The sequence below is a fragment of the Lepidochelys kempii genome, chromosome 5 (genome assembly GCF_965140285.1).
Source record: "Lepidochelys kempii isolate rLepKem1 chromosome 5, rLepKem1.hap1, whole genome shotgun sequence".
Taxonomy (NCBI): domain Eukaryota; kingdom Metazoa; phylum Chordata; order Testudines; family Cheloniidae; genus Lepidochelys; species Lepidochelys kempii.
In genome coordinates, this window is record NC_136384.1 from 2,432,823 (window position 1) to 2,551,258 (window position 118,436).

General features: G+C 54.4%; 3 protein-coding genes across 6 annotated transcripts; all 3 read left to right on the plus strand.

Moving 5' to 3' along the window:
* The first annotated feature begins 478 nt into the window (after window positions 1-478).
* PIGO (phosphatidylinositol glycan anchor biosynthesis class O) lies at window positions 479-24,025 on the plus strand. Of its 4 annotated transcripts, none has more exons than XM_073343320.1 (11): window positions 479-532; window positions 1,250-1,743; window positions 6,645-6,788; window positions 8,606-8,729; window positions 10,099-10,258; window positions 11,024-11,197; window positions 15,646-17,215; window positions 17,833-18,036; window positions 18,343-18,545; window positions 21,657-21,727; window positions 22,265-24,025. In XM_073343320.1, exons 2-11 carry the CDS (start codon window positions 1,251-1,253, stop codon window positions 22,383-22,385), a joined length of 3,264 nt encoding a protein of 1,087 aa, XP_073199421.1. In that variant the 5' UTR covers window positions 479-532; window position 1,250; the 3' UTR covers window positions 22,386-24,025. The 4 variants fall into 4 exon arrangements, with proteins under 4 accessions (XP_073199421.1, XP_073199422.1, XP_073199423.1 ...); XM_073343321.1 differs by having other exon boundaries at window positions 18,339-18,545; window positions 22,265-22,362; XM_073343322.1 differs by having other exon boundaries at window positions 17,913-18,036; window positions 22,265-22,362.
* Window positions 24,026-29,058: 5,033 nt separating this feature from the next.
* On the plus strand, window positions 29,059-44,862 carry FANCG (FA complementation group G). The gene is made up of 14 exons (XM_073343324.2): window positions 29,059-29,595; window positions 29,702-29,792; window positions 31,258-31,389; window positions 32,063-32,256; window positions 33,588-33,741; window positions 35,763-35,893; window positions 36,908-37,054; window positions 37,931-38,091; window positions 38,403-38,469; window positions 38,822-39,162; window positions 39,505-39,545; window positions 40,288-40,452; window positions 40,847-40,979; window positions 42,952-44,862. The coding sequence occupies exons 1-14, from the start codon at window positions 29,443-29,445 to the stop codon at window positions 43,061-43,063; spliced, it is 2,022 nt and encodes a 673-aa protein (XP_073199425.1). The 5' UTR covers window positions 29,059-29,442; the 3' UTR covers window positions 43,064-44,862.
* An 11,503-nt stretch (window positions 44,863-56,365) lies between these two features.
* VCP (valosin containing protein) lies at window positions 56,366-89,231 on the plus strand. The gene is made up of 17 exons (XM_073343325.2): window positions 56,366-56,519; window positions 66,728-66,839; window positions 67,254-67,426; window positions 69,693-69,835; window positions 73,706-73,836; window positions 76,572-76,703; window positions 77,843-77,945; window positions 79,711-79,844; window positions 80,094-80,229; window positions 82,186-82,298; window positions 83,666-83,830; window positions 83,947-84,069; window positions 85,230-85,442; window positions 86,378-86,686; window positions 87,777-87,932; window positions 88,347-88,501; window positions 88,932-89,231. Exons 1-17 carry the CDS (start codon window positions 56,503-56,505, stop codon window positions 89,035-89,037), a joined length of 2,421 nt encoding a protein of 806 aa, XP_073199426.1. The 5' UTR covers window positions 56,366-56,502; the 3' UTR covers window positions 89,038-89,231.
* Window positions 89,232-118,436: the final 29,205 nt, after the last annotated feature.

A 118,436-nucleotide genomic window follows, 5' to 3' on the forward strand; every position in this document is an offset into this window, starting at 1 on the left:
CCAGGTGGCTCTGGTGGGGGGGAGGAGGCTGGCTGAGGTGGGGGGGCAGGTGGTGGTGGGGGGGGCAGTTGGGGGGGGCAGGTGGCTCCGGGAGTGGGAGGAGGCTGGTTGGGGTGGTGGGGGGGGCAGGTGGCTCTGGTGGGGGGGAGGAGGCTGGTTGGGGTCGGGGGGGCAGGTGGTGGTGGTGGGGGGGGGGCCAGTTGGAGGGGGCAGGTGGCTCTGGTGGGGAGGGGAGGAGGCTGGTTGGGGTCGGGGGGGGCAGGTGGCTCGGGGCGGGTGGTTGTGGGGGCTGGCTGGGGTCGGGGGGGCCGGTTGGGGGGGCAGGGGGCTCCGGTGGGGGTGGGAGGGAGGCGGAGTGGGGGGGCGGGGGGGCCGGCAGGGGGCAGCCGTGGGATCCCGTGGGCGGGGCTCAGGCCCGGCGGCTCCTCCCGCCGCTGGGGGGCGCTGCCTGGCCCCGGTCTCCGCCCCCCCCGGCCCCCCCCCGCCGCGTGCCGCCGGCTCGGCGCTTCCGGGTCCGCTGCGCCGCCCGCAGGTACCGGGACCGGCCCGCGGGGCCGGGGGGGAGTGGGGGGGGCGCGGGGCCGGGGGGGGCACGAGTCGGGTGACCAGACAGCAAAGGGGGGGGGGGGGGTAACAGGAGCCCATATAAGGGAAAGACCCAAAATCGGGACACCTGGTCTCCCTACACACGAGGGACGGGGTGGGGGGAGCCGTGCCGGGGGTGGGAGTCGGGGTGGGGGTGTAACGGGGGGCGGGGGGCAGGGATGGGGGGCACCGGGGGCACCAGGCTGGCTCTGACCTTCTCCCCCCCCCCCCCGTTGGAGGATGCAGATGGTGGGGGGAACAGGGGTGGGGGGAGCTGTGCCGGGGTGGGGAGTCGGGGTGGGGGTGTAACGGGGGGCGGGGGGCAGGGATGGGGGGCACCGGGGGCACCAGGCTGGCTCTGACCTTCTCCCCCCCCCCGTTGGAGGATGCAGATGGTGGGGGGAACAGGGGTGGGGGGAGCTGTGCCGGGGTGGGGAGTCGGGGTGGGGGTGTAACGGGGGGCGGGGGGCAGGGATGGGGGGCACCAGGGGCACCAGGCTGGCTCTGACCTTCTCCCCCCCCCCCCGTTGGAGGATGCAGATGGTGGGGGGAACAGGGGTGGGGGGAGCTGTGCCGGGGTGGGAAGTCGGGGTGGGGGTGTAACAGGGGTGGGGGGCACCGGGAGCACCGTGCTGGCTCTGACCTTCTCCCCCCCCCGTTGCAGGATGCAGAGGTGGCCGGTGCTGCTCTTCCTGGCCTGGGCCTGTTTCCTCTTCTTCTCCGGCATCGGTCTCTTCACCAGCGGCTTCCTGCTCATGAGGATCGAGCTCACCAACCGCAGCTCCTGCTCGGACTTGCTGGCCGCCCCAGCCTGGGCCGGGCAGCAGGTCGCGCCCGGCACCTGCTGGATGCCCCAGCGCGTCCCCAAGGCCGTGCTGCTCATCATAGACGCCCTGACCTTCGAGTTCGCCCACTTCGACCCAGCTAAGGCGAGGCCCCGGCCCTACGAGAACAAGCTGGGCTTCCTGCACCAGCTGGCCGGCTCCCAGCCCCGCCATGCCCGGCTCTACCGCTTCCGAGCCGACCCGCCCACCACCACCATGCAGCGCATCAAGGGCATCACCACCGGCTCCCTGCCCACCTTCATCGACGTGGGCAGCAACTTCGCCTCCTACGCCATCGAGGAGGACAATCTGCTCGGCCAGCTGGTGCAGAACGGTGCGTGGGCCAGGCTCACCCTGGGGTTTGCTGGCCACGTGTGGCGGCAGGGGAGTGGGCCAGCCGGAGGAGGTAGCTGTGTGGGTCTGACCCGCTGGTGGTAGTCTGTAAACCCGAGTCCCTGCCCACTGCACAGAGCGTGGGAGGCTCTTACAGCTCCAGCCAGGGGCCCTTGGCACTGTAGCTTGAGCTGGAGCTCTTCGTGCTCTTAGCTCTCGATGCGCCCGGTCCGAGCGCTGCATGTTGGCCAACATGGTCGCGTAAGCCTGGCGTCTGCCCTGTACTGGGAGCAGAGAGAGGTTGGAAGCTGATCTCAGAGGGATGCAGGTTTGGAGCCAGGGCAGTCAGCCTAGATTCCGAGACAGGTGGAGGTTTGCACCTGGACAAGGTGGTTGGGAGAGCATCCCAGCAGCCGGAGTGTCGTGGTATGCTCCAAAACGGATGGGAAAGAGTTAAAATGGCTGCCCCCACACGACCCCCACAGGGTTGCTCCCATCTTGACCCTCGGGTGGATCTGAGAGGGCGAGGAGGGTCTGAGGTGTTTTCATTCACATCTCCCTGTCGGTATGTGTACCTGGGTGGAGTACAACGGGAGGGAGGAGTCAGTGTCTGGACTGGGGTGGTGGTGTGGTGCAGATGGCTGACCTGCCCATCCCTGTGCCAGGATCATATTAGGTCGCTATAGTGTTTTGCCTGGGCCTTCCCACATGTTGTGTAGAGAGAGAACTGTTGTTTCTACTGTATCTTGATTGTACTTGGTGCTGTAGGTGAAAAGACAGGCCCTTGCCCTGAGGGGCTGGCAGTCTGGATGTGACCTAACCCAGCATGGGATGGTGATACAGGTGTGGGAGAGAAGCGGAGGGGAGGGCCCAGAGAGTCAGGTCTGTGTTCTGTGCACCTTGTGGTAGTATCTCAGTGCCTGGGCCTGCGATGAGCTCACGTTATTGTCACGGAGCCACAGGATTGTTGCTATGGCCCCAGCTTTGGAACGATCTCTAGGAGGAACCATTCAGTGGGCCAGATCTCCTGGAGCTCTCACTCTTCCTGGCAAGCCACGCGGCTTCACTGCCTCCTGAGACTGGACCTCTGGGCCTGCAGCCCCCTGCTCCACTCTGTGAGCTCTGTTCAGTGAGTCCCACTGCTGCAGACTCTGGGAGAGACTTGTCCACTCCTCAGGGATTAAGGCACCTCGCCCAGCACTGACAGAGACCCTCACACAATGCATCCAGGACTCAGGTTTATCAGTCACCTGAACACAGCCTAGGAAGTCCTGAGGGTAGCCCAGAGGAATGTCAGTTAAAGCATTGTCCATTCTGGTCAACCCAGAGCCTAGCCAACCTGCAGAAAGCCCTTGGCTCAAGCTGTGTCTGACCCTCTTGCTGGCCTTCTTGGTCAAACTCCAGATGAGAGCCTCAACTCGGTCCAGCAGCCAGCCATTATCCCCAACCTCGCACCTTCCCAGTTCTTTGTTCTCCAGTTGGGGAAATGCTGCTCAGCCTTCCTAAGGAGAGACGGGGAAGTCCCTATCCCCCTGGGGCGTTGGGTGCTAGATGCCAACGTCCTGGCGACTGGATTTGCCGTTTTCTTCTCAGATCCTCTACAGATAGGAGACTAAGGCCCAGACCACTAGGCAACACCCACACCTGTGTCTCAGCCTCCCATGAGAACAAACAGTCCCCTTCCACCCACTGCGTCACAGTGCCGCGCATAGGGGAAACTGAGGTGTGCACAGGATTCATTGAAACGTTACAAAATATTCCTTCTCCGTCACACCTCTGAGCGGCTTTTCGGCTCTGTCTGTATGGGAGTGAGTGTTCTAGGTGAGAGGACAAGAGAAAAAGGGGGAGAGGTGGTAGGTAAAAGAGACGTACACGATGTATTTCCTTCCAGTGTCCTCTGCATATTCCCACTCATGGGATGCTCCGTCCTATGCAGCCTGAATGGTAAAATTCTACGAGCAATAGCCCTTTGGAGTGTCCAAGCACCTCCCTTCCCACTCTCCCCCGGGAACTCCAGACCTTCTCCGGCAAGGGTTTAAAGGTGGCACTCCACTGCCTCAGTTCCTTCAGCTGCGGCCAGCTGGACAGTTACGATGTTTCTGTGTGATCCCTTCGGATCCCTAGTAGACAGACAGTTTGTGTCAGTTGTTAACGTAAGTACGCAGAGTTACGTAGTTTATTTCGAGCTAGTTAGTTAAAGGATAACATGCCAGACCAGAAGGCTGAGAAGCCTGGATTCAAAAGACGTGTCTCGTGCCCGGCAGTATTCCCAGCATCAGATGCACATGCCTGATGGTTGGGGGAAGGGCATTCTCCCTCGAAATGTCTGACATGCTCAACATTGGGCACGAGGGCAAAGAAAGAGAGAAAACCGGTTCCAGGGAGTTTTATTGCGGGAAGCTCTGACGGTGGTGGCCGATTCTCCGAAACCAGCTCCACCTGTACCTTCAGCCAGTTCAGCAGGGAAGATGCGAGATTCAGCTACTATGTCAGGTGTCGGGCTCGGGATCCAAAAAAGGAGAAAAGTCTGGATCTGTGACAGACGCAGTCCCGTTTCAGAGAGACTCAGTTGCGGTTCTGAGGAAATATTTGCAGCCTTCTTCAGTGTCAGCCTCACTATAAAGAGCCAGTCCGAGAGAGAGAAGGCCTTACAGGGACAGAATCTCGTGGTGGAGCCAGGCTCTGGTTCAGGCTGTCAGTGCAGAGTTAGGAACCATACCTCTGTGGATCTGACCATATCAGATCCAGGGAAGAGAACTCTGGTGGGGGGCTGCTAACTAGCACGGCACCGCAGAGTGTTACTGTTCAAGCCGCAGTTCATCGGGCAGCTCCGTCTGTGGCTCTGTTGGCAGTTGAGCCAGGTATTGCATCTCAGGACACACCAGGTGTGTTGTTCGAACCAGCCAGGCTGACTGCTTCTCCGAGAGTCAGCAAAGAACAGGATCCAGACCACCTGTCCCTTCTCTTGACTGCAAGGGGAATGAGCCTTTAGCTGGGCTAGAAGAAAGCCTGTCATTCAAAGTACAAAGAATGTACTGTTAAATGCTCGAAAAAGTGTTACCGTCTTCAGTGGAAAAGGTTTTTTTATTGAGGATTTCCATGTACAATGTGGATCCTTCACAACCCCAATTCATTATATATTAAGAGCATCATTTGTTTCTTAAGAAGACACCTCCTTTCATTATCTTCAGTTAAGGTTCATCTCTCATCCATGTCCGCATATCATGTACCTGTAGAGGGAAAATCCATTTTTACTAATGATACCATTAAGAAGTTTTTAAAGGCCTTAATAATTTGTACCCTCCAGTACGAACTCCTTTGCCCTTCTGGGATCTGAATGTAATACAAGCACAAATGCAAGCCCTCCTTTTGAGCTCCGGGAAGCTGCTGGTTTTTATCTATCTGTAAAGCCAGTGGTTTCGATAGCAATCACTTCTGCCAGACACGGAAGTGGATTGCATGTGTTGATGGCTGAATTACCAGTCACTGGGTTTCATAAGGATAAAGTCCTTCGCACGCATCTTAAGTTTTCTCCAGGAATCATCTCCAGTTTTCACATGAGTGAATTGATCATGTTGCCAGTTCTGTCCCCCAAACCCCATACTCGTGATGGGGAAGCTAATGCCAGACGTTAGATGCAAGGAGAGTGTTAGCTTTTTATTCAGACAGGACTAAACCATTTCAGCAGTCTTCAAGGCTGTTTATAGCTTATGGACCAAAAAACAAGGGAAAAGCTGTCTCTCTCTAGCTGGCTCAGGTATTTATGCAGCTTGTACACTGAAGGGATTATCCATTCCTCATGGCATCAGAACTCATTCAACTAGATCAAAGGGAGCGTGCCTGGCTGCCTATAGACGTCCCTCTGAGTGAGATTTGCAGAGCAGCACCCTAGCGTTCTGCTCACACTGTCACTAAACCTTCTTTAGATTTGGAATCTAGGTCAGATGCCATGTTTGGCAGGCAGGCCTGCACTCCTTGTTGGACTAGGACTCTGGGCCTCACCCTCCTGGGGCAGGGTGCTGCTTATTGATCTAGCCCGTGGGTGGGAATGGGACGCGGGAAGGAAGAAACGAAGGTTACTCCCCTGTAACCAAGGTTCTTGGAGATGGACTCTGCATGTTCACACAGCTCTCCCTCCTCGCTGTTCCCCACTCCCTTGGGCTTGTGTGGGATGGAACGGAGGTAGGAGTTAAACCCTCGCCCTAGACGGTCCGGCATTCATTGAGGGGGTAGGGGCAAGAGAGGTGCGTGGACACTAGCTACTGCAGGTGGAATTTTACTGTTCAGGCTGCACTGGTCGGCACATCCCATGAGCGTGACTTGGCCGAGTCCACCTGGAAGAACCTCGGTGGCAGGAGAGTAACCGTCCTTGTTCAGTCATGTGAAACGGGGAGGCTGTTCCTGGTGCAGCCGCTGCAGAGAAGACGGCTCTTACACCCGTAGCGGGGAACCTGTGTGAGGATGCAGCGATGCCGCTGCCGTGGGAGGGGGGCTGGGGAGGTCCGTGAGATGATCATGGTCTTGAAGGCATGGTGCTGCAGCTAGAGAATCGCAGCTGTAGCATCTAACGCAAGAGCCTGGCCGTCAGGACTTGACAAGTGTTTGATGCACTTCCATCTCTTTGGCCCACTGGCTCTGTGACCGGTAAGGGAGGCAGTAAGTGCTACTGGGCTTGGTGGATTTCCGATGGGAACGGGGCTGAGATCTCCCTAACTCACTTCATACGGGCCTCTGAACAGCCAGCAGGTGATGCTAACTTTTGATCACTGAGCCCAGGGGGTGGGGGAGTGGCGCTGGCACTTTGTATCCCACTGCAGATCTAGCCAGACTCCTCAAGCAGCGTGGGTAAGGCTGGGACCCCCGTCCTTGATCCCTGTGCTAACTCCCATCCTGCTTTCCCAGGGAGGAGAGTGGTCTTCATGGGGGATGACACCTGGGACGGGCTCTTCCCCCAGAAGTTCTTCCGCTCGTATTTCTTCCCTTCGTTTAACGTGAAGGATCTTCACACGGTGGATGATGGGATCCTGCAGCATCTCTATAAGACTGGTGAGCTACCATTGCCTGGGGGCTGGGACCGCGTCCTCTCTGCAGCGCATTGTGCTGGGAGTCCAGCCGAGGTTGGGTGTTAGAACTGAAGGGTCGCTGTTGCCCAGCAGAGAACTATTCTGTGTCCCAGCTGGGTCAGGAACGCCGTGTCTGCACCTGATCGCAGCCACAGCCCACATAGCTTGCAATGCTGTCCCTGGATTCAGCAGCCCAGCTAGGCTGCTTTTCAGTCCCCAGGCTCTCTAAATGCCCCTCCTCCAATCCGAGGGAGTTAAGCATGCTGGGCCTTGCAATCCATAGCCTAGAACAGCCCGGTCTGCCCTGGGAATGCCACATGGGAGTGGGGACACAGAGCAGGCTGTGAACATTGTACCTGGCATTTAACCTTGAAGGGACCTTATGAAGCTGGTGCCTTCCTGGCTGTCATTGAAACGCCCGGACAGGCACGTGATGTTCAGGAATGGCCTGGGCATGCTGGGAGGCGGTGCTTGCTCGAGAAGGTTTGTGTTACCCCTGGTTTTTGTGTGTGTTTAGCTGGACTTTGTCCAAGGCCCAGTACTGGGGGGAAGGTGCCTTTTACAGTCTGTTCATAGACCTAAAGAAATGATTGTGGAGATGGTTTGTCATTGAGAACACAAGAAATCTGCCTTGCAGGTAGGGGGAAGCCACCTTGTGGGAGAGTTTTTGTCTCTTAAATTAAAATGCATCTCTTCCTATCTACAGATCAGAGATGCAACAGTCTGCAGTGAAGTATGTGTCCGTAGAGTGTACAGGAGGAGACAGCCTAGGGGCTGCTCTTACTGCAGTAACATCCCCAGTGTCTAGGCCTTTTGTGAACACACAGGAGAATGTAATCCCTGCCCTGTAGAGCTAGCAATATAAAAGAAGCAGCAGGCAGAATGACACACATTCAAGATAAAACATCAAAGCACCTATGGCTGAGGGCTGTAAGTTTGGGGAGCTGAGTTGTTCTTGGAACTGCCTTCATCGTGGTGTGCCTTGGTTTCACAGCTGTACAATGGGGTGATAGTACAAACCTCGGTGGGGTTGTGAGGCTCTTCTGCACCACACAAGGATTTGAGGGTGGGGCTCTGCCAAGCGAGCAGTCCAGGTTTGGGTCTTCATACCACATCCTTCCTTCCTTCAGCTTAGAAAAGAGATGACTGTGTGTGGGGGAGGGCATGGGGCGAGGGGTGGAATATGACAGTCGTCTGTAAAATGACTGGTGTGGAGAAAGTGAATCGGGATGTGTTATTTACCCCTTCACATAACACAAGAACCAGGAGTCACCCAATGAAATTAACAGGTTTAGCAGGTTTAAAACAAATATAAGGAATTCCTTCTTCTCACATCGCACAGTCAACTTGTGGAACTCCTTGCCAGGGGATGTTGTGAAGGGCAAAAATACAGCTGGGTTAAAAAAAGAACGAGAGAAGTTCCTGGAGGACAGGTCCATCACTGGCTATGAGCCAAGATGGTCAGGGATGCGACTCCATGTCTTGGGTGTCCCTAAACTTCTGACTGCCAGTTGCTGGGAGTGGATGACACGAATGGATCACTCAAAATTGCCCTGTTCTGTTCATTCCCTCTGCAGCACCTGGCACCAGCCACTGTCAGCAGACAGGATCCAGGGCTAGATGGACCATTGGTCTGACACAGCAGGGCCGTTATGTTCTCATACCTGTGGGTGTTCCCCGTGTTGTGGAAAGGGGAGAGTCAGGCTGATGGAAGGATGGCCCCAGGCTGGAGTTGCTGGCTGTCTGGCTAGCAGAAGGGGACAGCTCATGGTCTAATGTGCCCTCTCCCCTGTTCTGCAGTGGATGGTGGCGAGTGGGACCTGCTGATCGCTCATTTCCTGGGTGTGGATCATTGTGGGCACAAGCATGGACCTGACCATCCAGAAATGGCCAAGAAGCTCACCCAGATGAACGAGATGCTCAGGTGACTAGTGCTCTGGGGTGGGGGCTTGCGAGCTCACTCACCTGTGGCTTTGAGAACACAGCAGTGAAATGGCAGCATTAAAACGAGACTGCCCCGCTGTGGGGCCCTGAGGCTGTGTCCCTCCTACCCGGAGAGAGGGTCACAGTCAGCCACATGCTCTGACGCTGGCAGGGACTGAACCGGGTCGTGGAGAGCAGGGGCTGCCCCCAGACTTTGCCCAGAGAGGCTCTGATGGAGCATTAGGTCCTAACTGAACTTGCAGAAAATATCGCCCTTTGGGGCCCAGCTGAGCCTGTTTCTGCCTCCCTAGAGTGGAGACAGTGACCCCTGATGGTTGTGAGGCTCGAGGACAGTCTGAGGAGCACTTCCGGAGCCTTGGATAGAGTGCGCTAAGATTGTGCAAATGCTTGTGAGTCACGGAACAGCTGGAAGGGCTGGGGGTGAGTCACTAGAGCTCTGCCTGTGTGGGGTGTTCTAGCTGGAGCTGGCATGGCTGCTAGGCAGGGCTCTGAGCCGCGGGGCTGAGCCCACAGCCCCTAGGCAGGGCTCTGAGCCGCGGGGCTGAGCCCACAGCCCCTAGGCAGGGCTCTGAGCCGCAGGGCTGAGCCCACAGCCCCTAGGCAGGGCTCTGAGCCGCGGGGCTGAGCCCACAGCCCCTAGGCAGGGCTCTGAGCCGCGGGGCTGAGCCCACAGCCCCTAGGCAGGGCTCTGAGCCGCGGGGCTGAGCCCACAGCCCCTAGGCAGGGCTCTGAGCCGCGGGGCTGAGCCCACAGCCCCTAGGCAGGGCTCTGAGCCGCGGGGCTGAGCCCACAGCCCCTAGGCAGGGCTCTGAGCCGCGGGGCTGAGCCCACAGCCCCTAGGCAGGGCTCTGAGCCGCGGGGCTGAGCCCACAGCCCCTAGGCAGGGCTCTGAGCCGCGGGGCTGAGCCCACAGCCCCTAGGCAGGCTAAATACTTCCCCAGAGTGTCCAGCCTCCTTCCAGGCATGTTGCAATGAGCCAGAGGTTTGTGACGGAGCCTGGGCTCCACAGAGGATCAGCTTTAAGCCTGTTTCTGTGCGGAATGTCCTCCCAGGACTGAATTGTCACTGCCGTTCACATAGGATCTAGGCAGGAGTCTGCTCTCTCTGGGCTCTGCATAATATTTGCATTTCTAAGGAGCCACATCAGCATAGCATCTGGGCTGCCACCCTCTGTTGTGGGGAAGCAGCCAGTTCCCAGCACAGGAGCAGGCTTGTCATGGTTTTGCAGAGCTGCCTGGTCCTGCTTTGTTGTGCTCAGAACCCTGCCAGTGGTTCACCACCCCGGGGCTGCACCCAAGCATGGGTCAGTGCGGTGGGAGGTGACTGATGAGCCTTGTCTCTGTGGACAGGTCGCTGGTGGATCACCTGGGGAACGACACCCTGCTGCTGGTGGCCGGGGACCACGGAATGACGGAGACTGGGGACCACGGAGGAGACAGTGAGAAGGAGGTGAACGCGGCGCTCTTCGTGTACAGTAAAACGCCTCTCTTTGGAGCCCACCTTCCTGAGGTAATGGAGAACGAGGCCAGCGGGGCCCTGGCTGGGGGCCTGAGTCCTGCTGGGCACATACTTGGGATGGGGCCTGCAGGGGGAGTGAGCCCAGGGGTCCCAGGAGCAGGGAGACGTCCGGCCAGCAGCAAGGAAATATGACACGAATCCTTCCCAGACCCAAAAGCCTGTCTGTCCTGCCCAGCCCAGGGCTTGAGCGGATTCCGGGGGCTTCTCCTCATCTGTCTGGGCCCCCAGACAGGGGCTCTCCCCTCCAGGCGAAGATGAGATGGGTGGGCTGATGGGGCCTTCCAAGATTGTCTCCCCTACACGGATCCCCTCCCGGGTTCTTCGTCCCCTCTCTGCCTGCACCACCCGGCTGAGGGCAGAGAAGCCAAGCACGTCCAAATTAGCCCCCAGCTGTGCTAGGCCTGGGCCCTGCAGGAACAGCTAGGTCCTTCTCCACAGCAGGAATCCTCCCACCTTGGCAGGGTGCTGGGGAATGGTTGGGATGTGGCCACTGGGGTTTCTAGCTTCTTCACCCCCCTTGCCCTCTGGCTCCCAAGCAGGACCACCTTCACTGCCCCCCAACCCAGCGCTGGGGGTATGCATGGCAGGCCTGGTGGGATGTGGATGCAGATGGAGCCCCAAAGATGTGGGGTGGCAGGTGCAAAGTGCATCTGTGCCCTATGGCCCCCAGGTTGGCCTAACCCTGCCCAGAAGATCAGTGCGTGCTCATCTCTAGTCTATTGACCAAATGGGCTCCCTTTCCTTGTTCTCCTCCAGGAGCCGGAAACCATCCCACAGGTGAACCTGGTGCCCACGTTGGCCCTGCTGCTGGGCGTGCCCATTCCCTACAGTAACATCGGGGAGGTGATGGCTGAGCTGTTCTCGGGGGATGGCGGCGCTGCTTCAGCAGCACTCAGTCAGCTCTCAGCGTATCGTGTCAATGCCAGACAGGTAGGGGCAATCGGCACTGACCATACCTGGCTTCTCCCCATTCCACAGAGAGGCCCAGGATCACAGAGGCAGTGCCAGGACTGGTCCCTAGGAGGTCTGGCTCCCAGTCCTCTTGTGACCCCTTAGCCACATCTCTCGCTCTCCTCGAGAAGGTGGCCTTTTATAATCCTCCGCAGCCAGCTGGAGGGAATCTGCCAGCGCTGATCTTCCTTATTTGGGGTTAGAAATTGTTTGCTAATACAGGAGTGTTGCTAGGCCTGACCCAGCCACTCCCTCCCCCATTCCCCTGGTCTCACGGCATGCCCCCCTCCTGTTCACAGTCACATACAATCACCTACTCCCCTCGGGGAAGCATTGCTGTCGTTTCGGCCTGTCCTATTGCCGTGTGACGGAGCAGCACAGTGTCAGCAGCCAGACTCTGGGACCTGCTGGCAGCATCATGTGGAATGACACAAATTATAGAAAACTTCAGCGAGCCTCGGTCCTAAAAGAGCAGACTGAGGAGATCGCTGGTGTTAATTATTAATAGGGCTGTCGATTAATCACAGGTTTAATTGCACTGTGAAACAATAGAATGCCAATTGAAATATATTACATATTTTGGATGTTTTTCTACATTTTCAAATATATTGATTTCAAAGACAACACAGAATACAAAGTGTACACTGCTCGCTTTATATTATTATTTTGATTACAAATATTTGCACTGTAAAAAGACAAAAGAAACAGTATTTTTCAGTTCACCTCATACAAGTACTGTAGTGCAATCTCTTTATCATGAAAGTTGAACTTACAAATGTAGAATTATGTACAAAAACCCCCTGCCTTCAAAAACAAAACAATGTAAGACTTTAGAGTCTACAAGTCCAATCAGTCCTACTTCTTGTTCAGCCAATCGCTAAGAGAAACAAGTTTTGTTTACATTTACGGGCGATAATGCTGCCCTCTTCTTACTTACAATGTCACCTGAAAGTGAGAACAGGTGTTTGCTTGGCACTTCTGTAGCCGGCTTTGCAAGGTATTTGCATGCCAGATCTGCTAAACGTTCGTGTGCCCCTTCATGCTTTGGCCGCCATTCCAGAGGACATGCTTCCCTGCTGATGATGCTTGTTAAAAAAAAAAAAAAAAGTGTTAATTAAATTTGTGACTGAACTTCTTGGGAGAGAATTGTATGCCCCCTGCTCTGTTTTACCCACATTCTGCCATATATTTCGTGTCTTGGCAGTTTTGGATGATGACCCAGCACATGTTCGATTTCAGACCACTTTCCCTGCAGGTTTGACAAAATGCAAAGAAGGTACCAATGTGAAATTTCTAAAGATAGCTACAGCACTTGACCCAAGGCTGAAGAATCTGAAGTGCCTTCCAAAATCTGAGAGGGATGAGATGTGTAATATACTTTCAGAAGTCTTAAAAGAGCAACACTCTGATGCAGAAACTACAGAACCCGAAAATCAACCTTCTGCTGCTGGCACCTGACTCAGATGATGAAAATAAACCTGCGTCGGTCCGCACTGCTTTGGATTGTTATGGAGCAGAAACCGTCATAGGCATAGATTCACATCCTCTGGAAGGGTGGTTGAAGCATGAAGGGACATATGAATCTGGTGTGGATTGCACTCTCAGCAAATTTGCGGATGATACTAAACTGGGAGGAGTGGTAGATACGCTGGAGGGGAGGGATAGGATACAGAAGGACCTAGACCAATTGGAAGATTGGGCCAAAAGGAATCTGATGAGGTTCAATAAGGATAAGTGCAGGGTCCTGCACTTAGGACGGAAGAACCCAATGCACAGCTACAGACTAGGGACCGAATGGCTAGGCAGCAGTTCTGCAGAAAAGGACCTAGGGGTGACAGTGGACGAGAAGCTGGATATGAGTCAGCAGTGTGCCCTTGTTGCCAAGAAGGCCAATGGCATTTTGGGATGTATAAGTAGGGGCATAGCGAGCAGATCGAGGGACGTGATCGTTCCCCTCTATTCGACATTGGTGAGGCCTCATCTGGAGTACTGTGTCCAGTTTTGGGCCCCACACTTCAAGAAGGATGTGGATAAATTGGAGAGAGTCCAGCGAAGGGCAACGAAAATGATTAGGGGACTGGAACACATGAGTTATGAGGAGAGGCTGAGGGAGCTGGGATTGTTTAGCCTGCAGAAGAGAAGAATGAGGGGGGATTTGATAGCTGCTTTCAACTACCTGAAAGGGGGTTCCAAAGAGGATGGCTCTAGACTGTTCTCAGTGGTAGCAGATGACAGAACGAGGAGTAATGGTCTCAAGTTGCAGTGGGGGAGGTTTAGATTGGATATTAGGAAAAACTTTTTCACTAAGAGGGTGGTGAAACACTGGAATGCGTTACCTAGGGAGGTGGTAGAATCTCCTTCCTTAGAGGTTTTTAAGGTCAGGCTTGACAAAGCCCTGGCTGGGATGATTTAACTGGGAATTGGTCCTGCTTTGAGCAGGGGGTTGGACTAGATGACCTTCTGGGGTCCCTTCCAACCCTGATATTCTATGATTCTATGATTCTATGATAATCTTTACTGCATCTGGCACGTAAATATCGTGCGATGCTGGCTACAGCAGTGCCATGCGAGCGCCTGTTCTCACTTTCAGGTGACATTCTAAACACGAAGCAGGCAGTATTATCTCCCATGACTGTAAACAAACTTGTTTGAGTGATTGGCGGAACAAGAAGTAGGACTGATGGGACTTGTAGGCTCTAAAGTTTTACATTGTTTTGTTTTTGAATGCAGGGGTTTTTTGTACATAATTCTACATTTGTAAGTTCAACTTTCATGATAAAGAGACTGCACTACAGTGCTTGTAGGAGGTGAATTGAAAAATACTATCTCTTTTGTTTTTTACAGTGCAAATATTTGTAATATAAAACAAATCTAAATTGAGCACTGTACACTTCGTATTCTGTGTTGTGATTGAAATCAATATATTTGAAAATGTAGAAAACATCCAAAATATTTAAATGGTATTCTAGTATTAACAGCCCGATTAATCGCGATTAATTTTTTTAATTGTTTGACAGCCCTAATTGTTGTTAAAGCTTGGAATAACGGGGGACTTCCAGAAGACTGGAAGAGTGCTCCTGTTGTACCTATATCCAAAAAAGGCAAGAGAGATGACTCAGGGAACAGAGAGCCAGTTAGCCTGACGCCAATCTTATGCCAATAATGGAACAACCGATATCGGATTCAACTGACAGATTTACAGCAGGGATTTTTCAACCTTTTTTCATTTGCAGACCACTAAAAAATTACAAATGGAGGTGCGGACCCCTTTGGAAATCGTAGACATAGTCCCTGAACCCCTGGTTGAGAATCACTGATTTAAAGGATCAGAATATAGTAAACATTAATCAGCACGGTTTTTATGGAAAATCAGTCTTGTGAAACAAACCTGACGTCATTGTTTGATGAGATTACAAGTTTGGTTGATAAGGGTAACTGCACAGGTGTCATAGGCTGAGACTTTTAGAAGGCTTTTGACTTCAACCCCATATGATCTGATTTTTAAAAAAACGCTAGCGTGGAACAATATCAATAAAGCCCACGTTAAATGGAGTAAGAACCAGCTAACTGACAGATCTCAAAAATTAGTTGTCAGTGGGGAATTATCCTTGAATGTTGGGTGTTTCTAGTGCGGTTTCGCAGGGATCAGTTCTAGTGCTTTTCAACGTCTTCGTCAATGATCAGGAAGTAAATATAAAATTCCTGCTGATAAAACTTGTGGGTGACACACAGATTGGCAGAGAGGAAAGTAATGCGGCCAGACCAAGTACACGGAGCGATCTGGAGAACTGGGTGTACAGGGTCCATTCAAACAAAATGCATTTTCCTACAGCTGAATGCAAAGTTATACACTGAAATGAAGAGTGAGAGGTGAGTTCATTACAGTGCGTCAGTACCTGCATGGGGGACAATCCTAGGTACTAAAGGGCTCTGAAATCTAGCAGGGCAAGGCAGAGCGAAAACCAGTGGCTGAAAGGCGAAGCCAGACAAATTCAGATTCAAAATGAGGCACAGATGTTGAGCAGGAAGGCTGATTAATAGTTGGACCACACTGTCAAGTGGAGGGGTGGACTCTCCATCCCTTGGTGTCTTTGAACCAGACTGCAGGCCTGCCTGGAAGATGCTTTAGTCAAACACAAGTCACTGGGTGCACTCCTGGGGTAATGGTGAAATTCTCTGGCCTGTGTTACACGGAGACGGTCCAGTGGTCCCATCTCTCCACAGACTCTCTGAATCTCTGACTGTGGCTTAGGCAGCCCCTGTGTGTGCTGGCCACAGCCGGCGCTGGCCTGGGCAGAAGAGGGCAGGGCTGCTGCGGGTGGATTTCCCTTGGCAGGTGTTTGGGGACGCTCTGGACCAGCCCGTGTCTGAGGGACTGGGGGGGCAGCAGTGAGCGTCTCCATTGTGACCCTGGCCTTTCTCTGCAGGTGGACCGTTTCCTGCACTCCTACTCGCTGGCTGCCCAGGACCTGCCGGCCGAGCGGCTCCGGAACCTGCGGGAGCTTTTCTCTGCCGCACTGGAGGAGCATGACCGGCTGCTGGCCCAAGTGCAGGAGGGGCTGCCTGCATCCCCCGAGCTGGAGGCCAGGCTGGGGCGACTGGTTGGCCGCTTCCAGCGTTACCTGCGGGGGGCCCGGGCCGTGTGCACGGAGTCCTGGGCCCGCTTCCACCCGCTGCGCATGGTGGCTGGCTGCGCGCTCATCGCCGCCTCCTGTCTGCTCTGCTGTGTCGCCTTGGAGCTGGCGGCGGCCCTGGACTTCTCCTACCGAAGCCACCTCCTGTACCCGCTTCTCTGGGGCCTGGCAGTGGCGGCTCTGCTGGGGCTGGGCCACCTGCTCACCAAGGAGGGGCTGGACCTCATTCTGGTGTTGTCGTGGTCGGCTGCCGCCTCCCAGCTGACCTTCTTCTGGCACTGGTGGGGCCGCCGGCCCCGTCGAGCCCATTTGGCTGGTGTCCAGCCACCCGTGGCCAGCGCGGGCCTGTGGCAGAGATTGCGAGCGTGGCAGGGGCTGGTCCTCCCCATGGGCATCCTCTTCATCCGCTGCTGCGCCATGTTCTCGGACAGCTTCGTGGTGGCCGAGGCCCGGGTGGCCCCGTTCCTGCTCGCATCCCTGGCCATCCTGCTGGTGGGGAAGCTGCACTGGCATGGCCGGCTGACCGCTCCGGAAGCCCCCAAGCAACCTCCGGGCTTTGCCTTTTACCAGAAGGAGAGCTGGCAGCTTCTGTGCCTCCTGGCTGTGCTCCTGGCCTGCCTGCGCCTCTCAGGCCTTTTCCACCAGTGCCGCGAGGAGATCCCGCACTGCCAGCCCTCGCCCTTCCTGGCCCCGCTCTCCAGCCTGCAGAGCACTCAGGCCAAGAACCTCTTCTACCTCCTGTGCGTGGCCTCGCTGGCCGGGCTGGTCTACGCTGTGCGGCGCTGGCTGCAGCACTATGGGAACCTGAACAGCTCCAGCCCCCTGGTGCTCTTCGTGCGCTGGGCCTTCCCGCTGGTGGCCGTCTGGATCGCTTGCTACTGGGCCGTCACCTCGGGGGCGGAGGACACGCTGGGCAAGCTGCAGGAGCTGGTGCAGGTGGCACTGGTGGGCTTCCCACGGGCCGTCTACGGCCTGGCATCCCTGGGGCTCCTGCTGGTGCTGTGGACGCCAGTGACGGTGTTCGTGAGGGACAGCCGGGAGCCAGTGGGGCCCATTGTGACCCCTTATCAGGGGGCCCCCAGCTCCCAGGCTGACCTCCAGCACGTCATCCCTCAGATCTACAGGAGGATGCAGCAGTCTCTGAAGAGCCAGCTAGACAGGGGTCGCCGGAGGGCCACGGTGGCAGCCTACGGGCTGGGGAGCGTGTACTCAGCTGCCCTGGTCATAGTTCTTACCCTGGTGGGCTTCCTCCTGCTGCTCCTGCACAGTGAGAGGATGAGCCTCTCCTTCCTGCTCCTCTTCCTGGAGGCCTTTGTGCTGCTGCGGATCCATGTCTGTGTCGTGAGCCTCGCCGGGGACGCCGGTGAGCGGGGGGTGGCTGGGGCGGGTTCTCTCTTGTTTGGGGGGTCCCAGACTCTCCCACGTGCTGGTCCCAGGCCCCACTGCCCATCCTGGAGCCTGGGATGCACCGAGCCCTGTCTCGTGGCTGCGAGAGCCGCCGCAGGCCCAGGCAGCATGGGGGCTGGGCTCCGGGGGACCCCGCTCTGAGGTGCTGGTGACTGGGAGCCTGTGTTGTCAGCAGCTCTGGCTGAGTGGGAGGGAGAGAAGGCCTGAGGCTGGGGGTACAGCCCCTTGTGGTGTGATGGGGTCCCTTCTGTTGGGGGGGGGTTCTGCTCACTCTTCACACCTGGGCTAACTGCCCGGTGGGAGGGAGTTGAAGGGCTGCCTGGGGGGTGAAGGCCACACTGTTCCCCACACCCTTCTGGCGAGAAGATCCCCAGCCTGGTGCTTTGCCCAGGAGGGCACCTACAATCCTTAACCCGGGTGAAGAGGGCCAAGGTTCCCAGTGCTGGAGCCTGATTCATCCCTCCCCTTCTTGGGTGAGGGCAGGGAAAGGGCTAACGCCGGCCTTGTCTGAGCTGTGGGTCAGGCTGTCTCCAGAGGCCTGCCCCGTGATGCGGGTCTCTCTGTCCCTCTCAGAGCCCTTCATTGTCCCCTGGTATGCGGTCACCGCCTGGGTCTTTGCTGCTACCCAGTTCTTCTATTCCACGGGCCACCAGCCCATCTTCCCAGCCATCCACTGGAACGCAGCCTTCGTGGGTTTCCAGCAGGGCCACACCACCCACCTGCTGCCCGCTGTCCTGGTGGGGGCCAACACGTTCGCCTCCCACATCCTCTTTGCAGGTAAGTGAATTTCCTCTTGGGCCCGGCTGCTTTCACAGGCCTCCCGGCTCACTGCTGAGGGAGCCAGCCCCGTGGGAGCAGCCAGGTCCATGTGGTTCTCCAGCAGGTGGTCTGCAGACCCGCTAGTGAGCCACAGCCGAAATGCTCTCATGTGACTGATGAGCAGATTGAAGCTGGCATCCGAGGGGTTAACGGGCCCTGCTGGGCCCTGTGCAGGAGAGCAGTCCCCACCCCCGTAGCTGTGTGTGTCGCCCCCACGGGCTCCGGGACGCCTGGTAACTTCCTGTGCTTTTGTCCTTGAGGTAGTTGGCTGCCCTCTGCTCCTGCTCTGGCCCTTCGTCTGCGAGGCGCCCAACTCCCAGAGGAGGAAGCTGAAGAAGGAACTGCGGGAGGAGCTTCAGGAGGAGGAGGAGCCCATGATGGAGATGAGGCTGCGGGAGTCTCCGGAGAGGTTCTCGGCTGCTCTGCTGCAGCTGGGGCTCAAGTACCTCTTTGTGCTTGGCGTGCAGGTAGGGCACGTGACAGTGTGGACACCGAAGGGTTGTTAACGAGCCCCGCACTGTGGGGTGGGAACGGGACTCTTCCCTGAGCTCGGGGAGCACAGGGCCCCCAATAAGGAGACCTCAGCCGGGGCAGTGAGCGACAGCGGGTGGAGGCGGAATGGCAGCTGCGCTCGCCTGTGTTCGCTGCGGTGCCGCTGGTTCCTGGCCGTGCACGGGTCTCTGCGCTGGGGGCGTGTGAGCGGCTGCACAAACCCACCTGCCCGTCTCAGCCACGCCCCTTGGCTCCTGCTGATCAAAGCATGATTCTGTCCTGAAGTCTGGGGTTGCTGCAGCACCCGGCCCGTACCGTGGAGTCCCTGGGAGGCGGACGCGCGTCACTCGGCAGCCAGCGTGCTGAGCTCTCCTGGAAATCTGGCTGCGGATGCGCTCGGCTTCCAAGTAAAAAACGGGGTTTTTCACCCTGCTAGCATCACAGTCACGGGCTCTTTCCCGCTTCCGCGTGGCCCGTAGCAAAAAGTTCTGCGGGGCAGGGTTCGCCCTTGATACCACCTGTGCAGCCCTGCCACCTGCAGCGTGTTTGCCCAAGTGCCGCTGATGGGAACTGAGTCGGTGCTGATGACACTGACGCACAGGAAGGAAGGGACTCGAGCTCCTGCTCCCAGAGCTGGGCTAGCTCTGCAGGGCTCACCGGAGGGAAAAGCGGTAAAGACATTTCTGTCCCTACAGACGGCAGCTCGGACTCGGATGCACATGGGGTGGATTTGCTGAGTGAGGGGGGGGCCGTACTGACAGGCACTTTGAGGGACTGTTATGTTAATAGACGTTGGGACGCTGAGTCCAGGTTGCCCTCAGTCCTCTCCTGTCTGGTACTTGGGACTCATGCCGATCTCAGCGAGTGAGAGCGCTGCAATAGGTGGGTCCAGTGGGATGAGTTCAGGGTGGATTGTCAGCCAGACCCCCTGGCTGAGCTTGGGCCCATCCAGTCTCACCCTTTCGGAGTAATGAGTCGTAGATGGGGCAAGTTCCCCGAGTCAGCCTGAGTATTTCCTTGTGGCTGCTGGGTTCCTTGGAGCTAATGAGCACAAAATGGGTTTCCCTCTATTCCCCTCGGACCAACTCCCATGGTGCATTGGCCTTCTGCTAGGGTTAAGTGTTGGCTGCATCTTCACTGGAACGTGACACTGGTCTGTGCTACATCTCTGTCCCTTCGGGCTGTGAGTCTGGGGGTGCCCCCTAACAGCTCTGCCAGGTGGGGGGCGGGATTCGGGTGCAGGGTGGTGGTAGCTGCTGCTACTTCTAGCCGTAGACCCATCTCTGTGGGGTCAGCTCTTCGAGCCCGTCTCTGTTCCGATGTCTTGAAGCCATGTCTCGGTAACTCCGCAGCTAGGGAAATCCTTTTCTGTGATACCCCCAAGGATGTTTTGGGTCTTGCAGTCTTTCTCTTACCCTCCACTCCCAAGTTTAACACCCTGTTTCCTGTATATTCTTCTGATGATCTGCTTTTCGCATGTCCAAACCATCTATGCCTGGACTCTCTCAGCTTTTCTGACGTTGGTCCCACCTTCCCACTTCCCTGACTGAGTTCATTCCGAACGCCGGCCATTCTTGTCGCTCCAAGCAGCCATCTTAATGTTCTCGTTTCCACTGTGGTCAAGATCTGCTCCTGTCTCTGCCTCATTGCCCAGCACTTGGAGCTGTGCAGAAGTGAATTGTACGTAATTATCATCTGGTAACTCTTACTTGTCAGTCTGACCAGCATTCTCCTATCACAGATCACTCCGCTTGCTTCGCTCCTTTAGTCCGCGCCTTTCCTGTTCTGCATATAATTCCCTTGTTGAGTTCACCGTTTTCCTGGATTGTCAAACTAGCGACTTGACCCTCCTCATCTGCTGAAAGCAGGCACCAGGGTGCCATGCTGCATGTTTTGTGTAAGTGCCTTGAGCACCAGCGTGAACAAGGAGGGGCTTAGTGCCGAGCCTGGGTGTGCTCTGACTCTTACTAGACATGGCTCAGTTTCTCTGCCTGGTCTTCTCGCAGTGGTAACAGCACTCGCATACATCCCGGACGAGCCTGATACGTCTTCGGTCTTTCGTTCTCCTCCACCCCCACACGACTTCTCTCGGAACGTGGTCGTAAGCCTTCCCAAGGTCCATGAACACTATGTGCAGGGCTTTCCTCTTTCCTCTGTGCTTTTGCACAAGCGCCCTTAATGCAGAGATAGCATCCGTCGTTAACTAGCCAGGCACAAACCCAAACTCTCTGTCACTGATGGTAGCGTCTTAAAAATGTGTTTTCTAAGCGCCCGCCCTGCAAATTCCCCCTGGATTGGAGGGGTCCAGCTGGGCTCTCTCCATCTCTTGCATCATCCCCAGCTATAAAGATTTTGCAGGCAGGTTCCAGTGGAGTAGCCCAGGGATAATGGAGGACACAGTTTGGCCCTGCATACACCTGGGACCTAGCTAACAGTTCTATTGGTGTGTGAGCTGATGTGGACTCCAGCTCCCTGTTTTGTAGCGTGGCTGGCCCTGCAGAGCTGGCAGGAGTGAACACTTATCCCTGGAGTGAGCAGGTCTGACTGACACCCCCCAGGTGAAGGGGCTGTATGTTGGGAAGGGGCTGCCTGTACCTCGTCCCTTTGCTGATGGTATCTGCCCTGTAAAGGCAAGGTTACATTGATGCTGGTTGAGTGCAGCCTGTGGTGTCCTGGAAAGTTGTAGAGGTCCTTCTGTGAGACTCCTTCCATGCTTGGTTATAGTTCTTCTCTTTGTGTATGGCTTATCATCCTAGCCACCCCCCACAGCCTGGGGGCCTGGTGTCTGCCCCCAGGGGATACTGGTCTGGCTCTCCCATCTCCCGCATTGAAATCCATGCGTTGTAGACACACCGCATGTCCCCAGCGGCTGCAGCCCCTTCAAAGGTGTGTGCACACAGTGTGTGCCCCATAAGCTGGGAGACGAGGGAAGAGAGTCCCTTTTGGGGTGTTAATTAACTTGCTTTCCCATGATGCTTGCTGCACCTGGCCCAGTGACCGGCCTGGCTTAATACCCTTTGCCATGGGCTGGGTGCAGTGTCTAAGGGTGATGTGTGACTCTGCATTCTCCCTGTTCTTCCCCGCAGCTCCTGGCCTGCGTCTGGGCAGCCATGATCCTCAGGCGGCATCTCATGGTCTGGAAGGTGTTTGCCCCAAAGTAAGTCCCAGGAGCTCCCCTCTGTCCTTGGGTCTGCCTCTTGTTCCTGGCAGCTTGACTAATAGCCATAGATTCCAAGGCCAGAAGGGTACACTGTGATCATGTGGCTAGAAGGGGGTGCTGCAGGTCAGGATTTGGGGGCATCGAAGGGCTGTGGAGTTAGCAAAGATCATGCAGCGAGATAAAGGGCGATTAATCACTGGAGCAGATCGGCAGGGCAGTAGGGATCCTCCCTCGCTTGGAGCTTGTAAGTCCAGGCTGAATGTTGTTCTGAAAGACGCACGCTGTTGGGCTGGAGTCAGGACCTGATGGGATACCCTGGCCCGTGCTAGGCAGGAGGCCCAAGATCTGGCTTTGGAATCTGTAACCCCACAGCCCCTCACCGTCAGGAGAGTCAGATTCAAAATAGAAACATAGATTTGCAAGAGCAGTCTATGCCAGTGGCATGGGGCGGGGGGGTGACGCTTGCAGGGGAGGACTGTGGTCCTGGCAGGGACGTTGGCCGCACTGCATGCACTGTGTCTGTCCTGCCTGCAGGTTCCTCTTTGAGGCTCTGGGCTTCATGGTGAGCAGCATCTGCCTCCTGCTGGGGATCTTCCTGGTGATGCGTGTAGACTGCACGGTCAGCGCCTGGTTCGAGCAGCTCCAGCCCAGGTAGCATCTGAGCAGCCGAGATGCAGGGAAGCCAACGCGGAGCATCGTCCCCTGAGGTGATGGCTGCGTCCCTGCCTCGCGAGGCCAGGCGGGACCCGGGAGCTGCCACCATGGACAGTAGCTGGGGATTATCCCCGTCTCCCTGCTGAGCGCTACAGGGCAGGGCCGGCTGGTCTCTGGCCTCACTCACTGTGTCATTGAACTCTGAGCTGAACTTCATTGCCTCCCGCCGGGTGGGTTTGGAGCCCAGGCCAGGCACGCTGGGCAGCAGCGAAGGGTCTGTTGGGGGAGGGGCCGAAAGCACAAAGCCTCAAGTGCCCTCCTGTAGCTGGATGAGGGAGGGGGTCTTACTGCCGTTTCCTTGACATCTCTTCTCACTGGGCAGAACGCACCGCAGGCCACTGCAGGGCTGTGTGCAGCCTTGGTGTTTGCTACCTCACCTGGAGCAGAGACGGGGCCTCATCTATTGAGGAGCTCCTGGGGTGTGTGGGCACCAGGGGAGTGACCTCCCTGTTCTCTGTCTGCCCGTGCATCTGCCTCCTCCCAGGCCCTGGCTCCCAAAGAGGGGAGTCTGGGCAGCGCATGTCCCTGGGCTCGGGCAGCAGCAGCTTCTCAGAAGAGGAACTGTCTGCTGCTGTGTGATGGGGATACCCCCTGCCTCACTGATCCTGGTCTTCCTCAGGGCTACGCATGTGAGTGCCGGACCCTGAAGTGTGTGTGCGTGACTGTGTGAGAAAGTGTATGTGTGTGAGACAGAGAGAGAGACTGGCCAGAGAAGCCTGCACAGCATGGTGCTTTCAGATGGTACCTGGGGCTGGGTTAGCAACAGTCTGTAGAAAGACTGTTTGAAACTGCTGGGGAAGGAGACAGCAAGGAGGGAGGGAGCTGTACCCAGGAATAAAATCCTCTCTGATCCAGGGCTTCAGCCTTTTCTGGTATCCAAACAGAGACCTCAGCTGTAGCAGCCAGGGCATGCCCTTGAATCTGCTGTGGAGCTCTGGCTGCTCCCAACCCCAACCTTGTGATTGAGTGACCCAAGCAGCGTGGCTGGTTCGTGAGCACAGCTGAACGACAGCCAGGTAGTGACAGGGCCTAGTAACAAGGTTCCTTGTTAAAGGAGGAAGGGAGAGCCAAGAACTGCAGGCCTAGCCACTGGCATGTGCTCATCGGTGGCCAGAGACCAGTGCTCCAAAGCTTTTGGGAGCAGATAACACCCCTGCAGGACTGACAGTTTAGCCCCTCAGACACACTGAGGCACCACCTGGGGTGGAGGCTGGGCCACATCTCACAAGCTTGGCAGGGAGGGGCCTGGCCATGTGTCTGGAAGATCTGTAAGAAAACCCCAAGTGCTGCAGGTGATGGTGGTCATGATTCAGAGCATGGTGCTTTTCGCAGTACTGACCTGGGTGCTCCAGCCCCGGGTGATGTCTCAAAGGAGCTGTCCCAACCTCACTGCTCCTATTTATGATCATGAGGTGGTATCCCTTCTCTGCAGGGGTTGGGGGGTTAACCATGGAGCTGGCTAAATTCCAGTGGGGACGGTCCCATTCCGTCTCCCTAAATTCCCCCTGCAGTTAGGGTGTTCTTCACTTCCTGCCCTAAGCCATTGTGGCATTACTTGGTGCTATTAAACCCTGCTGTCCACCCCTGGGTGGGTGAAGTGATCTGTACTGTGTGACTGCAGCTCTCGAGGGCAAAAGGAGCTAAGAAAGGTTTGCAGGGGGTCATTGATTTGGTTGCTTTTCGCTGCCCATCTCTTTCTGGTTTTGAACTAGTTGGGAAGAGCTGTACATGTCTGACTTCAATTCACTGTGCTATGTGGCTAGGGTAGTTCTGGACCCTTCCTAGTCTCCTGCCTCTGGGTCCTTTTAGGGCCTCCAAAGTTATCCTGGCTGGCTGAACTGCTACTGTTAGCCCCAAAGCACCCAGCTGGTCTGAAGGGGGCGTGTCTTGTGGGTGGGTTGGGTTCATCACTGTAATTCTGTGGGCCCTGTGTTTGCCCTCCCTTGGATAGTAGCTGAGCAGGTTGGTTCGCTAAGGTCACCTGTTATATAATGGTTCTCTGCTGTAGCTGCTAGTGCAGACCCTACTGAGTCCTGCTGGCCAGTTGGCAGGGATTGCCCCATGGGCATGTGACGTGCAGGTGCCATTAGAACGCCAGGCAACTCGCATTGCTGAAGCCAGGGAGTGACCCCCACCGTATCACCTGCATTGACATGATGCCCAGCCATGCAGCCTGGTCAGCAGCCGCTAGTCTGAACAGCCTTGCGGTCCAGTACAAATCTCTGTGGTCTTTAAAGCTGTATTCCTGTCCCAAAACATCCCTGTCACGACCCAGGATTCTGGGCTTTGCTTTCCCCTGCTCCCAAACGTCAGCCAACCTGCCTTTCTTCAGGAGCTTTCACGGTACTGCTCAGCACTTCGGTGCGTGTCCCTGGAGAGCTCTGCGCTTAGCAGCTAACAGCCTTCCCCTTCCGCCCAGTCAGCTCCGGATTATCCCCGTTTCGTAGATGAGGAACCTGAGGCACTTGGCTGTGGCGTGGCCATGGTCACACAATGCGTCTGTGGGCGAGCAGGAACGCAGCCCAGGAGTCCTAGCTCCGTGAAAATCACAAAACGCTGCCCCTTCTCACTATTTAACTCCCGCTGTGTCCCCTTCCAGCGCGGGGTGGGTCGGAAACTGATTTTGAATCTTTTATCTTTAAAATGTTTAAATCCCATTGTTCTTGTAGCGACAGGGTCGTCTCGTGAATCTGGGTACAGGCCTGGGAGCTGGGACTCCTGGTTTCTGATCTTCAGTCTGCCACAGATGGTGTGACCTTGGGCAAATCACTCTGCCTCAGTTTCTCCATCAGTGAAGTAGAAATAATCTAATTCCATAGAGACCCTGCACTGCGCTATCAGGGTGCACGTCTTCAGCGGGCTCATGGAATAGTTATATCATGAATGCCAAGGAGCCCCAGGTAGGATTCAGGACCTGTTATCCTGGTCGCTGTACCAAGGGAGACTAGGCTGCTGTCCCGAGGAACTGAGTCCAAGCAGCCAGATGACCCACCGGGGGCTATCGACACGCTTGCTATTTTGTATGTGTCTGTTACTAGTTCTGTAGTAGTTTTTCCAGCTGCCCTTGAACCTCGCCACTTAGCTGCCATTTCGGTTAACGTACCAGAGAGCCCCAGGGTCATGCTGCAGCACCTGTCCGCTGCGGGAAAATGAGTTAGAATCATAGAATATCAGGGTTGGAAGGGACCCCAGAAGGTCATCTAGTCCAACCTCCTGCTCGAAGCAGGACCAGTTCCCAGTTAAATCATCCCAGCCAGGGCTTTGTCAAGCCTGACCTTAAAAACCTCTAAGGAAGGAGATTCTACCACCTCCCTAGGTAACGCATTCCAGTGTTTCACCACCCTCTTAGTGAAAAAGTTTTTCCTAATATCCAATCTAAACCTCCCCCACTGCAACTTGAGACCATTACTCCTCGTTCTGTCATCTGCTACCATTGAGAACAGTCTAGAGCCATCCTCTTTGGAACCCCCCTTCAGGTAGTTGAAAGCAGCTATCAAATCCCCCCTCATTCTTCTCTTCTGCAGGCTAAACAATCCCAGCTCCCTCAGCCTCTCCTCATAAGTCATGTGTTCCAGACCCCTAATCATTTTTGTTGCCCTTCGCTGGACTCTCTCCAATTTATCCACATCCTTCTTGAAGTGTGGGGCCCAAAACTGGACACAGTACTCCAGATGAGGCCTCACCAATGTCGAATAGAGGGGAACGATCACGTCCCTCGATCTGCTCGCTGTGCCCCTACTTATACATCCCAAAATGCCATTGGCCTTCTTGGCAACAAGGGCACACTGCTGACTCATATCCAGCTTCTCGTCCACTGTCACCCCTAGGTCCTTTTCCACAGAACTGCTGCCTAGCCATTCGGTCCCTAGTCTGTAGCTGTGCATTGGGTTCTTCCGTCCTAAGTGCAGGACCCTGCACTTATCCTTATTGAACCTCATCAGATTTCAGATTTCTTTCATCAGATTTCTTTTGGCCCAATCCTCCAATTTGTCTCTGTATCCTATCCCTGCCCTCCAGCGTATCTGCCACTCTTCCCAGTTTAGTATCGTCCGCAAATTTGCTGAGAGTGCAATCCACACCATCCTCCAGATCATTTATGAAGATATTGAACAAAACCGGCCCCAGGACCGACCCTTGGGGTACTCCACTTGATACCGGCTGCCAACTAGACATGGAGCCATTGATCACTACCCGTTGAGCCCGACAATCTAGCCAGCTTTCTACCCACCTTATAGTGCATTCATCCAGCCCATACTTCCTTAACTTGCTGACAAGAATACTGTGGGAGACCGTGTCAAAAGCTTTGCTAAAGTCAAGAAACAATACATCCACTGCTTTCCCTTCATCCACAGAACCAGTAATCTCATCATAAAAGGCGATTAGATTAGTCAGGCATGACCTTCCCTTGGTGAATCCATGTTAATATTTAGTCAAGTGCTTGGAGAGCTTGGAAGCGTGATGTGCTGGTTGTTGCAGTGAATGGAAACTCGTGGTGCTTGTTAATTTAAAACTCTGAACTGCAGCGCTGAGGCTGCTGCTCGCTGGGCCCAGCCAGGGGATGAGGGTCCTAGGGGAGTTAGGGGTGTATTCGGTCTCTGAATTCAAGGGGTGCTACTGAGGAAGAAAATCCTGCCATCTGTTTCCTCTCTCAGCCTGTCAACACAGCACCTAAGCGCTGTTACAATTTCAGCATCCCAGTGAAACCTGGCCGGGGCCTGACACATTCTCCCCACTCCCTTCCAGGCAGGGGTGGGTGGACTCCGTGCAGAGAGGGGAGATTTGCATTGTTCCCGAAGCAGGGCCAGGCTGGAGTCCTCTGATGCCCCCTGAATGGGGATTTCAGTAGGTTATGACATGGGGCCAGGAGGGTCATCCATCATCTGCTCCTCAACCTTGTCCCTCCACCCTGTCTACTGCGGCACTGTGCAGAGACACTACCCATGGGATGCAGGCCTAGTCGATCATGGGCTCTGCAGATCAGGGCCAGTACCTAGAAATGGATCTGTCTGTGCAGGTGTAAAACTCCATTTTGGCCATGCACACCCCACCCAAGTGTTGGACAAGTGCAGTGTGTGCAGAGCTCCTGGCACGGGAGAGCCATAGACACATTTGTGTGTTTAGGTCTAATTTCTAAAGCCTGGGTGGGAAATCTCTATCAAACCTCCCCAAGAGGTGGGAGGTGGTCACAGACAGTGTTCTCAAGGCCTTGGTCCTGTCTGGTTTATTCCATAGCTTCACATGTCAGCTGTCAGCACCAGTCTATGATTAAGCCCGTTTCCTTTTACTCCTATTCATCCTATTTCTGTTTATCCTTCCTTGAAATGTTTTAAACCATTTGCCTCCCTTAGGGATGCCAACACCCTCTCAGTAGGTCCCTGGGCATTGCATTGCCTTTGCCCCCTGGGGAGGTTGTGTGGTCCAGCAGACAGCCCACAGCGCTGGGATTCAGGAGACCTGGTTTGAGTTCCTGGCTCTGCCATTGACTGACCACGTGGCTTTGGGGAAGCTGCTTCACCTTGAAGAAAAGGAGAACTTGTAGTCTCTAAGGTGCCACAAGTACTCCTTTTCTTTTTGCGAATACAGACTAACACGGCTGTTACTCTGAAACCTGCTTCACCTTGCTGTGCCTTAGGGACCCCATCTGGAAAATGGGGGAAACAGAGCCATTTATGTAGAGCACCTTGAGCGCTCAGGAGCAAAGTGCTCTAAAGATGCTGAGCACAACCGGGCATCTCTGTGGATCTGATTGTCACTTTTCTTTCCGCTGGAGCAACTCTGCCTGCAAGGGGGAAGTGGCTGGGGCGTCTCTGCCAGTGAGTAGAGATTTATAACAGAGCCTCGAGGGGGCAAACTGGCAGCAGTCCATCTAAAAGCATCACCTCTAGACAACTCCAGTCATGAGACAGAGTTGGTGAGTGCTCCTAACAGAGGAACGGGAAGTGGGAAGGCTGTGGTCTCTTTTCAGCTCTGGGACTGACTTGCTATGATCTTGGGCAAATTGTTTCACTTCTTGTGTCTCCGTTTGCCTAAACTTGGGATAATACTGAACTACCTGAGCAGGGGTATTGCCAGGCTGAGTTGTCTGTAAACTGCATTGAGATCCTCAGTGAAGGAGCTAGAAGCTACTTAATAAGGGTTCTTGTTTAATTATGTAATGGTGAGGTGGTGGGGACGATTTGCTTTGTGAGTTTGGATGCTGCTTCTCCGAACTAAATCCGAGTTGGGTAAGCCGTGACTGGTTTCTGAGCCCAGCTCGCCCGTTGTCCGCCAGCCTCCTGGCCGGGCGCACGGGCGGTGGAAGACTGGACGCGAGCAGGGGCCCGGAGGAGCTGGTCTGGTTCCGAGCTGCGGCAAGACGGCTGGTTGCAAATAAAGCGTGAGCTGCCCAATGGAGCGGGGCTCTGTCGGTGTGTGGGGCGGGGAGCGGCGCAGCCCCCTGCCAGCGGACGGGGGGCGAGGACGGGGGGCAGCCGGTGCACGGCAGCCGCTTGGCAAACTGGGGTGGGGGGGCAGCGCCGTGTGGCCCCGTTCGTAGCCGGGCACGAGCCCCCTCGGGGCGGCCGGGGCCGCCCTTAGCCCGGGCAGGGGCTCGGCGGGAGCAGGTCATTCGCAGCAAGCGGGGGCTCCAGGTGCGGCCTGGAGCCGGGGGGCCCCGCACGTGTAGCGCTCCAGCCTCCCCCGCCCCCCCCCAACGTGCTGCAAGCGGGGCGGGAACGGGGCTCGGCGCTGCACACACCGCAGCCAGGGGAGAGGCGGAGCCCGGCGCGCGCCCACCCAGCCCGCGTCACGCCCTCGAAGCCCGGGGGCGGGAGGGGGTTGGGCTCCCCTCGGCCACCGTACCTCGCCCCCGCCCGTGACAGCTCGCGCCGGAGCCACGTCAAATCGTCCGCTTCGCCGCTCCCTTAGCAACCGGCGCTTCCGGCCCCCTTCGCCAATCCCCGCTTCCGGCCCCGCGCGCGGGGGCCAATCCGCGGCTCGGGGGCGTGGCCGAGCGGGAGATGGCGCAGAGGCTCCATCCCCGCGGCCGGGCGCGCTCCGGCGAGCGGAGCCGGCCCCGCGGCTCGAAGCGGGCCCGGCGCGAGGCCCCCGCGGGGGCCGGCAGCCTGCGCGCGTGGACGGAGGAGAATGACGGGCTGGCCGGGGGCTGGCGGGTAGGCCCGGGGCGCGGGGGCCGGGGGCGGGCGGCGGGGCTCGGCCGGGGCGGGCGGCGGGGCTCGGCCGGCGGGGCGACCCTGACCGCGGCTTCCCTCCTTGCAGGCCAGCCGCTCCTCGGGCCCCGGGCGCGCGGCGCAGCAGGCGGCGCGGCGCTGCCGACTCGCCTTCGACTCGCTGCTCCGGAAGATCCAAGGTAGGCCCGGCCCCCGCCCCCGCCGCCCCGCCTCCCTCCCGGCCTGCCCCTGGGGGGGGGGGCGCCCCGACCCTGCCCCTGCCCCTGCCCCGCCGCTGAGCCCGGCCCCGGCCCCGCCGCCGCCCCGCGGGGCCCCGCCTCCCTCCCGGCCTGCCCCTGGGGGGGGGGGGCGCCCCGACCCTGCCCCTGCCCCGCCGCTGAGCCCGGCCGGCCCCGGCCCCGCCGCCCCGCCTCCCTCCCGGCCTGCCCCTGGGGGGGGGGCGCCCCGACCCTGCCCCTGCCCCGCCGCTGAGCCCGGCCGGCCCCGGCCCCGCCGCCGCCCCGCCTCCCTCCCGGCCTGCCCCTGGGGGGGGGGGGCGCCCCGACCCTGCCCCGCCGCTGAGCCCGGCCCCCGCCCCCGCCGCCCCGCCTCCCTCCCGGCCTGCCCCTGGGGGGGGGGGGCGCCCCGACCCTGCCCCGCCGCTGAGCCCGGCCCCCGCCGCCCCGCGGGGCCCCGCCTTCCTCCCGGCCTGCCCCTGGGGTGGGGGCGCCCCGACCCTGCCCCTGCCCCGCCGCTGAGCCCGGCCGGCCCCGGCCCCGCCGCCGCCGCCCCGCGGGGCCTCGCCTCCCTCCTGGCCTGCCCCTGGGGGGGGGGGCGCCCCGACCCTGCCCCGCCGCTGAGCCCGGCCCCGGCCCCGCCGCCGCCCCGCGGGGCCCCGCCTCCCTCCCGGCCTGCCCCTGGGGGGGGGGGCGCCCCGACCCTGCCCCGCCGCTGAGCCCGGCCCCGCCGCCGCCCCGCGGGGCCCCGCCTCCCTCCTGGCCTGCCCCTGGGGTGGGGGCGCCCCGACCCTGCCCCTGCCCCGCCGCTGAGCCCGGCCCCGGCCCCGGCCGGGGGGTGACACTGCCCTGGAGTCCGCGGCCCCGGCGCCTGGCCGCCCCGGCCGAGCGGGGGGCTGGTGGCCGCAGCCCCCCCGCCCAGGGAGCGCCCGCGGCCGGGTTTCCTGCGGAGTGCGTGCCCCTGGGAAGGAGCCAGGGGTCCTGGCGGACAGCAGAGCAGGTCGCTCTCGGCAGTAAGTCCCACGGCTGCCCCAGGGCCAGTGCCCCCCCACAGCGCCGCTGGCGAGGCGGTGTGGGAACGGCCACCCACCCCAGGGAGGCCCCGCCACCAGCGATGCTTTGCTAGAGTACCTGCAAGGGCTCTCATTTTTGTCCTGGAGCACCAAACCCCCCGGATACCTAACCAGCTGGGGAGGCATCGTCAGACAGCCTGACCCTTCCAGTAGCTGGGGGTAACCTGCGCCCTCAGACCTGCCTGATGCTGTCCCCGCTGTGCGATTCTAGGGCTGAGGTGGTGTATGGAGAACCAGAGCAGGAAGTGTCAATTGCTGGTGCAGGGCAGCCTGGTGAGATCTTCCATAGGGACTGCTGTTTGGTACACCCCTCATGCATCCAGCTAGCCTCTTGTTGCATTGGTCTCTAACTGCAGGGCTGCCGGCTGCTCTCCCCAGCCTCTCTCTGGAGCTTACTGTCCTCTACAACTCCCTGCTCTTTGCTGTTAGTGAGTCGGACGGCCTCGTCGAGGGAGAAGCAGAAAGACTCAACCATGGGCTCATTAGGGGTAAGGAAAATGTCCCATGTGTCTGAGAGGCAAGGTCGCTGGGTTGGCTGGAGCAAGGCCAGGGAGGGATGATGGATTGCTCTGGGCCGTCATATGAATAGCCTTGGCAGCTGTTTGAGGCTAGGGGTGAGTGAAGGTGGCAGCTGCAGTGTGCTGGAGTCTGGAGACTTGGGGCTTCAAAGGGGAACAGAAAAGCTTAAAAAACCCGAAGAGCCCGAGAGAGTAGCACAGCGAAAAGAGAAGTGTTACTAATTTACTTACAGTGATTTGGGATTGGGGGAACATAAGAGAAATGGGCTGAAATTCAGGGGAGGGACTCCGATAGCATTCAAGCGTGTTCCCTCTTGGCAGTCGTGAGTGTTTAGCAGGAGTCAGCAAAGCTAATGTGGCGGCTTTGACTCTGGGGGCTGGGTACAACAGATAGTTGATAATGTGAGCACCCTTAATTCCTCAGTGCCTGCATGGGAGAGCCCTTGTTCCTCTCTCTCCGTTTGAGGTTCTCTTCCTCCGACCGTAGCAAGTAGAAAGCTCTTCTGTGCCTCTCCTAGAGCCAATGGAGCTTGCACTGCTCCTGGCAGGGCCTCTCTTTTGCTAAGGCTCTGTCAGGCCGCTGGAACGGGATCAGTCCCCGAGCAGACTGACCCATGGTCCTGTGGCTGTTTTCCTCTTCTAGTGCTGGAGGCTTGCGGGGTGTCTGGGCAGGATCTCAGCACAGAGGAGCTCTGGCAGAAAGTGTTGCAGGATGTGACCACAGAAGAGCTGTGCGCACCTCTGCATCGACTAGGTGCTCTGCAGGGGGCGGTGTGGCTGGCAGCAAACTGCCTGGGGAGCGTCACTGGTCTCTTCCGGCTCCTGAGTGACACCAAGGTAACGCCATATGGCCTCTCTCCAGGTACTTGTACTGCACTTCTCCCCAGAGGATCAGTGCTGGGGCAGGGACCTAGCTGCTGACTGCCTGGCTGGTGTACGGAAGATTTGCTATACTGCACTGTGCCATGGGTCCCTCTCTTCTCGTATCCTGAATCACATAGTGGCCAGTACCTGATGCTTTAGAGGAAAGCTTAAATCCCGCCCCCCATGTAGCATCTGAGCACTAATGTGATGCTGCCCATACTGGAGGGGAAGGATTCCATTCTGCCCCTTGCAGGTATCACTTTGTACCCAGCAGCATGAATCTGGTTACCCATGTCACTCCTGTGAGCTGGCCAGGTGTGTATTCCACCCTGTCTGGGACGGTCTCAGACCTGCATGTGGAGATCAGAACCTGTGCACAACTAGTCCAAGTGCTAGGGGTCTGTGTTCGGACCAAGAGGATCTGAGTTTGATTTTCTGCTGTTACGGTGAGTTCTGAGTGGCTGTAGCATACGCTAGAGCAGTGTCTGTGCAGGCCTAAATGTGTGCCCAGAGGTCTGTGAGAGGGTGCCGAGTTGGTACAAATATTTGTCCTAAAACCATCCAGCATGAAGTGCTGTGTCAACGAAAGACCCGAGCCCATCAAGGCACTCCCCATTCAGCATGAATAATTCTCTCACTGGTACTAGAACTTTCTCCTAATGCCCGAAGCGCACTGAATGGCTCTCATGAGCCCACAGCAGAAGGGAGCTATTTAACACCCAACACAGTGAGATTCCTGGCAGGATCGCCAAACAAACTGGAAGGGAAGTTCATAAGCAGACCTGCAGCTTCTGTAGCGAGTGAGTTGCTGACTTATTCAGAGGTAACTGTCTCCTGCTGATTGGAAAGGCAGTGAGGGCTGTTCTTCCAGCAGAAGGGCTGTGTCAATAGGGGTGAGCTGTGGAGTCTGGGTATCACACACACAGGGCTCGTGGAACAAAGGATCTCTGGGATTCTCTCATGTTTTGAATGGATTGCACATGCATGCTGTTGAGCTAGGGGAAAGCACACTGAACTCATCCGGGGCAGGGAGGCAGGATACCAGACTAATGGGACCATTGGTCTCATCTAGTGCAGCAGGAGGTGGGAAGAAGCTTGCTGCTGCCAGAGCAAGTGAGAATAGCTGCAGGAAAGAGACTAGAGGGAGGCTGCTGTGGGGTGTGGTCCGGGCACATGGAGCTCGCAGTCTAACGGCTCAAGAGGCACGATACAGCCCCCCAGACCTGCTCTTTCTCTGGTCCCAGGGATTGGTGCCTCCAATGCTGAGTAATCCGCTGATGATCTCTGTCCCGTGCCTTTTGCAGGGCCCGCTGCCTTCTGCCCACGGAGGTGAGAATGAGCTCCTTGCACTTCTCAAGGCATGGAGTGTGCCTGTTGAGGGGGACACGTCGCCCCTCGTGGTGCAGAGCACCAAGGACTTGAAAGAGATACTATGGACCTCAGCTGCCTTCCTGCAAGGTATGGTTAGAGGGTGCCTTCTCCAGCCCCAGGAATGCTTCTGCTGGTCCTCCCCTTTCAGTGCCAGCCACCCTCCTGGCCCTACTGCCATCCGAGCCTGCCAGCACTGTGCCATCACCAGCTGGAGTTCCCTCAGCCATTCCCTTCCCTGGGGGTGGGTGCAGGAGCTGAGCGACCAGCCTTGCTCCAGAAGGAAATGTGTTTCCTGCCCTTCATGTTCTTATTTGAGTTAGCGTTGAACAATAAATGCCAATATCTTCTCAGATATGCATGTAAATTCCCTACTTCAGTTCCTGGCTCAGCCCTGCCCTGCAACATCACAAGGGCTCCCTGTGTCCCCTCGTGACTCACTCCCCGGCTCAGCCCTGCCCTGCGGTGTCATGGGGCCCTCCCCCCATCTACCCCTGTGACTCACTCCCTGTCTCAGCTCAGCCCTGCCCTGCAGCATCAAGGGCCGCCCCATATGCCTGCCCCCAGTGCCCCATTCTTCAGCCGTGCCGGGGATGAGAAAGGACCCCCTATCAGGCAGAAGGCTAGCAGGGGGCTCACGGTGAGTTCAGAATGGGTTACAATGCACCTGGGAGCCAGCTTTGCAGCTTCTTGGCTAAGTTTCACTGCAGTCTGATTGGAGCCTTGTCCTGCCCTGGTCAGGCCTCTCGCTTGCTCCCTGTCCTGACAGCCCTTGGAGCTCCCTAGGAGGTGAGTATCACACTGCTCAGAGGTGTCAAGTATCAGGGGGTCGCCGTGTTAGTCTGTATCCACAAAAACAAGGAGTCCGGTGGCACCTTAAAGACCTGAAAGCTTATGCCCAAATAAATCTGTTAGTCTTTTAAGGTGCCACCGGACTCCTCATTGGTACTGCTCAGAGAGTGCCCTTCCCACTGCTGACCCTGGGGGCAGCCAACTGATGGCAGTGCCTCTGTGCGTTAAACAGATAGGGAGAATTACATGTCCCAGCATGCCATGCGCCACTCTAAGCAGCCAGCTTATTTAATGCTGTGGCCTGTCCTCTCCACTGCCGCCGCACGCGCCCCCCCCCCCCCCACCACCCCAGGAGGATGCAGATGACTTTCCCTTTGTGTATTCCAAGTCCTAGCAGAGCAGAGGTAACCCTACTGGGCCCAAGGGCAGAGTTCCACCTGGTACCTGAAAGAGTCGGGAGGGAGGTTTGGGACGGCTAGCAAGGGAGGTAGTCGGTGCTGTCACACGTGGCACTGAATAAAACATGCCAGACTCCCAGCAGAGTCCATTCCCTGTGGAGCTCCTGGCCAGAGGCCCAGGAAACCCAGCACTGCTGGGGGGTTAGCATTATAGCTGGAAAATTCCCAGGTGGCTGTGCCCTCAGGAAGAGAGGAAGGGTGTGGGACAAATGTTAATTGGGAGGCAGTTTCAGGCAGGTGGGGTAGTGCCCAGGCAGGAGGGATGCCTAGCGTATGAGGGGTTGAATGCGTAAATAGATCACAATAAGTGACTGTCCCGAGGTGTGTTTCTGGGCAGTGGTCCAGACGCAAGTGGAGCCTTTGAGTTAGTGACTGAGAAAGGGGCAGGTCTGGAGACCAGAATCGGAATAATCCCACCGAGCTGTAGGCCTCAGCTCTCACCCCAAGCCCCAGCACAGTCCTGGCTGACCCTGCCTGCCTGCTCCCTAGTGGCATCTCGGCTAAGGCTCTGCAGGGGAATATGAATCCTCCTGGGATTGGTACGCCCCTGTCCAGCCTGTCTGGCTCTTGGCACAATGGCAGTGATGTTCCCATATCATGTGCATGGTGCTGCACGGGTCAGGGGAGGTCACAGTCCCATGGCAATGGCAGGGTATGCCACAGACGGGTATAACATGGTGTGAGTCATGGCACTGATTGGGGAGGGTCATTGAAGCAGGAAGGCTACATGGGACCAGATGGGAGGGGTGCAGGGAGTGCTGGTCACGGTGCCGTTCCAGGCCCGTGGGATAGCGTGAACAGCAGAGCCGAGAGCGGGTGAAGAAGATGGAGCGCAGAGAATGTTTTGTGTGTGTGTTTCAGGTTTGCAGGGCCTGGAGGCTGGAAATCTCCCTGCAGCCCTCTCCCTGCTCCAGGCAGCTGCATCCGGGTTCTGCTCCAAGAGGGTCCTGGCCCAGATCTACACCTGCATCGGCTGCTGCACTCAGCAAATGGTAACAAGCTGGCACCTGTCTCCCTGTAGCACGGGGCAGGGAGGGAACAAGGGCCAGTGCCTCCATCGCCCCAAGGAGAGTGACTGACGGGAGATGGACTGACAAGCAGAACAGCTCAAAGTGACCGAGTCTTGGGTGCTTGCATGGCCCTCATCACTGCAGAATCGGGTCCCTGCCCCATGGGTCTCTCATTTTGAAGGACAAACCTGTTCTGATTCTTCCTGCCCTGGGGAGCTGCATGGGGTGGGCTGCTTGTCACTGAGCGGGAAAGTGTGAGCCCATGGCTGAGGCAGTGCAGTCCAAGGAGTTGGAAAGCAGAGGGCGGAGAGTGGCACAGCAGGGCAGGGAGGGAGGCCCACACCACAGGGCAGTGTGGAAGCTTACAAAAACCCTGATCCTGAAAAGTGCTGAGCACCAGTGACGTCTCTGGTGCTGAGCCCAGGGGCAGCAGTGGGGCTGGAGGTGGGGGCAGAGTTGAGGAGATAGGATGTGACTTTGGAGAATCTGGTGCTTACTGCCCCAAATTCATCCTGGAGAGCCATCACTGCTCTTGGTGGGTGCAAGAACTGGGTCCTCACTGTGCCGTCTGGCCTGGCTGACGCCACTGGGACGTGTCCTGATCTGCAGAGGGGTGTGCAGCAAAGGGAGTGGCAGGGGTGGGGGAGGCGGAGGGAGGTGTTGCCTAACCAGGGATGTGTCCTAGATAGCAGGTCTGGCCGAGAAACTAGAGTGCCAGGTGGTTGGGCTTCGGTTTCCAGCCCCAGGAGGTGATTGCTGCCCTGCAGTGGGAAGGGTGCAGGTTAGCCAGCACTGCCTGGCCAGAGACCCTCCCCTAGCTCTCCATGCCCGGCTTGGCTGCTGCTCTGGGCCTCTCTGATTCCGGTCTCCCTGGTCTTTGGGGGCAGGGTGACCTCAGGCAGTGATCAGGTTTCCTGGAATGTTCTTTTCCAGGTGATATTCCAGCCATGTCAGCAGTGACTGATCATGCTGTGTGTGATTCTCTCCCGCCCCCAGGGCAAGCCTCAGACGGCTCTTCAGCACTTGAAGCGGGCGCTGCAGGTGGATTTCCAGTGCCTCTCTGCCCTGTCCCAGGCGGCGCTGGTATACCGCCAGCTGGGGGAGACGGACGCAGAGTTGGAGGCCCTGGCTCTGCTGTACAAGGTTTGTCTGTTCCCAAGGGGAAGCATCACAAGCCAGGTGGCTGCACTGATGTCTCTGGTCCAGCTGTGCCTGGGCAGAGCCTCCAGCACCCCCCACCTCCAACGTGAACTCTACCCCTGCGGCGGGGCAGGGTCAGTCAGGCCACTCACAGCCCAGTAGTGGCTGCTGCAGGCATCATCTCAGGCAAGCTGGGCCTTCAGCACCCCGGTTAGAAATGCAAGAGCCCTGCTGCTTGATGCACCCTGCTCATCAGGTGGACACTGGCCAGTATTGGGTAATCAAGGGTTGGGCTGTTGGACCAGCCGCAGGAGCAAGGTACACCTCACCGAGTGTATTAAATAGGAAGCTGATTGACGGGAGGTGACAGTTCAGTGCCCAGTGAGCACTCCTTTCAGTGGCAGGTGTGCAGTGGTGAGGGGGCACGTGTAGCGCGGGGGTCTCACTGGGCGCTTAGTAGACGATAAAAAATCAGGAGTTGGAAAATTAACTAAGTGCAAATGTGGGACTGAAGACATCTTTCCCGAGTTCCTGACAACACGGGACAGGGCTGACCAGGCCCACCGCCCTTCCGAGGGGAGAAACTGTTCTGTGCTGCTCCGGTAGCACGGATGTTTAATTCTCTCTGCTCTGCGTGGCTCTTAGAGATCCCCCGTCCTCTCCACGCTGCGGCGCTGGCATCTGTTCTCCACCCCAGAGGTGGCTGCAGTTCAGCGGGTGGGAGGTTGAGAGAAGCCCTTTAGGGGACGGTGCAGGAGCAGTGAGCGATATAGACTGGCTGGACTGGGATGTCTGTAGTTGGACTTGACTGCAGCTCCCTGGGAGTGCCAGCAGGGATCTACCATGTGGTCTGTTTCTTCCCCCCCCCCACCCGTGCAGGCTCTGGAGACCCCCGCTCAGGAGGCTGTCTCCATCGATCCTTGCTTTCTAATCCGAACGGAGCTCCTTGTTCACACCCCGGCCCTGGCATCCATGTTCAGCCGCAGCCACCCGTCGGAAGTGAAGTACCTGCTGGCGCAGCGATGCCTCCAGGCTGGCAGGTAAAGCACTCCCCACCCCCTGCTCACCTGGGACCCTCCCTTCTCTGGGCACCCAGGTAAACCCCCGTTCAGCATCACCCATGTGTCTGGGTGGTGATGGAGCAGCAGTTCCCCCCTGCAGGCTCTGCCCTCCGCACGGGGACCAGTACCACTGGCTAGAGTCAAGCAGGAGGCTGCCTGCACAGCTCTGCTGGAACTCATCAGTCCTGGGCCTGCTAGCTGCTGCTCTCCTTGGGGTCTTCCCTGTCCTCCAAGGACCAGGCTGCTCCCTGGCAGCCTGAGGTACCTCCTCATGTCGCTCTCTGTCGCAGGGTGGGTGAGGCAGTGGAGCATTACCTGGATCTTCTGGCTCTGCTGCAGGAGGGGCCGCAGCACCAGGTAAGCCTCTTGGGAAGGAATCCACATGGTGTGTTGGGGTGACTGGGTTCCCGTCCGAGGACTCCCTGGGATTCATCAGGGCAGCTCCCTCCATTCCTCCAGCTAGCGTCTCCTCTACCTGTCCCGGAATCTCTGCAGGGACAGAGCCCCCGCCCCTCTCTGGAGGGCACCCCGAGCCGCAGAGTAAAGGCTAACGGCCTGGCCTGGGGTTCGAGAGGTGGCATGGAATGGATCGTGTGGTGGGGAGCTCACCCACCCAGTACATGGGGGGGCCCCCATGTTTTCAAGCTGGACTCTAAATTTGGGTGTCGTTGCGGGTGCTGAGGGTGATGCTGTTGCTCTCGCTGCTCAGGTGCCCCTGCACGGCAGGTCAGCTCTGCCCAGGATCCCGGAGGTGTTCCTGGAAGCTGCGTCCGCCCTGGAGCAGCTCGGGAGGTACCAGGATGCCATAGCTGTGTGCGAGGAGATCATCAGTCGCACGGATGACCTGATCCCAGAGACGCTGCGGATCGAATTGGACTCCGGTGCTGGAGGGGAGGTGCCAGGGAGGGCCGGCTCCCCTTCACCTGGCATCCCGCCCCAGCAGAAAGAGAGCCTGCGCTGTATCGTGTGGAGGGCGGCTGCATATCTGCACCAGGGCCGGGCTTGGACCAAGCTGGGGGAGAGCAAGGAAGCCATAACACGGTTTACCAGGTGACTCCATCTGCCGGCAGGGCGAGTCCAGGTGGCAACCAAGGGCTCAGCTTGGAGCCTGATGGGGCGGTTGGCTGGCGTGAAGCAGAGTGCAGCTTGAGAGCCCTTCCCATGGGCAGGTAGCCTCCCTGCCTTGGAGGGGAGCCGTGGGGCCATTTGCAGACGGGGCCCGTGTGGCAGGGTGGGGGTGCAGGGGCCCCCCGTCCAGTGGCTCTGGGGCAGCGTAGAGCTCAGCAGTGTTGGCTGTGACACACAGACGTGGGGCTGGGGCCACACGTGGCTTTGACGTGACCTTCCCTTCCGGGAAACGGCACTGAAATGATTTTGACCTTTCCCCTGCAGGTGCCTTAATGTCCTCCTGAGAGTCCAGCTCGTGAGCGCAGGTACAGTACAGCCCAGCCCGCCCGCTGCGGTTCCTGCGTGGGAGGGACCAGCCTGGGGGCTGGCTAGTACCTGTCCGGGGCTCTGAACGTGGAAAGCGCCATGGTAACGCTCAGTAGCAATAGGGGGATTAAACGAGGCTCCATGCCCGGCAGGAAAGTACCTGTCTCCTTGCCCTGAGCCATGATCTGCTCTGGACCGCTGGCAGAGACTGGCTGATGGGACAGGGCTGGGGAAGCTCAGCTCAGCTCTGCCCTTTGCCTGTGTTCTCACACCACTCCCTAATGACCGTTCAACAGCTATGGATTGAGGAGACATGGGGAGAGTCCAGGTTCTAGGGAATGGATTTGGGCTTGGTCTTTAAGTGGCTTTTTCTGGAGAATTAGCAGGGTTATGAGATAATTGTGGCTTGGTCCTAATTTGCCTCCATCCCTGTAGGATTTGTGCAGAGAAGGGATCTTCAGTCAGGCTGATTGAAAACTTTAATGTCCTTTAGGGAGGTCCCCTGCACAGTCTCTTAGACAGGCCTCCCTGTGACCCCAGCCTCTTGCCCGTTAAGATTCACACTGGAAGCCTTTTTGCTGCACAGCGTTCAGCTGGGAGCCAGTGCTGCCCTCCCAGCAGAGCTTTCAAAGGGGTGGGGGAGTTGGAAATATTCACAGGCCAGCGCTGCCAACTTGGGGATATGGGGAGCGGTGCCCAGTGGACACCACAGCCATGTGTGGGGTGTTCTTTCCATGCCAGCCAGCATCCATAGCGGTGAGGAGATGGCAGAGGCCCTGCCCGAGGCAAAGGTGCTCCAGAAGATCAGGTTGCTAGCTCTCCTCGGACGAGGCTCCCAGTTCCAGGAGCTGGGTCGGGACAAAGAAGCTTTGATGAATTTCCAGCACAGTTTGCAAGTTTGCCCAGGTACCAGAGGCTTGTATTGCTGCGGGGCGGGGCTGGGGCTTCCACAGATGGTGATGCGCTCCCACTGGAAATTGGAACTGGTTTGACAATCCCCTGGGTTCCCTCCAAGCTGCAGTGCCATTCAGCAAGGCCGCCTCTAACCCAGCCAGACCAGGACTGGCTGAATACACCAGAGTGCCTTTGGTTTCTATGGCAAACTCTGTCCTGGTGAAAGGTGCTGGCCTGTCAGCCCTAGGGGGAATTTTGGGCCAGTGACCCAGCTGGGAAAGGCTTCCTGCCACATAGCTGTGCCCCTCCTGGCTCTCAGCCTCCTGGATGGTTCAGAAACCCCCACTGGACTCCTTCTAATCTGTTCAGTCCCCGGTGTTGGCTGAGGTCCCTCTGTGTGTTGCAGGTGACCCTGCTGCCACCTCTTACCTGCTGCAAGTTCTGTGGAAGCTGAACCGACGACAGGAAGCTGCTGCTCTCTGGCAGAAGGTCCACGCGGATGCTGCCCCAGCAGATGGACAGCAGGAAGCAGCGGGGAGGTGGGTAAGGTGCTTGGTGGCTGTGGCTGGTGCTAGGCCAAGGCTCTAGCTCCAGAACAGCGGGTTGAAGTAACCAAAGCGCTGTGTGGCACTAAGGCAGCTGGAATAGACTAAGGGCTTGCCCCACTCCTGGTTCTGGGCCTCAGCGCCTGTCTGGGCCACACCTGCACACGAGTCCTCCAGTGCTTGCAGGGCACAGGAGGTGGGGGCAGAGTTGAGCCCACTGCACAGCATCGGGGCAGTCATTTCCCAGCGAGACCCTTTGCAGACAAAGGGATGCTGCAGCCCATCCACCTGCTGTGTTCAGCTCTGACGTCTAGCAATGCTCACACGGGTGGCTCCAGACCATCGATGCCAGGCTGTGCCATTGGCCTCGATTGTTACTGCCCAGCTAACCCTCCCCTGAGAGCCCAGAGGAGCAGCTTGTTAGCCCTGGACTGACACCTGGGAACCGGCTGGCTCTAAGGGAACTTGAGGGCCAGGTCAGGGTGGATTTCCTGCAGCAGAGCATGGAGAGAGCCCCAAAACTTCCTGATTCCACCTCCACTCCGGGCTAATATGGGATCTGCTGCTTTCTTGTCTTTTTGCCCTGTTGGACTTGAAATCAGCAGGCGCATTTCAGGAGGGCGTGTCCATGGGCTGAGAGGAGGGAGTTGGCATGGAGCCCATAGGTAGGAAAAAGAGTCAGTCCCCAGGCGGGAGGGTCCAGCAGAGCATGGGATTCCTTGTAGAACAGGGAGTGGGGCCTGACAGCCAAAACCTTAGTGCCATCCCTGCTGGGGACCCTGAAGCTCAGCTTCGTTTCAAGCCGGATCCCAGTGATTTCAGATCCAGTTCTGCTGCTCGCTGTTCGAAAAGGAGCTTGGTAAATTGTGGTGGGAACAGAGAAAAGCCACAAGAAAGATAAAAGGGTTAGAAATCCTGCCTTATAGCAAGGCTCAGTCTGCTTAGCTTCACAAGGGGAAGGTTAAGGGGTGACTGGATCAGTCTATAAGAACCTACCTGGGGAGCAAATCTGTAATACTGGGTTCCTCAGTCTCGCAGAAAGAAGTCAAACACAGTTTGATCACCGGTCGTTGAAGCTAGACACAATCACACTGAAAAGCTGTCCCTTATTTCTAACTGAGGGGACATACCACTGGAGCAATTTACAAAGGGATGGGGGGGGGATTCCCCATCACTGGCACTTTTTAAATCAAGATCAGATGTTTCTTTTAAAAGCTCTGCTCTAGGAATTATCTGGGGGATGCTCTCTGGCCTGTGTTCTACAGGAGGTCAAGACTAGATCATAGTGGTTTCTTCTGTCCTTGGAATCTATGAACCCTGCAAATAACACCTCCTGTTTCGCTCGTCCATCCTCCGGAATCCCCACAGCCTGTACAGCCTTGTCCTCACTGGGAAAAGGGCTGTTTTTACCATGCGTTAAGATCCTACTGTTGACAGCCCAAGTTGTAATTCTAACCTGTTGCTGGTGGTGAACTCTACACTCCCCGGTATGGTTTATCTCCACCCACTAGCACAAGCTAAAACAATGGCTGCCTTGTCGGCACTAGGATTTTAACATGTTAAAAACACCTTTATTGTAGTGTGGCCATGGCCTGTGTCGCCAGCCCTGGCTAGGAGAGGATGGAGTATGATGAAGCCAGAATTACCCCTTGCCCCAGGGCTGCTGTCGGACCTGAAGCAGCTCCTGCCCTGGGGCTAAGGAGCTTGGACAAAGTGGTGTGGGATGAACCTGGTGCTAGGAATTTTCTCCTGCCCAGCACCTTCTCCGGAGGCAGCTCAGACTGGAATGCTGCTCTGGGTAGGTTCCAGTGCCTCGGGCAGGCTTCAGAAGCCAACTGTTGCTATCTCTGCACGTAGCTCACAGGGGTGTCTGTGATCCCAGCTGTTGTCACTCTCCCGCCAGCTGTCCTTTCTTATGGTACCCAAATAGGCCTTTCTCCCTAACCAGTTCCCTGGTCTCTTTCAGACCCTACCCGTTGTACCTGGTGTCGTGTCTAAAGCCGGTGAACCTCCCACATGATGAGTCTCTTGCGAGAAATCTGCAGGACTATCTGAGGACCAGTGGCCAGGATCCTTAGAGCCATCCCCGTCTCCCTCCCCACAGTCATGCAACGGCTAAAATCTCCTTCCCTGCAGAGGGCAGCAGGATGGCCTTAGGCTCTGGAGGCTTTCCCGGGACTCTGGCTTGCCCTTGGGCAGAAGAACTCTTCCTAGCCAAGGCACTGAAGCACAATGAAGCTATTTTTTGTAATAAAAAGGACATGGGAGCAGGCCAAGCCCCAGTGTGTTCAGCTTACACACTCTTCTAACCCTCTCCTGGACTGTATACATTAAGAGCGAAGCATTGTGTGCTTCAGGGTGCTTGCCCTGGCACTGTCGGGAATGGCAGGAGCCTCCTGCCTCCGTGTCCCCTCGCCATGGAGAGTGGGGCTGCCTGCGTGCTGGATCCATGGGGCCACGCCTACCGTAGGAGAAAAGGTGTGTTTTAAGATGTCACCTGGTGTAGACAGGGCAATCTGTATTTCTAACCCCTGTTCCCTGCTGGCAGTTACTCTCTTGTGTCCTGGCACCAGAGCCGTCACTACACATGGGCGTTCCTGGCACCAAGCTCCCCCACTGCCTTTCTGTCTGAGCCGAAGCAGCTTCCTCCAACTACGCTGCACCCAGGGGCTGTGGGGGGGGGAGCAGTTCCCAGGGTGAAGGCAGCTTAGAAATGTCTCAGCGGAGAGAGGCGGGGGCAGGGTATCCATGTTCTCTTCAGTGAATGTCACAATGGAGGTGGGAGCTTGTGGACCAGGGAGGCCAGGGCTGTGCTGGCTGGATTGTCAGGCCAGGGCAGGAGGGGGTCTGCTCAGATATGGCTCTGCATCGGCCCATGCTGGGCCTGGGCTGTGGGGAGAAGAGAGGTCAGACCTAGCTGCCCTGGGGGGCTCTTTAAGGGGGGTGGGGAAGGGTCTGGCATGGAGGAGAGGATCAGCTCCATGTGTAATCACAAGGCAGATGCTCTGTGTGCTTGGTGGGCTGATCTCCAGTATGGGGCAGGAGCTCTCCATGGCGCCATACGGGGTCTGTGTGGGGAGTTGTGGAGGAGATCTCTGCTTAGTGAGTTGAGAAGGCACAGGGCTGTAGGAGGGTGCCCCTAGCTGCAGGGTCTGAGTCTCCTGAGTCAGGGGGTCTCTGGGAGGGGGTATGCAGCCTGTCCAATCAGGAAAGGAGGAGGGAAGGGGTGGGGGTAGCTCAGTGGTTTGAGCATTGGCCTGCTGAACCCAGGGTTGTGAGTTCAATCCCTTAGGGGGGCATTTGGGATATGGGGCAAAAATTGGGGATTGGTCCTGCTTTGAGCAGGGGGTTGGACTAGATGACCTCCTGAGGTCCCTTCCAACCCTGATATTCTATGATTCTAAGTGCATAGGCTCCTAGCCAATCAAAGTCAAGCGCTGCAGCTTCATGACCACCTGTGGTGTGAGGGGGTGGATGTGTGACCATGGAGTGGGGGCTGGTCTGGCAGGCCCATCTGCTGCAGGATGGGCCTGGGGCACAGTTGTGAGAAGCAATGGGAATGAGCCACTGATTGAGCCTCTAAAGAAGGGAGTGACCCCCTAAGGGAGAGAGCTAGGGGGTGGGGAACTGCCCTGGGGGGAACCCTTCATAGAGTGAGGGAGTTGAGACACCCTCTCCCCACAAGCAGGGGACCCTCTGGGACATTCTCCCCCTCCATGCACATAGGGTGAGACTGACTGGGGAGATTCACTGCCCCCCCAACACACACAGGTCTCTGGGGCTAGTCCCCAATATCTTCCCTGTGCCCCTGGTTTTTCAACGCTTTGTCTTTTCTAATGTATAAGTGAGTAACATTTCTCATGTTTTTAAGGAAAAAGACACAATCTCGAGTAGTTTTAAATGTTCTCCTGCGAACGTTTTGCTTTTCTACCAAAGAAAAATCTAGAGAGGGACAGGGAAGTAATGAATCAATTCATTAATCTGAGGAGAACAAAGCTATAGAAGGCTAAAACTGACACCCTGAATAACTGATAGAACCAGCAACCGTCTGTCTAATCAATGAGAACTGCAGTAGAGTTCAATCAGTTCACCCCTGAAATGGAACTGAAAGGCAGTGGGAGGAAATAGTTTTTCACCAAAGCATAATTAGACTGCAGAACTCTGGGCCTCAGGCAATCAGCAAGGCTCAGACCTTGGTAAGATTCAGGGAGCGATGGTGCAGAGCAGGCAGGCGCTCAGCTCCCAAGGCCTCATCCGATGCTGCAGGGAAAGCTGGGGCTTGGCCTTAGGAAGGGGGCAGCAAACCTGCAGCTTGGCTCGCTGAGCCCCTCGCAGCTTGGCTCGCTGAGCCCCTCGCAGCTTGGCTCGCTGAGCCCCTCGCAGCTTGGCTCGCTGAGCCCCTCGCAGCTTGGCTCGCTGAGCCCCTCGCAGCTTGGCTCGCTGAGCCCCTCGCAGCTTGGCTCGCTGAGCCCCTCGCAGCTTGGCTCGGCTCCCAGTCCCATTTCTCTCCCCCGGGGCTGGGTGGTTCCAGTGCTTGCCACGGAAGGGAAATGAACAGTGGAGGATGCTGGGGAAGTTGTGGGTTCCCCCTGCACAAATGTGGGGATTCTGGGGGGAAGGAGCGGTGTCCCTGTCTGCGTAGGGTTTTTATAGGTTCCAGGGCCAGAAGAGACCCCTGTGGCCATCTGGTCTGACCTCCTGTATAACCCAGGCCTCTCAGACTGCCCTGAATTAATTAATTTGCTGTTTGAACTAGAGCAGATCTTTTAGGAAAACATCCCAGCTTGATTTGAAAATGGCCAGTGATGGAGAATCTGCCACACCCCTGGGTAAACTGCTCCAGGGGTTAATTACTATCACTGTTAACATTTTACACCTTATCCCCTGTTTGAATCTGTTGAAGCAGCACATGTGCACAGGCTGGGCACTCCTGCCTTAGCTGGCCTGTCTGTGGCCTGCACTGCTCTCCCTAGGGCCATGCTCTCTCTCCTCCTCAGGGGCTGGGATCTGCCTGGGGAGCCTTCCTGCTGCAGCAGACCCTCTGCACCTAGGGCAGTGCTAAACAGCTCCTCCAGGCCAGCAGCGAGCCAGCATGACCCTGGGGAGTTGACTGCAGCTGACGTGATGGGGGCTGTGCGTCTCTAGGGCACAGTGTGTGCTGGGCAGGGCTGAAGACCATCTGCTTCTCCACTGTCCACGTGCCAGGTAGCAGCTGTTCTGAGGGTCCAATCTTTGTCCTGCACGTTACGGCCAGTTCCTGCACATGCTGCCAACATGGTAAGGGAGGCTGTTACTACTAATGATCCAGTGCCCATCCTTCCCATACTGATAGGTTACTAGCGGGCTCCGTGACCATCTCTGTCCCCAGCCGGCTGCACGAATAAACTATATTCTCCTGCCGGCCCTTCTGGGCTCTGGAGAGCAGCAGGTGCTGAATTTGACTGGTGCCAACAGAGACCTGCGCGGGGCCTGGCAGACTGTTCCAGAACCGTGGCAGGTAGATGACATAGTACGGCACCCATGCTTTTTGGGCGGCTCATTGCGCTGGTTGCCTGCTTGCATTTTTCGCGGAGACATGGATGGTTTTGTTGCACAGGGTAAGGGTGTAACCTGGCACTTAGCTAGTGCAATAGTAGAGAAGCATTAATCTCCTTTCTGCCATTATATGGGGGTTAGCACAACCTGAGTTTTTAAAGCCCGTGTCATTGATGGCAACGTTGCTGAGGGTGGGGCCCATGGCATGTGTGTTAAACACACCGCTGCTCTGATGTTGTGGGATGCCTGTGCGTATCAGGGCTGGGAGCTGAAGGGAGATACCACTAGGATGTAGCCCCCAGAGGCTCCAATCAGAGTCAGGACCTCCTCAGGCCGGGCCCGGCACAAAGACTGAGGCAGACACGGCCCGAAGAGCTCATGAGTGAAGGAAGGGGACAGTGGGAGGAGAGAATGGGGGCTGTGCCGATGTTAGATGAGATTATGCGTGTGGCTGTGCTGGGTCTAGAGAGTAATAGCCAGATCTGGGGAGGTTCAGATTAGCTTTACATGGGCATGAGGCAGGGCCCAGTGCGGCTGTGGGTGGATTTTGAGAGTCCACACCAGCTGTATGTGGTAGCATCAAGCACTGCCCTGAGCTGACATGCACACCTGGACTTTGCTGCCCTCTCCTGACCACATGGTGGAATGTCAGTGCAGCATCTTTGGCCCAGGGCAGAGACTGCGGCGGGCGACTTGGGTGCTTGTTTATATCCAATTAGCTGAGAGCCTCCTGCCCTACAATCCGGGTTCCAGGTGGTCCTGCGCCCCACAAGAGCCGAGCCAACAGCTCCTGTGCCTGCCCGTGCCTCAGGCTCCTGGATGATGTGGCTCTGCTGTTCTGCCCTGGGAAGGGAGCGACAGCAGTCCCCGATCATCATTTATTTCTGCCCGTGCCCAGAGCTGTGCTATGTGCCTCCCAAAATGTGGGCTAGGAGCTGACATGGTAAAGGGGCCTAAAGCATAGGGCGGGGCGGGGGAGTGATGCCAGCTTGATGGCGAGAGCCGGGGGTGCTGTCTGGCTTTGTGCCTGAACGGATGGCCTCACCCCAGCCATTCCCCTCTCACTTAACAGATGAGTTTTCCATTAGCCCTGCCCCTTAGAAGGAAATATTTAAATAACGAAAATACATTTAAACCCCCTCCAGCCCATGGGTTGGCATTAAAGGGGCTGTGATGATAAACACATTTTGTTTCACACCAGTGCAGGATGATTTGTGTAATGAGAACGGCTACTGAATGCTGTGCCTGACGCCAGGGACTCTGTGCCCCATATATGCGCAATCCCAGTGGTTACCTGGGTTTTGCAGGCAGCAGTGAAAGGCCCATTACTTGTTTTGCTGGGCAGGGCTCACGTCACGGGCTGAAGAGCTGTGACTGCTGGTCAAATGAATGCATTTCTGCTGTGGAGACAGGCTTCCTCCAGAAGGGAAGATTAAGAGCCTGCCTGCTGCCCCTTTGGAAGGAGGCTCTCAGAAAACGGTAGGGTGCATTAGCAGATCTCTCAGCGCCTTGCTGAGTACTGTGCTGGGAGAAAAGTCAGTCCTTTTCTGGAGGAGGTGGGTTGGACGCTCACAGCCAGACCCAGGAGAGAAGCTGTGACTCTGTGTCCAGTTGGACCTGAGTTACTAGGAAAAGAAAAGGAAAAAACCTGATGGTGGCACTGATCCCTGTCGCTGTGCAGTGTGCTGGCTGAACGTGCAGCTTGTGGCGTGGCTCTTGCTGGGGGTGGGGAGGTGCACACAGGCCAGCGGTGGGGTCGCAGTGGTGGTACTGTCCTGCCAGAACAGAAACGCTCTCCATGCCACTCCTGGCCAGAGGGACAATGTCAGTTTTCGCCCTGCCGCTGGCAGGGTTCAGTCACTGGTGATGTCAGCAATGCCCCCTCAGCTCCCTGTGCCCTGGCTCGGGGAGCTGCAGCAGCAAAGGCAGGGTGGCTGCGTTTCCTGGGGGAGGAGGCTGACAGAATCAGCATTTGTTCGGGGCAGGAACAGCACAGTGTACATTAGACGTTGGCTGGCACAGCTCCACCAGCCCAGGTGTGGAGGGGTCTGATCTGGCCCAACAGGGACCCTAGTGCCAGGGCTGTCCTGGCAGTACTGCACTCTTGCCGGCTTAAGCTACAGCCGCACTCGGGTGCTCCACTGGCCTACTAAACCAGTACAGCCACGCTGGCAAAGCGCTCCTGGCGTAGATCGGGTCTGAGAGTGAGCATGGCAGAACACGCCCTTCAGTACCGACAGCTCATCGGCTCAGTCTCCAGATCACTGGCATTGATCCATTTCCTCGCCTTCCAAAAGGAAGGGCCCTCCTCCTGCCAGAATCTCTGTCCTGCAATGCTAAACTGTATTATACTGTTCCAGGACTAGTGTGAGGTGCTGGAACAGTTCTTATAGAGGGGGTGCTGAGCACCACAAACTGTAAACCCAGTATATAATGGAAACCCCTTCGAGCCAGGGGGTGCTGCAGCACCTCCCGCACCCCTAGTTCCAGCACCTAGGCTCTAGGGCGTGCTGCGTGCAACATACCCTACTTAAGCTCACAACATGTGTTACCCCAGAATTGAGGGGTGTTACTTCAGAATTTGACCAAGCTAATGGCAGCCGTATTGTGTGCATTCAGCCCCCATGAATTAATAAGCAGGGCTTCTGGAGGCAAGGTCAAATACTAGCTGCAGGCTTGCAGTTTCTGCTAATCAGAATCGGAGGTGGGGAGAAAAGAATCAACAAATTATGAGAGTGAAAGAAAATAAATGGATGGAGACCTTGAGTCTGGGCGCCCTTAATATAAAAGCTTATTATAGCTAAGATTGTTAGGAATGTTTTGTTGATAAGTAGTGGATTGAAGTTAGGAGAAGTGATGACCCAGTAGGGGGTCACTATGAGCTATATGTTTGTAAAAATTAGTTACAAAAAGATTAGATAATAGAGTGGTGGGGAAGTGACCGGCCATCGCTGACCTGCTGCTAATTACTTGATACCATCTCAGATTTTAGGTAATTATTTGGGATGTTCTAGACCTATTGCATATGTCTGTGTGTGCTTAAATCTAATAAATAGTAGTTTTAGATAAGAGCACGCTTACTTGTATTAATCTTTCATCAGCCGAAAGCTCTGTGTTCCCATTGATTTATTTCTGATACCACCTGGAATGAACCAGTTAACTTACCACTGCTTTGGGTTCTGAAAACCATGGGTAACACACCAATTGCTGGCAGTGCATTAAAGTGAGCACATCTCTGGTATATCTCTCTGGGGAGGAAGTGCTGTAGGCAGTCCATGTCTGGTACAAGAGTCTGACCTGCCAGTAGTAGCCCTGTAACCTATCATGTACAAGGAGTACATGACATGGTGTCAGAAGTAAATTAGGCCAGACAAGAACAGAAAGAGAGAGAACAAAGGTTGCAGGATCTCATCAACATACCACACTTCAGTGTCCCAGAGAACTTCACCTTTGATAGGCCTTCAGAATGGACAGTCTGGAAGCAGTATTTTGCAAGATTTTGCATTGCTACAAAACTCCGTAAAGAAACTGGAGATATTCAAGTATCTTCTTTAACTTATGCTATGCGGATGTAGGCAGACTATATCTTTATCTTTACTGAAGACAGTCACAAAGATGACTATGAAAGAGTTTTGGCTATGTTTGATACCTCAGAGAAATGTGGTTTATGAAAGAGCATTTTTTCACCAGGGAATTCAAGAGCCAAAAGAAAATGTTGAATGTTTTATAAGAGCTCTGCATCCATTGGCTGAAAACTATGATTTTGGGGACTACAAAACATGAAAATATCAGAGACAAGCTCGTTATTGGGTTAACAGACAAGAACCTCTTGCAGCATCTGTGATTAAAGACACAGTTAAATCTACCCACAGCTATACAGATAGCAAAGCTCTCTGAACTAGTCAAACAGCAGAACAAAAGGCAGGAGGCACCATGAAAAACTTGAAACTAGCTTAGAAGCTGTAAACATACCCAGCATGAGGGCTAGAAGTCATTACCATGAAATCCATGAGGCTATGAAGACATTCCAAGCAAACTCCAAAGCTTTTCAGAATAAATATACAAGATATGGAAAAATACATAGCCCAATAGATGTATGTTTAGCCAGAGGCATGTGGCGTAATAAATGCACAAAATATGGACATTATGCAGCTGTTTGCTGCACCAAGGCAGTCAGGGAGGTGACTAACATCACAGACAATCAAGAGCCATTGTTTCTGGGATCTATCACTTATGATGACACAGAGCCTGCCTGGAGAGTGAAGTTAAATATTCAGGGTGAGACTATTGACTTTAAAATTGACTCAGCAGACGATGTAAGTATCATCTCAAAAGGAACTTACAATCACCTTCAACCCCTCCCAGGGCTGAAATTACCTGACCCAGCTCTGACTAGCCCTGGAGGTATTCTGAACTGCATAAGAATGGCTATGCTGGGTCAGACCAAGAGTCCATCTTGCCCAGTATCCTGTCTTCCGACAGTGGCCAGGGCCAGGTGCCCCAGAGGGAATCAACAGAACAGGTAATCATCAAGTGATCCATCCCCTGTCACCCATTCCCAGCTTCTGGCAAACAGAGGCTAGGGATTCTATCCCTACCCATCCTGGCTAATAGCCATTGATGGACCTATCCTCCATGAATTTATCTAGTTCTTTTTTGAACCCTGTTATAGTCTTGGCGTTCACAACATCCTCTGGCAAGGAGTTCCACAGGCTGACTGTGCGTTGTGTGAAGAAATACTTCCTGTTGTTTGTTTTAAACCTGCTGCCTATTAATTTCATTTGGTGACCCCTAGCTCTTGTGTTATGAGGAGTAAATAACACTTCCTTATTTACTTTCTCTACGCCAGTCATGATTTTGTAGACCTCTATCATAACCCCCCTTAGTTATATTTTTTCCAAGCTGAAAAGCCCAAGTCAGGGAGATAAGACAGGCTATAAAAGTAAAAAACTCAATAATAATATTGGCTAGGTACATGTCACCTCAGGACGGGCTGCAGAGATGAAGTTTCTTGACACCTTAAATGACGGCTTCTTGGAGCAGCTAGTCTTAGAACCCACAAGAGGAGAGGCAATTCTTGATTTAGTCCTAAGTGGAGCACAGGATCAGGTCCAAGAGGTGAATAGAGCTGGACCGCTTGGTAGTAGTGACCATAATATAATTAAATGTAACATCCCTGTGGCGGGGAAAACATCATAGCGGCCCAACACAGTAGCATTTAATTTCAAAAAGGGGAACTATACAAAAATGAGGCTAGTTAAACAGAAATTAAAAAGGTACAGCACTAAAAGTGAAATCCCTGCAAGCTGCGTGGAAACTTTTTAATACACCATAATAGAGGCTCTACTTAAATGTACGCCTCAAATTAAAAAACATAGTAACAGAACGAAAAAAGAGTTACTGTGGCTAAACAACAAAGAAAAAGAAGCAGTGAGAGGCAAAAAGGCATCCTTTTAAAGGTGGAAGTTAAATCCTAGTGAAGAAAATAGAAAGGAACAAAAATTCTGGCAAATGAAGTATAAAAATATAATTAGGAAGGCCAAAAAAGAATTTGAAGAACAACTAGCCAAAGACTCAAAAAGTAATAGCAAATTTTTTTTTTAAGTACATCCGAAGCAGGAAGCCTGCTAAACAACCAGTGGGGCCACTGGACGGTTGAGATGCTAAAGGAGCACTCAAGGACGATACAGTCATTGCGGAGAAACTAATGTGATGCTAACTTGGTAGAAACTATAGTAAAGACCAGAATTATCAGACACGTACATGCACACGATTTGTTGGGGAAGAATCAACACGGCTTTTGTAATGGGAAATCACGCCTCACCAGTCTATTAGAATGTTTTGTGGGGGATCAGCAAGCGTGTGGATAAGGACGATTCAGTCGATATAGTGTACATGGAATTTTAGAAAGCCTTTGACAAAGCCCCTCACCAAAGGCTCTGAAGGAAACTATGTAGTCATGGGATAAGAGGGAAGGTTTTCTCCTGGATCAGTAATTGGTTAAAAGATAGGAAACATAAGATAGGACTAAATAATCACTTTTCACAATGGAGAGAGGTAAACAGCAGGATCCCCTGAGAAAGGATCTATAATGGGACCTGTGCTGTTTAATGTATTCATGAGTGATCTGGAAAAAGGAGCGAACAGTGAAATGGCAAAGTTTGCAGATAATACAAAATTATTCAAGATAGTCAAGTCCAAAGCAGACTGCGAAGAGTTACAAAGGGATCTCGCTAAACTGGGTGACTGGGCAACAAAATGGCAGATGAAATTCAGTGTTGGTAAATGCAAAAATCATGCATATTGGGAAACATAATCCCAACTATACATACAAAATTTTGAGGGTCTAAATTAGCTGTTACCACTCAAGAAAGAGATCTTGGAGTCGTCATCGATAATTCTCTGAAAACATCTCCTCGGTGAGAAGAAGCAGTTAAAAAGGCTAACAGAATGGCGCTATTAGGAAAGGGATACAAAGACAGACAATACCATAATGCTACTCTCTAAATCCATGGTGTGCCCACACCTTGAATATTGTGTGTAGTTCAGGTCAGCCCATCTTAGAAAGGCTGGAAAAGGTTCATAGAAGGGCAGTAAAGAAATCAAAAATATGGAGTAGAGGAGAGACTAAAAAGGAGAGAGTGGTTCAGGTTAGAAAAGAGATGATTAAAGGGGGATATATTAGAGGTCTATAAAACCATGACTGGTGTGGAGAAAGCGAATAAGGAAGTGCTTTATTTACCCTTTTCCACAATACTAAAACCAGAGGTCACCCGATAAAATTAATTGACAGCAGGTTTAATACAAACAAAAGGAAGTACTTTTTCACACAATTAACCTGTGGACTTCATTGTCATGAGTTGTTGTGAGGGCCAAAAGTATAATGAGTTCAAAAAAGAACTAGATAAGTTCCTGGAGGATAAATCCAACAATGGCTATTAGCCAAGATAGTCAGAGATGTAACTCCATGCTTGTAGCGACCCCTAAACCTCTGACTGCCAGATGACAGGGTGAATCTCTCAGAATTGCACTCCCCCTGAAGCTCTGATATAGGCCACTGTCGTAGACAGGCTACTGGGTTAGATGGACCATTGGTCTGACCCAGGGTGGATCTTATGGATCTCACAGAGGAGAGAGAAGTCCTCTGGATCCAGTCACTGAGGAAACCCTTTGTGAAGTGGTGGTGTTTTCATGAATGTTTGGATCCTGGTTCTTGTGAAACCAGCTAGCCCTGCAACAGACTAAACATTGGAGGGAAAACCTACTTTATAGGCAAGGTAATTATAGGAGAGGTAACTATTTATAAACGGAGACCCAGCTTTGCATTGTATGATTTAGTTTTGTGTTGTAACCAATTGTTTCCTTCATTTTCTCTCATTTCTAGTTAAATCTTTATCCTTTCTTAAATAAACCTACTTTTGTTTTATTGTGTGTGCTCACAAAGCTGTGAGTTACACAGGAGCAGTGGTTTAAGGCAGGGGTTCTCAAACTCCATTGCACCACAACCCCCTTCTGACAATACAAATTACTACACGACCCCAATGGGGGGACTGAAGCCTGAGCCTGCCCCAGCCCCACCGCCCCAGGTGAGGGGGCCAAAGCTCCAGCCTTGCCGTCCTGTGGCGGGGAGCCTGTAACCTGAACCCCACCACCCATGGCCAAAGCCCTTTGGTTTTGGCTTCAGCCACTGGTGGTGGGGCTCAGGCTTTGACTTCAGCCCTGGGCCCCAGCAAGTCTAAACCAGCCCTGGTGCCCCCATTAAAACAGGGTCACAACCCACAGTTTGAGAACTGGTGGTTTAAGGTGAAGGTAGCAAACAGGGCAGAGAATCGGGAATTACATGGTGTAGCCAGCGGCAGGGGCCGGATATCAATGGGGAGCGATTCGGTACTGGGGTGCACCGGCTGCTAACCTGCAGGGTGAGGACACGGCAGGCCTAGCCCAGAGTCGGTTGTTTGACTGGCCAGTAGAGTTAAAGAGCTGACACCCAGCCAAGCAGAGCCAAGACTTCCTCATGCAGGTCAGTCTAAGCGTGGATTTGCTGCAGGAAACTTTCCAGGCCTGGTCTCCCTGTGCTACCCTCTCGGATTGTCTAGCGCAGACCGTTCTCTGCCCCTTCGTGCAGCCTCACCTGCCACGTGGAACAGCCTCTACCTAGCAGTTTGCTTCATTCATTCTCCATCCTTTCAGATCCTACCTGAGCACAGACCACAGCACTAATCCCTTCTCCACGGCTCATAATTTCTCCTCCTCTCATTACTTAAGTTCTGTAAAGGATTGGGGGGGTGCAGTGGGCATGAAAGTGACTGCACACCGTAGACTTGTGTCACCACCAAAGCTGGGCCTCTGAGCCGTTTAACCAGAGTCCTTGTGCCCCAGGTCACAGCTGGCCATTTTGGATGAGCTCCAACTGGCAGACACTCATCAGGCTGCTGTACTGGCCCCAAACTTTGGGTCCCATGTACTCTCAGCTTGCTGGGGCAAGGCAGAATTTAAGCACTGTCTCTGGGCCGTTAGGCACACACATCAGGTGCAGATCCAGCATCTGACACCCCTCTTGGCGGTGGAGACCCCATAGTCCACATGCCTAGGTAGGCCTGACACTCCCAAGCAGCTGCTGCATGTTCTCATTGTTCTAACATTGCTGCTGAGCCCCCTGGTTGACTGTTTCCCCTTTCTGGACCCACGTGACAGTGTAAACAAGTAACTCTCAGGCTCTGCGAAGGAATTTCTAAACCCATGACACACTTTACTTTTAGATAGCACTGATCTATGGAAAGCAACAAATCTCCATGCAGATCCCTGCCTCAGTTTCCTCACTACTGCAAGTGTCCTTTGGGACTTGTCACTGTCTTTTCAGGGGATTCCTCCTGCTCAACTTTATTTCCATTGCATCTCCCAGCAGTCCCTACCTCTCCTAAAAATGGCTGATGAGAAAACCTCCCTTTATAGTTGCAATCCCCGTTGGCACACTGTGACCACCCGCTGTGACTTCCGGTCCCTCTGGTAATTCCAGGCCTGGTTACCAGCTCAGTAGAAGAGGTTTCCCCAGGTGGCAGCAGCTCATTGTCCTGCCAGGGCAGATTAGTCAATTGTTGACTGTCCCCTGAGCACAAGGAGGAGGACGCAAGTGTCCAAGGACAGACACCCGGCATGCCCAGCGTTCATGCAGCCTCCCTGGAATTCATCGCTCCACTCAGCGCGATGGCCAGCAGGTCACACGAGGCAGACCTGGATTGCAAAGCATGGCCTGAGATGTTTGCACCGTGTCCCCAGCCAGCGGCCGCTGGGCACCGAGGCCCCTGCTGAAACCCACTTCTCTCAGCACCATCCCAGCCTGGGGTGCAGGGGCTGGGGGTCCCTGCTGAGACTGGCTGCTCTCAGCTGGAGGAGGTGGGACTGGGAGGCCCTTTCTGAGCCCAGGGGCTCATTCACTGCCCGCCTCTGGCCCAAGGGGCAGAGAAACCAGCAGCAGCCCGGACCCCCCCACCCAGGGGTTAATATTGGTCTGTCAATCACCTTACTTCCCTTCCTGATTGGCTGAACCTGTCCAGGTTTTACCAGGTCTTAGGTACTGGTGGAGTCGTTACTAGGCAGGATAGCAATGTGGGCGGACCCTGCCTGCCCCGTTTTTCCATTGGCGTATTTTTGTGATTGGCCGTACGTTCCGTGTTGCCGGGTAGAGTCACCACTCTTCCTTGGGCACTGTGATTGGCGGACGAGGTGGCGGCTGGAGCTTTCTGATTGGCCAGGGCAATACGGTTTTTCCCACTGGCCGCTCTGCTGCCAGCCTAAATTTCTGATTGGCGGGCGCGGCTTGTTGCTAGGCAGAGTAGCCGGCGCCGGGCGGAGCTCCGCTTCCGATGAGTCGGCTGTGAGGCTCAGTCAGAGCGAAGCGCCCGGAGCCGCCGCCAGCCCGAGCCGAGCCCGCTGGGGAGACCCCGAGACCCGCCGCCGCCAGCCCCGCCCCGCCCCGCGCGCCATGGCCTCGGGAGCCGAGTAAGTGCGGAGGGGCCGGGCCCCGCCCCAGCCCCGCGGCCCGGCCCGGGCCCCCCCCCTCCCGCCGGGCCCCGCGGAGCCGGTAGGCCCCGGCCTGGGCCCGAGCGGCCGGGGAGCGCCGGGGGCCCGCCCCGCGCCGGGCCCGATCCTGCTGTGTCATGCGGGCCCCGAGGGGCGGAGCCGGGGCTGGGCCCGGCGAGTGGGGCCTCGGCCTCCCCGCCGCCGCCAGCCCGGCCCCGCCGCGCCCCGGCCGGACCCCGCGGAGGCGGCGGCTGGGTTCCTTCTTCCCGCGGCCGGCGCCTCGGCCCGGCCCTTGTGGGGCGGGTCGCAGCCGGGGGCGGGGAAGGCCGGGCCGGAGCTGGGCTGGTGTCCGCCTGCTGCCCGCCCGCGCACGCCCGAGCCTGGCTTCCCCGGCCGGTCGCGGCGCTTCCTGCTGCCCGGGAAATGCCGAGTCACGGGGCTCCAAGATGGTGGGAGCTTCGGCTCCTGCCCCGGCGGCCTCGCCTCCCCCTTCAGGCCTCCTGCGCGCTCCCTCGGGGGGGGGGGTCCCCTCCTCCTCCGACTGCGAGATCGGCCTCGGTGTGGCCATTAGTCCGGCGGGGGCGGGGGCGGGGGCTCGCTCTCGGCCTGCTGGGCAGCGTGTCCCCCCCACCCCCCACTGCTTCATTTTTCGCTTTGCCCTTTGGGGGCGGGGGGGGGTTTCCATTCATTGGCACGCACGCCTGAAGACACCATGAGGTCTCGGGTAGCGCAGCCCAGCGGTTCTCCACCTTTAGGGACAGCCGCACCCCTTTCGGGAGCCTGGTTTGCCTTGTGTACCCCCAAGTTTCGCCTCACTCAAAAGCTAGTGGCTTACAAAATCAGGCCTGCAAATACAAAAGCGTCGCAGCACGCTGTTCCTGAAAAATTGCTGACTTTCTCGTTTTACCAGGGAATTATAAAATCAATTGGAATATAAACTTTGTGCTTACGTTTCCCTGTCAAGTATACAGAGCAGTATAAACAAATCATTTTCTGTTTGAAATTTGAGTTTGTACTGCTTTTGCTCGTGCTTTTTAATGTAGCCTGTTGCAAAACTAGACGAATATCTAGATGAGTTGATGTACCCCCTGGAAGACCTCTGCGTACCCCCAGCGGTACACGTACCCCTGCTTGAGAACCCCTGGTGTAGCCCTCAGGACCCCACAGGACAGCAGTTGTGGGAAGGTTTTGTTTTTAGACTCCGTTAGGGCATAGAAGAAAATGGCAGATTCTTGGGAAGTTGATGGCCATCAGCACCTCCAACCAAAATACCGCAGATTAAAAAAATCATACTGATTGTCCTAAAAACAAATTCAGAGTAACCAGATAGATGGAAATGGGAGCTGCTGAGGGACTCAGTGTGAGAAGGCGTGGACATGTTCCTTTGGAGATGTGGTTATGCCATATGGTAACTGAGAGGAATCCTCCTTTTTCTTGTGCGGCATCTTGCTTCATATTGTTACACGCTGAGAATGGAGGTCCTCTTCCACTTTTCAGACATCAGTTGGGTGATAGCTGCACAGCCACTGTGCAATGTGCAGCCATCGAGATGAGCTGCCACAGAACTTAAAGGTGATCTTCAAAACAAAAGAGTATTAGCAACAAGCCATTCGCCAGGGTCAGAGGGGCATTCAGTGCCTTAGAAATCCATACCTTAACTCTTCGTTCTTTTTCAGGTCCCAAAGTCCAGACCTGCTGTGGATCAACAGCTCTGGCATGACACCAGATTGCTTTGTCCTGATGGGTCAGCTGCAGCAAGGATCTGCCATCGGTTTGGTGCCCATGGCAGAGTTCATGCTGGAACTGTTGATCTAAGATACACATTTTGACACTGAGTCACATCTGAGTGTGTCTTAAAATAAATCTGCTCCTGTTCTGCTTAGGAAAACTCTTCCCACCCTGTGATTACAAGACAAATCATTCTTTAACTGAATTAAATGATACTATTTTAATTACAGTTTCTGGGTTCCTGTTGGTGGCAGCTATCTTGCTGAGGTGATTCCTCTGATCACACCATGTGGGAGTCCAGTAACTGAGTAAACTAGTTCAGCTTGGCTTTTAAGATTGTTTATCTTTTAAATATATCATTGTTTAACCAATATTAGTAAATGGGAACTGACTATCTGGTAATGGGCTCTAATTGTGCTCTCCCAAATGACACCTCAGCAAGATGGCTGCCCTCAGCAGGCAGCTTTAAGGAAAAATTGTGTTCCTTATTGTTATAAATACCTGAGGAAAGCACTGCTTGAAGCACAGACATTCTGGCTCAATCTGTTACAAAACTGACCTCTCCCTAGGTATCTGTCAGTAGCAGGTCCACCTGAATCAGTGCTAAAGCCAGTTTAACTACTAGCGTAGAGGGGGCAAAACTCCTTTCAGATTCATGGCAGAAACATGAGTCTCAATCACATTTTCCATCGCAGATGCATATAACTTTGCCCATCTATGTTAGCAGTAGTTGTCAGCAGCAAGTTTCAGAATGGTAGCTGTGTTAGTCTGTATCAGCAAAAACAATGAGGAGTCCTTGTGACACCTTAGAGACTAACACATTTATTTGGGCAGAAGCTTTCGTGGGCTAAAACCCACTTCATCAGATGCATGGAATGAAAAATACAGTAAGCAGTATATATATATTACAGCACACGAAAAGATGGGAATTAAAATATATATATATACTGCTTACTGTATTTTTCACTCCATGCATCTGATGAAGTGGGGTTTAGCCCACAAAAGCTTCTGCCCAAATAAATTTTAGTCTCTGTGGTGCCACAAGGACTCCTCATTGTTTTTGTGTCAGCAGCAAATCAATTTCCTAATGTGGATGGGCCCTCGGAGACCCAAGCATAGTTTGTTCTTGCCTCCTGAGGATTATGTTGTCACAAGTATGCTAATCAGTAGTGTAGGTTCCTCTCTGTCCCTGCTCATTCATGCTGTGTGCCACAGTATATGGGCTTCAGGTTTCATCACAAGTTAAAGCATCAGGAGCTTTAACACAGGGAAATGATTAAGTGGCATGGACTGTAAAACTTGTTTTGTTGGCAGACAGGAGACTTGGAAAGTTTCCCTTATAAAGGAAGGAAAACAGTCTTTATGGATTGGGGCAGGAAAATACTGTGGGTGAGTGTTAGTGCTGGGATTTCTCATCTCAATTGGACCTCTGTACTGGGGAACATATCCTGACTTTTGGACTGTATTGAAGAGAGATTGAAACATGCTGTGAACTCTGCATTTTAATCTAAACCCCTCAAAAGTACAGTAAAACTTAACATTACATATCTGTCTTGTGGGTCAGCATAAAAACAAAAGAGGACTGATCAATTTTCCCTGGGCTCTCTGTAGTCTTAAGGACCTCGTCAAATTCCCTCTAATTCTCCTTTCCAGGCTAAGTAACTTCCATCTCTCATCTGTACCCCTCTGATACTTACTCTCATCTGTAACTACCATGTAACCCTCTAAACACCTTTGTTCCTTTCTCTGGAGCTGCTCATTGTCAGCAGTACCTCTAAGGTGAGGTGACTGAAACTGGCCCTGCTAGACTAGATGAGCATATGCCACTGTTTGGAATATGTCTTCTATTTGTAATGCCCTCAAGCCTCTCAGTGCTGTAAGTGCTGCAGTGCGCTGGACAGGCGGCTTTTTCTGTTCATTAGACCCAAGGTTCCCAAAGTTTTCTTATTGCGTACCCCCTTCCAGATTTACCAGCTGCAAGTTCAAAGTGCTACAGTGATCGGCGGTGAGGGCTCTGTATGTCACCGTATCTGTATTCTCATTGGTACATCTTGAAATAAATTAATTACCGTATTTTATATAACAAATTCCCACAGAGTTTTAAAGCTTCCTCTGAGTAGCTTATTATGAAATTGCAATAAATAAAATAATAAAATCCACCCTTACACAATTTCTCCTGTGTACACCAAGGTTACGTGTACCAGAGTTTGGGAACCCCGGCATTAGACTCTCTTTCCTCTGAGGATCCTGCAAGTTTGAAGCTCTTTAACAGACCTTTTGGCTCTTGTGAATTAACTTATATTTACCCAAGCTAGGTGTCACCGGCTGTTGTATTGCTTGTTCCCCCAGTGTGTTTAAATCCATCAGAAGTTTCTCACCATTTTCCATAGTTTTCTAATTCACAGAACAACTTGCTGATAGTTTCAACTCACTGTCCATTTCCTCCTCCATTTCACTAATAAATGTGCAAAGCTGAACCTACTGCCAGCCCCTAGGCTCACACTGCTAACCTCTCCACCCTCAGAGGCAGTAATTCACAATGCCATTTCCTGTTAATTCAACTTCTTAAGCTGGATGAGCGCAAGTCCATGGGGCTGGATGCTCTGCAGCCAAGAGTGCTAAAGGCCTTGGTAGATGTGATTGCAGAGCCATTGGCCATTATCTTTGAAAACTCATGGCGATCGGGGGACGTCCCAGATGACTGGAAAAAGGCTATTGTAGTGCCCATCTTTAAAAAAGAGAAGAAGGAGGGTCCGGGGAACTACAGGCCAGTCAGCCTCACTTCAGTCCCTGGAAAAATCAGGGTCCTCAAGGATTCAATTCTGAAGCACTTAGAGGAGAGGAAAGTGATCAGGAGCAGTCAGCATGGATTCACCAAGGGCAAGTCATGCCTGACTAACCTAATTGCCGTCTATGATGAGATAACTGGCTCTGTGGATGAAGGGAAAGCAGTGGACGTGTTGTTCCTTAACTTTAGCAAAGCTTTTGACACGGTCTCCCACAGTATTCTTGCCAGCAAGTTAAAGAAGTATGGGCTCGATGAATGGACTATAAGGTGGATAGAAAGTTGGCTAGATCATCGGGCTCAGCGGGTAGTGATCAAGGGCTCGATGTCTAGTTGGCAGCTGGTATCAAGCGGAGTGCCCCGAGGGTCGGTTCTGGGGCCAGTTTTGTTCAATATCTTCATTAACTATCTGGAGGATGGCGTGGATGGCACCCTCAGCAAGTTTGCAGATGACACTAAACTGGGAGGAGAGGTAGATACGCTGGAGGGTAGGGGTAGGATACAGAGGGCCCTAGACAAATTAGAAGATTGGTCCAAAAGAAATCTGAGGTTCAACAAGGACAAGTGCAGAGTCCTGCACTTAGGATGGAAGAATCCCATGCACTGCTACAGACTAGGGACCGAGTGGCTCGGCAGCAATTCTGCAGAAAGGACCTAGGGGTTAAAGTGGACAGGAAGCTGGATATGAGTCAACAGTGTGCCCTTGTTGCCAAGAAGGCCAATGGCATTTTGGGGTGTATAAGTAGGGGCATTGCCAGCAGATCGAGGGACGTGATCGTTCCCCTCTGTTCGGCATTGGTGAGGCCTCATCTGGAGTACTGTGTCCAGTTTTGGACCCCACACTACAAGAAGGATGTGGAAAAATTGGAAATAGTCCAGCAGAGGTCAACAAAAATGATTAGGGGGCTGGAGAACGTGACTTATGAGGAGAGGCTGAGGGAACTGGGATTATTTAGTCTGCAGAAGAAAAGAATGAGGAGGAATTTGATAGCTACTTTCAGCTACCTGAAAGGGGGTTCCAAAGAGGATGGATCTAGACTGTTCTCAGTGGTACCAGGTGACTGAACAAGGAGTAATGGCCTCAAGTTGCCTTGGGGGAGGTTTAGGTTGGATATTAGGAAACACTTTCACTAGGAGGGTGGTGAAACACTGGAATGGGTTAGCCAGGGCGGTGATGGACTCTTCTTCCTCAGAGGTTTTTACGGTCAGGCTTGACAAAGCCCTGGCTGGGATGATTTAGTTGGGGATTGGTCCTGCTTTGAGTAGGGGGTTGGACTAGATGATCTCTTGAGTTCCAACCCTGATATTATATCATTCTATGATTAAGTCATGTATGAAGAACCTTATCAAAAGATGGGTTTTGTCCAGTTGGTGTGATTTACATTTGAAACTCGTAATGAGTTTGGGAGGAATGATTATTGTTTTGTAGAATCTGTGCTGCCTTCACTTCCTGAGGTTATATGTTACTTTGCAAAACATTGTATTAGTCACTTCTTAGACTTGCCATCAGTTCCCTCAGTATCACAGCCAAGATGCTCTAGCTTCTGATGTCCAGGGTCTCCTTTGGCTTTAAAGCTGGGCCACTAAGTTAATGACTTTCCAATCTCCAAGAGTAGCGCTGTTTGTAAGGTCCTTGCATCTCCTTGTATATTCCTACTGTTTCACCAGAGGCTCCTATCTTGCCTGATGACTTACAGGTTTCGAGTTTCTTATATTGCTCTGTTACTTCCTCATGGTTGGATTTATGCTGGAAATGGCCCACCTTGATTATCATGCACATTGTAAGGAGAGTGGTCAGTTTGGATGAGCTGTTGCCAGCAGGAGAGTGAGTTTGTGTGTGTGTGGGGGGGGGGGGGGGGTGAGAGAACCTGGATTTGTGCTGGAAATGGCCCAACTTGATGATCACTTTAGATAAGCTATTACCAGCAGGAGAGTGGGGTGGGAGGAGGTATTGTTTCATGGTCTCTGTGTATATAATGTCTTCTGCAGTTTCCACGGTATGCATCCGATGAAGTGAGCTGTAGCTCACGAAAGCTCATGCTAAAATAAATTGGTTAGTCTCTAAGGTGCCACAAGTACTCCTTTTCTTTTTGAGTCCTTTAGAACTCTTCCAAGACTGTTTTGTTGGGCTTTGGTCGGAACCCATCAGTTCCTCCTCCAGTCACACCCACAGCCTTTCTGCTGCTTATGGGTTTTTAAATACTGCCTGCCTGGGTAATTGTACATAGCACTTTACTTGTATAGAACTCTATGTGGACATTCATTAATCCCTTTCCTCATGAGATAGGAAGAGAGAGCCCTATTCTACAGATGGGGAAAGGCAGATACAGAGATGAGTGACTTACCCAGGGCCACACAAGTCTATGGAAAGATGCATGCTTCCTGACTCAAGAGTTTGTGTTTTTCTTTAGGTCAGTACTGCCTCTCTGGTTATTCCGAATTTGCCTCTTAGCTGTAACTGGTTGTCTGTCACAGCATACTTGTGCTTAAGCTGGATTTCCAAACAGTTCCCAGATAAGGCAGCTGCCCTCTTGTTATTCCTGTGATCTCTTCTCTGAAGTGGCAGGGAAGGGGCAAGTGCTGCATAGTTGTCCGCTCAGCAAAAACTGTCATCACTACACTGAACTCACATTGCATGTACTACCACTTGTGTGCATGTCTGTAACATTTTTCTTAAAGATTCAGTGAACATGCAAAACAAAACAACTGATCATCCATAGGCAGCATTCCCCAGGAATGTTAATGAAGAACACTGCACCTGCTTGCTCTGCTCACCACCTCCCCAAGGCTTGCTCTCTGAAAACGGTTGTTTGTTGCCCCCAAAGGAGTTACATACAGCCTAATTGTGCAACCATCAGTGTTGTCCAATGGAACCCCTCTGCTCCCATCCTGTGTTAACACTGGCATATTACTAAGGATACAGCTAAGAGTTGCCTTTTTGTTGGAACCAAACCAACCTGCTCTTAATATTTATCACTCACGTATGGTATGTCTAAACTGTCCACTTGTGCCAGTCAGCTGTTAATAAGGGAGCCGTTAAAATGCTCTGCTGATGGTGTTCCAGAACAGCTTGCAACTTCTGCAAGCTCTTAAATGATCACTGAGCCAAAATCTTACTTTAAAAAACAACCTAAAACTTTTGCTTAGTATGTTAGATGTTGAAAATGTACCTTCTCAGCATTTTTTGCTCTTCAGTTTACTCAGTTTATTTTCATTGCCCAAACGATCAGTTTCATTTCTTGGTGTGTATTAGCATAAAGCTGCAATGTTCTGTGTTTGAATGCTGCAGGGAAATATTTACATCCAAACAAAACTGTTTTCATGGACACTTAAAACTAGGGGTGGGCAAACTTTTTGGCCCAAGGGCCACATCTGGGAATAGAAATTGTATGGTGGGCCATGAATGCTCACAGAATTGGGGGGGTGGGCTCTGGTTGTGGGGGGTTGGGGCCAGAAATAAGGAGTTCAGTGTGCGGGAGGGGGCTCCAGGCGGGGGAGTGGGATGATGGGGTGGGGTGAGGTGTGGGCTCCAGGCTGGGGATGAGGAGTGTAGGAGGGGGCTCTGGGCTGGGACTGAGGGGAGTGGAGGGCGGGAGTGGGATCAGGGCAGGGGGTTGGGGTGTGGGCTCTGGGGTGGGGATGAGGAATTTGGGGTGCAAGAGGGTGATGCAGGCTGGGATTGAGGGGGTTGGAGGGTGGGAGGGGGACCAGGGCTGGGATATGCAGTTGGGGCGTGGCTCGGGGGGCAGGCTCCACGCGGCACTTACCTCAAGTGGCTCCCGGAAGTAGCGGCATATCCTTTCTTTGCCGGAGGTGCGGCCAGGCAGCTCTGCACACTGCCCCGCCTGCAGGCACCACCCCTGCAGCTCCCATTGGCTGTGGTTCCTGGCCAATGGGAGCTGCGGGAGCAGCGCTTGGAGCAGGGGCTGCATGCAGAGCAGAGCCCCCTGGCTGCCCCGACATGTAGGAACCGGAGGAGTACCATGCCACTGCTTCCAGGAGCCACATGTAGCGGCCCCCGACCCTGCGCCCCAGCTGGAGCGCCAGAGCATGGCAAGCCCCAGACCCCACTCCCCAGCAGGAGCTCAGGGGGCCATCTTAAAACAGCTGGCAGGCTGTAGTTTGCCCACCCCTGCTTAAAACTATTCATCAACTTGATTAGGTTTGTTAGTTTTACCTGACAGACCTCAGTAGGCTAAACTCATTTGAATTGGGGAACTGTAACATTGTCCTGTAGCTGCTTGTGTGTAGTCTGGGATTTGTAATCAGAGAGAGTCCACCCTCCTGGCCCTTTCTGTGGGATTGATAAGACCACAATTTGCATATGAGTGCTGGTGATTGTCTTGATACTGTGTCTTTGTTTTTAGGCAAGAGACATTCCAGGAAGGAACATCTTGATGGTCCTGTTTTTCATAAATATCTTCATAGCTATTTTAGTTCAAAGCTACCAAATTAGCTAAAATCGCTTTCTTACAGAACATAATTCTGCCCTCTCACTTTGCTCTCCATGTAGAACTGAACCAGTTTCACTCAACAAGATAATTGTATTTTGTCTTTCAGACAGGTTTAGTTTGTAAAAGAAAAGGTAGCCAAGGAAGTTTTTAATGTGTGTGGACAATGGTGACCAAAGCAGGGTTTGCCCACAAAGGGAGGAGCAGTATTAAATAGAATAAATGGACACAAATCAGATGTCAAGAATTATAACATTCATAAACCAGTCGGAGAACACTTCAATCTCTCTGGTCATGCAATTACAGACATGAAGGTCGCTATCTTACAACAAAAAAACTTCAAATCCAGACTCCAGCGAGAAACTGCTGAATTGGAATTCATTTGCAAATTGGATACTATTAATTTAAGCTTAAATAGAGATTGGGAGTGGCTAAGTCATTATGCAAGGTAGCCTATTTCCCCTTGTTTTTTCCTAACCCCCTCCCCGACATTCTGGTTAAACTTGGATTTATGCTGGAAATGGCCCACCTTGATTATCATACACATTGTAAGGAGAGTGGTCAGTTTGGATGAGCTATTGCCAGCAGGAGAGTGAGTTTGTGGGTGGGGGGGAGGGGGGATTGGGGGGAGGGGGTGAGAGAACCTGGATTTGTGCTGGAAATGGCCCACCTTGATTATCATTGTAGGGAGAGTGGTCACTTTGGATAAGCTGTTACCAGCAGGAGAGTGAGTTTGAGTGTGTGTGTGTGTGTGTGTGTGTTTTTGTGGGGCGGGGGAGAAAACCTGGATTTGTGCTGGAAATGGCCCATATTGATTTTCATACACATTGTAAAGAGAGTGGTCACTTTGGATGGGCTATTACCAGCAGGAGAGTGAGTTTGGGGCGGGGGGCGGACGGTGAGAAAACCTGGATTTGTGCTGGCCCAACTTGATTATCATACACATTGTAAGGAGAGTAATCACTTTAGATAAGCTATTACCAGCAGGAGAGTGGGGTGGGAGGAGGTATTGTTTCATGGTCTCTGTGTATATAATGTCTTCTGCAGTTTCCACGGTATGCATCCGATGAAGTGAGCTGTAGCTCACGAAAGCTCATGCTCAAATAAATTGGTTAGTCTCTAAGGTGCCACAAGTACTCCTTTTCTTTTTGCGAATACAGACTAACACGGCTGTTACTCTGAAACCAGTATTATCCAGACTCAGCAGTTCTGTTTCTTTCCAGTTCTAAAGCGGACGACTTATCTACCGCAATTCTAAAGCAGAAGAACAGGCCCAATCGGTTAATTGTCGATGAAGCCATCAATGAGGACAACAGTGTCGTATCACTGTCCCAGGTATGTCTCAAGTAACGTTAAGAACAGTGTAGTTAATATGCAAACCTCCAGTGTCTTTCACCCTGAAACTCGGTAGTAGGCCATTGTTGAACATGCTATATGAATGTAAAGATTATATAGAAAGCCATGAGGAAACAGCAGATGGGCTGTGATGGGTGAAAATGGTTTCTTATGGATCTCTTGCTTGTAAGACTTCTGAGCAATTATCATGGTTCTCTAATGATGCTAGTGTTCGAGCAGGAGGCCTTGCCCTTGCTCCAGGATAGGCAGTTGTGGGATCCCATATCTCTTCATGGCTCACTCAACACTACTGTTACCAAGATGAAGCACTTTGGGGTCAGGTTGTTGCTGTCTTCCAAACAGTTACATTCTGGCCTTGTCAAATGCATGGTCTAATTCTGTCACTGTTCACAGGCAAAAATGGATGAATTGCAGCTGTTCAGAGGAGACACAGTTCTGCTAAAAGGAAAGAAGAGGAGAGAAGCAGTCTGCATTGTCCTGTCAGATGATACCTGCTCAGATGAGAAGATTCGCATGAACAGGGTTGTTCGTAACAATCTGAGAGTGCGCCTTGGTGATGTGATCAGGTGGGGTCTGCTTTGCTAGCTTGATGCATCTTCCTGGATTTGTTTAGCTGGCTCTGAACTAATTCAGTCAGTAATGGAGATTGGGATTGTAGCAAGTGTTGAGTTACCTTTCAGGGTAGTTCTAAGAAGCAGTGCCTCTTAAAAGATAATGTCCTGTAGCTGGAATCTAAAATGCACTGCTAGCTATATGACTATTCCTAAGACCTGTGCAGGGGAACTATGTTCTGTGGACTACAAGAGGGGTTTTCAAAAGAGCTCAGGTGATTTAGGAACACAAGTTCCATCACTAAATCTCTTAGCTATCTTTGAAAATCCCACCCCACATCACAGATCTCTCTTCTCCTGAAATGTTCCGTTTGACTGTTGCATAGTTTAAGCTTATGTCTTTTCACAGTCTGATTATTAGTAGAAATGGTAATGGCCATTTCAGTGGAAAGGGATATTGTGTTTCCCCATAGTGTCTGTAGCTTAGTCATTGAACTTTTGCATGAGAAGCAGAAGTTGATACTGTTTGGAAAAGTAAAAGTGACTAATCTGTTTTCATAGTCAAAGCGGAGTGAAAAGTGAAACAATCAAATAGCATAAGCAATGAACGGTTAGAATATAAAGATCCTTTCCGTTTTAATCTGAGGGGTTAGCAACTCATGCAAACGTGTTGTGGGAGTCCTGTTGCTTGAGACTTCTAAAAAGCAGAGTGAGTTAGCACTCTAACATGCATCATAGGGAACAGCCTTGCATTGACTTGAGGGAGGTGAACTAGATTATTTAACCGAGGGAAAACCTGTAAATGGCTCTAAATCACAGCAATGTCCTTTTGTGTGCACAAGTTGTGGAGGGTCAGCTGCTGCTGCAACTGAGTTGGCTCCTAATCCAGCACTCCCCAAATGTTGTTGGGTGGGCATCTGAGGCTCCTGTTGCTTGCACAGGATTTTCAGGAGTGAGATCTAGTAGATTCTTCGGACTCTGCAAAATATATTTTTTGGTATCTTTGTAGAGGACTGAGGTGCTTTCTAATGGAGTACCCCAAAGTGGCAAGCTTTGAACAGCACATGGGAAAAGGTGAAATCTGAGCTGATCAGGCTGTGAAGCTATGATACTAGATTGAAAGTAAAGATGGGCTTGAGTAGAGTACATAGCTGATGTTTACAGCTGTAACAGTTACTTATGACAATTACTTATGACGTGACTGTTCTTCATAACCAAGTATCTTCTCTCCTAGATCATTCATCTCTTACCTCCTAAAATTTCAAATAATCTTTTCTAAATCCTCTGTCTCTCAGCAGCTAATCATCTCTCCTTTCGTCCATTTATCTCTACCTAGGTCTCTGTCCGGTGCCGCCTCTTGAGATTTCATTCCAAACCCACAATCACTTCACTTGGTCCCAGAGGCCAGAAATCGCTGAATCCTCCTTGGCCTCAGACTTGTCCTTGCTTATCTCCTTTGGCTGTAAATTTCCTGTTGCATTTCTTACTGTGGCCTTGCCTCTGCTGAAATCCTGATTCCTGTCTTTATCACACTTCCATTCTTAGTCTCTGAATTCCTCCTGCCTCTGGGCCACTTGGTCTCTTCCTTTACTCTTCAACTTAATTCCTTCTCTATAAAACATTAGCTAACATGGTATATAAAGGGCGCTGTGCAAAGCAAGACTTGAAAACACTCAGGTGAACAGTAGGACACACTCTAGGTGCAAGCTTCTTCTAAGTGAAATTGACACGTCTTTTGTCACTTGCTGATTCTAGTGAGATCTTAGTTTCACAACTGCTCAGTAGCTTTTGCCAAAGTGATTAGGAGCTGGAGCTCAGTTTTCTGGTGTTGCAGTCAGGAAGAGAGGGATTTTCTCTGCCCCCTTTACAGCCTTGCCAGCAGCAGCTGCTTGTTAAAATGAAAAGTAGCTGTTGAGTCTTCCAGCTGCCCAGAATGCACTAGGTAAGAACTGGGGAGGTGGACAGATACTTGTCCACTTCACTCTGCTGCTTGGGAAGGAGGCTCTGAGAGAACAAGGTTTGGGAGCAAGAGTGGGAAGTTGCTCTTTTCCAGCAGTCATAGTGGGAAGGGTGGAGAAGAACAGAGGAAAATGAGCAGAGTGAAGGACAAGCCATAGGGTGGGTGTCAGGGGAGCTCTTCACATACTCACAGAGCAGGGTGGATGCACCCTGGGGTTTTCATCCTGGCATTGGGAGTCCCTGTATTTTGTGCCTGCCTTTCCTTGCTTTGTGTATAAGAATGAAATGAGTTGTAGCTTACCGGAATCTGCTTGTGTTTCAGCATCCAGCCCTGCCCAGATGTGAAGTATGGCAAACGCATACATGTGTTACCGATTGATGACACAGTGGAAGGAATCACAGGGAATCTGTTTGAGGTCTACCTCAAACCATACTTCCTGGAAGCATATAGACCAATCAGAAAAGGTAATGACACCTACCCCTAAAATCAGGGGGAAAGGTGAAAGATTGTGACACACTTTGTAATGAGACAGACCATAAGGAGAAGAGCTCCAGAAACTTGCCTGGGTCTGTACATGGCATTAGGGTAGCTTGAGTCTGACTGGTGTCTTTGTGACTACGGGTATGTCTACACTGCAATTAGACACTCGCAGCAGGCCCATGCCAGCTGGCTCAGACTAAGGCACGGTTTAATTGCAGTGCAAACTTCTGGGGTTGGGCTGTAGGACCCTGCGAGGTGGGCTGCAGTCCGAACTCGAAAGTCTGTACTGCAATGAAACAGCCGGGCAGTCCGAGCCCTGGGTGCCTGAGTCAGCTGGCATGTTCCAGCTGTGGGGGTTTTTTGCAGTGTAGACGTACCTCCAGTCAGTGAAACAGCGAGATCTGAATCTCTTGGGAAGCTGGGCATTAGCAAACAGTAAGTGCTTCAGTCTGACCAAATCTAACGTTGTGCGTCGAAGACCAAAGATCACAGGTCAGACGTGCAGCATGGGGGGCTCTACCCTGGAAAGCAAGTAGTTGTGCAAAAGAATTGGCGTTCGTGGTGGATAATCATCTGAACATCAACTCCTGGTGCAGCGCTGGTCCAGAGGGTTAATGTGACCCTGGGATGGATAACAGGGAAGTTCCTTCATGGGGAACAGAAACTTGACAATAGATGGCTCTTCAATCTAGCAGACAAAGGCAGAACAAGAGCTAATGGCTGGAAGTTGAAGCCAAACAAATTCAGACTAGAAATAAGGTGCACATGTTTAACAGTGAGGGTAATTAACCATTGGAACAACTGACCGAGGGTTGTGGTGGATTCTCCACCACAAGCAATTTTTAAATCAAGATTGGATGTTTTTCTAAAAGCTCTGCTTTAGCTCAAATATGAATTAATTTAGGGAAGTCCTAGGGCTGATGTTATAAAGGAGGTCAGACTAGATCAGCGGTTCTCAACCTAGGTCGGGACCCCAATGGGGTCGCCAGGGCTGACGTTAGACTTCCTGTGCCCCAGGGCCAAAGCCGAAGCCTTCCCCCATCTAGGGCTGAAGCCCAAGGGCTTCAGCCCTAGGTGGCTGGGATCAGGTTACAGGCCCCCCACCTGGGTCTGAAGCCCTTGGGCTTTGCCCTCCGTCCAGGGTGGTGGGACTTGGGGTTTTCCCCTCCTCCACCCAGGGCAGCGGGATTGGGCAGGCTCAGGCTTCAGTCCTGGCTGCTGGGGTCATGTAGTAATTTTTGTTGTCAGCAGGGGGTTGTAGTGCAATGAAGTTAGAGAACCGCTGCACTAGATGATCACAGTGGTCCCGTCTCATCTTGTAATCAAGCCAAGGGATCAGAGAAGGGAATATGTCAAACTAAGGTATCTGGCCAGTCAGGTTTTCTCCCCTGTGGTAGGCACTACACAGAGCTAAGTGCCTTTTGTATGGGGAATTGTCCTGCTCTGGGATTCAGAACTTCCCACTTCCCCTGCCTACTTCTGGTGCTGCTGGCTAAGAGTCCCCCCTCCCCAGGCCAGTGCTGACAGCTTGGTGATGGGAGGGGAAGGCCGTCTAGATACCATACTATCTCTCAAACTCCCACGGAGTGAAGATGGGGAGAGGAAGGGAAAGTGAGAGGAGAGACAGGAGATGAGTGGATAGGCTGCACTCCCAGGTTTGAAATTTGAATTCTGGCAGTCACTTGTTTTGCACACAGGGAAAAAAAGTAAGGGAGAATTGGTTGGAATGACCTTCTTTTCCTCCCCTCTTCCTCTGCAAGTGTATGTCTACACTACGGAATAAGGTCGAATTTATAGAAGTCGTTTTTTTAGAAATCGGTTTTATATATTCAAGTGTGTGTGTCCCCACAGAAAATGCTCTAAGTGCATTAACTCGACGGAGTGCTTCCACAGTACCGAGGCTAGAGTCGACTTCCGGAGCGTTGCACTGTGGATAGCTATCCCACAGTTCCCGCAGTCTCCGCTGCCCATTGAAATTCTGGGTTGAGATCCCAATGCCTGATGGGGCTAAAACATTGTCGCGGGTGGTTCTGGGTACATATCGTCAGGCCCCCCTTCCCTCCCTCCCTCCCTCCGTAAAAGGAAGGGCAGACAATCGTTTTGCACCTTTTTTCCTGAATTACCTGTGCAGACGCCATACCACGGCAAGCATGCAGCCTGCTCAGGTAACCGTCACCGTATGTCTCGTGGGTGCTGGCAGACGCGGTACGGCATTGCTACACAGTAGCAGCAACCCATTGCTTTCTGGCAGCAGACGGTGCAATACGACTGGTAGCCATCCTCGTCGTGTCCGAGGTGCTCCTGGCCACATCGGCTGGGAGCGCCTGGGCAGACATGGGCGCAGGGACTAAATTTGGAGTGACTTGACCAGGTCATTCTCTTTAGTCCTGCAGTCAGTTCTATTGAACTGTCTTATGGTGAGCAGGCAGGCGATACGGATTGCTAGCAGTCGTACTGTACCATCTTCTGCCAGGCAGGCAAGAGATAAGGATGGCTAGCAGTCGTACTGGACCATCTTCTGCCGAGCAGCCATGAGATGTGGATGGCATGCAGTCCTTCTGCACCGTCTGCTGCCAGCCAAAGATGTAAAAGATAGATGGAGTGGATCAAAACAAGAAATAGACCAGACTTGTGTTGTACTCATTTGCTTCCCCCCCTCCCCTGTCTAGGGGACTCATTCCTCTAGGTCACACTGCAGTCACTCACAGAGAAGGTGCAGCGAGGTAAATCTAGCCATGTATCAATCAGAGGCCAGGCTAACCTCCTTGTTCCAATAAGAACAATAACTTAGGTGCACCATTTCTTATTGGAACCCTCCGTGAAGTCCTGCCTGAAATACTCCTTGATGTAAAGCCACCCCCTTTGTTGATTTTAGCTCCCTGAAGCCAACCCTGTAAGCCGTGTCCTCAGTCGCCCCTCCCTGCGTCAGAGCAACGGAAAACAATCGTGCATCTGAGTTGAGAGTGCTGTCCAGAGCGGTCACAATGGAGCACTCTGGGATAGCTCCCGGAGGCCAATACCTCGAATTGTGTCCACAGTACCCCAAATTCGACCCGGCAAGGCCGATTTAAGCGCTAATCCACTTGTCAGGGGTGGAGTAAGGAAATCGATTTTAAGAGCCCTTTAAGTCGAAATAAAGGGCTTCATCGTGTGGACGGGTGCAGGTTTTCATCGATTTAATGCTGCTAAATTCGACCTAAAGTCCTAGTGTAGACCAGGGCTTAGTTACTGTGCACTGAGGATGGGGCTCATTGAATTGGTTTCTTCTGGCCACTGCATTGTAGTTTTGGCGTTGGGCTTTCTCTCATCCCACTACTAGCTGGTCAGTTTGGCCGATTTCCTTTCTGGGTCTGATTCCCAGTATAGCACTCCCTTCCTCTCAGATCTGCAGTTCCTGTGCCACCTGTGGGAAGGCCAGGCGGCCTGTACTGGGGATCTGTAGTCACTCACTTTGAGAGCAAGCATGATGCTGTTTGCACCCTGACTTACGTGGTGTTGGTGAAGCCTTCCCCAGGAAGGCATTGGCAACTCTATAGTCCAGGTCTTACCTGTGCAGGTTATTTCACTATCTTCTGAGTGGAGAACTCTTCTCTCCTCACAGCTGTTGACATTATTCCTGATCAAAGTTTTGGAAACGTTAACCACACGAGAGGCGGTTTGACACGCTGACAGTTACAGTAAATGCCGTGTTTGGAATAAACACGGACAGCATTGGTAAATGGCAGCTACGGGCACCTCTTTTTATTACCAAGTACATGCAGTCTGTCCCATTGGGCCTCTCTGGTAGCATGAGGACTCTGACATTGTACATGCTCTGGTAACTGCAGGTCATTGAAATGTGATGGTTTTTCCAGGTGACATCTTCCTTGTGCGTGGAGGGATGCGTGCTGTGGAGTTCAAAGTGGTGGAGACAGACCCAAGCCCTTATTGTATAGTGGCTCCAGATACAGTGATCCACTGTGAAGGGGAGCCCATCAAACGAGAGGTAAGCTGAGCCCCAGCACCTGGTTTCTCCCACAGTACCCTTCTTGCAGAAGGGAATCTATTTCTGGGGTGTCTCTGTGTGCTTGCTGTGCAGATTTCACACTTCCCTTTGGAGCATCTAATATTAACCATTGTCATACAATGGTCTCTGTTCTGGAAGCTTAAATTCATAACTTTGCTAGACACTACAGATCACGGATTTAAAAAAGAGACCGGATTTATGGCTTAAGACAACAATCTGTAATCCACTAACCCTCTTGTTTTGTCCTATGACTGCAGAGGTGTAACAGACCACTTCATCTTGAATGGTCTCTTATAGCATGTGTCAATTACTTGTACTAAACGATTTGTTCCACCTTATGTTTAGCTATGACACTCTTTGGGCTTGTCTACACTTAAAATGCTGCACACTTCAGTGCAGACGCCGCCTATGCCAACGGGAGGGGTTCTCATGTCAGTGTAGGTAATCCATCTCCCCGAGAGGCAGTAGCTAGGTTGATAAGAGAATTGTCCTGTCGACCTAACACTGTCTACACCAGGGGTTAGGTCGGTTTAATTGTGTTGCTCACGGTTGTGGATTTTTCACACCCCTGAGCAACGCAGATATTCCAACTTAACTTCCTAGCATAGACCAGGCTTGAGTCCCTTTCCCAGACCTGAAGAAGATCTTTGTGTAAGCTCGAAAGCTTGTCTCATTTACCAACAGAGGTTGGTCCAATCAAAGATGGTACCTCACCTATCTTGTGGTCTGTTCCTGCAGTTCCTATGGTCTGTAGCAGATAATGTATATGATGTGGCTGACCAAACTCAACTCTTTTCCTGTCAGGAAAAGGAGTGGATGTGGACATTAGAAAAGACTTCGAAAAGTGTCTGGTTGTTTTTGTTTGTTCATTCGTTTGTTTTTTTGTTTTTTGGGTGCCCAATTTGGGATACCTAGAGGGGGCTGATTTTTGGAGAGCACTTCCTGCAAATCAGGCCACTATACGGTGTCTCGGGTTGGCCATTCTGCATTTAGGGTAGGAAACACTGAAGGTACTAGGCATATGGTCCCTACCTTTCATTAGGCACAAGTGCCTTTGAAGTCTCATGTTGGAGAATCTAGAGTGTGAGCCCATACAGCTGACAGTGTCTGCAGCCACTCACCTAGCTATCTGCTGGAAACCATTCACATTACTGTAAATAACTGCGGCTGAGTACAGATCTCTGAATAGCCACAAGACCTGGAATGCTGCCACTAACACTGTGGGGTTTGAATGTTACACTGACAGCATTAGCTAGAACTGGCTTTGAACTTTCTGCAGAGTTTGGTATCTTTACCTTCCATACTGTGTGTGAGTCAGTCCTAAAATAAGAGCCTCCTATGTGGTGTAACTGCCTGTTAGCCGAGGTGCTTTGAATGGCTTGACTGAAATGCATCTGCCTAATTCCTTAAACTATAGCTAATCCCTGACGTTGGGCTTCCCTGCCTAATTTCATCGCCAGGTTAGCAATACTAGAGGGTTGCATGCTTTGGTACTTATGCAGACCCAGATGGTGGGAGGGGCAGGAATACAGCCTTCATCCCTGAACTTAGAGCTTTTTTACAAGAAACTGCCACTAAGCCTACATTTGATTAACTTGTTTAAGCTACTTTGCTTTGTTTTATCAGTTTCATATCAGCTTCCCCTTGACAGTACCCATTTGCTGCTGCTTTTCTGACTGTCACCACAAGCAGTAAGGTTCTTCCCACTGGTGCGTAGACCGTTCCTGAAATTGGACATGTTCTTCAAGTGGCAGACAGAGACATGCCATTGAGTTGAGCGTTAGGTGTCACTTCACTCAGCCAGTAAACTGTGGATCTTCAACCAGGCCTTTAGCTTGTGCCAGAGCCACTCAGCTCTGAACTGTGCCAAGAGTGGAAACAGTCCCATAAATGGTCCTTGATGTCATGTAGGAACTTACTGTAAAGAGTTCAGTTTTGCTAGTTGGTGATATGCTCTTAGTGTTGTGACGCATCAGGTGCGATGATGCCAAGGCATTTGGATCCCACAGTGATGGACATGGCATAAGAGCTAGAATAGTCTTTGGGGCTAGCATCATAGTCTGTTGCTTGGTGCGAACCAACTCCCTCACAAGCCTGAAATGTATTGTATGTGGTAGGAGGCAAAGTACTGGCATGTGGATCTAATTCTGGGAAGGACATTGAAAGGGAAGAGAGACCCTGGCAGCATCCCTGCTCCCTTAACAGCTGCTAGGTGGTGGGAGGTATTTTGAAACCATTCAAATTTCACTTTTAAATTTGCTGGAGCTCCTGTGTAGCCACATCACGGGCTGTCAGTCAACGGTCTCCACTGCACAGTTAGGTAGGTTACTCAAGAAGCTAGGTTTGTGGTCATGCCATGATTATACCTTGAGATGAATACTGCTTAGCAGTGACATACCCTTTTCGCTCTCTGAAGGGAGTTACAAACATTGCCCCTCTCAGCACCTCACCATTTTACAGCTGAGGAGATTAATGCTGAGACGCTGTGACTGGCCCAAGGCCACAGGCAAATCCATTAGGACTGGTTCCCAGTTTTGTGCTACGGCCAGTGGCCTGTGCTCTTCTGTAATCCAGTTGGAGGAAAAGAAAAGTCCTGTGGGGATCCCCACTGCTTTCTCCAGTGCCTAAGGGCTCCCAGGTCCTGCTTGACTGAGGAGAGTGTTAAACTAAGTCTCTTGTTTCCCTTGTGCACTAATGACTTTCCCTGCTGGCAGGATGAGGAAGAGTCCCTGAATGAAGTGGGCTATGATGACATTGGAGGCTGCCGGAAGCAGCTGGCCCAGATCAAGGAGATGGTGGAGCTTCCGCTCAGACACCCTGCACTTTTCAAGGCCATAGGTGTGAAGGTAAGGGTCAACCTGCTAATCTCTGCAAGTGCCACATGAATGATCAGCCTAGCTCAGTGCTTGAAGCTCTGCTGGGATCTTCCTTCTTGGTCCAGCAAGAAGTTGGGAGTGTGCTTGGTGCCCGGGGGAAGTAACCCGTGACCTTTCTTGGTGACCTCAGGAGTCCCACTGCTAGCCTAGGTGTTCAGGCTACCACTCTGGTGGGTGCGGAATGAAAAGCTAGAAGCCATGGTCTATTGCACAGTGCTTGTCTGGAGAGACAGTGATGTGAAGAGCAGAGCCTCGCTTTGGAACAGCCCTGCCACCAGTTGGATAGTTCTAGTTTCCGTGTACTGCAGAAAGACGTTAGCAGCGTTGATGAGACTGATCGTTGCTGCCTGAACTTGCACCAGAGCTTTGGAGTGAATGCGCTGTTCAGATTCTCTTCAGGTTCATTAGGACCCTACATTGTCATTTAAAATTAATGTGCGAACAAAGGCCCTGCTCCTTTGAGTCAGCAGTGTGCCCTTGTTGCCAAGAAGGCCAATGGCATTTTGGGATGTATAAGTAGGGGCATAGCGAGCAGATCGAGGGACGTGATCGTTCCCCTCTATTCGACATTGGTGAGGCCTCATCTGGAGTACTGTGTCCAGTTTTGGGCCCCACACTTCAAGAAGGATGTGGATAAATTGGAGAGAGTCCAGCGAAGGGCAACAAAAATGATGAGGGGACTGGAACACATGAGTTATGAGGAGAGGCTGAGGGAGCTGGGATTGTTTAGCCTGCAGAAGAGAAGAATGAGGGGGGATTTGATAGCTGCTTTCAACTACCTGAAAGGGGGTTCCAAAGAGGATGGCTCTAGACTGTTCTCAATGGTAGCAGATGACAGAACGAGGAGTAATGGTCTCAAGTTGCAGTGGGGGAGGTTTAGATTGGATATTAGGAAAAACTTTTTCACTAAGAGGGTGGTGAAACACTGGAATGCGTTACCTAGGGAGGTGGTAGAATCTCCTTCCTTAGAGGTTTTTAAGGTCAGGCTTGACAAAGCCCTGGCTGGGATGATTTAATTGGGGATCGGTCCTGCTTCGAGCAGGGGGTTGGACTAGATGACCTTCTGGGGTCCCTTCCAACCCTGATATTCTATGATTCCTTGTCCCCAGCCTCCCCGTGGAATCCTGCTGTACGGCCCGCCTGGTACCGGCAAGACCCTGATTGCACGTGCAGTGGCTAACGAAACTGGAGCTTTCTTCTTTCTGATCAATGGTAAGTTGCATGAATTCCTTGTGCCCCAAATCCCTTTTAAGCACTCATTTGAAATGTGCATCTAGCTCATGGGGACAGAAGGCATCAATGCTGTTTGTAAACTACCCTCAGCTGAGTGGAGCCACCTTCTTTTTAAGTCTTTCCTGACCAGTTTCAAGCATGCCTCTGGGCCTTTTGCAGCCTATCCTTGTGAAAACCTCTCTAGTGTCAGCGTGGAGTAAACTATAGTCTCCTCATAGACCAGAAGAGTTGTAAAGATGTGTTCAGATCTAGGACCTAGATTCTTTCGTCTGCTGAGGGGGAGTGTGGAGGTTGTGGGTTGACACATCTGGTTAGAAAATACATCAGCGAAGAGTTTCAGCCTATGCCAGCATGTTTCATTCGTGAAGGGGTAATGCTACCGGCTGGTCTGTAGTGGAGAGCCCTCTATGGTCATTCTTGGCATGGGGAGCTCCCTACAAGTGGAGGAGGAGAGCTGTTCTTGCTTCACTTCATACCAGCTGGAAGGAGCTTTCCCAAGGGTAGTATGTGAGACTCACAATCTAACAACAGGATCAAAACTCCTTATTAACCCCTTCATGGGATTGCCAAAGGGCTGGGTCAGAATGACCTGGGGCGTATAGGATATAGCCAGCAATGGCCAGGTTACTATAATGTTTTTCTGTTTGCTCAGCCTTGTGCCGCACGTCATACTTAGTGTTTCGGGGACTGGGGATATGTGCTTAGAAACTGCTTTTTCTTTCGATTTTGGTCAGATTGCATCAGACTTTGACCTGGGAGGGTGAAAGCAGCCAAATGGACCACGCAGTATAAGAGTGACCAGTGTCTGGAGTTGGCAAGCTCAGCATCTTTAGAGTGACCCTAGTTTGCAGGGGCTGGAGGACATTGTGGGTAATGCGCTAGCTCTTCCTCTAGAGGCTTGAGCTCCCATTGCATCGCAGAGTAACTACATAGTAGGTAATGACTTTGTCTTTGAATGGGAGTACCCAAACTGCAGTAACAGAGGGTGCTCTAGGGCAGGATCTGGGTGCATCCACAGAGCTGCACAGGGGAAGCCTACATGAGTACTGGCTCTAGTCACGGCTGTCAGTTCCCCTCAGATCCTGTAAAGAACGTTCAGTCCTGGGGTTCCATTGCCACAATGGTGGGTGCAGTCAAAAAGAACTTTAATAGAGTGAGTCAGTAACACTTGTCATTGCCTGTTGTAGGAGATCTCTTATCCCCTCCCTGCCCTCCTCAGGGGGGTACTTTTCTTCCTTCTGGAATTCACATGCTTACAAAAGGTCTGTCCTTACTGAAGTCTCTTCAGACCGTCCGCAGAGGAGCTAGTCTGGAAAGCTGACTTGTATTACCCGTGTACTGCAAACCCCACAAACAAAAGGCAACTGTAGTATATGGCTCTCTCTGAATTCTTTACTGTGTAATTTGGTCGCGGCTCTTTCAAGTCCGAATTGATGCCCGCAATGTGCAGTGACCCGATGAGTCCTCAGGAAAGGAAGAGGCTGAGCAGAAGGGAAGACCGAAGGTGGCTCGGTCGTTCTAACTGGATGTAGGTAGCTGGTTTGGAGACTCTCCGGGCTGGTGTTAGAACGCAGCTTTGCTGCTGCTGTGGATTCTGGCCCTGGCCGTTCCCAGTTCTCTTTCGAAATGCACGTTCCTTTGCAGGTAGAAATGTAACTTTTGCTCTTAGCAATGAGCCGCTCAGTCACAGGTCCTGTTGGTTACTTGTTTCCCCAAACCCTGTCATCTTGCTGCTGTTTTCCAGGTCCTGAGATCATGAGCAAGTTGGCTGGTGAGTCTGAGAGCAATCTGAGGAAAGCTTTTGAGGAAGCTGAAAAAAATGCGCCTGCCATCATCTTCATCGATGAGCTGGATGCCATTGCTCCGAAGAGAGAGAAGGTAAACAAGGAGTCCCACTCCTGCGTTCCTACAGCCTGTTAGCACCAGGACTTGAGTGTAGATGCAGTGTAGATGCATCACGCTAGCCGAGTGCTTGGGTTTTGATCTGAGTTGGGAAGAATCCGAAGACTGGGGCTGGCACAGAACAGCAGGTTTCCTTCGAGCTTGAGGATTTCACTAACGTCAGGCAGTGTTGCTGACCTGCTTCTGTTGGGTCTCTTGCTAATCTGCTGTTTCGTCTCTCTGTAGACCCATGGAGAGGTGGAACGTCGCATAGTGTCGCAGCTGCTGACTCTTATGGATGGCCTGAAACAGAGAGCACATGTGATTGTTATGGCAGCTACCAACAGACCTAACAGCATTGACCCTGCACTCAGGCGATTCGGTAACTGAGTTTTGCTGCCTTTTTGTTGGCGCATCCAGTGCTTTGTTACAGGTGGTACTGGAGTGTTCCCCGGTTAGGGCTGTGACATGATTGATTAGACATTAGCATGTGCCCAATAACTTTGTAGGTCTGATTAACAACTTGCTGACTCATCTCTTCAGAGCTCATGGGAAACTCATTCCTGGCTTCCAGCATTTGGTATCACACTTCGTGCTGCAGGGTTATCAACAGCAGAAATTGCAAAATGCTGTAATGATAGCTAAGGCAAGCCTCTGTCTGAAGTAGCCATTTACTATTAAACAAAATTCCACTGGAAACCTTGAGGGTGCTTTAAAGACCATCTCTAGTAGCTGGTCACTTCAGACAGGTTCATCCCTTAACTTGTAGTAAGCTCCAAATTCTCGTACCTTAAATTTAGGTGTTGAGACCTGTCCAGTGAACTTTCAGAACTGTGTGCCAAGAGCGAGTGTCCAGTTTGCATGAGCAGTTTCCGCCAGGCTGCAGCTGCAGACTAGTGGGACTTGCATGGGCAAACGGCCAGTTAAACGCACAACTAGCTGTCTGAGTGCACCCGTTTGGTGATACTGTGCAGTTGTGGCATGTTTACATTTTTGCATGTGGCTATTAATTTTTATTGCAGTGGCGGCCGTCAGGGGCCGGGGCTCCTTCATGCTAGGCACTGGAACACCCTTCATACATAGCTTAGATACTACAGCGATAGGCGTTGCAGAAGGTTATGAGAGAGATTTAAACCTGCCTCTGAATATTGCAGTAGTCCCTACGGCTGTGCTGTGCACGCATGGGTAGAAATGGAAAAGGAGTCCTGCTGGTAAACAATGTGTTAATGCAGCAAAATGTATACAGCCGGAAACAAAGAATGTAAGCCAAATTTATGGGATGGGTGACTTCTATCCTCAGAAGCAGGGACTCTGAAAAAGTTTTGGGGGTGATGGTGAATAATCAGCTGAACATGAGCTCCCAGTGTGACTCTGGCCAAAAGAGCAAATGGGATCCTGGGATGTATCCACTGGGGAGTCTGGAGTAGGAGCAGAGAGGCAATTTTCCCACTGTATATGGCACTGGTGCGACTGCTGCCAGAATCCTGTGTCCTATCCTGGTGCCCACAGTTCAAGAAGGATGTTGGTAACTTGCAGAGGGTTCAGAGAAGAGCCACTAGAACGATTAAAGGCTTAGAAAACCTGCCTTATAGTGACAGACGCAGAGTCCAGTCTGTTGAGCTTAATAAAGAGAAGGTTATGGGGTGATTTGATTACAATCTAGAAGTATCTAATGGGGAACAAATATTTAATAAAGGGCTCTTCAGTCTAGCAGGGAAAGGTCTAACGTGATCCAGTGGGTGGAAGTTGAAGCTAGACAAATTCAGACTGGAAATAAGGGTGAGAGTAATTAACCATCGGAACAACTTACCCAGGGTTGTGGTGAAGTCTCCATCACTGACCATTTTAAATTCAAGATGGAATGTTTTTCTAAAAGTTCTAGGAATTACTGTGGGGCAGGTCTCTGGCCTGTGTCCTACAGGGGGTCAAACTAGATGATTGCATTGGTCCCTCCTGGCCTTGGAATCCACGTATCTGTGGTGCTGCTTCTTTCAGAAACAGAGCAGTGCTGGGGAGGGGGAGACTTACCTTCACAAAAGCGTAAATCACTCTAGAAGAATGACTGAACCAATCAATGCTCCTCAACATTTGGCAATCCTGACTTCTAATCAAATCAGTGCTCTCACTTGCCCTGACGGGCTGAATCTCTCCCTCACTCTCAGATCTCTCTTGGGTTTTTTAAAGCATCCATCACTGTAGTTCAAAGTACTGGGACCTCCTGGAACACATGTACAGTCCTCATTTTGCTTTTCAGTGGGACCACAGGCAGGGGAATGCTGTAATCAGAGCTTACCTACTTCCAGAGAATTCGGCAAAGTGTGTGTTTTGTGCTCCTCAGGTCGCTTTGACAGAGAGGTAGATATCGGTATCCCTGATGCCACCGGCCGCCTGGAGATTCTACAGATCCACACAAAGAATATGAAACTGGCTGACGATGTTGATCTGGAGCAGGTTGGTAGCATGCTTTCTGGGAAAGCCTTGGTTGTACCAGCACACCGGTGTTCTCATTAAGGAGTTACGTAATGGATGAATTGTTGCTGTTATGGTGATGTAATTTATCTATGCGATTGATAAGGCAGGAAACTGGATAAGCAGGGAACCTTTGGCCTTAATTCTACTCAGCCAGCTTGTGACCAAAAGTCACTGCCATGTGAAAGTGGCGTGGCTGCATAAGAATGTATGAACGGTCCGCATTGGGTCAGACCAATGGTCCATCTAGCCTGGTGTCCTGTTTCCAACTATGGCTGGTGCCAGGTGCTTCAGAGGGAATGAACAGAACAGAGCAATTACTGAGTGATCCATCCCCTGCCGTCCAGTCCCAGCACCTGGGCTTCGGGACACCAAGAGCATGGGGTGCATCCTTGACCATCTTGTCTAATAGTCATTGAAGGACCTATCATCCAGGAACTTATCTGATTCTTCTTTGAACTCACTTATACTTCTAGCCTTCCCAACATCCCCTAGCAATGAGTTCCCCAGGTTGACTGCGCGTTGTGTGAAGAATTATTTCCTTGTGATTGTTTTAAACCTACTGCCTTTTGATTTCATTAGGTGACCCCTAGTTCTTGTGTTATGTGAAGGAGTAAATAACACTTCCTTATCTACCTTCTCCACACCAGTCATGATTTTACTGATCTCTCTGGTATCCCCCCTTAGTCACACACCATTGATTTATATTGTGACGTTATGATATTTTTGTCTTATTATCTGACCTTTTTCTAATGGTTCCTAACATTCTGATGGCTGCTGCACACTGAGTGGATGTTTTCAGAGAACTATCCACAATGACTCCAAGATCTCTCAAGTGGTAACAGCTAATTTAGACCCCATTATTTTCTATGTAGAGTTGGGATTTTGTTCCCCAGTATGCATAAATTGCTCTTAGGCCAGTTGGAGGAGTGTTGTGCTACCATATCTTCAGACTCCTCATAAGACGGCCAACTCGGGAAGCCAAGGATTGAACGGACCACAGACTGAGTTATCTGAGTGTTTGGCAGTGGGCACGAGAAGTGGTGCAGTGCGCTTGCAGTGTCGGTCCTGTGGATAGAGGACACCTATCTCCAGGGCTGTCATTTTGCCCCCTTTCTGAATTAGTCCTAGCTCCAATCCCATATGAAACGTAGCTTCTCCCTGCCTGCTGGCTGGGGTGCTGTGTGCGCCTCCTGAACTTACAGCAAAGCACCAAGGTTCCTGTCCCCCAGAGGGTTACTGCATGTCTTGCTGGCTGTACTCTTGGGCAGAAAAGTGGGGCCCAAATTCTGCCAGTGTGACATGTTTGCGCATGTCCCGGCAAGTCACGGCTGATGCATTGCTTTCAGGTGGCCAATGAGACCCATGGCCATGTTGGTGCTGACTTGGCTGCCCTTTGCTCCGAAGCTGCTCTTCAGGCCATCAGGAAGAAGATGGATCTCATAGACCTGGAGGATGAAACCATTGATGCTGAAGTGATGAATTCACTGGCCGTGACCATGGATGACTTCAGGGTAATGCAGAAATGCTCAGTTTGCTGCTGGCACAAGTCTCTCTCTGGTCATTACTGTCTTAGAACAAGTGAACGTAGCATGTAATTCATGTGTTACCCTTTCTCTCCTGGTGCTAGTGGGCTCTGAGCCAGAGCAACCCCTCAGCTCTGCGGGAGACCGTGGTGGAGGTGCCGCAGGTTACCTGGGAAGATATTGGTGGTCTAGAAGATGTCAAGAGAGAACTCCAGGAGCTTGTGCAGGTGAGGGCTGGTGTGAGCAATTCCTGGCTGTCAGCTAAATTGCTTAATTAAAAAAATCTACTGAGAGATGCCAGTGTGGGCTGCAAATGGAGAGGGTTTACCTAAAAAGGGTTTCTGATCAACCTTAATCTCACAGGCCACCTCTTCCCAAATATTTTCACGTGGATTCGGATTTCCTCACACTTGACTGTAAACTTCATGCTGCTTCCTGTCAGTTTTAACAGTGTGGTGTGCACGGGAGGAGGGGAGGGGAGGGCTGTGCACATACTTTGGGGACAGACACTTTTCTGTCTTGTTCTAAGTTGCGTCTACACTGAGCTTTCTTGGCAGATCTTGTGTTGGGGTTAGCAGTGGTGGAAATGCTATTGTGGGTGGGCATTCTTGTGCTCTTGTGTCATGTAGATGGAGACCAAGAGTGGGGAAAATTGCTGAGGTCTCAGTGTAGCTAAGACCTTCGTATCCAAGAAACTAAATGCCAAAAGCAAGTGCTGGCTCTGCGCTGTCAGGGCGTGTGACGTGTTTGATCAAGGGCTTTCTACTATTGTGAAGCTTTTCCTACGAAGAGATGCTGGAAATGCTCTGCTCTATTAGCCCTGAGATGCCAGGATCAGGGCGGTCTTGTCATGCCCCTATCTTTGGCTGCAGATCACTGTCTGCAGGGCAGATGCTGAAGACCCATCACTGCCCTTTTATGAAATATAAATTGGAGACTCTTATCCTGTCGTGTTCTCTAGTTTTAAGCCATCCCAAGTTAGTGTTAACCAAAAGCTATCCCCTAGCCCTGGTGAACTGGTGGGACTGTCCAGTTTCTGGTGGACATCACTGTCTCAGGAGAGAGACCCTGGCTGAATGGGCCACAGAGACTGAGCTTCCATCTCTCCCCTCTAGCGCAGTCCCTGCAGGGCAGAGATGAAGCACACTGGCAGGAAGCTGGCCCTGCTGCTAACCAGGCAGTGCCTGGCCTGGGGATAAAGAGGCTCTTCGGGCCCCAGGACTGTTGATGAATGGCGTTAAACATTGTCTTGAAAACTGTGTTAGAATCTAGCAGTCCGAACCCTTCAAGTTCTGGAGCTTTAGCCTCTCAGCTGGCAGGGTCAAGGTGTGATCCGTTGGTCTGGCTCATTCACTGAGGGCTGATGCTAGATTTCTCCCTTCTCTAGTATCCTGTGGAGCACCCAGACAAATTCCTCAAATTCGGCATGACTCCATCCAAAGGGGTCCTGTTTTATGGGCCACCTGGCTGTGGTAAGACACTGCTGGCTAAAGCCATTGCCAATGAATGCCAGGCCAACTTCATTTCCATCAAGGGGCCAGAGCTTCTCACCATGTGGTTTGGGGAGTCAGAAGCCAACGTGCGTGAGATCTTTGACAAGGTAAGTAGCTTTGTTTCCTATTAAGGGTTTTAATGTTCTGTCCCATCTCCCCAGAGCATCACCTGTGCTGAGCTGGCCCCAGTGCTATCTTGATTTTGTCACATGGTCAGGTGTTGCCTCCTCGTGTCGTGAGCACACCCCATGTTTCTAACGTTAGAAAACTAATGACCCTTCCCAATAATGCGAGTCACATAGATGTAATAGACTTGCTCCTGCTACTCCCTGAGCCTGTTGGACGATAGATGCTCAGATATCCTGGCGATGGGTGCAGGGTAAGGACCAGAATAGAAGGGAAGCAGGGTTGTTCAAAGGTAATCCCCCACCCCCATAGAACTCTGTTACATGGGACGTCCCATTAGCTACTCTCAGCCTTCTAGAAACCTGCTGAAGGCTGGTTTGTCTGGCAGGCTCTTGTTTTCAAGGTCCTCGGTCTTGTCCAGCAATACACCCAGCTTAGGGAGGCCACCCACCTTCATGAGTGTCTCGTTCCTCAGTGGAAATGTGAGCCTCTGCCCGAGCTGCATGCTCGTCTTGGGAGTCTGCTTTCGAAGCATGTTGCCTGCTGTGGGAATGGGGAGTTGCAAGGGGAGTGAAATCTCATGTAGGAAGAGTGCCAGTCGAGCCAGAATACTTCCCAGCTTTTCTCTAGGCCTGGGAGTTTCCAACGTTCTGCTGGTTAACGTTGCTCCCAGTTCTTGGGGAAACACCTCCGTCTATTGAGCGTAAGTGTTTGTGATGTAAATCTGGGACAGCCAGAGAGCCGCTTGGCTAAGCTGCCCTGAGGTCCAGCAGCATTCCAGCACCTCTCGGTGTATGATGAGAGAGGGCTTTTATTTGTCTGCCAAAGGCCAGGAGATGCTTCAGGAGAATTCTAGTGTGATCCTGGCACTTGCTGTTAAGTGCACAAAGGAACTGTGTGTGTTTGCCTTGTGCAGGCCCGCCAAGCAGCACCCTGCGTGCTCTTCTTTGATGAGCTGGACTCCATTGCAAAGGCTCGAGGTGGGAACATCGGTGATGGTGGGGGCGCCGCGGACCGTGTCATTAATCAGATTCTGACAGAGATGGATGGCATGTCCACCAAGAAGAATGTCTTCATCATCGGTGCTACCAACAGGCCAGACATCATCGACCCGGCCATCCTGCGCCCTGGCCGCCTGGATCAGCTCATCTATATCCCCCTGCCTGATGAGAAGTCACGAATCGCCATCCTCAAGGCCAACCTGAGGAAGTCCCCCGTTGCCAAGGCAAGGCCTGAGCTCTTTGACCAAGGCTGTGGTGTTCCTGGGGTCTGGTGAAAATGGACCCCAAAGGAGCAAGGGGAACGGCAGAGAGGCCACCGCTGCTGTTAGCGCATGAGCTCCCGTCCCTGCTGCTGGGGGAGTTTGGAGTCTGCATGCCAGTGACTCCTTGGGTGTAAGGGGCAGCTCCCTAAAATACAGCCACCCTTCACGGGGCTACCCCCCAACACCTCTAAAGCCTGATTCATTGCGTTCTGGGAAGGGGACGAGCTCAGGTTGGTTCGGTTCTCCGTTGTGAACACGAAACGGGACAGGGAAATCAAGCGAGAGCCACAAAGGTTAATTGACGGAGCCCGTTTACTGAGCTCAGGCTGTGGGCAACGGGGCCGCAGGGCCTGCCTCAAGGAGGCAAACCAAACAGAGCAGCCCTGTCCAGGAGCGAAGGGCCCACGCTGGGCCAGTGCTGGGGTTCCCTAATACAGAGCATATCTTCCCTGTGGGCTACGGCTGGCTGGCGGGTGATAACTGAAATGGTGCATTGCTCTGAGCAGCTTGGGGGGCTTAAAATAAGGTTCTTGTGCCGTGTTTATCTCCGTGCCCTCTGGGGTATCACTGCTGCACTCTTTGCAAATGAGACCCTGGGCAGTCGCATGACCCGTGCCCTTCCTTACCCAAGGGCGGCATTTCCCTAGCACTCTGGCGCTGAGCTGGGCTTCCACGCTCCCCACGGTCCCCTGTGGCTTTGCAGTTCTGATGCTGTCACACCGTGAGCCAGTGGCTTCGGGGCTTTGCTGGCTGCAGCCTAATGTTGCTTCAGGCGATCCCCAGCACTGACGTCTGACCCCTGGAGCCATGCTGCATCCAGCTGCCTTTCCTGGTGGGGAGAGCTGTACTAAGGCACCTGGAGCTGCCTGCCCAGGTTCTGGTTGGGCACATGTGGGAGGGCGGGCCTGCCTTTGCTCAAAGCTGAGCTGTAGGGTCTTCCCGCTACTGGCCAATTCTAGGAGGGCAGCCTGTTGCCTCGAGGGCACATGACACCTTGGTATTAGCTGGCAGTGTAACATGTAAAGAATGGGCCGTCCTGATCCTCCCACAGGATGTGGACCTGGAGTTCCTGGCGAAGATGACCAACGGCTTTTCAGGAGCTGACCTGACCGAGATCTGCCAGCGTGCCTGCAAACTGGCCATTCGCGAGTCCATTGAGAACGAGATCAGGCGAGAGCGCGAGAGGCAGACCAACCCTTCTGCCATGGTGAGTGAGGCTGCGTCTCAGTGCCGCTAGAGAGAGATGGGATGTGGCTGTCTCCAGGCTGTTGGCACAGGTATCCCCAGGCACCCCAGAGAGGTGGGCATTCCCCAGCCACGGAGCAGGGCACTGAACGTGGTCACGTGAGGTGCCCTTCGCAGCAGGTGGGTTCTTGGCTCTTGGCAGCCCAAATGCTGGGCTGATGTGGGAGAGGGCCAGGCTTTCCCACTGCCAAGGGGACTCTTCCCTAGGGTGAGGTCACTTCTCTGCTGCAGTTTCCCCTTTCCAGTTGCTCCCGCTGGCTGTATCGGAGCATTACCCAAAGCAGAGCTCTTGGGTGCTTGGCTGGGGACAAAGTGCTGTTTTCAGTGGGAGCTTGGGTGCAGGGTGAGCTGTGGTTCTGTCTCTGCTCCGTTGCAGGAAGTGGAGGAGGACGACCCGGTTCCGGAGATCCGCAGGGATCACTTTGAGGAGGCCATGCGCTTTGCTCGCCGCTCTGTCAGTGACAACGACATCAGGAAATACGAGATGTTTGCACAGACTCTACAGCAAAGCCGCGGCTTCGGCAGCTTCAGGTAACTTGGGGGGCAGGGGCTAGCGGGTCGCTAATGATGAGCAGCTTCAGCTGTGTCCTAGTGTTTGGGGAACTGTGTTCTGTCTCCCCAACTCTCCGTTCCCCCAGCAGTGCCGGTCGGTCAATTCCTGTCAAAGCCACGTGCTGTTAAACAGCAGCTGGGCCCACCCCAGGGTGGGCTGCACTTGGGTGGCAGGCGCTTTGTAAAGCGCTGTGGGACTTTCTTGGAATGCCGGAGCTGTAGGTCTCAGTTTCTGCCTGCGTTTAAAAAAAAACAAAAACAACCAAACTTATCAGCAGTGTAAGCGGAGAGCACAATTTCCTCCGTTTGTCTCTGAGCCAGGGGACTGGTGTGGCGGGGAAGGCGGCGGCTTTTGGGTGGAGCTTGACTGGTGTTTCTCTGCTCTCCCTTCCCGAAATGCTCTGTGCAGATTCCCGTCCGGTAACCAGGGTGGCGCTGGCCCAAGCCAAGGCCCAGGCAGTGGCAGCGGGGGGAACGTGTACAGTGAAGACAATGACGACGATCTCTATGGTTAACCTGCTGCCCTCTGCGGACCAAACTCCAGACCAGGCCATGTTGTGCAGGGAAATTCCAGCGTTCAGTGAACTCTCGGCTTCTTCATTCCTCAGTCAGAACAGTGTAACTGCACGTCAGACTTTGTACAGGGGTGTCTGTTGCAAACACAATAAATTACAAACCGGTGTCGTTTGGGAGGCAGACAGTGAATTAACCAGGAGGGGAACTGACTTAATTTCTGAGAAATTTCTGTTCTAGTTTATGTGGCAGAATCAGCAGCTTTAGCAAAGGGTACAACGCTAGCCTGTATAAAAACCACAAAAATAATAAAAAAAACAAAAAAATTCCCATAAAATTCCAACCAGGCCACAGCCCTTCCTTTGTGTGACATGGCCGTGGCGTAGCCAGCTCTGTCACCTACAACTTCTGCGTCTGCCTCACTTCTCTGGCCTTTTCACCCCCCTTCCCTGTGCTTGGCTGGGAAGATCTAGCTGTGTTGACGCAGTGAATGTTTGGAAATAAACTTACCCACTCGCAAGCGGTTTCTAACCCAACCCCAGAGAACGTTGAGTAAAAGTGGCCCCTGGGGACCAGCAGGTGCTGAATGTTCCTTCTCAAAGTGGGTGTGAGGCTGCATCTCTCTTCCCAGCTGGGACCTGTGTTGGGTGCAGTGTTGTGGCTCATGTCCCTGTCTGTCCTGTGAGCTCCCATGGGCCAGCCTTTCTGAATGTCAGCCTGCTGGAGATGTGACTGCCTGCACCCCCAGTTAGCTGGCTGGGTGCGATGCATCCCACTGGGTGCTCAGGGGCTGGGAGTGCAGCACCTCCGGCCCGTGGACAGGAAATAAAGGAGGGTCATCTTCCTTGATGCCCCAAAGCAGCTCTCCTGCGTTTGTCAGGCTGCAGAGCAATTCGTACTCGCAGAGGGACCCGCCTTCCCCTTGGCCTGAAACCAAACCCAGCCAGGCCCTTCTATGGCCGGGGAAGGGTTTAGTTCTTTGTTGCCAACCTCGCTTTCATTGTTCCTCTTACCAGCCCACCAGGGCTGTCCTTTGGCTTGGGCGTCCTTCCCCTGCCTGGCTTGTCCTCCCCTCTTCCAGCAGCGCAATGAGATGGACAAGCCCTGTGTCCCCTGCTGCTTCCCTTTGCAGGGCCTTAGCTGGGGAAAGCACTGGCATGGCCTGCCCCTTACAGTGCATGCCATGGGGTGCACTCACTGCTCCCCCATCTGCACCAGAGGGCTGGCTGCGATAGAGCTGGAGAAGGGTGTGGCTCCTACTGGGCTCTGGGTCTTGAGTTCTTCACTACTGCGTGTGCAGAAAGCAGCCTCTGTTTCTCCACAACCCTGAGGCCGTGAGCTTGGACACTTGGTCTTTGCAGTTCTAGAGGAGAACCCGCCCTACGGTGCTGAAAAGCTACAGAGCCCAGGCGTAGCCCCCTGCCCTGTTCAGTCCCCTTGCCCCATGTATGCCCACGGTAGCGTTCATGGTTCAGGAGAGGTTTGCTAAGCAGCAGCCTGCACTGTTGGACACATGGTGCTGGAAGGTAGCTGGCTGTAAAGGAGGGGGGCTCGTCACACAGTTACCTGGCATGTTTGTGATGGGGAGGTGGGGGCAATGCAGGCTGAATTCAGAACCACTCCTGGCGTCATGAGTATGGGTGTAGGACAGCTGTGTTCCTGCACTTCCCCACACAGGTCCACCGTGTTCAGTGCTGGGCAGCAGGGGGGGGCCCCAACAATGAGCAGGTGCTGTGCCCAGCTAGCCTAAAGCAAGCTGGGGGAAGAGAAAGCGCTGTGATAATGGGCTCAGGAGCTGAAGGATGCAAACACCAAGGAGAAAGGATAGGGGCAGGGTGATGGTGTGGGTGTACTGGGGAGCAATGCAGGGCCAGTGAGAGCAAACGGAGCTAGAATAGCATGCTCCAGGTTGCAGGCTGGCAGTAAGAGTGATCAGGTTTGGGCTAGTTCCCAAGGCTGAGGTGGAAGCTCAGGGCATTTAAATTAGGACACAGATCTGTGGACCGGACTGCCAGGAACAATCCTGCACTGCCCCTGTCTGGCTGCTGGCACGGCCCCATTGACCTTTTCCCCAACCCAAGGAAGGGGGACAGGCCACGTGGCCCATATCCTAGCACGGATAGGGTGATCAATAACAACCCCCATGGATCTGTCAAAAACGAGGCATAGCCAAACCAAGCTATTGTCCTCCTCTGATGGGAACCAGCTACTTCATGGGGCGAAGCAGTAGACGTGAGACAGCTTTTGAGGTCTTTTGACACAGTCTGATCTGAGAGTCTCATAAGCAAACTAGGGAAATACAGTCCAGATGAAATTGCAATAAAATGGGTGTGTAACTGTTGAAAAGCTGTACTCAAAGAATCGTTCCCTGGGGGTGCTCTCAGACTTTGAGGAAGTAGCAAGTTGGGTCCTGGAGCGGTCTGTCCTGGCTCCAGAATTATCAATATTTTCATTAATGACAGGATGACGGCAGAGGGAATATGCTTACAAAATCAGTGGAGAACACCAAGCAGTGAGGGGTTGCAAGCACTTTGGAGGACAGGATTAGACTAAAATGAGCTTGATAAACTGAAGCAGGGGGTCTGAATTCGCTATAATAACAGTCAAGAAAAACAGGTGCAGAGTATGACAGTTTAAGGAAAAATCAAATGCAGAACTACAAAAACTGGCTAGGCAGTTGCACTGCAGCATGGGAGCTGGGGGTTACAGTAGCTCACAAATGGAGCCAGGGGCCAAAAGCGTGGAGCTGGGGTTAAGGCAAGAACAGTCAGTCAGGGTGTCATATGTAAGGCCTGGGAGGTCATGGTCCCACTCTCCTGGGCACTGGGGAGGGGAAGGGAGCAAGGGCACTGTGGGTTAGATATTAGGAAAAACTTCCAAATGCACAGGGTGGTTAAGCACTGGAACCGGCTGCTTAGGGAGCTTGTGGATACTCCATCATTGGAGGTTTTTAAAACCACGTCATAACACAAGAACTGGGGGGGGGGGGTGTCACCCAATGAAATTAGTAGGCAGCAGGTTTAAAACAAAAGGAAATACTTCTTAACACAATGCACAGTCAACCTGTGGAACTCCTTGCCAGAGGATGTTGTGAAGGCCAAGACTATAACAGGGTTCAAAAAAGAACTAGATAAATTCATGGAGGATAGGTCCATCAATGGCTATGAGCAAGGATGGGCAGGGATGGTGTCCCTAGCCTCTGATTGCCAGAAGCTGGGAATGAGTGATGGGATGGATCACTTGATGATACCCTGTTCTGTTCATTCCCTCTGGGGCACTGGCACTGTCAGAAGACAGGATACTGGGCTGGATGGACCTTTGGTCGGACCCAGTATGGCCAGTCTTATGTTCGAGACACACCCATCAGGGATGGGCTACATTTCCTTGGTCCTGTCTCTATGCAGGGGGGCTGAAGTAGATGGCCTCCTGAGGGCTGGCTGGCCCTACATTCTGTGGGGCTAGTCCAGCTGTACCGGGTTATCACTGAGGTCCTCCACTGGGACAGCACCTTGGGTTGCCATTGCTGGGCTCACCGCAAGACCCCTTACGAAAGGTGGCTGTGATGGTGGGCGCTAAAGGAGGAGCAGAGTTGGTGGAGAAGAGCTTTGTGTGAGCTAGAACACTCCTCTCTCTCTCTCACCAACACAAGTTGGTCCAATGAAAGATATAACCTCACCCACCCTGTCGCTACTATCCTGGGACCCATGTAGGTACAGCAACACTGCGTACTCATTAGAGAAGCCATCTGTAGGTCAGGCTTTAGGGCCTTCAGGGCTCCTGCCTGGCCAGCATCTGGTCCCGGAGGGAAACGTCCTTTGTAGTTCATCTTTGTCACGCTCCAGCAGCTTGGGACCGGAGTCTACTCCCATTCTAGGAACTGACATTACATACGTTGCAAACACCTTTCACAGGCTCCCAGCCCCAAGGCTACTGTGAGCCAGTCGGGGGTGAGAAGCAACATTGCCATGGACCAAAAATTGCCTCCTACAGCCAGTGACCAAGTGAGCTGGTTTTTATCACAGCAGAAGATGAAGCCAGGTTCCTCAATGCGCGGTATTGGGCCCAGTTTAGAGAGTGGAAAGAGGCAGGGAGCAAGCAAGATCTGTGGACGTGCCTCCCTAACCTCCGCAGCTCTCCCCTGCAGGACCGACCCAAGCTACACGCCGGGTAACTCACGGTCTTGAACTTCGTTTACCGCAGTAACATGTTGTAAGGTAAAATTGTAACCCTGCTGCTAGACATTACAGGAGCCTAAATTACCTTTCAGCTCCTGCTCCATGGGCAGCCGCAGACCAAAAACCTGCCACCGGGGGAGTGCACTAGATACGGGATGAACAGTACAGAAAACTGTATACAGTACTTTTATATAAATCAAAGGATGGCCAGGGAGACTCCAGCCTGCTCACTACTGCCCTGCGCTGCTCACCCCTGTCGGCACGAATGCTACTGTGAGGTACAACAAGACTCTGGGACTGAGGGAGTTGGGGGGTGAAGCTGATGTTCTTAGCTGGTCTTCCATCTCAGCTGGGGTCCCTGCCCTTGGCCAGACACAGCCTGCAGGTCAATGCCTGGCTGTGCGGCTGGGGAACCAGAAGGGCCTTGGCCCCCTCGAGCCCGGGACGCTGTTCTGAGAAGGACAGCTCAACAGAGATGGGGTCCAGCTCTCGAGGATGGGAAAGAGGATCGTTGGACAGAGACTGGCCAACCTAGTGTGCGGGGCTTTAAACTAGGTTTGATGATGGCAGCAAGAGACAAAAGCCCCCAGGTGAGTCCAGAACACGGAGAAGTGGGTGAGAGGGAGACAGAAACTCAGACACATCTTTGAGCTCGTACACTAAGTCAAGAAGTGTGGGGAATAAACAGGCCAAGAAATACTAGGGAATAATCACACTGACATAGTTGGCATCACAGAAACATAAGGGGGATAATTCACGACTGGAATATTGGTACAGAAGGGGACAGGCTGTTCCGGCAGGGAAAAGGGGCTGGAGGTCTTGGCTTAATCTCCCAGCTGTATTACACCTGCACTGAGGTTGGGATAGAAGGGGGAGGCAGACCTCTGAAAATCTCCGGTAAGGCGAGAAGAGAAAAATCCAGGCGGATGTCATGAAAGGGCTCTGCTATAAACAACCGCCCCAGGAAGAGGAGGTGGGTGGGGCTTTTTTTAAACAACTAACAAAAATCATCCCAAGCACAGGACTTGGTGGGGACGGGGCCCTTCAACTACCCCGGCATCTGTTGGGGAAACACCACAGAGCACAGATTATCCACCCCCTTCTTACAATGCACAGGAGCCAGAAGGTGGAAAAAGCCATCAGGGGAGAGGCTGGTCTAGATTGGATTCTGACACAGGGGGAGGAGCTGGTTGAGAATTTGAAGGTGAAAGGCAGCTTGGGTGACCATGATCATGAAATGAGGAGTTCATGGGTCTAAGGGCTTGTCTACACTTTAAAACGCTGGGCCACTGTAGGGCTCCAGGGTAGACACCACCTAGGCCCCAGGAGAGTTCTCCTGTCAGTGTGGGGTAATCTACCTCCCTGAATGCTTGGTAGAATAATTTTTCCATTGACCTCGCGCTGTCTACATGGGGACTAAGGTCAGCAACTGTGCCCCTCGGGGTGTGGATTTTTCACACCTCTGCCTTACATAGTTAAACCGACCTATGTCTTTTGTGTAGAGCAGGCCTCAGGAATGGTAGGAGGGAAAAGAGCAGAATACAGACAGTGGACTTCAGCAGACAGGGTAGGTAGGATCCCTCAGCAAGCAAGTCAAAAGGAAAAAAGATAAAGAAATGTAGCAGTTTTGCTTTTGAACCTTTAATAATGTCTCTAAAAAAAACCCCTATCCCAATGCATAGGAAAGCTAGGAAGTATGGCAAGAGGCTCCCCCCAGCCTAACCAGGAGAGCTTCACCAACTGACCCTCAATAAAATGACATACAAGTGGAAACTTGGTCAAGTTACAAAGGCAATAGGTATTAAAACAAGAGTGCAGACATCATTCTGGGCTGTATTAGCAAGAGTGTTGTAAGCAAGACAGGAGACGTAATTTTTCTGCTCTACCCTGTGCAGATTAGGCCTCAACTGGAGTCTTGTGTCCAGTTCTGGGCACCGCATTTCAGGAAGGATGTGGACAAACTGGAAAAAGTCCAGAGAAGAGCAACAAAAATGATGAAAGGTCTAGAAACCGTGACCTGTGAGGGAAGATTGAAAAAACTGGGCGTTTAGTCTGGAGAAGAGACGACTGAGGGGGACATAAATCTTCAAGTACATAAAACACAGTCATAAAGAGGAGGGTGATAAACTGGTCTTCTTAACCATGGAGGACAGAACAAGAAGCAACGGGCTCAAACTTCAGCAAGGGCGGTTTAGGTTGGCCATTAGGAAAAGTTTCCTAACTGTCAGGGTAGTTAAGAAGTGGAACAAATTAGCTAGGAAAGTTACAGATGCTCACTGGAGGTTTAAGAGCAGGTTGGACAAACACCTGTCAGGGACGGTCTAGATAACACTTAGTCCTGCTTCAGTGCAGGGGACTGGACTAGAGCCCTCTCAACATCCCTTCCTGTCCTACATGTCTATGGCACAGCCTCACAATACTGCGTGCAATCCTGCTCACCCCATCTCAACAGGATGGTGCAGAAGTTGATTGGGTTCAGAGACAGGCAACGAGAGCGAGTAGGGGCCTAGAAAAATGCCCATGGAGAAATTGAGAAGATTAATTTTTAGTTTGAGGCCAGATCAACACGACACTGCTGCCAGCATAGCCCTGTAGGACGGGGCGTGATCCCTGGCTGACAGCAGTGCGGGGAAAAATCCCTAGTGCAGATGCAGTTCGGTTAGCAAGACGGCACTGTCTCTGCTCTAGGTCGTTTCGTTTGGGTGTACGTGCAGTAAGCGAGCCTGGGGAGAGTGCCGCTGTGGCAGCCTAAGCTGCAGCCACATCAGGAGTGCTTTCCTGGTAACGTCCTGTACTGCCGTGCTGACCTGCGTCAGCGTCCCACAGAGAGCCATGGCTCAGACTGGGGGTCTTACGTACCTTTCCTCAAGGACACATCTAGAGGAAGCAGATCAGCAACGGCTGGCCTGCCTCTCACACAACAAAGCGGGAATTTGAAAACTGATCAAAGGACATTTTCCTACACATGTGACTAGACTGTGCCCCAAGAAGTCATAGACCAAGACTAGCAAGATCCCAAAAGAAATGCAGGATTTTTATCCACAAAGCTATCTAGAGTTTTAATGATTAATGTTAATTAGTGTTGGAAAGGCTATCCAACTTAACGCGCCAGGGTTTAAGTCAACCTCTAGTGATCACTTAGAAAACTACAACATGGGGGGTGGATTATCCCTCATTTGCTTACTGTGAGGCTTCTTGCCCCTTCTTCTGAAGCAGCTGCTCCAGTCCACTGTCAGAGACCGGGTACCCCACTACACGGGCACCAGAGCCAGTCCAGTCCGGCAAATCCTTTACTCCCACCCTTTTTCCTTCTGTGTTTAAGAACAGAGGAGACCTGGCCCTTGTGTCAGAGCGGCTGCTTTTCCCCCCGACTCCGTGCTGCTTGGGCAGAGACGCACGAGTTTCACTTTCTAGTTCTCTGGCTGTTAAAAATAAAACCAACCAACCTGGCAGCCCCGGGGCTAGTTTCCAGTCACATTTCTGGTTAGTGATCTTCAGTTCCTCTCCCCAGCCCCACCCACGGACAGAGGAGACCCCACACCAGTAATAAAAGCTCCAGCATCTTTAATTCAATCGAGAAAACATAGAAATATTTACAAGGACTCTCCCCCTTGCCCCGGTGGTTTGGGACGTTCTCTGCCGGGGCTCCCGGTTGTGAGTGCGGCTGTGAGCTCAGGAGCGTGACCATGGAGTGTGTCCTTCCGCCACCCTTGGGATACTTCCTGCTAAATAGGGACCCAAGTCTAGAGCGACCCCAGTGGAAAGGGGAGTGAGTTATGGAGCCCAGCAGTGGGAGCCGCAGGAAGTGGTTTAGAGGCCGAGTGCTGGCTTAGTGGCTGTGGCCGAGGAGGGGCTGCCGGTGGCGTGACGGACACTGGTGTGTGTGCGGGGGGGCGGAGGGAGATACATGGGCGTGCACAATACGTAGGAGAGGCCAGAGATTCAGGGGCTCTCCTGCACTGTTCTTTACAAGCCAGAGCCCAAGTCAGCTGGGATACTGTCAAATAAATACACAGTAAAACCCAGATCCTCTGGTCTCCAGGCCAGCGCTTCGTGGAGGCGGCTGACTAGCTGACGGAGTGGCCACGCTGCCGTCCCAGAGGCTCGGTCGAGCGCCCACGCGCTACACACGGCTACAGCCCGCACCGCTTGCTGCAGGTAAGAGGCAGCTTGCGGGCCCGGCAGAGCCTCTTGTAGCTCGGATCATAGTAGTCCCACTCCAGCCCTCCCAAGGCCTGGGAGCACCCCCGCCCCGCCAGCGCCCTCCTCACTGTCCGATGACACGACCCGCAGCGAGACACCTGCGGGACACACGGTGGAGATGCTGGAGAGGCAGGTGGGCGGCCACCCCCCCGGTTCTCACCCCCCCCGATCAGGCTGTAGGCAAAGGCTGGGCTCTGCCCAGCATCGACACTGGTAGTTACAGCCATGGTAGCGAGGACAAGCGTACAGGCAGCAAGAGGGTCACACCCTGCCCTGAGTGACGCAAGTTACATCGACTTAAGTGGTCAGTGAGACAAGCCCTTAGATGCTCCAGGCGACAGGATCCCTTTAAATCCAACACAGGCAGCCAAGGCACATTTAAGACTCAAAATCCCCATCGCCTCCCTTGCCCCAAAGTTGAGAGACTTCTGCCAAGCCCGACACTTGCTGGCACAGCTCGTGCTGGACTCCAGGCCCAGCCAGCGAGCGGGGATCATGGGGGAAGACAGCCCCAGCCCCAGCCCACCCCCAGGAGGCCTGACAGCACCCCCCCAGAGGGGGAAGATCTGAGCCTGCTAGCTCCCAGGCCAGCCCCTATCCCCACGAGCAGCTCACCGGCACTGGCTCCGAAGTCGCTGTCCATGCCCGGCCCCAGGGAGGCAGTGAAGTTGGCAGAGTTCAGCAGCGCTGTCCTATCATCCCCCTGCCGTACTCGAAAGGGACCGAGCCCACGGGAGTGGGGAAGGTGGGGTGGCTGGTGCGAGCTGTTCTCTGGGTTCTGGTGCGTCTCTGGGGGAACGTCCTCTTTGGGGTGACCTGCAGCAGGAGCGGGTGGGATGTAAGATACAGCTCTGGGGCCAGGACAGCGTGGCTGGGAAGTGAAGGCCCGTTGCCTTGAAGAGACCCAGCACCTCTCAGCTCTGGAGCAAGGGGCAGTGGTCCCTGTGGGGAGGTGCAGAATGCGCCCCATGCACCCCTCCATCCAGCAGCAGCTACAGGCATGTGCCCAGTCCAGCACCCCGGCTACAGCCAGCACCTCAGGGGGACACAGCCAGGACCCCAAGGGGGGTGTGTGGAAGATGCCAAGAGACAGTCCACCTGCCATCTCAGTACTGAGCAACCCACCTACAGGGGCCTGTGCGGATAGGGGGCAGGTCAGCAGCTGCCCTGTCTCCCCCTCATGACAGTGATCCTTGGGGGAGCAGGAAGGGGGTGGGCACAGACGAAGTCACCCACTTCCCATAACCCAAGAGCAATAGGACACTCCACAAAATGCAAAAGGGCACATTCAAAACAGATGAAGAAACGCTTTCCCCCCCACACACAACAGCCAGCTGGCCCGTGGTACTCATTGCCACAGGATGTCAGGGAGGCCAAGAGCTAGGTGCAGTTCAGAGAGGGAGCGGGCGTTAGGGTGACCAGATGTCCCGATTTTATAGGGACAGTCCTGATTTTTGGGTCTTTTTCTTATATGGGCTCCTATTATCTCCCACCCCCGTCCCGATTTTTCACACTTGCTGTCTGCTCACCCTAGCAGGCATTTACATGAACACAAGACTAGCCAGTGACTACTGCTGCACAGTGACTACTTAGACGGCAAACCCTTTGGGGCCAGGATCGCTGTTTGCACAGCACCTAGCGCCGCAGGGCCCTGGCCCACGACTGGGGTTTCTTGGGTGTTACAATAGTAAAACAAGAATGCTTAATGCTGGGAAGGGCTGGGAGCCTGGGGCTTCAGGGCTTGGCTGTCTGGGCTCGGGAGGAGACTCCCCTGGGGTCAGATTATCCCACTGCTGCTCCCGCAGGGGGTCTGGTGCCTTCCTCCAAAGCAGTTGGGGCTGCCACTGTCAAAGCAGGGCCCCTGAGCTAGACAGGCCCCAGGTCTGACCTGCGCCCACGTCCCTCACCAGAGCAACAGGCTGGTGTTCACCACCGGGGGCCCAGTTCTGCCCGCTCTCTTCTCTGTCCTGCCCATCCCAGCTTTAGCTGCTAAGCCTCCTCTCCTGCAGCCAGGGAAAGCGGAGCTTCAGGGTTGCCAGAGGGTCCACAAGGGGCCTGTCCCCTGCCCCCACCCCAGGCTCTGAGACAGGGGGGCTTACACCCCAAATGGCACTGGGGCTGTGTGACACAAGACTGCCCGGGGCCAGCCCACCCAGCGGGGTTAAAGGGAGCAGCGCTAGCTACATCCAGGGAACCAAAGGGAGCAGGGCTGGTACCCGACCGATGTGGGAGGCTGGGAACAGCTTCCTCAAGGATGGGGTGGGAGCTGGGCGCTCCACTGGGGTAGAGCTGAGACAGGGCCCAGGCAGCTCCCTGGGCTGTGGCCCCAGGAAGGGGAGTTGCAGACTAGACAGGAGCCAGGCTGTGCAATCACCGCTCCCCAGTGGTTACTTACCCCGGAGCCCGAGGTCGTGGCAGGGGTGTTGGGAGGCACTGGCAGGGGGCATGCATCTAGGTCCCTGACAGAGATGGTCCCTTGAGATGCCCCAGTCCAGCAGGGTTTCTAGGGGGCCTCCTCGAATTGCAGGGCAGAGCAGCCCCCGCACTGCAGCAGGGCAGCCTCCGGGAGCACCCAGCCAGCCCTTCCTCAGAGCAAGTCCCACAGCTGGGCCTGGGCCATGGCAGGCAATGGGGCTGCTGGGAGCAGATGCTGCCGTAGCTGGGGGGCTCTGGTCCCCCAGCTGCCTCTGCCGCCGTCTCCCCCATGGCGGGCGGGCAGCGGGCAGAGCAGGAGCTGCGGCAGGAGCAGGCAGTCGAGGAGGAAGAGCAGAACCACACAGGGGATGAGCAGGGCAATGAGCAAGCAGAGTATGGGCTGCAGGGCCCCCAGGAGCACAACGACCCCCTCCTGCCCTGGGCTGGGAGCAGCCCCCCCAGGGGCCAGCCTGCTGCAGGCCTGATTAAATCTGGCCAGGGAGGTGCAGGGGAGCAAATGACTGTGAGCTGGGAGGGGCTGGGAGTGGAGCCAGCTGCGCACGAGGGGGGCCGAGCACCTGCTCCTGGGGAGAGGGCAGCGGGCTGAGGACTGCAGCTGCCTGCATATTGTCAGCCCCTGGGAAGCAGGGACAGGCACCCGTATGTGTGGGGCGGTTCCTAGGTTAGGTCCCGCCTGCAGGGGTGAGCAGAGGGCAAAGTATCATCAACCCCCCCGGCGGCTGAGATCCCGGCCCCGTGGGGAGCCCTGGGGAAGGGGGACGCCCCTGTCCCAAGTGGCTGTACCACGGGAAGGTGAGCGCTCAGAGTTCTGTAGGGGAGAAAGGCACCATGCTTAATGCTGGCTGCTCCCGGGGCACACACAGGTTTGCCCTGCTCGCTGCCTGGAGCCCTGCTGCAGGCAGCTCTGCTCTGGCCTGAAAGTACCTTCAGTTCTTAAAGGGCTGGCCAGAGCCATCCCACTGCTTGGCTAGAGCTTCCCAGGGCATCCCCGGCCCCTGCGTGTGTGTGTGAGATAGAGGGGCAACAGGCTGGTCTGCAGAGCAACTGTGGGTTATGCCCACCAGCATAAGAACGGCCACACTGGGTCAGACCAATGGTCCATCCAGCCCAGGATCCTGTCTGCTGACGGTGGCCGGTGCTAGATGCTGCAGAGGAAATGAACAGAACAGGGCAATTATCTAGTGATCCATCCCCTGTTGCTCATTCCCAACTTCTGGCTGTCAGAGCATCCCTGACCATCTTGGCTAATAGCCACTGATGGACCTGTCCGCCATGAACTTATCTAGTTCTTTTATTAACCCAGTTATACTTTTGCCCTTCACAACATCCCCTGGCAAGGAGTTCCACAGGTTGACTGTGCGTTGTGTGAAGAAATACTTCCTGTTGTTTGTTTTAAACCTGCAGCCTGTTAATTTCATTGGGTGACCCCTGGTTCTTGTGTTAGGTGAAGGGGTAATTAACACTTCCCTAGTCACTTTCTTCACACTAGTCATAGACCTCTATCATATCCCCCCTTAGTCGTCTCTTTTCCAAGCTGTACAGTCCCAGTCTTATTAATCCCTTTTCATACAGAAGCTGTTCCATACTCCAATTTTTCTATATATCATTTTTGAGATGGGGCAACCAGACCTGTACCCAGTATTCCAGATGTGGGTGTACCATGAATTAATTTAGTGGCAACATGATATTTTCTGTCTTACTATCTAGCACTTCCCTAATTGTTCCTAACATTCTGTTCGCTTTTCTGATGGCCGCTGCACATCGAGTGGATGTTTTCAGAGAACTATCCACAGTGACTCCAAGATCTTTCTTGAGTGGTAACAGCTTATTTAGACCCTGTCATTTTCTATGTAGAGTTGGGATTTTTCTGATGCACATTACTTTGCATTTATCAACACTGAATTTCATCTGCCATTGTGTTTCCTAGTAACCCAGTTTTGTGAGGTCCCTTTGTAACTCCTCAAAGTCAGCTTTGGACTTAACTATCGTGAGTAACTTTGTATCATCTGCAGCCTATGCCAGTTGGCTGTTTACCCCCTTTTCCAGATCATTGATGAATATGTGAACAGCTCTGGTCCCTGTACAGAGCCCTGGGGATCTGTCCCCTTGCCTGTGAACAAATGATGCATAGACTGGGATCCTGCTCCAGGGCAGGCCAGCCCTCCCTGGCGGGCACAGGAAGAACTGGTGTTCAAAAGGTTAAAGCACCCAGCTCTCCCCAGGCCAAAGCATGGAGGGATTTGCACTCATCCCCCCAAATGATTCCTTCTGCCCCCGGGAACAGCCCAAGGGGTGGTGAAAGGTGCCACTGGGCTGTGAATTCTGGGCAGAGCTCATTGCTCATCTCATTAGGCACCAACCTAGCAGTAGGGCCAGCAAAACTGTAATGTAACTGAGGGGGAAACTGAGGCACATCCCCTTTGTGCAGCAGGCTGTTTAGTGAGATGCCCGCTCTGGTGCTTGGTGTCTGCCATTAGGCACTCAGCTCTCCCAGGGGCAGCCAAGGTGGCAGAGGCAGAGAGCCTGGCATGGGGAGGGCTCCGCCAAGACCCTTGCAGGCTTCTAGTTGTTCTCCTTAGTACGTAGCCCCTGGGTGCACAGACACAGCCATGCCCTGCACACTGCCCCAGTGCCAAGAGCAGGACCCAGGAGTTCTGACTCCCAGCCAAGAGGCACCCTGGCTCTCAGCTGGCTGAACCCCCTTTGTTCCAGCAGGGGAGGGTGGCAGAGAGCTGGGGGCAGCTGGACCGTGCTGCATTGGAAAGGCCTGACTGTGAGAGGGGCTGGTCCCCACTGGTGGGTGCTCAGCACTTCCGAGTCCAGCCCTAAGGGACACCCTCGCCATTAGCCATGTGCTTTGCAGTAACAGCTAGAGGCCCCCCTCAGGAGTCCAGCCCCCAAAAGTGACCACCCAGCCCCTGCCCCATGGCACTTACCCTCCATCTCAGCTTTTGGCACTCGGCGGCCAAGAGGGCATCCAAACCCTTCCTCTCTGCCCCGAGTGCCAATGGTTGGTGGCCGTGCTGGAGGCCTGGCCCAGGTGATGGTCGCTATCGTGGCTAGGGCTGAGCAAGCCCCTATTTGCCTTGCGGTGTCTGTCAGGGGATGAGAGCGGGGGTAGAAAACCCCAGAGCAAGGACTGCAGGGAAACACTTTATTGCCATTTTCCAACACAAAGCACGGGGGAAGCCACCAACCTGCAGGCCGAAGCCAGTTTCACCAGCACAGAGTAGCCACAGAGCCCCCTCCACCCTGAGGGAGTACTTCCCACCCCCCCCCCCACACACACACACTAGGCACAGAGCCAGCTCCAAGAGCCCCTTCCCCCCACAAAAGCCTCCAGGGCCAGGGGCACTGCTGCACCTAAAGCCCAGGGGTCCTGAGCAGGGCCAGGGGCCAGACTGGCAGTGAGCAGGTCTGGAGGGATGCAAAGCACGGCCCCTGGCTGCCTGTGGTGGGCAATGCCCTGGCACAGGGCTGGATTACAGCCTGCGAGCCGGCCCCTGAGCATCAGGCCAGTGCAGTGGTAGTGAGGGACCAGCAGATTGCCTGCAGCAAGGGGCGGCTGTCGAGAAGGGCTGGGGGGGAGGCAGGCCTGGGCTGGGGCAGCGGGGGAGACCGGGCCAGCTGGCAGGGCCGTGGAGGGGACGGATACTGGAGAGGCGAGGCCAGGGGCTGCTGCAGCGGCGGGGGTGGCTGGGACAGGACTGGGAGCAGCCCCGTGCACTCAGGATGCACGGGAAGGGCTTGTTGGCGCTGCTCCGCCTGGGGGCGCAACTGCGGAGATGGGGCCTGCCAGTGCTGCCTTGGCCAGGCTGGGAGCAGGACCAAGGGGGTGGACTGGCGGCGCAGCAGAGGGGCCTGCGGCCAGTGGGTGGGGGAGGACGGGAGCTGGAGAGATGGGGGCTGCAGTGGAGGGGTGTGCCAGGGCTGCAGGGGGAGGGATGGGAGCTGGAGGGGTGGGGCCTGCGGGTGAGACACTGGCTCAGTGGGGCACCAGGGAGGTGGGGCCTGCGGGCAATGCAGTGAAAGTACCTGCTGGGGCCCCGCTGGCTGGGACAGGGGCAGGAGGGGTGGGGCTGGCTGGCGGTGGGAGGGCGGCGTGGGTGGGATGGAAGCGAGTGGGCATGGGGTCTCCAGGATCTGCTTTTGCCAGCTGAGCACAGGATCAAGGTAACCGCCTGGCCCGTCGCTCCCCTGGGGTGGTGCCAAGGGCTGCATGCCAGCGTGAAGGGCTTCCCCTCGCGGCTTCTTCAGCAGCCGCAGGACGGGGTGCTCCGGGTCCTTCCTCTTCAGGCCGGCTGACATGGTACCATCGGGGGAGGCTGGGAGGGTGGGGGGCGCCTCTAAGCAGGGCACTGGGGTGCTGCTCATTCTCACGGGGTCACCCTCCAGGCCTGCGGATGAGAAGCAGAGACCGGAGTGAGGATCCAGAGCAGGACCTAGCGATCTACGCTGGAAAGCAAGTGCCGCACGGGCACAGGCTGGCTGCGTTTCGACAACACATGCAGGTCCCAGGCAGGGTCAGGCCCCACCAAGCCGGGTGCCCCCTGGGAACACAGCCCCTGTCCCACAGGGTTCACAGCTTCACCCGTGGTGAGGGCAGCTAGGCTGGTGGGAAGCCCCTACCCCCAGCCTACAGCCCCATCTCGCTCGTCTTCCCACGGCAAGGCTGAGCCCCTTCCATGAAGTAGTCGGAGAGCGTCAAGGTGTGAAGGCAATCCCCCACGCCCAGGGAAAGGTGGATTTAGGGAGACTTGTCCAGCGCCAGCTCATCCTGCCAGCGACGGGAGGGCAGGAGCCACGTGACACTGGCTGGTTTTCCTGCTGCCAGGATAGCTCTATACACAGAGGCCTGGCGACCTCCTAGCACTGGCTGGGAGTCAGGATGCTGCAGCCTGATGCCCCATGCCAGCGGGAACTGCCCGTTACTGCCAATGGCCAGTGGGCCAATCTCTGGCCCGCAGGAGACTCCAGTCGCCAGGAGATAAGAGCAGGGGTCCATGCTTTGCCATGGCTACTGCATCTTGGGACCTGGGTGAGGGGAGTCACCTGAGTAACTCTGCTCTGTGAAGGGTTTAAAGCCCTATGGAAATAGGAGGGAGATCCCCCCACCTGAGGGAGGCCAGGCCTGGCTCTGCAGCAGGACAGGATCCTCTGGCTGGGCACTCAGGCCAGTGCTGGCAGAAGGGGCCCTAGCACTCAGGTGCATCTGTTTTTGGACACCTGAGAAGTCAGATCCCTGGGGGTCTCGAGCTGGGCAGCCGAAGCCAGTGGCCATTTCTGGACAGCACTGGCCTGAGTGGCCCGACAGTCACAGGCAGAGGTAGGAGCAGGAGCTCAGCCTGCCGTGTCCAGTCCCTTGCTGGGACAAGGCCCCCTGCCCTTCTACAGCCACTTGGCGAAGCCCCAGTTAAGTCAGGGGCCTCCCTCCCAGCTGTCTGCTTTGGCCAGTGCCCCATTAAAAGCCAGGGCCAGACTAGAGGTGGGGTTTTCAGGTGCAATTCCCCATGCTGATTTTGCTGGGGTGTCCTGCCCCTCGGAGCAGCCAGTCTCGCAGGTGAGATTTGATGGGGCACCTGAGCAGACAGTCACAAGAACTGCCTCAGAGCAAGGCCCTGGGCCGGGCCTGGCTTCCCCTGCTACTCCACAGGGGCCCCGGCACAGCCAGCTGCAGGGCCCCCTTGCTGAGATCTTCGCCTCGGGCTGGCTTGGGAAGATGTTGGGAGCCTGGTGTCAGTCAGTGCTCGTGGGACTGTCTGGGCTTGGGACGTACACGGCCAGAGACAACTGAAGAGAACACCAGGCAGCCACCCCGCCCCAACCAGCCACCCCAGTGCCAGCCATCTGTCCACCCATCCCTCCACATATTAATGCCAGGACATAAAGGGCTTGTCTCCATTGAGAAATACATACAGATTAAGGGTGGGTGCAAATTTAAAGCAGAAGAGCTATTCTGGATTAGCCTCTCATGTGGGCACTCTTATCCTGAATTGAGTGCTTTATTCCAAGTTTGGCTTTGGAAGTGGATTAAGCTAACTTGTGATAAAGCACTCAATTCGGAATAAGAGCGTCCACACAGGCAGCTAATCCAGAATAGCTCCCCGTGTAGACAAACCCGAGGGCGCTTAATGGAGATCAAACAGTACAGCACCTGCTAGAAACATCTCCTGGTCTTCTGCTTCTCCACTGTCAGACTCCTCCTCCGTGAGAGAGCCGGCACTGCCCAGGCCCGTCGAGCCGGCACTGCCCTCGCAGCGTGGGGAGTGGCTGGGGTGCTCCCAGTCACACATCGGCTTGGTGACCTGGCTCCCAAGGATGGCGTGCAGCTCCGGACACAACGGGCAGCGGCCCCGCCCCGCCCTGCCCCGGCGGTCAAAGTACTGCTTCATCATGGCATTGGCCTTCATACAGCACTGCCGGGGCGATCGCCTGACTCCCGCTCCCACGAGCCCCCGGGACATCTCCCGGGCCAGCCGCAGGCCGTGCGCCGCCCGGCCTGCTACGCCCTTCCAGACTGAGAGCAGGCTCCTCATCTCCGCCTCCGACCACCCTGGGCCCGCGCCGTTTCGGGAAGCGGAGAGGGGGAGAGGTCAGTAACAAGCAGGTGGCTCAGCCAGGTGTGTTAATGCTGCTGGCCCAGCCCCCCAGCTCCACCCATGGCCAGAACCAGCAGCCACCTAGGAAGACGCAATTCCTCCCCAGCCCCATCTGTTAGCGGCTGGCTATGCTCCGACACAGACGGAGTCACCTGGACACTCTCACTGGACCTTGTGGCGGAGAGTTCCCCAGGTAAGGTGTGCAGCTGCTGACGATCTGCCTGCTCCCTGCCCCAGGTGGGTTCTGTAACACTTTGGTCTAGCTCTGGTTGGGCTTAGAGTGCAGGAGCTGGCCTGGGATAGACAGGTCAGACTCAATGATCCCTGCCTTAACCTGTAGGACTGTCTCCTCTCAGGACAGCCTCAGGCTCTCCTAGCCTCCAATTCTCCTGGCCCAGCTGACCCCAGCCCCCTCCTTCTCTAGAGGCAGGGAGAGCAGAACGGAGCGGGCGCCCCACTGACCCATGGGATGGCATTGCTAGAGTATGGATATCTGCGAAGGACGGGCTGTAGACTAGGGAGGGGCTCCCTGTTTGCACGAGCAGCCTCGCCCTGCGGGGTGGCCGGTGCCAGGGCACAGTGGATGGGGACAACAGGAGTACCCCCTCTAGGCGTCACCTGCTGCAGGCTGTCCTGGGAAGCAGGGGTTTCAGGTCCCAGGCCCTATATTCCAGCTACACCCCAGGAGGAAGCAAAGCAGCCCTGCCGAGGCAGGGTCAGCACCAAGAACCCAGCCGTGCGTGGATGCTGGCTGAGCGGGGCCGTGCCAGGTCCAGAGCAAAGCTGACCTACTCTCCCGGGGACAGAGAGGGCTCCAGGAGGGCCCTTCGCTGAGCCAGCTGAGGATGCCAGAAACTCACTCCATGGGGTATCCTGGCCTCTGGCACCCAGGGCGCTGGTCTGCAGCGCACGGGGCTCCCTGCGTCAGGCACCTCTAGCCCCACGGGTGGCCGCGTCAGTCATTGCGGCCGAAGCAGGGTTTCCAGCACTGTACTGGAGACCCTCCTCCCCCGGCCAGCCTAACGAGGCAAATTACCACCCACCTCCACACGTGTAGTTGGAGTCCCGCTGGGGCCACCCAGGGAGGATAGAATCCAGGACCTGCTGCAGGCTGGTGGCCAGGGTACTGCCCCGCTTCCTAGCGCCCGCCCAGCCTCGGAACCAGGGCATCTGCAAGGGGCAGAATTTCCGAGTTACTGCCCGGGTAACGGAGGGCAGATCCCCTGCTCAAGGGGAGCCTCACCAAGTCAGTGATCTCGTCTCCTCCGCCTGGCTGGAATCGCTTAATGGCTGCAGGTGGAAGCTAGACCAATTTGGACTGGAACAAGGTGTACATTTTTGACAGTGAGGGTCGTTAACCATTGGAACCAAGGGTCCTGCTGGATTCTCCATCACTGAGGAGTTTCAAATCACGATTGGATTTTTTCCCCTCACAACACAAGCGCCGGGGACAGCCCTGCGTTACGCAGCTGGCCTCTCCTGGGGTTTAATGGCCTCTGCTTGGTGAGGGAGAGGGGACAACATCACCGACTCCCTGTCTCGTCTGGCAGCCCCAGCAGTGGCCCAGGACCGTGCATTGCCAGGCCCGGCACAGACAGCCCCTGCCCCCGGGAGCTCAGCAGACACTGTGGAGGGTGACCAGGGAGAAGGGTGGCCAGCCAAGAGCCAGCTCAGGAACCCGCTTTCCCCTGAGAGCCACAGGCCTTCTGTGGCTTGGAACAGCAGAGACGGGGCCCTGGACGGTGGGCTGGCCAGCAGAGCAGGGTCAGCTGCCAACGCAGGGCCAGTTTAATGCTGAGGGCTGGAGGAGAAGGACAGGAGACAGCCCAGGTGTTATGGCCCTGCTCCCCAGGGGTACCCTGCTGCCTGGCACCCATTGATTTCAATACCTCCATGGGTCTGAGCCCGAGGCATCACCTCCCTAGCATGCAGCTGCCCTGGGAACCACAGTACCAGCCCCCGCTCTCCCCAAAGCGCCGGCTCTGGCCTGCAGGCAAAGAGACATGGCATCACGGGTGCCCGTCTGAGACAGCTGCTAGGATGGACAAGCCAGTGGCCTAGCTAAGCCGTGCCCCTTCCCCTGCAGCCAGTACCACCCATTCCCATGGGATGGTCGGGGGGGGGGGGCCGCACCTGGCCCAATGCCCTGCAGCCCTTCCCAGGGGGGCTAGGCCCCAGACTTACCCTGGAGCTGGGTTCCAGCAGGTTGTCCCCACGCAAGCCCGAGATGGGGAGAAAAGCCACAGTTGCTGGGTTCTTGCCCAGCTGGCGGAGGCAAGCGCTCACTGCCTGGGTGATCTCCTGGTAGCGCTGGCGGCTGTAGGGAGGCTGCGTGGCATCCATCTTGTTCACACAGACGACGAGCTGCTTGGCCGGCAGGTTGCAGGCCAGGAGGACCAGCTGGTTTGGGACAGCACAGCCGGCCTCACGCGGTCCCCCGGCCGCAGGCACCAGCAGCATGGCAGCGCCGGCCTGGGGGAGGCGAGAGCTGGTTAACGCCTGGGCGTGAGAGACGCGATGCACACGAAGCCAGGGAGCCACAGCCACGAGCGCTGGGGCCATGCACCGTAAGCGCTGCCATCCAGGGCACAGAGCAGTCCACGCCCACGGGAGCCCGGCGCCCGGTCTCGTGCTGGGTGCGTGGCTCACGCCCACTGGGTCCGGGTGCTCTATCCAGCGCTGGGTGGGGCCACGGGGCAGGCGTAGAGATTCCAATGCAGGGCAGGATGCAGATACCCTCTTTGGGGTGGGATGGGGGCAAGGGGTTAGGGGCACAGTGATGGGGGGCAAACCTCCTCTTCCCCCAGAGAAGAGGAAAGGGAGGAAGGAGACAGGAGCAGGCAGCAGAGAAGCCAAGGACAGACAGCCATGGCCTGACGATGCACCCTGCACATCAGCCCTGAATATTTAGTTACTACTAGGGCCATGTGCCTGTGACCCCCCTGGGGGAGAATTAAAGGGCAGCAGCAGAATTAACGCCAGCCAAGAGAGGCTGGCCAGACAAAGGGCAACACAGCTGAACCTGCCCGTTGGGCTGTCCAAGGTACCCGGGTGGCCACAGCACGGCGTCTGACTGAACCCTGCCCGAAGTGCCGATAACCAGCACATGGACATGGGTTAAAGCGGGTTAGTGGAAGGAAATCTTTAGAGCAAGATCCAGAGCTTCTGAGGCCAGAAGAGACTGTTAAATCTTCCCGTCCAGCCTCCTGCCGGAGACCCAGCCTTGACTCAGCCTCCAAGTGATGGATAACCACACCCCTCGCCCCCGCAGCCCGGGGTGAGTTTCTACCCTGCGTCAGCATCTAGCCAGCGGATCCTGGGTTTGTCAGCGAGCTCCCCACCAACCAGGGCCACAGCCATTCTGGTAATGCACCCCCCAGCCTGGCACTTACCTGAGCACTGCCTGGAAATCGGTTACTGGGCAGCCCCCCGGGCTCCGGGGAATCAACAATGACGACCTTGTACTTTGGGGTCTTGACATGCTGCAGGAGGTGACTGGAGGCTGCGCCCTGCTGCTGCTCTGTGCTCAGCCTGTCCAGCACCCGGGCATGCGTGGGGGGGCTCTTCCCGGTCTGCACGGGGAGGGACGCTGGTTACAGTTCTCGTACGAGCCAGCAACAGCCACCTATGTTTAGGCAAGGTACCCACAGAGCAACCAGCTGAGGCAAACCTCAGCCTCCCTCCGTCCCCCTGCCCAGCATCCCCCCCTGCATGCAGCAGACATGCCACCCATGGTGTCTTGGTGCCAGGAGCCTATGGGAACGGGGGCCTTGCGAGTGTCCCAGAGACCGGGGCAGCAGCTTTTTGCCTGACACACCTGGCACAATCGTGAGGTTCTCTCAGCTACGGGACAGCGAGCTCACGCCGGGGCAGCCTGGCTGAGGAACGCACATGGGCCTGGGAGTCGGTGGTTCTAATCCTGCTTCTGCCACCAGCTGCTGCCCTTGGGAAAGGCCTTGGGCAGCGCTTACTTTGTAACAAAAGAGGTGCCAGGACTCAAGCAATTGTTTTACATTCAAAACTGATGCAGCAAGCCGAGAGGTGCTTAAAGGCTAGTCTTGGGACTGAATTCCCAGGGGCGGGCCCCGCTTTGGGGCATGCAATTTGAGACACTAGGGCTCAATTCTCAAGTGTGGACTGCAGAGTCACGCCCCCAGGGGCTCAGCCAGGTCTGTGGCACCCAGAACTACTGATCTGCCCTGGAGGAGATGGGCTGGGGCAGCAGAGCACCGTGGAAGTGCTGAGGGGAAACACTGGGCTCCCGTGGCTATTCGCGGCTTTGCCGGGCGGGGGCCGGGCAGGGTGCTCCAGCACCAGTTGTTCGGGTTTGTTACACTGGAAAGCTAAGCCCGGTGTCCCTGGAAACCTGCCTGGGTGACTGGGGAGCTGCTGGTCCAGTGGTCCTGACACGGCTCTCGGGCTGAGACTAGCTGCTACATTGGAAGGGCTGCAATTGCGTGTTAGACAAGGTCTTCCGAGAAGCTCGTCCTGGGGGTGAGGGCTGAGAAATCCTCACTAGGCAGGACTGTGTCCTCCAGCTGCCCTGAGAAGAGACCCCAGCCACCCCACGGTCACTCCGAGCCCATCTGCTCTGCCAGCTGGGGGGGCCTGCGGAAATGCTTCTCTTTGAAGTGGAGACGGAGGCTGACTTTGCCTGCCCAGGCAGCGGTGAGGGGCCTAACCCCGGCCCCGCTCTTGGTGGGTCCCCCGTAGAACGGGCATTGGCCGAGGGACCTCGCGGACAGTCTCGTCGCAGAGCTTCCTCCCCATGCCGTCCAGCCCAGGCTCTGGTAGCGAGTGGTGGGGGACAGGGCTGAAGGGCACCCGTCCGCCCTGCAGACGGCCCCTAGCCCCGGTTACCTCTCTCTGGGGTTTCTCCCGACTCTTCCAGCTTTCGCCCCCTTTGCGGAGCAGGTGTCTGGTCATGGTGGATTTCCCAGAGGCCTCTGGGCCGAGCACCAGGATCTGGAGCCGAGCCTGGCTCATGAGGCCACGGTGCAGCGACTGCAGGAGAAGCGAGGGAGAGTCAGGAGCTGTCTGCACCCGCAGGGCGAGCCGCCAGCGGAGAGACCCTGTAAGCCAAGGCCGAGCTCAGCCTCTCTGGGCAAGCCCTGGATTACGCCGGGGCAGGGCAGCGACGCGTGGGCTGGGCCAGCGACACACAGGGGCTGGCTGCTCGGAGACCTGCAGTGCCAAGGCCATCAGAGAGGTACCAGCGGGTCACATGCTGCAGAGCTCGCAGTATACACCGGGGTGCCATGCATCACCCCGTTCCTCCCAGGAGCCCCCCCTCCCAGCCCCCTATTAGTTCAGGGACTCCCCAATACTCCCCCTGATATGGAGTCAGTGTGCCCCCCATTTCCCTCCCATACCAGGCTCATGCCAGCAGCTGTCTGCACCCCTATTATCAGTCCCCCCCCAGACCCAGGATTCTGTGTGCACCCCCATTCTCACCTTTCTGTGTGCACCCCCAAACTCACCTCACAACCCCCTTTCCCCCCATACCAGCCTCTCCCAGCCAGGGTAGGGTGTGCACAGGGCATTCCCCCACCCTGGGGGGGAGACGCAGCACTCTGCTGGGAGGATGGGCCCCCTATTGTTATCCTGAGAGGTGCTAATGGGTGCCATCAGCCAGTCTGAGCTACAGACAATGGCCCAGGCAGCTAAAGGTCTTGTGGGCTCAACAGATGGAGGGGACTCCCTGCGCCCCCCAGATCAGCAGGGCTCTGGCCATGGAAGCCTGGAACATTTCCTGACACTTCAGTATTGACTGGACACAGCAAGTGACCAAATTGCAGCCCAGGACAAGGCGCTCACAAGCGCAGCCGATGAGCCCCAGTCCCGGCAGAGAACCACCCCTAAACCCGCTCTCTCCAACCCCCTGCCCCTCACTGGGGAGATGCTGGGAGAGCAGAAGCCCGCTCACGCCCCAGGAGAATCACCCCAGCCAATACAGACTGGGGCCAGAGGACCAGCCAGCTGGGGGCAGGGAATCCAGGCTGATCTCCCCCATCCCATCCCACTGGCCTCTCCTCCTGCAACCTCAGTCCAGCCTAGCCAGCGTTACACTCTCATGGAGCCACTGCCCGGCACCCCCCGAGACATACTCGGCGCCATGTGGGCCTGGAGCCGTCATGGGTCCAACCCCTCGTGTGGAGCCAGCATCAGGCACCCCTAAAAGGGCTGCTTCCCCTTCCCCCTCCAGGGGAGCTTTTAAACCAGTCAGGGATCAGGCAGCACCAGCCCTGCATTTCAGCCCAGGCCTGGCTCCCAGGGCCCCCCACCCAGCCAGCTGCCCTTACCTCTGTCCCAGCACTGACTCCAGACACAGCTACCTGCAGCCTGCCCCACCCTGCCCGCCACCTGGCTCTTTAAAGAGTCTGGCTCCCAAGGGACTCCGCCCACAGAGTTAGCCGCACCCACACCCGTGTAGCAGAGCCCTAGATGGCCAAAGCATTGCCCCATCCATGCCCCCTGCCTGGGCAGCGGGGCCAGGGGGTGTCAGGATGCCAGGTGCTCACATGGAGTATCCCCTTTACACCAGCCCCCCTTCCCAGGGCCCCTCGATCCTGTGCTCCTCATGTGTCCCTGGCCCGCCCGGCTCACCCCATGCCCAGCAGGATTCCGAGCTGAGGGACAGCGGGACTCATGGGGGTGTGGTTCCCTGGCACCCTGAGAATGGCCAGCCCCCTTGCTGAGCCGGGGGCTCCCCGGGGTTTCAGATGGGTTTTAAGCCTTTACTCTCAGGCCTTCTCTGTGTGGGAAAGTGGCACCAGTTTGACTGATGGAGTGAAAGTGGAGCAAACCCCATGTGGACACTCTGATTTAGGTTTCAGAGGGGTTGGGACAGACCAGTTTCAACCTGTTCCTAATTGATTTCAGCTAGACATCCTGGAGAGGCAGGGACAGCTGCACAGGGCTCCTTCTTCCCCCCAGGATGGGTTGCTGAGCCCCACCCCCCCAGGAGCAGCAGGGCTCCCCAGTTCTTCCTCCCAGGAGCTGGACTGTCGCTGCTGGGGTGGGGCTGCTAGGGGCTCCCAGAGCAGTCGGGCTTGGTGTTATCACTCCATTGAGATTCACTGGGCGCTCCTCCCTGCTCGGGCTGTCTGCAGAGTTGAGCAGCGTCGCTGCATCAGTCACTTGGGGCAGCTCCCCCTCTTACAGCAATGGGCTCAGGCTCTCTGCAGACTCAGACAGTGTTGTTGCATTGGTCACACTCAGGACAGCTGCCCTGTCTCACAGCAATGGGCTCAGGCTCTCTACGGGCTCAGGCTCTCTGCAGACTCAGACAGTGTTGTTGCATTGGTCACTCAGGGCAGCTCCCCCCTCTCAGGGTGATGGGCTCAGGCTCTCTGCAGACTCAGGCAGTATCGCTGTGTTGGTCACACTCAGGACAGCTGCTCTGTCTCACAGCAATGGGCTCAGGCTCTCTACGGGCTCAGGCTCTCTGCAGACTCAGTGGCCCTGCTGTGTCAGTTATACTCAGGGAAGCTCTCCCCTCTCACAGCAATGGGCTCAGGCTCTCTGCAGACTCAGCGGCCCTGCTGTGTCAGTTATACTCAGGGAAGCTCTCCCCTCTCACAGCAATGGGCTCAGGCTCTCTGCAGACTCAGCGGCCCTGCTGTGTCAGTTATACTCAGGGAAGCTCTCCCCTCTCATTGCAATGGGCTCAGTCTCTCTGCAGACTCAGGAAGTGTTGCTGTGTTGGTTACACTTGAAGCAATTTCCCTCTCCCACAGTGATGGGCTCAGACTGTCTGCAGACTCACGCAGCACCCCTGTGTCAGTTCCCCCCTCTCAGGGGAATGTACTCAGGCTCCCTGCAGACTCATGAAGCATTGCTGTGTTGGTTATGCTCAGGGCAGCTCCCCCCTCATAGCAGTGGGCTCAGGCTCTCTGCAGACTCTAGCAGTGCCACTGTGTCAGTTACATTTGGAGCAGCGCCCCCCTCTCAGGGCGATGGGCTCAGGCTCTCTGCAGACTCGGGCCGTGTCTCTGTGTCAGTTACATTCGGGGTGGTGCCCCCATCTGAGGGCGCTGGGCTCAGGCTCTCTGCAGACTCTGGCAGTGTCTCTGTGTCAGTTACACTCGGGGCGGTGCCCCCCTCTCAGGGCAATGGGCTCAGGCTCTCTGCAGACTCAGGCAGTGTCTCTGTGTCAGTTACACTTGGGGCGGTGCCCCCTTCTCAGGGCGATGGGCTCAGGCTCCCTGCAGACTCTGGCAGTGTCTCTGTGTCAGTTACACTCAGGGTGGTGCCCCCCTCTCAGGGCGATGGGCTCAGGCTCTCTGCAGACTCAGGCCGTGTCTCTGTGTCAGTTACACTCGGGGCGGTGCCCCCTCTCAGGGCGATGGCTCAGGCTCTCTGCAGACTCAGGCCGTGTCTCTGTGTCAGTTACACTGGGGGCGGTGCCCCCCTCTCAGGGCGATGGGCTCAGGCTCTCTGCAGACTCTGGCAGTGTCTCTGTGTCAGTTACACTCAGGGTGGTGCCCCCCTCTCAGGGCGATGGCTCAGGCTTCCTGCAGACTCAGGCCATATCTCTGTGTCAGTTACACTCAGGGCGGTGCCCCCCTCTCAGGGCGATGGGCTCAGGCTCTCTGCAGACTCAGGCAGTGTCTCTGTGTCAGTTACACTCGGGGTGGTGCCCCCCTCTCAGGGCGATGGGCTCAGGCTCTCTGCAGACTCAGGCCGTGTCTCTGTGTCAGTTACACTCGGGGCAGTGCCCCCTCTCAGGGCGATGGGCTCAGGCTCTCTGCAGACTCATGCAGTGTCTCTGTGTCAGTTACACTCGGGGCGGTGCCCCCCTCTGAGGGTGATGGGCTCAGGCTCTCTGCAGACTCAGGCCGTGTCTCTGTGTCAGTTACACTCAGGGCGGTGCCCCCCTCTCAGGGCGATGGGCTCAGGCTCTCTGCAGACTCAGGCAGTGTCTCTGTGTCAGTTACACTCGGGGTGGTGCCCCCCTCTCAGGGCGATGGGCTCAGGCTCTCTGCAGACTCAGGCCGTGTCTCTGTGTCAGTTACACTCGGGGTGGTGCCCCCCTCTCAGGGCGATGGGCTCAGGCTCTCTGCAGACTCAGGCGTGTCTCTGTGTCAGTTACACTCGGGGCGGTGCCCCCCTCTGAGGGTGATGGGCTCAGGCTCTCTGCAGACTCAGGCCGTGTCTCTGTGTCAGTTACACTCGGGGCGGTGCCCCCCTCTGAGGGTGATGGGCTCAGGCTCTCTGCAGACTCGGGCCATGTCTCTGTGTCAGTTACACTCGGGGCGGTGCCCCCCTCTCAGAGCGATGGCTCAGGCTTCCTGCAGACTCAGGCGGACGCGGGCTATGTGGGCCATGCTTGGGCTCTTTTTCAAGGTTTTCCTCACACCCCCAAGGGCTAGAAACGCACTTACTAAAATGGAGGCTAAGCCTCTGCGTTAACCTTGTGACTTCAGCAGCCAGGCCCTGGGTACAGGCCTAGAGCGCCTAGGCCTTAACCCCTCCCAGAGCACGGTAGCGTCGCTGCTCAGAGGGAGCGTGGGTGGACGGACGTGTCAGGCCAGCCTCACCCCGGGGATAAGCCCTGGCTACACCAAGGAGCTGGGCCCTGGTGTAGCCACGCTCTGCTCCCATGAGAGGTGATTGCGGCTTTCAAACCATCTCTTTCCCTGCATTCGCCACCAGAGGGCAGCCGAACCCCGGGGGAAACCCTGGGGATGGGTCTCTGAGAGCTGGAGCTGACTAGCTTGGCCTTCCCCTCGCCCCGCTCTCACTCCTATGGGGCATGGGACCGTACCCAGCTAGCAGGGCTCTCATGGGGCAGGAGGATGGCAGGGGGCGGCCGACAGCTCCACAGACCCGAAGGGCACAGATGACCTGGAATGGCACAGGAGACGTTTCCTGCCTGCCAGGAGCATCCTGGCGGGTGGTGAAGCCCTTTATCTGGAGGGTCTTTACCCCCCAAAGCCCGTGACATGCTCCAGCCTACAAACAGTGTAGAACAGCTGCAATAGCTAGATGGGGCGGGGGGGGGGAGAGGAGTGTCCATGCTTGTGAGCGCGGCTAATGCAGAGGGATCTGGTGCAGCCGGGTCGTCATCGGGAGGATGCTGCTCACCGTAGTTGGACCGGGGTCGTGCCCCTCAGCACAGGGATGCTGCCTGAGTCTGCAATGAGCACGGGGTGCAGATATGAGCTGTGTGCAGGCAGATGGGGGGCCATAGCTGGTGCTTTTCACAGCAGCTCTTGCCTCAGTGAGTTCTATGATTGCAGACAGCTGGGACAGATGGGATAACTGGCTCTGTGGATGAGGGGAAAGCAGGAGACGTGTTATTCCTTAACTTTAGCAAAGCTTTTGATACAGTCTCTCACAGTATTCTTGCCAGCAAGTTAAAGAAGTATGGGCTGGATGAATGGACGATAAGGTGGATAGGAAGCTGGCTAGATCAATGGGTGGTGATCAATGGCTCCATGTCTAGTTGGCAGCCGGTATCAAGTGGAATACCCCAAGGGTCGGTCCTCGGGCCGGTTTTGTTCAATATCTTCATAAATGATCTGGAGGATGGTGTGGGTTGCACTCTCAGCAAATTTGCAGATGACACTAAACTGGGAGGAGAGGTAGATATGCTGGAGGGTAGGGATAGGATACAGAGGGACCTAGACAAATTGGAGGATTGGGCCAAACGAAATCTGATGAGGTTCAACAAGGACAAGTGCAGAGTCCTGCACTTAGGATGGAAGAATCCCATGCACTGCTACAGACTAGGGACCAAATGGCTAGGCAGCAGTTCCGCAGTAAAGGACCTAGGGGTTACAGTGGACGAGAAGCTGGATAGGAGTCAACAGTGTGCCCTTGTTGCCAAGAAGGCCAATGGCATTTTGGGATGTATAAGTAGGGGCATAGCGAGCAGATCGAGGGACGTGATCATTCCCCTCTGTTCGACATTGGTGAGGCCTCATCTGGAGTACTGTGTCCAGTTTTGGGCCCCACACTACAAGAAGGATGTGGAAAAATTGGAAAGAGTCCAGCGAAGGGCAACAAAAATGATTAGGGGGCTGGAACACATGACTTATGAGGGGAGGCTGAGGGAACTGGGATTGTTTAGCCTGCAGAAGAGAAGAATGAGGGGGGATTTGATAGCTGCTTTCAACTACCTGAAAGGGGGTTCCAAAGTGGATGGCTCTAGACTGTTCTCAGTGGTAGCAGATGACAGAACAAGGAGTAATGGTCTCAAGTTGCAGTGGGGGAGGTTTAGGCTGGATATTAGGAAACACTATTTCACTAGGAGGGTGGTGAAACACTGGAATGGGTTCCCTAGGGAGGTGGTGGAATCTCCTTCCTTAGATATTTTTAAGGTCAGGCTTGACAAAGCCCTGGCTGGGATGATTTAGTTGGGGATTGGTCCTGCTTTGAGCAGGGGGTTGGACTAGATGACCTCCTGAGGTCCCTTCCAACTCTGATCTTCTATGATTCTATGATCACAGAATGGCCCACTGCGTCCTGCCTGCCCCTCCCAGGTGCCTGCCCCAGGATAGCTCCCCCGTCTGCAAAGCGTTGTCACTTTTCAGTGCCCCAAGGGCAGGGCTCCCTCCCCTTCCTGGGGGCAGAGGGTCCCGATCCCCAGCCCTCCTGATCTCACCTGCTGCCATTCAGCCTGGAGGGCCCAGGAGCCCAGGGTTCATTTCCCTGCGCCACAGCAGAGTCCCTGTGTGACATTGGGGAAATCACCTAGGACATGTCCCTGTGGCTGGTTCATGCTGGCTGACTCGGGCTCCCAGGGTGCAGGCTAAGGGGCTGTATAAGTGCAGTGCAGACATCTGGGCTCAGGCTGGAGCCTGGGTTGTAGGGCTGGGGGAGGCTCCCAGAGCCCAGGCGCCACCCTGAAGCCGGAAGTCGACACGGCCATGACCCAGACCCCGTCAGCTGGCACAGGTCTGCCATGGGTTTTAGCTCCAGTGTAGACATACCCTGAGGGTGCGTCTACACCACAGCCTGAGCCCTGGCTCTAAGTCAGGT

Bases quoted from the DNA above. Each gene is read 5' to 3' on its own strand.
- PIGO (XM_073343320.1), top strand. From the start codon at position 1,251: ATGCAGAGGTGGCCGGTGCTGCTCTTCCTGGCCTGGGCCTGTTTCCTC. The intron at 10,259-11,023 runs GTAATGGAGAAC...GTTCTCCTCCAG, and splicing joins TTGGAGCCCACCTTCCTGAG to GAGCCGGAAACCATCCCACA. The intron at 17,216-17,832 runs GTGAGCGGGGGG...TGTCCCTCTCAG, and splicing joins GAGCCTCGCCGGGGACGCCG to AGCCCTTCATTGTCCCCTGG.
- FANCG (XM_073343324.2), top strand. From the start codon at position 29,443: ATGGCGCAGAGGCTCCATCCCCGCGGCCGGGCGCGCTCCGGCGAGCGG. The intron at 29,793-31,257 runs GTAGGCCCGGCC...CTCTAACTGCAG, and splicing joins GCTGCTCCGGAAGATCCAAG to GGCTGCCGGCTGCTCTCCCC. The intron at 40,980-42,951 runs GTGGGTAAGGTG...GGTCTCTTTCAG, and splicing joins CAGCAGGAAGCAGCGGGGAG to ACCCTACCCGTTGTACCTGG.
- VCP (XM_073343325.2), top strand. The intron at 80,230-82,185 runs GTAACTGAGTTT...TGTGCTCCTCAG, and splicing joins CCCTGCACTCAGGCGATTCG to GTCGCTTTGACAGAGAGGTA. The intron at 85,443-86,377 runs GTAAGTAGCTTT...TGCCTTGTGCAG, and splicing joins TGCGTGAGATCTTTGACAAG to GCCCGCCAAGCAGCACCCTG.